General features: G+C 41.0%; 1 protein-coding gene across 1 annotated transcript; it reads left to right on the forward strand.

Moving 5' to 3' along the window:
• Nucleotides 1-23985: 23985 nt before the first annotated feature.
• TECRL (trans-2,3-enoyl-CoA reductase like) lies at nt 23986-88044 on the forward strand (the record flags this gene model as incomplete). Its single annotated transcript, XM_084262980.1, has 12 exons — nt 23986-24219; nt 39623-39674; nt 61013-61057; nt 61764-61867; nt 73876-73991; nt 76653-76758; nt 78527-78599; nt 80607-80650; nt 84403-84464; nt 85782-85863; nt 86295-86340; nt 87894-88044. 12 exons carry the CDS (start codon nt 23986-23988, stop codon nt 88019-88021), a joined length of 1092 nt encoding a protein of 363 aa, XP_084119106.1. The 3' UTR covers nt 88022-88044.
• Nucleotides 88045-144179: the final 56135 nt, after the last annotated feature.

Genomic DNA, 144179 nt, shown 5'->3' on the forward strand with positions numbered 1-144179 from the left:
GGATAAAGCAAGTCACAGAGCAAGTTCAGAAATCTTGAAGGCAAGTCAGGCTCAGCAGAGAACAGAGAACAAAGACAAACACAAACCATTTCTACAACACAGTACCCAGGAAGGTAAGAATGGTCAGACCTGAGCTTATATAGAGCTCCTGGGCTATGGCTAGAGGCATGGGAAGAGGTGAATGAGGGTAATTAGAGTCTATTAGCACTCTCATACCCTGCCAGATGGCTTTCATTCTTAAATTAGTTTGAGTCAAGGATTTTACCACTGGTCCATGAAACACAGTAGACACTTTGATTTCTGAAATTTGGACTGCATTTCCTCTGTTAAAATAGTTTTACGTGTTATAAATGTTTTAAGCAGACTCCTGCACTCATCCCTCATCGAAGCCAAGGTTTGTAATGGTTGAACTAAATTGGCTCTTGCACTTGGGTTTGTGCCTCTGAGCCCAAGAGAAGGGTAATTTCTGAGACCATTGTGAGGTCTGTTTTCCAATTTGCCGTGGAATGCTATGCTTTTCCCTCATACACCTTTCTAGCTCCATAAGCACTATCCTTGAAGAACAAAGCCAGGTCTGTGAATTTCACAGGTGTTCAGAACAGGCATGGTCCTGCTGTGCCCATAACCCAACCTGAACAGCCCAAGGTCACGCAGGTATAGTATGGAATGGAGCACAGATTTCATCCCTCATATGATTAATGTCATGTTCTCTAGACTACAATAAGCACTTTTATAAAGCCATGCTCACTGAAGGGGGCTTCACAGCATACTGTAGCTATCCAGAACTTTCTTGGCAACTATTGGTTAGAGAGAGGATGGTTGCTTTAGCAGAGCTATGCGCTCCTTTAAGTGCAAAGTCGTGATGTGATAGAATGAAAGATGGAAATCTGCATGGCTGTGCAACGTGCAGTGATAAAGATGATTATAACCTCCACTTCTCTTTAAACTTACCAAGGGCAATGGGGTGAGTGCTTAGTTAATCAATCCTGAGGAATCCTCTCCTGCTATCTTTTCCATCAGCTAAAGAATGAAAGCACAAATGATGAAGATGATTCATACCCACCAAACAAAGGCATAAGAAGCTCAAAGTGCAGTTGGCTCAACACAGCTTAATTAAAATGGGCATTGCAGGAGACTGTTGATAATGCCCTCTCAAAGCTCTTCTTTTTGAATTGGCTGCATCCCAATTAAATAAGAGAGGGTTTTGAGGTATAACTGCTCTAAAATGGAAGGCAAAGAGCGTGCCACTATTTGCCCTACCCTAACACTTCAATATGTTGGGGATGAAGGCAACACTAGGGTATGTATGTCAAAAGTTGTGTTGGGATGACAGTGGTTTTGCCATGCATGTAACTGTTTCAGACTTTCAGAGGGATTACCTCAGTGAGAAGCTGGTTATTGGCAAAAGCTGAGGCACAGTATAGAAAACACAGTCCTGCCCTCGTAAGCTTGCAATTCAGAGTTTCATTATTGACTTTTGGATTAGTTATAGGATTGTAGAGGTAAAGATGTTGAGAAAGGAGTGTATGCATGTGTATATGTGTGGTCTGATTGTAGAAGGAAAGAGAGAAGCATAAAAACATCAAAATACAGACTGGCAGGGAAAACAAGTTGGGATGAGGCCAAGACTGCAGCACATTTGACTGCTAGTCATGGCAAGAATTCTGGGCGTCCATGTAAGTCCTTGTCTTCATATTCCCATTGGAGATGACCATAACATGGAAAATTAAGACACTTTCTAGAATCAAGGCTCCAGTCATTCTCTGCTAAGACAGACGCTGCCCTACCAACGTGGACATTAAAAACGTCATGGATGGGGCATTAAAGATGAGAATCTCGACTTTTTATTAATGAAAGCTGATACTGTAGCATAACCACCAAGAGATAGTTTTTTCAAGGAAACCTCAAAGACCTCAAAACTCGCAAGGTTCATGCTTGCAATGTCTGCAGATCTGATTTACAGCACAGGATGATTTTGGAAAAAAAAAAATCAATTCCGTAGCCATAATGGTGCTTATTTTTTTGTGGTCAGCAATATTATAACAGGTTAAATTATGGAAAACAAAGGGAAGATCCCACTTAAAAGGAAGACTTCTCTAACAGAAAATATACATTTTCTATATGCTACATACATCCTCCTTGATGCTGCTCAAAGGGCCTTGATTAAAATCACAACTTCCATGTGAATTATCCTTGGATGATAAAGACATCTGCAGGTCTTGAACATTTCTCAGCTAGAGCAAAAATGAGGTTCATGTGGGCACAAGAAGTGTTCATGTCAAAAGTTAATAGCAGCATGAATTTCTGGATCACTGTGGCTGTATCCATATTTTGTGTAGATCAGGGTCAACCGTGTAGTTGCTGAGAGCAGAGTTGACCTTTGGAATCACTGACAGGACAAATATTAGCACCCACTGTAATATTGCTGGCATCTAATAATGATGCAGAAAAAACATGCAGCCCATGTGGAAGGAAGGTACATACCATATGTGACTGGGGCCTGCTAGTTTTCCTCATTGGTACCACCTATTTTAAGATCCCGTATGTATAGTGTAGCTTAAAGCAACCCCAGGGCACCTTAAAACGATAACATCGCCAGTTCTGGTCTTGAGAATCATTGTGTTGGAAACAGATTTCTCATAGTCTGCAGTTTCTAATGTGCTCATCAGTCTGCCTCATGGAGCTGACAGTTTTCAATCTGCTGTACACGAAGGTAGATAACAGGATTTTCTAAAGCAGTCGTAGTACATTTTGGTTATTTAATAAGATGTAACAAGGAATTTTGCTAATTAGCAAATATAATCTTGTCAGACTTCTCCAATGCTGGACATCTTATGCCCTGCCTAGTCTTTGGTGAGCATGAAGGACTGTTTATTAGCAGTGCCATTTCCACTGTATCCGAGAACAGAGTTTTTATTTCGTTAACCTGCACATAGGTGTTTCTCAGATAGCTATCTTGTTCCTCTGTGGAATAGATGTACACACCTTATGGGATGCAATTTTAGTGTGGAAGGGTGAGAAGCAAACTACAGTCATCCTTCTAGAAACTGGCAGTCACGCCACTGTCCCTTATGTTGCTGTTCTGAGAGAATGGGTAGGATGTAATTTCCTTCATCTCACACAGAAACTACTTGGCCATGTTGACATTTGCAGCCCTCTGGGATAGCCCCAGCTACTGACCTGTTTGCTAAACACTAGTTCAGCCGTGTCAGTTCTGTCGAAAACTATTTCTTGGCATTTGTGTTCAGCGCACACTATGTTGCAGTACTCCAGCCATGATTGTTTCCTTTCTTGAGGAAAATAACCTCTCTACTTAGGCCATGGAAAACCTGGGTGTTAAATGCCTTTCACGTCTTTTATCAGCGCTGTGTGCCACCTCCTCTGCTGTGAGAAATCATTGCTGTTCATAGCATGTCCATTTGTCAGGCTTCACCTCTGCTGACTGTTAGTGGGGTTGTTTCTGAGAAGCTGCATGGCACAAAATGACCTCTGAACACTCGGGACCCTGCAATGGCATATATACTTGGAAGCAAAACTCAGAAGCACTGCGCCTTGCACAGCAGAAACAGCAACATCTGCCTTGGGCAGGGAGGGAAGGTGAGTCCTCAGAGGCACGAAAGCCTGAAGCCATTTCCTCCTGTCAGTTGTTCAGTTGAAGTCATCAGGAAATCACTGAGGGCAGTACATCTAATTAGAGAGGTCAGTTCTGCACATCATGACAGCCCTGTGCAGTACGCATAGTTCCTTCAGTAGCAAGCAATAAAAGTTACTCACAGGCACGCCTGCAATTCTTTGAAGGCGCTCACCTGCAAGCAGCAGAGGCAAGGCCCAGTATTCTATTTGTGTAGCAGCTCTAGCGCTGCTAGGGGATAATTCAGATTGGAGGACAAGGCTTCCTTCCTCCAGTTCTGTACTGCAGATGTCTGTAAGCCCCACAGATGTTCCCCACGTATCTCCTAGTGAGCAGGTTTGAATAGGTATTGTGCTGTTGCATTTCAGAAGTGGTTAAACCCGTTTGCTGAACTGGCACACACTCCAACGAGATTCGTTTGGGGCTTATGTTTTACTCAATGAGATAAACAGATCTGAGAGCCTGTCATTCAATAAGAGAGACAAATGCACCAGAGCAGGGAAAAGCTACAAAACTATACCTGGAAAGGCATTAAGTTTTACTGTACTGTTTTCCAGTGATTTTACTTAAAACATCCACCTGTAAGAAGAAAATATTGGAGGAGACAGAGCCCACTATTCTGATAGTATACCAGAATTAGACATCGGTTTGCAACCCATTTAGAGAGAGCCACCTGGGCTGCCTTTACAGAAGCACCCTGGTGCACTCATTTTTTGAATGTTGTGCTGAGTCTGGAGATTGTGTTACCAGTGGGGAGAGGTCAGAGCTGAAAGAGGAAAAAAGTAGATGAGTAGATCGTTGACTTGGAATGAACGACTTGTACAGCATGAGAAAGATTAGAAGTACGAAAGTGATTTATGCCAGCTGAGGGTCTGAGCTGGCTAGTTTCGTTTTGGCCACTAGCCAACCTAAAGGGTGAGAATGGAGCTCAGCAGTCTGCAAATAACTGACGGGTGTTAAATACCGAGGAGGAAATGAAATGATTTAATGAAGCACACAAAGGTGTAACTAGAAGTAGTTGGACTTAATTAAGGAAGGGAAAATTGTAAATGAGTATCCAGAAAGCTTCTTGCTAATGAAATATAATAGTCTACAAAATCACCTTCGCCTGGGACTTTTATAACTGGGTGTGACAGAATACAAATGTCTTGCAGGTCAAGAAATATTCTGTGTTTATAGCATATGAATTTACAGCTACCTTGAGGTAACCTAGCTGACGATTTGCAGTCTTGGGCTTATCATATTTAATGTTTCCCAACAGATACACCAAATAATATGTGCATATTACCTGTTGCACACACCATCATGCATGTTTGAAAGTCATGAGTCCATAACCACTATATTTTTTTTGCTCCCTTTAATTTATATCTGCTTCTCTGAAAAAAACCAAAATCCAACAAACACAAACAAACAAAAAAAAACCCCTTAACTGGTATGGCATAGCTTAGTAGAGAACTGGTTATATGGTTAAATGGAGAAAAGTGATGAAAGCTATGTGGAAGGGTAGCTAGAATAGCCATTGGCAAAGTTCTCAGATCAGATGTTTCCTGACCCGTCTAAAAGTTCTGGGAAAATGTCCACCCTGCACTGAAGGCACTGCAAAGGGGCTGCCTGCACAGTCCTGGGCAGGAGAGAAACTAGAGCTTGGCTGAAGCGTTTGCGTACCTCTACAATGCAAAGAAAAGAAAATCGTTACTGCTACCTTGACATTAAAACCAGTAGCAACAGACTGGGGGAGTGACATTTCCATTTGTGAACAAACTGTGAATCATTATCTCAGATATTTGAGAGATGGAGGTTATTCTGAATTTGCTAAAATGGCCACATCTGAATTTATTTCACAGCTCATTAGGGAGCTGTGTATAATAAATTACCCAGCATGTTAGTTCAGCTAACCTGCCAGCTCCCTGGTTTGTTTTATGCTCTGGATTGCTGAATTTGAATAAGCGAATAGAGCCTGTCCGACCATTGTTACACAGTGCAAACAACAGAGACAGTGACTTGACAGAGCTTGCTTGCTTGCTTTCTCTCTTTCTATCAAACCTAAAAGTGGTTTCTCCCAAACCTAGAGGTGATTTCCTGCCTTCTACATCCATGAGGGCTGTTTCCAGTTGATAAGAAAGAACACATTAACAGAAGGACAGAGCTACCTAAGGGCGGGAAGGTCTATTTTCCTTTCCTAATTGGTCCCCATAGGGATGATTCCTCTCTGCCCAGTAATTTCCACTGCCCAGTGGGCAGGATTACCAGACAGGCTTGAGATGCCTTCTAGACCTCAAGGATGTGCTGGATGCAGCTCAGCCTCGTGGTTTTGTTATTCACTTTGGGCTGTGGTTTCATTTGGCTGATGCACAGCAGTGGGCATAGGGAGAAGATGTCACTTCAGTTTTTATCTGCAATAGCTGTGTGGGGGTTTGAGTTCTGGGGTTTTTTGACTTGACTATGCAGTCCCAGGTTGCACTGTGGTCCCACCCTGCCATCTTGAGACTTGTGAGAAAGCGCAGTTGCTGATGTGGGGAAGAGTGGCAAAGCAGGAAAAATTCCCATGTATATTATTTTTTGAACAATTCACATTTTCAAAGAAGAGGGCTTTTATTTTTTTCTTCTTTTTAATTTTTTTTTCTTGAACCCTCTTGGCAAGATTTCCTTATTTTTACTTAATCTTTTTTCCTTTTCTGTTTTACAGTTGTTACCTAAAACAGGGCTCTACAAACTGAGAAAATGTTTTGTTAATGTTTTTGGTGGTTCCTAGGAAAAAATAATTAATCACCAGAACTAGTTAAAAAATTAATTATATATATATATGTATTTATGTATAATAGTATTTATGCTTTCTCACAGCAAAAGCTCTTGATGATGAAAGGAGGACTTCTGTGAGATGCTTCACTGCAGAGTGTTCCCATTTTCTGTCAGCTCTGTTCATTGATGGGACTCATTTTTTTCACAGGCTGGCTGTTGCAGGCCACAATGCTAACTGTATGAGACTATGTGGGCACAATTCCTGTTTCCTGTCCTGTTTTTAAATGTTTGCATTAAATTTGGTCTGAGCACAAAAACTATACTGACTGTCTATGCAGATTTCCCAGTTGATTTCATTGAATCAGCAACACGCATGACCTAGGTATTTATTTTAGATCTGAGAGTGGTCTATTCAGTGCTCCCTGAGTTGTTAAAAGGAAAAGAAACCCAGATGAGTATCAGATACTCTTATCTCACGTAAGGAGTGCCCTGTGAAAGAAGTGAGTCTTTACCAAATCAGATTTCAAACAGATATAGGAAGATTGGTGCTCAGATGGACTGAGATTCTTCCACAAAGTAAGCCCCAATGTAGACTTTAATTTACAGGCTGGTGTTAAGGGATCAGTAGCATTCACAGGTACAGGAGAGCAATACAAAGGTGTTAAGGCACCTGAAACCAGTGGCTACACTTTTAAAACCAGCCACTTCCATCTGCTGGGCTAAGGCAGAGAAATGTCCTGTCTTTATTCTCCTGTGCAACTGGCAACAGTACTGAACAACTACCCCCTTCACACATGCACGTGCCCAAACAGCTCTGAAAACTTCTGATGTTTTTTGACACTGACCTAAATAGGGGATGGAAACAGCCTGCGTGGTGCGACAGAATAGAGGGATTTCCATTTTCTCCAAATCACACAGTCTACCTTAATTGCTTTCCTATAATAACGTAGTGATACTGTGTTGACTTTGTATGAATAATTCAGGGCAGTAAAATGATGAAGTTATCAACAAAAGATGGCTTATAGTGATTATTTAATGCATTTCTTAGATATTTCAAAGACAAAAAGATATATCTGCTGCTGGAATGTGAAATACTGCATTGAGAACGCATACAAATGTATTAACTCCATTACTGGGATAGAGGAAAAATAAAAGTCAGCTAAGATAGTGAATAAAACATTTTTATATTGCCTGAATGTATGCTATCTTCTTCCATTAAATAATGAACAAAAGATCTTTGCAAAATTCAGATAATCTCTTGTGCAATAGGTACACTTTATTTTATGAAAAGCAACGGGAAGGCTTGAAGAAGATTCAGGACTCTCTTCTAGTGGTCTGGTTAATAAATGTAGTAGCATTTAAGCAGCAGCAATCGATAAGGGCGCAGATTTTACGTGTGGGATATACGAATCTCAGGGTGTTAAAGCCTCACATTTGAAAACATGCCCTGCATGCAAACGCTCTCCTTTCCTTGCCCCCTGGCTCCCGCAGCCTCCACACCTTGCATGATGTGGGAGTGCTGTCCAAAGCAGCAATTGAAGACAGGTGAAAAATGTGAAATGTTGCAGCTCCGAGCTTTCAGGCTTCTGCAGTGTTTTGTGCTGCCTCTCTGCCCCAGGCTAGTGCTGGAACCAAAGGAACTGAGGGAAACGGCTTTTCAGAGCAAAACTCAGCAGCTGCTGAAACCTCTCAATGGCTTCATCTGTGCTAGCAAGATGTGAGTGTTGGGGTGAAGAGCAGCCCGGGCTCCACAGGTCCCCACTTCCCAGCGTGGAGATGGCCCGTGAATTTGCTCCCTGCTTGAGTTACAGCAAAACCAAATGCCGCATGCGATTTAAGCTAAGGCTATCATTGCTGAAGATGGCCATCGTGTAGCCCTACCCCTGTGCTGGGTAATGCTTAGCTAAACAGCATATGTGATTGTTAGAGAGGTAGAAGCGTAACTGACATATTAGTCTGACCAACAAACCTTGAAGAGACGCTGAAGACTGCCGAAGACAAAGGAAATGGGGAAAGCTTATTGCAACAAGGTGACATCATGACTGACCCATGGACCACCCACCCTAATTACACCACTGACCCAAAAGAAAAAACGAATAGGCATGCCCACTAATTTACATAGGAGATGAAGGTTTTTTAACTCATCATATAATGATAAATAATACATATGCAATAGAAACCTGAATATGTAGATATTAAGTGCATAAATAACCACTGTTTTGGAGCTTTGTTTTGCTTTGACAGGCACCCATAGCTGTGCAAATACACAGTAAAATACCTCTGCTCTGTGTGTATTGGCATACTGCACTCTGAGTGAAGGAACCCCCAGATTTGGGATAATACCTGAGAAGGTGAGGAGCCTCCCTATAATGTAAAGCAGGACAGCCATCTCCTGTGCTGCTCTTGTGAGCCAGCCACTGGCAAAACAGACAAACCAAGCTGTTTTATCCAGGAATCATCCTTCATGCTGAATCCTCACTTCTGCTGCAGCTCCACTTCAAAGAAAGACATTTTCCTTTCCGGTGTCCTGAGATAAGCACTGGAAGAGGCAAGCATAGAATGCATGGTTATGCATCTGGAGAACTGCCTGAGCATCTTGACAGTTTGCATGTTCAACATCTGCTGCAAAGACACAAAGGCCGGCTGTCTATCTGTCACTGCTCCCTACAGATGCCCAGGAGTGGTGTGGGCACAGCCAGCCCGCTCAGGAAAGCTGCAGACTTCTCAGCCTACACTTTGAGCTCTACAAGGCCAAAGGCCACGACTTACCAGCTGTTGTGGAGTGCAGAGGATATAAAGATGGAGGTTTTGAATTTTTAGGGACAAGTATCAAGTCAATTTAAAGTTTGGACCACAGTTTGCTTTATGAAAATCATATGTAAATCCACCAGTAAAGTTCTTGTGTCTACTTACCCTTGAGAAATGCAAGCACCATATGCTGGTTTTGGCTGGGTTAATTTTCTTCATAGTAGCTAGTACAGGGCTGTGTTTTGGATTTGTGCTGGAAATAGCATTGATGATACAGTGGTGTTTTAATTACTGATGAGCCATGCCTTACACAGAGCTAAAGCCTTTTCTACCAGTGGGATGGGTGTGGGTGCACAAGAAAGTAGGAGGAGACACAGCTGGGATGGCTTATCCCAACTGACCAAAGGGATATTCCACACCATATGGCATCATGCTCAGCATATAAACTAGAAGAAAAGCTGGCCAGGGGGGCACTGTTTGGGGATAGGGTGAACATTGGTTCATTGGTGGTGATAGCGGTTTTTCATTCACATCATTCACCTTTCTTGGGTTTTATTCCTCTCTCCTTTTGCTATTTTCCTTTTCATTACAATTGTTTGAGGGTTTTTCCCCCCATTATTAAACTGTTCTTATCTCAACCCGCAAGTTTTCTCACTTTTACTGTTCCAGTTCCCTCCCACCACCCCACCAAGGCAGGGTAGTGAGTAAATGGCTGCATGGTTCTTAGTTGCTGGCTGGAGTAAAGCTTGAGTATTTTTCTTGTATTAAGTAAATAGCCTTGTAAATACATCTCCCTTGTGGTTTGGTTTTTTTTTTTTTCATTCCTCCCCGTTTGAAGCAAGGGAAAGAGGAATCTTCACTCTTTAGTGTCAGAGAGAAAGAAAAAAAAGTCTTTACTTAATGATCTTGTTTCTTTTTGCTCCCCATTCTATTGCACTTTATACTATTCATTTACCTGTTCACTACTAAAATAACTATCTGATGGTGGCATTACTTGGTGAAGTGATACAGATATGCTAAGTGGAGTGTGACAGATGTATTCCGTAATTCGAAAAACTGGTAGCTATAAGGTAGGAAGCACTGCCTTTTTCTGTCTTTATTGGCTATTAAAGCTTCATTTCCCAGTGCATATTGTTCCAGTGACAGTGTTTTCCATGCAAAAAGTCTTTGTTATTATTCTGAAACTAGAAGTCTTCCCTTCTGAGTTTGGGTGGGCTGTGTAATATTGGGGTCATTTATTCCGTCCAGAGAAAATACTTTGTTTTGTTAGTAAAATGGCTTTTCATTAGCTTCCTAGAGTATAATTGTTTTTAATAGGTAAATTAAAACCTTGCTTATTAATTGGAGTGCATGCAAGTTCCATTGGCATTTTTTCAGTGTACCTATGCCAAAGCTGTTCCTGGCCAGGCTGTGACAAGGCAAAGGGAGAGATCTGAGGCTGTATGAATCCATCTGGTCTGAGTGATCCTGATGGGAGATCTGACCACAAATCCCGCTTAATTCCTTTCTGTGATTGCTTTCTGCTCTAATTGCTTTGCGAAAAGACAGAATGATTGTCTTTTCGATAAGCTGACATACTTTTTAGATTGAAACTGTAAAGTGTTTTCCTTTGGTGGAGGCTTCCACTTTAATGGGCTAGGAGTGCTTACAAACTCAGTTAGCTTATCTCATTTTGGCTCAGTTCAGTGCAGCAACAAACAGCTGAGGAGTAACTTCATTAAACAAGTGCTGTGTGGCAGGGGAACATTGCTTTGCCAAAATCTATACTTATTGTGGAGTATGTTATTTTAAAGAGGGAAAGCTAGGATTTTATTATACATTTATTCCCATAGTAAAGATAATTGCATTTGTCTCTCATACAGCAACTTTCATGGACTTTAATAAACATGAATTAAACCTAAGCTAACCATTTGCTCTGCAAACAAAATTATAAATATTCATCTTTAAAAAACAGCTCTTAAAATAGGCTTCTATTTTATGTATGTATCAGTTGTTAATTGGAGTGTGTCCTGAAAATGAAAGGCCAGGTCTTGATCTTGTTTATCCACTAGGGAATGACAGTAAATGTGCTGGGACTGATGGATTTATGCAGATGTTTTCATAATAAAAAGCTCCTCTATAAGTGTTAATGTTGGGATGGTGTCCTTGTCCTTCACATTTTGATGGCAGATGTGCACGTGCATGGAGCAGTAACTTGGCTTAAATCTTGTGGGAATCATGAGCTGAAGGAAGGCTCTTGAGAACTGAAATCGAACATGCGTGTTCTGATTACCTACAGCCTGACTGAATCGCTGCCTAACTTTCCTGAGAGGTCTGCTAATCCCAAATCATAGGCCACGTAGTAACTAAAGTGGATCAGAAAGCAGAGCTTTAATTCCTAGTGAGTTTCTGATGGTCAACATCTAGAAGGATACTCAGAGAGCCCAACTTCATGCAACTCCTTGGAAAAGGGAGCAGTTTTTTCCCAGGACCAATTTAAGTGCCTTGATTTACCTTCTGTCCACTGACTATGTAGGTAGGAAAGGTTCAAGAAGTGGTTTCCTGGGATGGATGGTGTGAAAGGCCATGTTTTATTAATTTCTAGGTTAATATCATCTGAACAAGACGACTAACCTGAAATATCTCTAAACCTTTTATCCCATAAAATGTTACTATCTTTCTTAGGCTTCAAAATATTTCATTAAGTGCTTCATTCAGATACTTTTAATCACGGACACAAATATGCTGTAGTTATTCAACCAAAACCAAGTTTCTTCTAGCTGCTGCAGAGAGTTTCATTTTGGTTTGTGTTGTCTCTGAGCTGAGCCTCCAGGTCACTGTCCGCTGAGCCCCCTGGGGCCTTCAGTCTTGGGTAAGCTCCCTCTGGCCAAATGCCCAGTCCACGCTAATGCACTTGCTGGGATTTTCAAAGTTCTGCCCAGATGGTCTTTTCCTCTGGAATAATTTGCCATGCTCAGTCTCCCATTTTCCTCAGGGGAGAAATATATAATTTAATTTGTGGGCTTTGGTAGTCTTACTAATGACTTTCTGCTTGTTCTGTTGTTTTTAAGTAGTTACAGATGTTCCACTGACACTTTTATATTGTCCTGTATTGTGTTCATCGGTTGTTGGAGCGATGTGAACTGTACTTCAGCTTCTTTGAGACAAAGCTGACAGAGCTATTGAAAATGAGGCACATGCTGCTGCAGAAGATTTTGCCTTTTTGGGTTGCATTTTGCAAGAGAGAGCTGGAGAAGGGTATCTGTGTGAGAAACTGCTGATAATGAAATGCTGGCCTCTCTAAAGAGCAGCAGGTAGGAAACCATTAACTTTTGGTCAGAACTTGCCCTTTAGCAACATACAAAACACTTTTAAAACAACCTTTCAGGATTTTGCAGGTGAAGATGTCTGACTGCTGCGTTATCAGCAACTCAGCAGGGCCTGAAGAGCTCAGGCTTGGCTCCTGATCCGACAGGTTCACAGGTCTGCATCCTGCGCCCCTGGCAATGGGTCCAGCCTCTGCATCAGCTGCAAGAGCGGACCTGCTGGGCTGGGTGTGCAGCAATGCTGGGGCCTCTCCTGCGCTTAAAAGAACTTCTCACTTTTGGCTTTTGAGTCTTTTAAGAAGGTGTGCTGCAGTAGTTAGCATTAATAATAAAAATTATGAAGGAAGAACAAGCAGAAATTATTTCATCCATACCTTCTGGTAAGCCATACAAAAGTAAAATAGAAGTTTGCTGCTATGTTCTTGCTCTACCAGATTATTTTTAACCCTTGAGTGCTACAGATAGCTGAAACTAGAAATATTTTCTGAGAGAAACTTCAAGAGAAACTTCTTTTTTTGGACCAATTCATTAAAGCTGTAATTTTATGTTGGCTGAAGAACCAAGTATTTAGGTTTAAATGGGTGTTAGTCTGCTAAGGGAGTGCTCTGAAATAAATATTTCTAGGTGGTTTCTAATTCCCTATATGTAGGTAGTCTGGTGCTTGGCTTGCAACAGACTGACACCAGTGTTCAGTCTGCTTTGCTCTAAATGCCATGAATTTGGAGAAAAGCTGTGAATTCAGAAGTTCCTTAGAAACCTGAAGCTTTGCAATACGTCAGTTTTGTTATTACCAGAAGTGCAGGCATCAACAGTTTGCGTTGCAGCTGGGTGCTGTAATAGCTAAACCTACAGGGAAAAGCTGCCACAGAGATCAAGTCTCTCTAATAATTATTTTCCTGTGTCTATTCTTGGCTGTTGTTTCTTTGCATTCAAAGCCAGTTCTTTGGAGACCAGAACAAAACTCCCAATTCCTTTGTATTTACGACACCAACAGCAAAGCAGGTCCTTTATCTGTAAAGAAACTTCCAGGGACAGCCAGTTCCCCTTGGGGCTGATGTAACTCCAGGAGCGTAACACTGAGCACGAAGACAGCTCAGCGGGATGGACTCAGATGAGGCACCTGTGGTGCTTGTCCATGGCTTACTCTCAATGGAAAGTTGCAGCAGGAAGCAGGTTGGAGCAGGTTCTTTTGTATGGCAGTGATGGCCAGGCTTGCCTGCAGCTCTGGGAAGAGACAGAAACAAGAAACGGACACTGTGAAGGTACCGTGTGGCTGTCACACAAGCACAGTGAGTAACTCGGGCCAACTCACACCTCCCAGTCAGCACGATGGAGCAGTACACAAGGATTACATCTAAGCACAACTGCAGCAGTACATGGTTTGCCAAATGTCTGACAGCTTGAAGTGCTGGGCACATGGAAAAATAGCTGATGGTCAGGAAAGAACAAGCTATACCTCACTGCTTTTCAGACAGGATGAAGGACTGATTATTTACTAAGGCTGTATAGGATGGCTAGCAACCTGGCTAATGGGGATGGGCCCTTTCAAATGCAGACATACTCAAATCTCCTGCTGTAAGACAGCACAACAGGTAACCCAGGGTTCTTGGAGAGTTTCCCTATTTGTAAAATAAATAAATAAATAATTTTAAAAAAATGTACCTCATCAGCTTGTGGAACTACCAATAACTTCATCAAATCCCACTAATGACTGTGGGTTTTTCCTTTCCACTGGTAAATTTTTATACCTGGAAGGCTCCAGATGTGATGCTGAATCATCCTGCATTTTACCCTTATAAATGAGTGGCACCTTCAGCTTCCTACAGTTGGGTAGAGAGGGATGACACTGTTTCTACTCAGGGGCTTTATTTTACAGCATTTTGAAGCTGCCTCTGCATCTGAGTTGCTTTCTGCAACAGAAGTTCTGGTGAAGCATGCTGATATCTTACCTGTAATCCTCCAGTGTTGCTTCCCAGGCTGTTAAATGTCAGATCTCTCCTTGTCATGTCTATCTGTATGACCTTGCCCCCAGGATGGCAATGGAATTTGCAGGAATGTTTTACAGAGACAGTTGTCAGCATATGAACAGCATCAGCTTCTTCTTCTTTTTCTTTTTTAAAGCAAAGATAATTCTGACAGCTGCATGTAACCTCACGGTGGTTGTCCGGACGTTGTTTGCAAGCTGGTCACAGCCATTCCTGACTAGGAGCTGTTAAACTGGAACTCAGACTCCAGAGGTGTTGAGTGACATGCTGTGGTCCTAATGTGTCAAGCAACAAGTGCTGTCTTTTGGCAGCTTGAGCTTACATATCAGCTCCTGTCAAGGTTTTAGAGTCTACTATGGCAACCGTCTGCTTGGGCTTTGCTTGTCCTCAGAGCCAAACTACTTACTGCTGAGTTGTCACATGCTAACTAATAGAAGCAGCAAGCCTCTCGCCTTTCTGATCTGCTGCAGGACGAGGGAAGTCTGTGCATTGCAAACTTCACACAAATTAGTGCACTCTTCCCTGCCAGCTGTGCTGTACAGAAGCAATTTTTTTAACTGTAAAATGCTTCTGTGCTGATGCTAATGTGATAATACAAAGCATGAGTGAATTGGGATGTGCCAGCAGCAGAGAGCCAGGTGGAAAATGCTTTCTTTGCTAGGAATAGTAGTGTTTCTCAAGAAACCACAGGAACATTTCTGAAGCTAACGGTACTGGTTTTCCTTGGAGCTCAAGTTCTGGAGCCCTGTTCTTCTCAACTTGTTCCAGGTTGCTGTGTGGTATAACAACATTCCATAGATGAAACGCACGCTTGTGTCTGCACTTCTTTCTGCTGAAAAAGTGCAATGGGGGATGGAGCTCACATAGTCTCCGTCCTCCTGTGTGTGACAGGATGCCCTGCTGCAGCTCACTTTCCCTATGTGCCAGCTCTACTTTCTTCTTCAGAGTACAAATTTGCGGCACGGAACTTGAGAGCACAGGATACATCAACTTGTCCTTTGAACAGGGATTTAAGAGCCTGATCTGCTGGGTGTTCTCCAAGAAAAGAGGTAGTCAGGAGTCAGGTCTTTCTATTCCTGTTTTCTGGACCCTCATCACATTTAGCTATGAGCAAAATGGCCAGTTTGCAAGAAGGCCAGCTGTCATGATCTAGCATGGCAGATGTCAACATGCCACCAGGCTCCCCATGGAGGTACTACTTAGCATCACCCTATCAGTATCATCTAATCTGGCTGGATTTCCTGATGGTTATGTTGTGGATCCAGGTGCTGTGAGGATAGCAGGTTTGATAAGATGGTGATATAGAGGGCTGGATCCTATTAATGCCAGTGAGATCTTCACCTGATCCTGCTGCACGTAGAGCTGTCTGGCTGAGCACTGCTTCCTATGCTGGACCAGGGCCCAGCCCTAGCACAAAAATTAACATCTCAGGTGAAACTTCTTCTTCTAAAGAGTGGGTTTCTTGTAGTACTTTAAATATGAGAGATTTCCTGTACTGTTTCAAACAATGCTAGTGAGGAGACCCTGGTCTCTCATGCAGCCTCATGGTCAAAACATGGAACAGAGGGCGCTAGGTAGGATCACTTCTCCATTGGAATCATTACTGAGAGTGGTAGTGGTCTGGGGGCAGGTGATTTAGCAGCATAGGCAGAATGGTCTAAACTGGAGAAAGAATTAGGGAAAAAAAGAAAAAGATTTCAATCTGATGAGTCTGTGCGCCTTTGTTTTTTAGCTTTGCTTCGTGGAAACGGTTTTCCAAACATTTCAAGCTTGAAAGAGCCTGGCACTGAACAACAGGTCTAACGAAATGAACAAAAGAGGATTTTATTTACTTGTCTAATTCCAAGTTTTCCGGAATTCTGATGTTTCTCAGAATCATTCTGCTTTGAGAGAAAAATGCCACAAGAATATTTTTTAGTCACAAAATGAATGAAAAAAAAAAAAAGACTGATCATTTTTCTTTTAAGAAGTTCAAGAATAATTTTTGGGCTGAGCCTGAATGTTAAAAACGTCACACTAAATGGCAACTTTTCTGAAACTTGAAAGTTTGTGAAAGAAGGAGGTTATGCTGACAGATGTTTCAGAAACCTAATTAATGAAGCCCTGAAATCAAAAAGACTGAGAACAATTTGGCTTCTGGTATGAGAAGAAATAACGCATAACACTTCAAAAGTAATAAAGGACCAATCACCTTGAGAACTTCAAACAAAAAAGGATTGTAAAACAGGAGCTAGGTTTCTTTTTGTCACTGTAAACTTTTTAAACATATCTCTGGATAAAACTGTCTGAAAGACCAGGATTATATTTTGTGACAATTACTGGGGTTTCAGGTTTTTTATACATTCTACATCAGCAAACAATACCTTATGAATATTTTTTTATGTTGAAATAGCTCCTTTAGGAATCTGTAGGTGTGCTACTCAAGGTTGTTCTTCCCTCCTACTCATCAGAAATTATTAGGGGGGGCAGACTGTTCTGAACCTCAAAATCTTTTCATCTGAACGAGTAAATCTATTTAAGTGCTTCAGTGTCAATGAAAATTGCATGTTTTAACAACATTTTGCTTTCCTGAAACTATTCCAAGCGACTCCAACTTCATCTGGCCCATAATAGTTTTGCACAAAAGAAAGATGCATTTAATTTCAGCTGCAAACGTGTAGATTTGCCAGTTCTGTACTGCTGCTGTTTGTGAAAAATGGCTCTGCCTTACTGTATTTCTTTTCATCATCCTTATTTAATGGCTGATCAGCTTCCGATAATGTGGTTACTTGATCTTACGCTGTGAAATTACAATTCATTATCTTGTCAGGATATGTTCTTGGAGGGGGATTAAAAAAATGCTGTCAGTAATACAGTCAGTTGAAATTAAGTGAGGACACGAAGTAAGCTTACACTGCTGCAAAGTACAGAGTATCAGCACCTGTCCTTCATTAATCCGCTCAGTCCTCTCTCTTTACACAGGAGTAGCATGATAACATAAAGCCACAGTGAAATACATGGAGACTTTCTGTCTGTCGGTGCTTTGAGGACTCTAATCCACCTGGATGCTGCCTTGTTGCTGGCTTTGCGCCTGTGCATGAGTGCGGGTGCCGAGATTGCGGGAAGCTCATCACAGCGACTTTCCTCAAGTGAGCGATGGCACATGAGAGTGCACAAAGCCTGTTGTGAAGAAGCCAGGCATTTGGAAGCAACTTTCTAACCTTTTTAATTGAGGTGACATTTTATTAGGTAGAATTGATGATGCAGTAAGGGGACATCACACTTTATTAAGGCTAATGTATGAAAATGCCAGTTGCCCTTGAAAACCAAAGACTGCTTAAGGAGATGCTAAAGGGTGAGTGTAGTGCTGTAGGGAAGATTCTTCAGGTAAAGGTCAGTGGAATCTTCCTTAGAAGTAGTTCCTGGACAAGTTTGGGTGACATTTCTTTGTCTGCTCTCTAATACTGGTTTATAATCTTGGCCTCAAATAAACAATGGGGTACAAAGCATATTTTCCGTGTAACAGCCTTAACTCAGACACTATTGATCTCCCTGACTGTCTGCAAAATACCAAGACTGGCCTAAAAATCATAATTTTATTTTGAAAAAAAGCAAAAAAAAACAACAAAAAAAACAACCCAACAAAAAAACCAACTTTGCTTCTAGGCCTTTTGAGGTCAAGTTTTCAGGTACCCTGTATGTCTCTAAGGGTTACACATTTACCTAACTGAAAAAGAATAACAAAGTATATAAGCTAAAAACAACAAAAAAAAGACATTTTACATAGTCATGTACTTCCAAATGCCATGTATGTAGGGGAAAAGAGCATCACGTGCCTCAAATAATGAGAGCTAATACCATCAGGAACAGCACAATTAGCACTGATTTAAACAAGGACTGAAAATGTTCAGCCACACACCTGAAAATATGCTATTTATTGCCAATAGCATGAAAAGATTCATCTAGCAGGTCACCTACAAAGATTCCATTGGGCCTCTTCGTCACCAGAAGCATCTCCTCAGGCTTTTTCTATGCTGCAGTCCAACAGCTGTCTTTTACAATACAGCCTTACTGTCATCAGATTTGAGCTATGTGTCATTCTGTATTTATTTTGGTAGAGAAGTAGGTCTGTGTTTGTGTGGGATGGGCTGGGGGTGGATGTTTCACTTTATACCTCTTACAGATAGAACTGCTGCGCTTGTGTGTTGGCTTTGCTTATGTCTCTTGTGGATATCTGTGGGGGACAAAATAAGCACAGGCTTTGGATTAGATTTGCACCGTGAACTTGCTTCTAATTGACACCACCCACACTAAAATTTAAAGTCAACATTTTCAGTTTTCAAAGCCAGAAGGATAAAGCCAGGCTACTAGAGTGAGATTTTAAACAGTGGGCAGAACTCCATTGCTGTGATGGACGGTGGTAAAAACTTCCCCTGGAAGTGGACAAGGTGGATAGAAGAGCTCCCTGGGACCTGCTTGCAACCTGTTCTCTGGACTCTCCCTTCTCAGAGGCTCTGAAGGATGTGTCCTGAGGCTTGTGGCTTTTGGCCATGTTATGTTTCCATTGCACAGCTCATGGGGTCAGAATGGCTGTCATCCTTTGCTGAGGACCCTTGCCAGTATAGCTAAAGGAGGGGGAGTGGAACGTGGTGTATACCACTTTTGCACTGTCCCTTAGCACCGATGAGGTCTACTTTTTACTTCACCGCTATTTAAAATAGCTTTAGGACTGTTTTGTGTTACAGAATCAATGCGTTCTCCTTCTGTGCCTTTCTGTCCTGTCCTTTACATATTTATTAAGAGATTTAGAGAAAATTAAAGCATCCAAGTTGTTTTAGTAGTAGCACTGTGAGTTTCCTCCAGGTGGCTTTTTGTATGTAAGCACCTGTAGACTCAACACTTTATGTTGATTTTGAGGCTGCTGAGGTAGGCATCTGGAGGCGAGAAAACTCCAAATGCTTGTGGAGTGTCTTTTTTTTGGTCCATTCCCCCATCCTGTAGCTTTATAAACAGTATTTGGGAATAACAGTATCAAATGTCACATACTATACACTGCAATCTTAGATCTACGTTCTTCATTTCTATCAGCAGACTTCACACACTTAGATTTTCACTATACTTCAGAAGTACATTCTAGTTGTTCCTAATATGATATGGTAACACAATCAAATCAAGTATTTAAAAGCATTAAATCCCAAATAATCTGGTAAACCTACTCCTAAACTGTTAGGCTATGCACCTGCTGAGCAGGGGTGGTGGGGCCATGGGGCATGATATGCACCACCTGAACATGCTGGTTCAGACTTCCTTTAGCTGGGGCATCTCACTACTTGTTTGCAGTTGAGCACTCGGTCCCAGCACCTTCTTCCCCAGCAAAATGAATGGCACAATCTCAAAAAATGTGACACTGAAGAGAGTTTGCGTGGCCTTGGGAATCTGCTCTGTTTTAGGTTGCATGACCTGGAGTATCGAACCCCACATACTTTGGGCTCTTACGTCTTTGAGGGCATTGTTCAGTTCTTTGGCATCACAAAGCCAGTGGGAAAGAAATGAGACTGCTCCCACCAAGCATTCAGAGTGTGGGGGATCAAAAAGCATAGTGTGAGGGGCTGCTGAAAAACGTCTGGACAGAAAGAGATGACCTCCTGTTGCTGACTTAACAGTTGACATTCAGCAGGCTGAAAGGAGATGACAAGTTCTCTGGGGAAGGAGGAGTGCAAAACATGACCAAAGATGAAGAGGAACTTCAAAAGCACCTTAAGACCCCAGCTGGGATCATGTGAAAATCCTTTGTGCCATGCTGTCTGCAAGATACACAATGAAAGAGAGCCTTGCCCAGAGAAAGCCTGTGGAATGGGAAGGGGAAAGCAGGGAAAACAGCAGTTCCCCAACACCTCGCAGGAAATAACTGCCATGAGCAGAAACCGAGTGCAAAGTCTTAGTCCCTGTCCAGTGTTTTGCTAGCTGTTTTGTCACAACTTGCACCGATTAATGCTTGTTTCAAGATATTTTATTGGAAGGGTGCAAAATATTGTTGTGAGAACATTATCGGCTCGGTTAACTAGAAATGATGGCCTTGCTGCGTGCTTTGGGGGCAGACACTGCCTCCCTCCTGGAAAAAGTGCCTCTCAGAAGGATGCCTTAACAAAATGCCTGCCCGTCTGCAAAATGGCTCATGTCAGCCAAGTGCTAAGTGAGGAGAGGAGGTAGAGCCACAGTTCAAGAACAGTTATGCCCATCCTTGTGGCCCCTCAAAAATATCAGCCCCTTATATGGCAGGAAATTTAGCGCAAGTCAAAGCTGTCAGAGATGATCTAATTCTTTCTGAGTGCTCTTTGACTCCTCTCAGAGTCCCAGAATGAAGCTGAGGTCAGGGACTCGGTGACTGCTGGCTAGTAGCCCATGCCATAGCTCTGGGAACAGCAGCATGTGCCCACGCAGTACGGATCAGTAAATCACCGTAAGACTGATCACTTGCCCCCATGTGCTCAGACTCCCCCTCTCCAGTGTGGAGGACTGAGATGGGGTACGTATCACTGCACTGAAAGGGAAGATGTGCCTTTTGTCCAGTAATTAATGTTTCTCTTCTATATACAACAGGCCAAATTACTTCACATCGAGCCAGAACGTTCAAGCCCATTAATGACATTTCAAGCAAACACAACACTTGTCACATTAATGGCAAAATCTCCACTGCTTTTATGCATCTCCCTTTTAGAGCTTAGGTGGCAACTCTATCCCTGATTATTTTTGGTAGAGTGGTTCTTATCCACCTTATATGCAAATAATGTATTTTGCTGTAGACATGGTGCTGCAGTCTAATCCAAACCCCGTATTTTAATGCAGCGAGAAAAGGGCCGGTCACCTTCAGGGAAGCCCTAGTACTTTATGTCAGCAAACTATTTGGCTCTGTAGAGATTATTGCTTATCAAAACACTGAAATTGCATATGATTAGCTTAGATTGAAAAAATAAAAATACATTTTCCTAAGCACTTTCCTGGAATTGTTTCGGATATTCAAGTGTTTGTTGGTCAGTAATAAAATTCTGCCCATTGAAATGTCTGCAGTAAATCAAAAGCTTTTTTTTTTTTGCACAAGCAGCTCAGATGTTATAATTTTAAATGTTATAAATATATCCACAGTAATGACTGCAGCACTAGTTCCTTATATACACAGAAATAAGCCATGATGATCAATATTATTCTTTATTGCTTTTGAATTGAAATAAATTTAGAAAGTTATTAATATATGCTATTGCAACTCACTGATTCACAGATTTTATGGCTAAAATGTTTCATTACCAGCTTGTCTCATCTCTTGTACAGCAGTTTGCAGTGTTTCCTTATAGCATTCTGTTCAATTAAGTGTACCTCACACTTGGAATTTGGGACCTGTGTGTTCTGTATTTTCCACCTGACTGTTTTTAGCAAGCCCCATACAGTTAGCCAACCATTTGTCAGTCTCCAAGTTTAGCTTACACCAAAATTTCTGCTTGCTGTATTGACTCCACCAAGGTGGTGGTTCCTTGCACATCTTTCATCTAAACTCAGAGACAGGTGCGCTTCTTTAGCCAAGGTATAATCTTGTTCAAGTCTAACATTGTGTTGCATCAATTGCAAGACACTAGCTGATTTCAGTGTAGCCAAAATTCAATCCTTATTCTGTATTAGGTGTAGATATTGTTATACACCTGCATGTCCAGAGTCAGGGCTTTCCATGAGCAAAGCCAGGGAAGGCATTCAAAGGCTGCATGACGGCATCAACAGGTAACAGGGACTTTTGTACCTTAGTTGCACACAGGTCTGTGGTGTCATATCTACATAGAGCATCTTTCCTGTGTGAGTTAGTCTAGGTGATCCTGCTCTGGCAGGGGGGTTGGACGAGATGATTTTTTGAGGTCCCTTCCAACTCCTAACGTTCTGTGATTCTGTGATCTTAGGAGATGGATTATTAGCCTTTTTAATCAAAACAACTTGCTAATGAATAATAAAAAAATAGACTAGCTCTTGGCATTGCAAGTATTTCGTTGTCTCAAATGCTCTATCCTGTTACCACTGAGCTCAGCCCCACTCAGCCTCTGCTAATTCTTGGCTTCCTTCTCCTATGTGTCTTCCATGTCTATAAGCAGAACACATTTCATTTATGTAGGCTTGATTCTCCAGAATTTAAGCACAGCTACAACTTGATGTAGCATGGATTATTCTATGTATAACAACTATATAACTATGACATGTGAAAATGAGTGTATCTCGGAATATTGTCAGGAGAGGAGCTTTAGTTTGGAAGTCGCCTTCCTCTGGGGGTCCCCCTCACTCTCATTTTTAATGCTTGCACCAACCTGTCAGTTAGTTTCTCTTTTATTTCACAGAGCTTCTCGTCATGTGTTGCTAGACAAGATGTGGTGACCACTGAATTTTCTGCAAGTTATAGCAGAATCAAAGAAAAGAGACCTGCTCTGTTCCTACCCTGCATTCCAGAGGGGGTATTAGCTGTGTAGGTTTTTTTCTCTCATGGAAGGTTTTTTTCACTTAATTAAATTTCCTCAGTTGTAATAACCCTATATGATTTTGGTAATGGTGATCAGAGTTTCTCTGGGGTTTTTACCATGTACAAATATATTCAGAATTCCCTCTGCTGGAAAGAGCTGTCTGCAGAAGTCTGTGGTGTCCTTCTAAGACTGTAATTCCAAGTAGCCCAGGGAAATTTAGGGGGAATCTCAGGATCCAAAAGTGCTACTAGTTCTATTATATCCTAGGAAAAAGTCATACAGGGAAAAATGAAGTTTAAACAAGGCTTGGGAAAGCCCTTTTTTGACAAAATTTGTTGTTTTAAGTAATGGTAATTTTTACCATTAAGGCTGCTTTTCTCTTGCTGCAGGCAAGAATAAGAAAGAATAAGAAAACAGTAAAATTATCCAAGCCCAGAATTAGTGCCTTTATGTTTATGACTTGCTTTACTTCAGTTGAGTTTACCTGGATGAACTGCAAGGAAAGCTCTACCCTACTATAGCGCAGGTACAAGACCCTCTTTATATTTATAAGCAACTCTTAAATTTTGAAGATGAATTCCTGGCATTTTGTTAGTAAATATTTGTAGAGTAGATGACATCTGATGTAGTTTTGTAGGTACATACTAAGGGTGCATACGTACACACACATAGGTGCGTATATAAAGCATGTATACACACATATATATCTGTGGATGCATGTATGTGTGGACACTTTGAAACATCTACTTCAGCAGATAGCAGTGGAATTTGCTGCAATCATTCTTTATGCCTTTGGGGCTCTGGAATTCCAGGATCTGACGACTTCTAATCAGGAATTGCGAGATATGTTTTGAATGACGTTTTGAATAAAAAGGAAAAAGGAAAAGCAGCAGCAACACAGCACATCACAATAGCAGGTTAAATATAGACATGGATTACAGAGCCATTGTTTTCACTCCTGCTAAATAAGACAGTACTCTTAAAATGGAACACCACTTGACCTTTCGAGTCTCATCAGTCTGTGACTGTATCTAACTGATGTGGGGAGGAAACATTTTCCCCCCGGAACTCTGATGTTGACATGATGATCACTACTGCTGGGTCACACCATGCACAGGAGGCAGAAACCCAGCGCTCCAGAACACAAGAGCGATCTTGCAGCTCATGGAGGAGCTCTGTCCATGTCCCGCAATGACACCCGCTCTTTCTTCAACTTGTCTCAGCTTGTCCTCTCTGCTGGCCATCTCAAGTCACCACCAGTGCTCAAACATTCAAAAGTCACTTACTTTGAAGTGGAAATTCTTGACATGCAAAGCAAGAAGCAGATCTGCATTGTGGACAAGGTGAGTGTGTTATTCCAGCATGTTGGGGACGTGCCTGGTTCTCATGGTGCCAGTGCAGGCACTCTCTTTTCACTCTGGTGTGGTCTTACTCTGTATTAGAAATACTTTCTTTTCTCTGGGAGAGGCTTGGAACTTCTAATTAGTCGCAATCCTGGGCTGTTTTTCTCCATTATTTTGAGAAACAATCCAACATTGGTTTCTTTTAGACCTGCTCTGTGGACTCAGTGTGTGTCCTTAGACACTTAAGATTACAGTGTTAATTTCAGAGAATGATACTTAAACATCTCCTTCAAAACAGATATTCAGTTTTAACACACCTGTAAAGCTTAGCATCTCTGCAATGCTGTGGGTTCTTGTTGGCATCAGAATATATTCAGCTGAACCCTATTTATCTGATAGAGCAGGAACCTGGAGATATTTATTGAGTTTTTAAAAATATATTTAAACAAAGTGTCTTGGTTTAAAGAGACTTTTTTTCAAAAAAATACTGTGAAACAAAAAAATGAACTGCAGTGAAATTGTGTAAGTAGGATGAGAAGACTGGGTGGGAAGGAAGTTTACAACACAGTAAACAACAGATGAAATAATGCTTCATAAATACTTTTATCATAGTTTTTGTGATTCTTTGTCCCTTGGCAAAAAAGTGAGCCTTTTGTGTGCCATGAAATGGGAATCCTAATCTATTTAGACTATAGGATATTTCAGTAACATAGTAGAGTTTTGAGACTTACTGTTTTCCTAGAAGAAAAAAATAAAACTGAAAAAATTCCCCTATCCTCATTGGCAACAGCTGGAAACAGTGGATAATTTTGCTTGAAATGTTTAATTTAATGCCTTTGAAATATGCAGGGTGCAATGCTACCAGGTTTCCAGTGTTCTTGATCATTTAAAGTGTGTTCTTGCAGTATGTATGGCTAGTTAAAGGTTAATATCTCATTTTTCACTCTTAGTGGTGTGAAACATTTATTGATTTCTTTTTTTTTTAATCTGGTCAAAGGGAAAACATGTACAAAGTGGTCAAAAAATATGGTCCCTATTCGTACCAATTCTAATGATAGATTTTGTATTATTTAATTTAATGAGTGACATTGATACAGTTATTAGAGAGGGTTTTCAAAATAGTACACTGAATAAGGTTTCAATCAAAAAAAAAGACTGAGTCTGTTTCTTACCTTAAGCTTTCCTCTAGTGTCATTAAGAGACATATATTCACAGAATTACGTGAAGAGCTGCATTTTGGAGATGCTTCCATGATGCATGGATGAACTGTAGTCTGCTGGGACAATAGCAGAGCTGCGTTTTAATCTTTATTCTGAATTTTGATGAGGTTGAACATTTTCTACATCTTCTTCAGATGATGGACTCTGCCCCTGTAGCAGTGGAAAAAGAGTTATGAGTGGTGATTGCAAATTACTCTCCATATAGAGGTAAAATACACACAGAGGACCAATATCAGCTGTAGACTGAAAGCATCTGCTCAGGAATCTATGTTCCACTTACATGGCCATGGCTAGCAGCATGAACCTTTTTCTTCCCTTTTCTTTTTTGGCACAGTACCAAGGGATTGATGCAAGCATAGTAGTGCAAGGCTGAGATTTCCAAGACTGTCTGAAGAATTTGGGTTTTGAATGCACATTCACCTAGATAAATCCCTGAATTTGCTGTGATAATCTTTTCCTAAGGCAACCCTGAAAAAAGCACAGAAGTTGAGTTGTTTACTTTTGTGAACACTTGTTAGCATCGCTGAACTCCATTTCAGTTGGTTATGAGAGCAAAATGAGACCATTTTACTGGAGTATGTATAATCTTTTGTTTAATTAAATATAACATTGATACAGACCCGACATGACACTCCTAATGCCTGTTTTCTGTTTGTAGGAGAATTATGATTATCTTAATTTCTTGGGGTTGCATGTAATTACTACTTGTCAGGATTTATAACAGGAGAGTATAGGAACCATAGATTTTAAAATGTATGTATTTACAATCTTACTGAATATTTTTAGTAGTTCGGACTATGATGATTTAGCAAATTTGTTTGTAATATTCTTAAATTAATAAATCTAAAGGGGCAAACTATATTATAATGGCAGAGAGAAGATCCCTTTCTTTCTCTACCTAGTAGACAAAGGCAGTGTGATTAGATGATTAATGCTTTGTGGTTAAATACCAGTCACTGCTTCCAGAGGGTTAGTTTCTATGAGACTCTTGCATATGCATAGCTTATGAATCCTATTCAGATTAGTGGGAACACTGTAAAGTCTGCTGATACATCTAACTAATTTTGGTATTTAGAAAGAAAATATGTCTTGTGCTCAGCACAGTGTTGGGGATTTAGAAGAGGTGTGTTTGGCTATGTGATCTTGAGCAATCGGTTGACATCAATAGGCTTTGGATCCAGCATAAGTAACTGTGAATTTTTTCTCCATCTGTAAAATGAAAATAACATTATTTTCTTTGGCTTCCTTATCCATCTTACACTTTGGCGAAGGATCAGTCACTTTTATTAAGTGAACTGGGTGGTTAGTATAAGGTCTTGATTGTCTTTAAGTTTGGCTTAAGGGAACAGAATAAACACACATTTGCCTGGTTTTTAAGATAAATACACATCGTACTGCAGGCTTTTCCACAGTCAAGAAAGGCCAAGAAAAATTATATATATATTGAAAGAAAGCAGTAGAAGAGGAAAACCCCAAACATTTTGTCCCATACTCATTCCCTCCAGAAGCTGGGTCTTGAAGAAAAATACCTAATCCTGCAATATGAAGTAAATTCACAAGAGTCAGCAGCACTGGCAGTTCATTTTGCACATGTGTACTTTGAGCATAGCATTCTTTATAGGATTATAATTTCTTTTATTTAATAATGTCAACCTGCTCTGGGGACTTTCTCTGCTATGGATATAAAATTATGCGGTAGTTTGGTGTACACGAGCCTTTCCAGAGAGGTACTTAAAAAATTTAAAAGAGCAATAGCAGTGTGAGGCCTTTTCCCCCAGCCTTGCTTTTGGTATAGAAATTAATTCTGAGGTGAGATGTCATGGAAAAGAGACTTCAGGTTTTGGGGGTGGGGAGAGATGGGAGGAAACACAAACCTGTCTCAATTCCCACATCCAGCACCCCCTCATGCTCCCCCCCAAGTTATTCTACAGAATGCCCCCAAACTATTTCTGGAAGGACAGTAGGCACCGGTGGCTTCTAGACAAAAGCAGGGCTACCTTTAACAGTTAGAAAAAGGCTTCAAAAAGGAACTAATAAAGCTAGTTGAAACCTAGACTCCATCTCTGTTCTGTCCTAAAAAGCAGTATATAAATGCTCAGAGGAGGTACCCTTTGACTATACCTGTGTGACCAAAGGTATTGGTGCTCTGATGCAATGGCAGCGGGGGGACAAAAGGCGCTGAAGTGACGAGGATACGTCCAAACAGTGTCCTGCTCTTGTCCTCAAGAGGGCAAGAGTCTAGATTGACTGATGGATTCCCGGGTGGATTTCATCCCTTCCAGGGGAGGATATCTGAGAACAGAACGGTGTTTACCCAAGCAGGCAAGGGCCTTACAATAGCTGGTGGCTGAAAGCCACTATTAGGCAAAGTGAGACAAGAAAATTGCCCTGTATTTTGACAGTCAATCAAGGGGTGATAAGTAACAGTTGGGCATCTTGTGGGTGACTTTTCAGTCTCTTCAACATACAAGTCAATGCTGCTTTATTTTAGGATGTTCTCAAGTTGAAACATGAGTTGTGCAGGTTTTTTGCTCAAGGAGTGAAAGAAGCATTCAGCAGGTGATAAATCCCTTCTTTGGCCAGAGTAAAACAGCAGGTGAACCTATATGAACACAAGTCCTTTTTTTTCCTTGCTATTTTTTAATTTCTATGGAAGGATCTCCTGTATGTCTGTAAAGAAGGGAGGACATGTCATTAGTGATTTCTTCTTAGAAATATTTTCAATGAAAGAGTCTCCTAAAACATCTGAGCATTTTGGCTACCAGATTACTTCCAAAAAGCTGCAGAAAACTATAGAGCATGCAACATTCATCAAGTCTTAAAAATGAAAGGAAATAATTCCTTTTTGTGTTTTTAAACAAATAATCCGCATTTTTCATTGTCAGCCACAACTTATGAAAAAAACATAGCTGCTCAAAACCTGCTTTACTTGTACATTATTCCAAAAGCCTGATGTAGGTTAGTTTTAAAGTTATCGATGTGCAGTGATATGATTTATAAATGCTGTTAAGGTAACTCATAACTGTTTCTGTTACAGCATTCATTGTATAATATTTTGTTCTTCAAATTAACTTGTAGTAAAATGCATTTTCCCACAAACATAGTGCAATGTAATTAATTTTGCATGAGTAGCTTTTAAAGCAGAAAGTGTTGCACAATATAGTTTTTACAGAATAAATCACCTTTGGGTAAAACAGCAAAGAAAGCTTTTTCCTATTGAAAGCCTCAGAGCTCAGTAGTTTTGTGCTATGCAATTTTGCAAGTTAAGCTGTAAACAGAGGTGCAAACTCAGGTTTTGGCTGCTACATAGTGGCCCTTCTTTCCAGAAAACTTCTTGGGGCCTTCAGAGCAAAGCTGGCTTCCCTAGGCGTGCTGGACAGAGCCTTTTTTCTGTGTGTGCTGCAAAGACAATGGATGATGCACTCAGTCACATGCTCTAACTTGGCTGGCCCTGTGTGGAGCCAGGACTTGGACTTGATGAACCTTATGGGTCCCTTCCAACTCAGGAGATTCTATGACACTATGACTTGGGACTTTTTAGCCTAGAAATGACTGAGGGGGGATCTTATCAATGCTTATAAACACTTGAGGGGTGGTTGTTAGAAGGATGGGGTCAGTCTTTTTTCAGTGGTGCCCAGGGACAGAACAAGAGGTAATGGGTATAAACTTGAATATAGAAAGTTCCACTTAAACATAAGGAGGAACTTCTTTACTGTGAGGGTGGCAGAGCACTAAGACAGGCTGCCCTGAGAGGCTGTGGAGTCTTCCATCTATGGAGACATTGTAAACCTCCATGCATGCTGTCCTGTGCAGCCCACTCAAGGTGATCCTGCTCTGGCAGGGGGGGTTGGACTGATGATCTCCAGAAGTCCCTTCTAACCCCGATCATCTTGTGATTCTGTGACGCTACTTCCCCACTGTTCCTTAAACCAGGTCTCCATGTACCCACTGCCCTCTCACACTGAAATCTCTTTGGAAAACCCGGTTGCTGATAGTTAAATGCTTGTGGTTAACGATTTATTCTGTAGGGACATTTAGCTGTATGCTTGTGGGTGTACACATGCTGTAGAATGCCTGCAGCGAAAGTCGCGTGAACATCGTTATTTTCTTAAATTAAAGGACCCCCACACAGGGCCTGTCCTTTTGTTGCTTATTTTGCAGCTCCCTGTGTAACATGGATCTTTGCATTGATCCTGTCAATTGCAATGTACAACTCTTCCTGCTGTTAAATATGTGTATTTCTGCATCTTTTGCCAAACATGAATTAGGGCATATTCTGATTACTCTGAAAGGCTTGTCTGTCTCTGAAGGGGTTCCCGAGCATTTTTATTTGTAAAGCACCAAAAATAATACTGTCCTGGCACCTGCAAATTATAGTTTGGCAATACAATGGATTTAGGCTGGCGTGACAACAAAGTCAGATACATGCAGAAAAGGGATCTCCGGTATTAGAAATCCATTACTCCCGCCTGTGAGCTGCAGCTCCGTCACAGGAAGTGAGCAGCCAAGAACAGTCGTTGCCAGCTTCTTTTGTGTAGTCATCTCCAGCAAATAAAAATAACTTCTCATACTGTGACTTGGAGGTGAGAGATACCACATTCATTTTAGGTGAGCTAATACAATCATTAAAGTAGGCAGTGAAAGTCTGGAGAGGAGCTCTTTGCAGTACCAGCACATTGCCTTTTACATCAGACTCTCCTAACTTGCTTCATTCTAGGGACATATGGCAAAGTAGTCCTCTCTCCTAGGAAAGAGATTAATATTTTCATTGCTTTGTATAATCTTCCCCCACCCCCGCTGCCCCCCAGGTCGTGGAATTTTAATATTTAATTTCAGAGGACTCTGTATTTGTCCTTGTGGGGGGAATGAATCTGTGCACTTCCACAGTGGCCTCATTTCATGTGTAGGGTTTTTAAGATTATAATCTTTCTCATTCTAGCAATCTACACTTAGACATGTCCTGCCTCTGATGTCAAAGATGTGCAGAAGGATTGACCAGACAGCTATGTCAAAGGAAGTGGGTTTCAGGGGAAGACCATGCATTTGTGCAGTCCTGCAAACTAGGGATACTAGGCAGTACGGGTGAAGGAACACAGACACAAAACTAGATGAACCTAGGCTTATCGCTGGAGAAGTCCTTTCTTATTTTTGTGTCCATTTGGAAGGAGGATTTCATAGTGCCTTGTCTCTTTCAATGTTTTCACAGCATACAGCACAACAGGGAACTGGTTCCTGCTGAGAAGCACTGCAAGAAAATACATTACATTTACAAACACGTTATAAAGTCTACGCTGCTTTTTTTGCCCATAAGAACTGAATCTTACACCTACCCCCCAGTGCTGGGTGTGATGACAGTAGTGTTTTCTTCCTCAGCTATTAGTTACACTTGGTAATATAGGCAAAAATATTCAAATTCTGTTGAAGCAATTCATTAAACTAATTTCTTCCTGCTCTACTAGAAGTTCACATCATTTAATGTCAGTATAGCTACAGATAATTTCAGATTAAAAAAGGTAGCAAGACAATAATTTCTGCTTGCTCTTTGCAGTCACTGTTCTTGTTACAACAGTTTTTGAAATGGAATACCTGGAGAAATGGCTTTGGATTTATCAAGGCGAGACTGGGGAGGGGAAAAGCTGGTAACTAGTGCATTAACATCTTTAAAGGGATAATTTAAAGAATTCTAGAAGCCACTACTCAAGACTAATGCCTAAATGGAAAACTAATGCTTCAGCTGATACTAATTTTCGATGCTTATAAGTGCCTTTAAATGACAGGTATTATACATCTCTTATTTTGTACAGAAAAGTCTAAGCCTGGGGGGCGGAGAAAGGGAGAGATAAAAATAATAAATGATACAAAAAATTTAGGCTTGATTCAAAGTTCAGTGAAAACAAGAGAATGAATTCTTGAGACATGAGTGGTTCTCTGGTTCTTCGTGAACATGATCCATTCCAGCCAGCAGTAAAAGCCAGGTATGCTACCAGAGCAGTGGATATTGCCAAAAGTGTATCATTTGCCTTATTGCATCAAAGATAATTCACAGATTATTGCACATTATGCATGTACTGGAGTACTATAAGACCACAGGGAGCTGTAGGTAGTTTATTAGTCTAATAGCTAACCAGCACAACTCATGATGGAAATTCAGGTCCATAATGGCATCTCATATAGGCATTATTGGTGCATTAAAATAGACCTGCCCATGATTTATTGGTCCATCAGAACATGCTTCAGGTTCTTTCTGAAATCAGACCTGTGATTCTTCACAAAATACCTGAGCCATGTAGTACTGGATCTAGAAATATCTAGCAGTACATATTAATGCTATTATTATAATATATCTGCCTACACTTTGGATTTTAACAAGTCCATAAAATGCAAGCTTTCCTTTTTAAATATATACAGCTTGTAGTACAAAAGAACAAACCGTGGCAGTCAGAGAATCTGTATGAGGAGTGCAGCAAGCATCTCTTCATTGCACTTGGCGTGGTGAAAAGTACTTAGATTTCTAACTGATCTGATGATATCTAGTTGTTCTCAACTATCACCCTCGTTTCCCCTTCCTTTCTGCTTCTCATCTATGCACTTTCCCTCATGGACTGCAATGGGCTGTCTGTCTCTCTATCTTTCCCTGACTGCTCTCCCCAACATAACTTTGGACCTACTGTCTGAATCTAAATACCTCTGAAAGGTTCAAAAGATTACTTAGCTCCTGCTTGTCTAATGGGAGCTGGGAGCTGGGTAGCAGTGTTTCAGAGCAGGGAGCACAGGCAGAGTGCAGTCTTCGTTGCTAATGGTGGCCAGCTGTCAGCTAGCATACGTTCTGACTGGACAAACATCAAGTGCACAGGAGAAAAATAGATCCAGTTTCTTGCCCGGTGGAAAAAAAAAGAGAGGGGAGGGATGTGGGGCAGTTAGAAAAAGCTTTGGGGTCCTTTGCTAGTTGAAAATAAGGTTTTACTAGCCCTGACACCCATAGAACCACTTGGTTTGCCAATATATGTTCTCCTGTGAATTTTCTTTTGAGTTAGTTGATTTCACTCTTGCTTTTTCGCTTTCACAGACACCCCCCCCCCCTCCGCCCCCAAAATAGTTTCTGATGTTGTTGTGCTAAGTATTGGTTGAGTTTCTGGGGTGAACTCCTTGTTTTTAAATGTTAGCAGTTTGCAAAGGTATAAAAAAAGCAAGCAGAAGTCTCTACATTTATGTGATGGGAAAAGGAAGAAAAAAATCAGTGAGATTTCACAGTTAAACTATATGCTAGTGCTAAGACTGGCAGTCAAAATCCAAACAAAACTCTAAGCTCCAACTTCCTCCTGAGAAGAACTGGTCAAAATTAAAGTTGGGTTTTTTTTATTGTTGCTGTTGCTGCTGCTTTTGTTGTTTGTTTGGGTTTGGTTTTCGTATTTTCAAGTGCATATCCCAAATGTTGTTTTCTTTGCAAATTACAGTAAAAACAAATGAGTCTTGAATTTTTATGAGGTAGAATTTGGGAAAGATGGTATTAAAATTAATTTTGGAATATTCCAATCTGTTATGACACAATAAATATTTCATTTTGAGTGCAATTTATTTTACAATTTAATAGTATGTTTATTTGAATATTATTTCCTACTTGGTTTCCTATTTTCCATGGCACGAGAGCCATGTGTTATATTATTTTACACTATCATGATTGATGTGTCATAAAATAATGCAAAAGTAATGAAAGTTTCATACCTATGAGAAATAAAAGATATGAAAATAGCACAATGACTTGAATTTTCAGCATGTTCCTGAAGCAGGATTTTAAAAAAAGATACAAAAAAGCTCCCCAAAACCCAACCCCGAACCATTTCCTATTTTCATGTTTAAAATCTGAAGTCAATGCGAATTTACACATCCAGAGTTTTGCCAGAACAATTCCATTTTCCTGGTAGAAAAGTGCTGTGACAGAAGCTTCCTGAGTGGCTCTGCTGTTCAACTCTCAAGGTGAATGCACCAACCTTACCCAGTTCCCTTCAACAAAAGGTCAGGAGGCAGGGAGGCATACCAATTCTAGTCATATTTGCTCAGAAATGGGTGAACACGGTGGATTCTGTAAATTGAGGGAATGGCCTGCACACCTTCTGTCTGCTAATGGATTACATGCTCTTTACTTCCACTTCCATCTTTAGCAGAGGGAAAAAAAGCTCCTTCTGGTGTTTGGCACTTTTTTCAGAAATTTTCTTGCAAAGGGAGAGGATTTTTTTATATACAAATACTCAGCTTTCGGTACAGAAAAAATATAACATCTTTATGCACAAACTTGGCTGGTGTAAATTGACATGACCCTACCCAGTAAGCATGTGATTATGTGTATTCTTAGACGTTTTGACCCAGAGTCAGTGGGGATATTAGTCAGTTGGATTATCTCATATGCCAAAATCCATGTGACCAGGCAGTTATCTAGGAGATTACTAAGCGATACGGCCACCTACTCACGTATACTGGAACCAACTCAAGCTAAACCCATAGTTTTGAATACCTCCAGCTTCTGGAAAGAATGACTCGAGATTGGAGCTAGCTCTTTAGTAGGCAGCTCATGGCAGTCTACCGAGTGAAGTATTAAATTAAATATAAACCCTTTGTGTAGCTGCTGACAACTATATGTCCTTACTTCTATGTCATTCCCTCAGTGGGCTCATCTATTTATACCTCTTTGGACATGACCAGAACACTGGTCCTACATGGCTAACAAGAGGTCAGTATGGGACACACTGAGGGCGGTTACAGTAAAACAGTACCTAATTTTCAATAACTATAAGAAAAAGTAATCTGATTTATAAATCATAGAGATCAATTAGAACAAGTGTTTTCCTGACTAACTTTCTGTGAAATGTTGCTGATTTCTGACAATGCAGCATGGTCCCAGAGCAAGGACAGGGTGCAAAAGCAGGAATAATGAAGTAGCTGTTGAGTGCTGGATTTGGAAATTAGCTGGCTTTTCTGCTAGCTGGTTATCTGTTGTGGGGTCAGAAACTCAGCTGCAATAAGCTGATGTCACCTTTTTAAGACCAGATTTACCCTGTCTGAAGAAGGGGCCATGTGTGGTTAACACATGAGCAGCATCTGGAGCGGCAGGATTTCCAAATTTCTGCAATTGTGGAAAATGCCTGTTGGAAAGTGGGCGACTCAGCAGCACAGGGGTACTGACATGTCACAAGGAGAAAAAAACATTCCAAGGGAAGCGTTGAATGAAAGTTCACTTACTTGTCAAAATTCTATTATTCATAGTCTTACCGATATTCTGCTAACCTCTAACCCCAATATAGTTCTTTAGTGCGAGAAATGGGTGATACAATTACATACAGATCACCAGATTTGTTATAATTCCTTGACTTATAAATGTAAAAGAGGTAGGAAAGTGGGTAACTACCTGATTAGCTTGTACTCACAAAAGACAGTATTAAGTTCCCATAATATCTTCCACTTACTGCTCTTCCTTGAGTCACAGCCTAAGTTACTAATACAGTATTTTAAATTTTAAAAAGAAATGTGGTGCTTCGTGCATTGCTGCATAAAGAAAGGGTAGAACTGGAATGGATGACCCCAGAACGTCCTTTCAGTCTTGAATTCCTAAAGAAATAAGAAGTTCCCTCAAATGGAAAAGTAGAAGTATTTTTGCTTTGAAGGTACAGGAAAGCAGGATTTGATGTTCTCAAATCAGCCTTTTCTGAATGAAAAGTGTAATGAATGCAACCCCCACCTGTAAAATCTTTCCTTCATGACATTTTTTGTGAAGAAAAAGTAGTCTTGAAGCTTACAAGATAGCAACTTTCTAGAAAGTATATTTAAAATCTGGTGTTAGACTGCAAGTTAAGAATTTGGAGGGGAAACTGGCTTGACCATGAGACGTATGTGCCAAGTAAGATGTGTTTTTACAATGAAATTGGAAAATATCCTTTTAGATAAACCAAGGGTGGTCTTTCACTCTGTTTTCCCTTTTCATATTTGAAAAGTGCTGAAATAGAGGAAAAGGAAAGTTATAACATTTTCAGAAATAATTTAAAAGAATAAAAGGAGAGCAAGATTAATAATTACAGTGAAATGTTCCAGGGTGTTTTATTCAGTTAGCACAAAGGGTAATAAGAGCAGATGCTGTTCCAGTTCTTACAATTCTTTAGCTTGTATTGATGTACAATGAAAAGAACAAAAGATAATTAATGGTCTACGAAGAGGACACTCTTAGGTGTAAGCTGGTGTCTCGGCATCCATCTTCACGTTGATCGATATTAGAATCTATAACTTCACCGGTTGTTTTATGAGGTCTTTAAAAAAAGGGACACAGAATTATCAAGATCATAAAAAAATGTATTTCATTCTTTTGTGGCTATAGCCTCATTATTCTGCCCAGGAAAGGACACTGTGATTCCTCTATGTCATAGCCCATTCTGAAGAGGAAGGTAGTTGTGTTATTTTTCAACTTACGATCTGTGTAGTTTGTCTCAAGTGGAAAGGTCCTTCTCCAAGCCAGCTGGCCCATAAAACAAACCTCTTCCCACCCTCCTGGCTGATGCACGGCCCAGGCTTTCCCCGGGCACAGGCAGCCCGCACAGTGTGGTGCCACGCAGCGCTGCCAGGCTGCCACTAACCACCAGAGTGCCTGGGCCTGAGCTGGCAGGATTCAAACCAGCCTAAAGCAGCTTGGATGTGCTCAGGCACAGCAGTGCTCTTGCTAATGAGCTCTGCCTCTCTCATAGGTGTCATACAGAGCACAGTTGTGTGTCATTTCCCCTCCCCCCCCTCCCCGCTCCCTGCCCCTGCCAGCTGCAGCTATGTGGTTTAAGTACCAGCTCTGCTTGCTGGAGAGGGGGTGTAGGATGGCTCGCATCCCCCCACATGGGCACACTCACTGGCTCCTCTGCTGCAGCAGGACATTGTAAGCCCAACCCTGGCAGGCACTCAGTAATTTTTAAACTACAGCATGTGAATGGTCTTACAGGTTGACCCGATCCACAAGCTGATTTTTTTAGTAGCTAAAGTCAGGTGATTTGAATCCCCTGGCTGACACAGCAGGATTTGGAGAGGAGAAAGCACTGAAAGCCTCAGGCTGAAAAATGGGGGAGGGAGATAAAGGTGGAGCTGCTGAGAAGGGCTGGACTAGAAATGTGATGGAAAGCAGCGCTACCCTGAAGTCAACACAGACTCAGGAGGGCAGGAGACAGAGACCCTGGGCTCTTGCTGTTTTGAGCTAGTGCTGCTCTATGAGCACACTCTGCTTAACAGTCTTTCAGCTTCCCTTGACTTAATCAGATGATCAGCCCTCCAGAGCATGGGTTGTCCCTGGCTACTTTTTGCTGGAACCTGGCATGGTGAGATGTTGATCTGTAGAGAGGCAGACCCTGCAGTATACCTAGTTTATGCCCTATCTAGAAAGCCAGATGATCCTCCATCACATCAGAAAAGACCATCCCCGTCCTTGAGCTGACAATGGCACACCTGCCCTGTGCTAGGACACATGACAGATTTTGGTCTGCAGCCTTGTGTGCTGGATGGTGTTTGTCAGCTAACATCACTTCCACACCTGACAGATTCTGGGCTCCAGACCTCACAGGTGTGAGATTAGAAGGTGTGAGAAAGCAATTTCAGATATTTTTAGAGGTTTCGAAAGCACCCACACCAACGCCTCCCCCCATCTCCTGTATACAAGTCCACAGTGGTTGCACAGATTGTAAGGAAAGACACATGTAGACTATGGGAGATGTGCTATTCTAGTGGATGTTGCATGGAATGGTTTAAGTGTTGTGAGTACAGATAAAACATTTTTCTTTCCTCTTTGAATTGGGAAAGATGAGATGGCTTCTTCTATTGTTCCCTGTAGCCGGAAAGAAAAGGGACCCAGCTGGCTTCAGGAACTCCAAGGGCAATGTCCCTCTCCGGGGCCAGTACTGTTCAACGTGTTTTGGGTGCAACACAGATCTTAGTGATGTCAGGGAGGGGTCAAGGGTATGTCCTTGGTTTCAAGGAGTCCAGCCCCTGATTTGGGTAGAGTTGGCATCACTTAGTAGGTGCATCAGAGAGACAACTCAGGGTTCAAGCAGAGGTTCACTTGGAGCAGCATCTGCAAATACAGACTTTTCCAGTGCCCAGTAAACCCCTCTGTAACTGTGGGAAAGAACACACTATCATTGAAACACCAAGAAAAAAACTAGGGAAAAATCTGAACTTTACATACTATTTAGTGCAGGTATTGTTAAGCTTTAGATCATTGAAATCTGTATTGAGCTTGCTGCCTGTTCATATTACTCCTGGGAACAAGTCAGCTTACTCCTAAGCATTACTGGCATGTATGTAGTATATTTGTGTGGAGTGTCAAATTATATAAGAGCAAACCTTTTCTGTCTGTACTGATTTGTTGCTTTTGAGTCTTACATGAGTATTTCTCCAGACTCAATCTTCTCAGCAAAACAACTGATGTTAAAGTGCTGAGTGATCCCTCCTAGCAGGATTTCTTACTTTTCTATTTTTCATGTGCGATAATTTTCAGAATTCACTAATATCACTAATAAGTGATAATATTTAGAGAAAAGAAGACTAAGGGTGGACCTTATTAATATTTATAAATATCTCATGCATGGGATGCAGGGGGAAATGGCTGTCTCCTTTTCAGTGGTCTGTGGAGACAGGACAAGGGGCAATGGCTGCAACTTGGAGCACAGGAAGTTCCGCACCAACATGCGGAAGAACTTTTTCACAGTGAGGGTGACAGAGCCCTGGGACAGGCTACCCAGGGAGGTGGTGGAGTCTCCATCTCTGGAGATATTAAAAACCAATCTGGATGCCTATCTGTGCAATATAAGCTAGGGAGCTGCTTTGGCAGGGGGGTTGGACCCAATGATGTCTCGAGGTCCCTTCCAACCCCCATGGTTCTATGATTCTATATTGATAATATAGATTAATATCACTAATCACATTTGGAAGAAGTGGGGCTACAGGTTAAAGATGGTACCAAGGTCCAAACAAAGCTCAGTAAGTCAATTAATGTTTAAGTGTATGAGTTCTAACTAATGCAACAAAAGAGGAAATTGGATTGCCCAGCAAACCCCACAGAAACCTTTAGGTGGGAAGAGACAGACAAGCTTCTGCAGAGCAGAACTGTTGGGTTCCTGTGTAACTGCCAAGGATGCTACATCAGGAAACCACTGTGTTCTGGTTAGACTGAGTGAAGCTGGAGTGCACCGGGTGATGAGTGCCCAACCAGCAAAAATGGTGTCATGGCAGTCTCTCTACCTCAGTGCAAAGAAATTCTGCTGCTCCTTGAGGTTTTGCTACATCTCACCACCACCTCTTACTGGCATTAGCCTATACTCTTCAGGTGGTGCTGAAAGTCTCCAGAAAGGGTGGTTTTCTGTATTCTGCCAACTGCAGTAATGAGGTCTCTCACTAGACCCAAGGCAGAACCCTATGGTTAAGACATAGTTCAGTTCACTTTTCAGTTCCTGTGCTTAAATGAATAATATAAAATATTAAATCACTGTCAACTGCAATGGGGTGGTCTTGTTAAGAGCAGACCTGGTTTTGCCACCTTGATATCAAGCTCAACATATTACTTCCTGAAGTGTTCCATTGCCTTTCCTTGTAAATGCAAAGTATTCTTATTCTTTCACTCAAGTAAATTCTGTATTTCTCAGACACTTTCTACGAAGTTAAAAATTAAAAAATCAATATGGATAATAAAATAGAGCCCCAAACCCCTCCAGACAGCTATTTAACACTGTGACATCTGAATTGCTTCAGTATGCATGAACAACAGCACATGGAAAGGACAGAACCTCCCACCTTTGCTACTGGCCCACCAGGAAAACCATTTCATGTCCCTAAGAGCCAGGCTCCAGCTTGCCTATACCTAACTTTAAACCTAACCCTTCAAATTGTCCCACAGGAACAGTTGTTGCCCCAAGCAAGACCAGCAGCTTTCTCTCTTGACACTTGGGATTTTAAACTTCCGTTGGCTAATCACAGGTGGGTCAGGGTAATGTGTGAATGGAGTGTGGACAATCCTTTATAACATCAACATGTGAAAGCATATTTGCTGCTTTGCTTCATTATTGTCTAATGATCTTGCAGACAAATTGAATCATCTCCTTATTAAGGAGGGAGAGGGGATCTCAGAGTGAAGAAGAAAGGTTAATCTGTATGCATTTTGGTTTCTTTTGCAGGTACCTCCATCATCTACCCTTCTTGATGTGAAGCACAAGTTTCACAAAGCATGTAAGTACTATGGCTTGCAGGCTGGAGGCATGGTTACAGGCCTTTCAGCTTGGAGAAACTGTCAGATTTATTTTTTATGAAATCTTGCATGAAAGTTGAGACTGGCTTGACAGCCCCAGTGCTAAGTAACAGCAGTGTTTGAACTAAGGTTCTACTGATGCTATTGCAGATGTGAGAGGCTGGAAGGAGATGACTGCATAATTTATCACTGGCAGCCCATGAGGGGCGATTCTTTTCTGTCCTCTTTTTAACATTACACTCTGTCAGTTCAAGACCAGAGCTGCATTTGCCCTCACAGTGTAATATTAGATAAGCTTCAGTAGCATTAGAGTGCTTCAAGCTGGCCATGAACAGACCATATAGACCAAATAACTACTGTGTTGGGGAACTTGAGTGCAGAGCGATGGAATGACTTACCTGGGATTGTGCAGGCAGTCTGACTTTAAACTGACTCAGCCTTCCTTAAAAGTCAGGGGCAACCTCCCTCTCTTCTAGTACTGTTTTTTTTTGTTTTTCATGTCCATGAGGAGGGGAGAAAATAGTGGGGAAGAGGGTAATTTTTGCACATACAGACTGTAGATCCAAACCCTGTACATGGGAAGAGATGAGAGAAATCATACTTGAAAATCCCCCTTTTTTTTTTTTTGTTTTTTCCTGAAGTTTTGCTGGTTTCTTCCTTTCTTCCTCCTCTTAAGCACGTGCTTCCAGCCCTTATCATTGGGCTGGAAAGGTGGGAAAAGAGCAACAAAAGTACCCAAGTGCCAATGTTTGATGGCATCTACCCTTATCCACTGAATTGCTGGTTAGGATTTTAGGGATTGGGGCCAAATGTACATGAAACCTACAGGATGTGTATGTGTGTATAGTGTGCCTTGAGTTCTGAAATGCTAAAATACTGCTGTATTTGTGTTTGTAGAGGCCCTAATTGTGCCTCCCTTGCTCCTAGACTGAGAAATGTTTCTTTCCTTATTTTCTTGCCTGTGTGAAGTAAAGTGCTACTTGTGGTGAGGACTGGTAACCTTGAGTGTCACCCACATTTGAGATGTTCAGGTCTATCTGAGGCCTATTAACTTGAACTGGACTTCCTACAACCTCAAAGGTATTTAGTTGAGTAGAAAAAGGTGCAACGAGAATTGAGGGTTGGAAGTGAAGACCAGAGAAACTTAAGAAATGAGGTATTTGGTTCCAAGAGGCAGGATGGTTTACTGTTGGAGTAAGCATCTTAGATGATGGTTTTCATTATTTTAAATAAAACAAAAGGGTTTATTCAGCTAAAGGCTAGACACATTTTGGAAAAAAAAAAAAGCTTTAGTCAGACAGTAATAACAGAGTTTGGAGTAAGTAGAAGAAATATTATGTTTTCCTTCTGTTCTTAGAATCTTACAAAATGCTACAGCTGAAAGCTTCTGTGCTTGCACAAATGTTCAATTGATGAAACAAAGGGCTGTTGACCTGACTGGTCTAAAACACCCTGTAAGGGCTTGTAAAAATGTAAAGTGGGTAAAACCCCTCAGTGGAATATGAAAAGACGAAGTGCGTATGTTTTAGTATTTCAATGAGAGTATGTCCTCCCATCATTTTGTGATGTGCAGTGCATTTTTGCCCAGACTCTCTTAATCAATGGAAACTGGATTTATATTGATGCAGCTTAAAAAAGTTGAAGATCACCGGCACAGAGGTTTATGCCAATTTAACTGTAATGAGGTTTTGAATGGATTTGGGCTAAAATAGTATAAGTTTGTGTATAAGCTGTTTTAATGGTACCTGTTTTCTTATTTAGCGGTACCTTACCCCTCAAACACTCTCAGTGATTGTAAGTATAGCTGAGAGTAAAGGAAGACAGTAAACAATACAACAAAGTGTGTTACAGATCTTGAAACAAAACCCTGGCAGTACAGTGTTTTACAGCACACAGAAGGGCTGGCATGTGCCTTCGATGCTTTTTCTGTTTTCAGCTTTTTAGTTCAATTCTCACCATTCCCGGGAGTACACTGTGTCCATGTCCTGTATCCTTTCTTCCTATTCCAGCTCATTGCTTTGATCTCTTTTTCCAGTTCAGCCTAGATGTTGTTGCCTCATGAGGTTCCTCTCCCCTCCCCCTCTCCCACTTGCAAAGAACAAACCTTCTCTTTTTTCTCTTCATATAGTTTGGAGGATGACAGCTTACAGAATAGTTTTTTTAGGTGAGAGCTGAGAAGGGGATGCCTTTGGTTAGCGTGCTATTTTGTACTAGCTCATGCATTCATTTCTGTCATTTCATGTGTGCCAGACTCACGTGTTCCTCTACAATCTCTTGCTAAAACACACTCCTACGCGCACCCCCTTACAGTCTCCCTGTCTTCATATATTCTTTGATCACCCATGCAATTAAGCTTTCTCCTCAGCTGGTATCTTGTAAGCCCTTCAGTGAGAGGAACCCCTGTGCAGGAATTTCACAAGCATCATCTCTGCCGCCGATAAGTTTTTTGCTGCCCAATTCAAGAAGGGAGGAAATAGACTGAGGTATGAATTGCAGCACAGGAGGCTGTTACTCTTTAAAATAAAAGAAACGGGATGTGAGTGATACATAATATGTTACTACTCAGTAGGTTCCAAGTCAGTCAAACAGTGATTTGGATCTGTTTTTATGCAAAAAGAAGAATATGGACCTAGAAGTTCAGGGACAAATACAGAAATATTCCTCAGTTCCCACTTCAGCAAAACCGCCTCTATGGAAACAACCCCTGCAAAGCTGAACCCCGTGCTTTCGGTCTCACTGAGTTCAGGGGGGCAATCCCAGTTTTATCAGTGGAGACTCTGGGATCTGTGAGCATTCAGTGGAGAATAACCACTTAAGACAAAGCACCATCTCCGTGGGAATTCAAAGGCTTTCTCCAGACTGAAGACAACTGTTTTGAATCTTCCCCTGTTCCCCACAGCCACCGGCCCTGGCAGGGACTGGCAGCATCAACCAGGGTCAGCACAGAGCAGCAGTTTCCCTGTTGCAGCCTTCCAGCCATCGGCTCTACGGGGGCTTTCTGTAACAGATGTTAGATCCAGGCTGTCACGCTTAATAGCAAATATCACACCTGCCCACCATGAATCTGTCTAATCCTTTTTAAACCTACTTACACTTTTGACCTCAGCAAAATCCTCTGGGAAGGAGTTCCACAATACAAGTGTGTTGCCAACAAAAACACATCTTCTGTAGTGGCATCATACAAATGTCTGCGTTTCTATGGCTTGATGTTTTCTGCCTGAAATGGAGTGGCAACTGAATGCCAGGGTGTTACAGGTGATCACACTGTACTAGCTAGGGTATGGTCGAAGAAGCCTCGATCAAATTGGTCCTAGGCACTAGGTGACTTGACTACTATTTTTCCTCTTTCCTTTAGCTAGCTGGCAGAGGTGAAAACAAGACTGTGTGTATAAGGAAGTGTATAAGGAAGCCTCTTGTCCCATTTTCTCAGTTGCTTATATGGTATCTGGCATTTTCTTTATCTGTAAAGATTATGTTTTCAGTGGAGAAAAATACTTCGTAGGCTAAACTTCACAAGTTCTTGTCCTTGGCAATAACTCTTCACCTTTAATTTATTTTTATCTTTGCAAAATGTATTGGACTGGTGGGGGAGGAAATCTTGCAGATAGAAAATGAAAAACTGTAATAATAATGCTAATTCAAGTATCACATAACTAAAATAAAATACCTCTAGAACAGGTAATATAGTGGAGTTGGTGATCATTAAATATTTTCAAGGTTACTGCACAGAAGTTGCTGAAAAAGCTCTTGAAAGAATAGGAAGAACAGAGAGGAGAGGGGGAAATAAGACCTCAGCAATAGTGTAACAAACTGATAGCTGCAACCCCCAGTACAAAGATATAGCACAACTAGAGCCATGCTTAAAAGTCAGAAGGGCAAGATTAGAAAGCCAGAAATTGCCTTCACGGTGGAAGGAGCAGGAAGGGAATGAAGGTTAGCTGAGAGGAAGTCTGGTAATGGGTGGCAGGAAAAAGGGAAGTTGAACAGAGAACTGAAAATATCATGTACAGAGTATCCCAGTCTGCAGAGGGGAATGTGGTGCTCAAGGAATAAGGAACATTACAAGCTGCCAACTATCCCAGTAAAATACTAACTACTAGTCCATCAGCTTCAAGCTTTCAGGTCCCTCCATCTAAGCTGACAGATGTTACGTGGGGCATTTAAAATAAGCAATGTCAGTGAAAGTAAATCATTAAGAAAGAAATTGTCAGTAGATGGCACTCAAGAATAAACAGCATAATTTCTGGTCACTACGAATCTTTAGAAGTCTGTTATTGCAGGCATTTCGACAGTGATGAAGAAGAACTGTCGCTGCATGGAAAACCACTGAGACAGTGCAATTCCTTCTTCACAGTGGGGACCAACCTCTCTTTTAGCATCCTCCGTACAGGCTGTAGGTCAGTGTGTTAGGGGGCATTCACCTGCCAGTTTTTACTTACTGCATGTTCCCCAGAAGCCAGAGGAGAACAGCCAGCCACCCTCTAGACCAGCTGGTCAGATTCACTGGTCTGACTCCCTGCCCAAAAGCGAGGTCAGAGGGGTGCCAGCCTTTCCAACACACCATTCCACCGAGTCTGTCAAACTCACTGATTTCCATGTGCCTTGATTAAGATCTTTATCACCTAATGCAAGGAGATAACTTACCATCTCAGAGGACAAACATCAGCAAAAGTGCCATATCACACAATTCTTTCCCAGCTGCATATTCTCCCTCCTTTCCCTTCTCAAAAAGACCATTACTGTCTCCAACTCACTTCTCCCCCTTGTTGCCTGTCAGCAGTGCTCAGCTCAGCCAGTGCTGAGCAGCTGGAAGGAGAACAGCATTTTAAAACCAATGGGTTTGCCCAAAACCCTGAAGCAGATTGGCACAACACAGAACAGCGGAAGCCAAGCTGGCCTGCTGAGGAGCCAGAAGAATCTCTCGTTGCTTAAAAATCATGAGCAAGCCTTGTGAGCAGAGTTTAAGGCATATGAGGTATGAAAGCTAATCCTTTAGCGGAGGAGGTTGTCTTTCTTTTCTCCTTTCCAAAAAGTCTGCTAAGGGTATTCACGCTCTGAATCCTCAACTTTCCTGTTTTCAATGACATCTGAGACCTAGTAGCATGATTCCAAGAGCTAGGGCTTAAGCAGTAACTCCATATTTTTCCAGGCCTGTGCAAAAACACAAGAGCTGGATGCAGAGCTGTTGCTGGAAAGGATGACTGTTCATACATGTAATTCCCTTCTAGAGGCTGGCTGTGCTGTTAAACTGCAAGGCTCGGAGAGGTGAGAAAGGATGCTGTGGAGATTAGTCATAAAGAGTGGTACCAGGGAGAACGGTGACTGCTAAGCCAGCGCCTTGCCTACCATCTCTGCGTAATCAGGACTGTCTGGTAACGGTCGTGCTGAGAACCCGCAGCTCCTCTGATTTCTCCACACTGTCTATTACAGCTGGATTCTCAGGTTGAAGAAAGTTAATGAAATCTGTCAATGTTGATGCCTGGAGAGACTCATGTGCCCGATGAACACACCTGCAGGGGACTCGGAGAAGCTGAATTATGCTATTTATGGCTCTCCCAAGCCGACTTCACAGTCTTGGCCTGTCAATCAAGCAGGAGCCCTTCATGTGTCTCACAAACTGAAGAGACCCAAATAAGCTATATCTAGGGCAAAGAACCTTCCAGAGGGATCTTTCTTGTGCCCTGTATTAGGAGATCAGGCTTTGAAAAAGCCGAAATTCTGGAAAGAGGACCATAGTCTGATCCTGCCATTAGTCACCTTGGGCTGGATGTACTCCCCAGACAGAAAAGCATCTACAAAGTCTATGGCTTTTAATAAACCTCAAACTCCTTTCTCCCCTTTTTTTCCTAAGCAGTTCATGCTAGCCCAGAGTAACAGCTCAATTGCATATGTGAATGAGATTTCAAAGGGACAGGCAGTATCCTGATGTGCAGGCTGTCTGATTCCAGAGCTCGTAGGCCCAGCATTACGTCTCCAGTGCAGATTTGCAGAGTGCATCGGTCTGCCAGTTGCATCCAACTATTGTTTTCAATAAATTCTCCCCACTCTCCATTTATAACAGCTCAATCAGAAACTAACACTGAAGGCGAATCACTGGGGATGGGCAGTTATTGCAAATGGGCACTAAGAAGTACCATGATTTCATTTGGGTAAATTGCCCATTCATCTGTGCTGACTTTGTAAATTACTAGATTAGGAGGAAACATGATATTTATTTCATCTTATATTTAGAATTTATTTTTCTTTTGTCTTAGTCACACAGCAGATAGATAGCAATAGAAGACTAGCTTATGGTGAAATTCAGCATCCCTCAAATGACACAATCCTGAACTCTTTTTACTGTTCTAAACTCAGTTTACTAGAAACTTCTTCAATTTCTTGTTACTGCCACAGCAAGGCTTGTACATACCTAAACACTTTGTTTTGCAAGGCTAAGCACAAAATGAAAAACAACTCCTGCCACAAAACTCAAACCAGTCACTACCATCTTCTTCCTCAGCTCATGATCAGAGATCTAATCGGCACGTAAAATGCTTCCTGCCTCTGCAGTGTGTGCATGTCAGAACAGAGACCAAAATCCTCACCTCCGCATGCTGCTTCAGCCACAAGGACAGCCTGTCCAGTCAGCTTCATTTCTGATCTGCGCAGGAAGAAGGATCAGGGGGATGACCTCCTCCCAACTTATTTGTGACACATCTGTCCAAATCTCTCCATACAAAATGCAGGAGCCTGTCTGCCTTTGCAGATTTGTGTAACTTTGAATTTATGGCTTAGCTGTCAAAATAATTGAAGGACACCTGGGAAAGCTGGAAATACATTCACTTCTTTTGTAATAGCCGGCCAGGAAATGAGAATGGCATCATTGACCTATGCAGTTAAAAGAAAGAAGACAAAACTGAGTTAGCCACATGATTTTCATCTTTGAAGTGATTAAAAATTTACCTTATACTGCAACCCCAAAAATCCCTTTTTTCTCCCCACATTCTTTATTGGAATGGCAGAAAACCAATTCTGGCTGATTTTCAAAGGGGACAGACAAGGCACGGAGTGCTCCAGCTGCAATCACAGCGGTGTAGCCATCAGGTAACCCTCCAGAAGGTGCCATGCACTTCACAGGCACTGTATTGCTGTGCTCACAATGCGCTCACTCAAGCGCTGACTCCTGTGTCTCTTGCTGACACTGATAGAGCACAGAACTTGCATTGGAACATCTCTACCTGGGGTGCTGCTGTCTGACTTCTTACTCCCAACTACTGGGCTTAATAATGAGTGCAAGCACCAGTCTGGGCACCTGTAGTTCACTTTTTCTGAGCATTTGAGTATTATTATAAGTTGTTCAGAAAGAAATATTAAAACAGCCTGAAAGGCATCTAATCAGACATGCCAGGAGTTTTGCTTTCTGAAACGCATGTGTGGTTACAAAGAATATTTTCATGATGTACTGAATCAGGAAACTATGGTTGAGGTATGGCTCACCCAGCCAGTTAGAAGATGTGCACATATTAACACAGGACCTTAAGCAAAAGGACCCTTTTTGGGTCAGACTTTTAGAGCATTTTGGTCTTTGACAGATAGCAATAAAAGCCAGGGGGCCAGCTGGGATTTCTGCAGTCCCCGTACACACTGAAATGAATGTGATGTTTAAGACTTAAGACTTTAAGACTTAATTCAAAACCAATGGGAGTCATACTATTGACTGGGGCGAGTTGTGTGTTAGATACTTTCTCCCATTCAAATTTCATTTTGTCATCTATAAAATAAGAATAATTAACTTGCCTTTCACCCACCTTGGGCTCTTTTGTCTGCTTTGGCTGTGATCCCATAAGAAGCATCTGGGACAAAGAGTGGCTTAAATATATGTGTAATGACCTATTGAACCAGAGGAAGGTGTCTAAAACACAAAAGCCAGGCTATCCATTAAACACTCATAGAAATGAGATGACCTTCAGGGAAAAATCAGCAATATTTAAAGCAGCAATAGAAAAAGTTAAGATCAACTCAAAATTTTTAATGGAAATTCACATTATATCTCCTTTTTTTTTTTTTTCTGGCAGCTGCTGCATCTGATGTTATTGCATTTCATTAGTAGGATTACAGATATCATTTCAGATGAGTAACACAATAAAAGAAAAGGCAGCAAATCTATTGAAATGTAGCTTGAAGCAGAACTGGCCCTCTCTACTCTCTGGGATATTGTTCCCAGCTGAGATTTACAGGCCTCTAACAATGCATCACAAATGACATCCTATGTAAACAATCAAAGAACAAATGTGAGATGCTATTTAAATGCCTCATTATTAAAATGAAATTTCATAGCTAGATTCTTTGCTGTTCTTGCCGTTGCAGTAGATTTAATTGACAGATCTAGATGAGAAACAACAATATTTGGTTATAAGAATTGCCTATTATTAATTGCAATGTGTCTTGTATTAGTGCCAGTGGCTCAACTGAGAAAAGGACAGTGAAAGGTCCTACAGAAAGAATCCAAGTCCTAGAGAATATGCAGTCTCAGGTAAAGTGAAGAATGAAAGTCTGCTGAAGGGTTAATAGAAGACACCAAAGTAGTTTTGGTTTTTAAACGGCTTCTACAAAAATTTAAACTTGGGTATCACATTTTTGTGTGAAGAACAGATAGACTTCCAGCATTAACTTGATGTTCACCACCAGATTCATATGGGCTGAATGTTTGTTTAAGGAATTTAGGATGCTAAAAGTCACAGTGGGTCTTCGTGATTGTGAAAAGAATCAATGTCCTTAATAAGACATTGTCCCCTGCTGATTATGGCAGGGTCAAGATCACTTCAGGCCTTTAAATGTGCTCTGCATCTCCATCAGGTTTTCCATAGTGCTTTTGGACACCAGAGCTAGGTAGATGGCTTTACAGAAACATCCAACAGTTTTTCTTAGAAAGAGCTGCGTGGAATGGGTCTTCATGAAATGTCCCAGGGACTTCTCATAAAATAGAGCCAACAGGCAACGGATAATATATAAGGAAGTGAATCTCCCATGCCTGAATGGGAGGAACCTACCTACATCTTGGAAAATGCTAGGAGTACATGAGAAAAAAAAATAATAAAAGGCCCACAGTGTCATCTCTACTAGACAAGTTAGAGAAGATGCAGCAGATTCACCTCATAAATTCAGACTTTCCCCCCAGGTCTTCTCTGCCTCATGGCTTCCTTGACTGTGGTTCTGCATCACCCAGAGGTCCAAGAGGAGGTGTGATGTAAGAAGTAGCTGTAATCCTGGGAGTAGGGTCAGGCGAGCAGAGAAAGAGCAAAGGAAGCTGTTCAGACCCAAATGTGAAGGATGTCACCCTGGTATGGTGACTTGTTTTGCATTTGTTTATGAGCTCTCCCTGTTATTTATTTTCCTGTTCGGGCATGGGCGGAAAGAAACACTAAGAACAATCAAAATAGGAAATCTTTCAAACAAAACTTGATGTTTGCCACTCTTTCAAGTTAATGAAAGCAATACATCAAAGACAAGAAGCTGAACAAATGATTCACAACAAAAATAACATAGTAGAGGGGAGCTCTGCCTCTTTCTAAATTGTCCCCAAATTGCAGTGATATAGAGTGTATATGCTGTTGGAAATGATCCCCCCTCCCCGAAATAACCAACGTGCAAGTTGTTTCACTGGATCTGCAGCTCCTGCACAAGCTGCTCTGATGTAAAATGTAGGCTGCCCTTGCCCACTGTCTGACTCTTATTGCTGCTACTGGATGGTAAGTGCCTTTGTGCATCCACCTCGGTGGTCCATTGTTGCCTTTAGTTATTTCCAGTTCCTCAACCATACTCTACCAACTGACATAAGATTGAAACTAACTCTGATCCCCACCAATTAATTGCAATTTTTTTAATTAAGGACCCAAACACCTCATCTCATATCAGGGGAATCAGAGGCACAGGCACCTCTGGATCCCTCAAAAAGGCTCTAGAAAGAGAAGCCAGTCTTTGAGACTATGTGGTGTTTTAGCTACGACCTTCCCTTTTAAATTATTTTCATCTCTTTTTTGAATGTTTGAAAACAAAAAACCACATAGACAAATAGATTGGGTCTCTGAAAGTGTGGTAGGCTTAACATGCTATCTAAGAGAAGAGGAGGACTTCTCTGGAATATGCTCATCTTTAAGGAAAGCAACCCATTTTTTCCCAGAGATCACCCTGGTATCCATTAGGTAAGACTGGTGGCTGCTGTACTCCCACATAGAAAGCTGACAACACTCTTTAGTTTGACCATCACCAAGGACTGTCTTATTTTACACTGAGATAACAGCATGGCAGCACATGTGTTGAAGGAACGTTTCTGATCCCTAAATAAATGATGCTGTTCTTGAGGTTTTGAAGACTTGGCATAAACTTTCCACATTGAACAGAGTAGCTGTGTGAGTCCAAACACACTGGACTCAGTGCTGTTGAGATGCCTTGATATGTCGGGAGCTTTGAGCATGGCAAAGTAAAGCCACATTTCCTGCATGATCAGAACAAGATTTACCACATAAAGACACAGGCATTTGAGCCTAGTGGAAAGGTGTTTTTTTCTGTGTATATTTTGCTTCATTTTATTTTTAGAAAAAACTTTTAATTATTTAGCATACACCTTGGAAAGTCTTAATATTTCCTCCACCTCTTCTGTTGTTGCTGCTATGATGACATATGTAGGATGTGAGTTTATGGCTGCAATCTAGACACTAGTCTGTTTTCAATGCACACTTACATTTTTACTTGTTTTGGGGGTTAATATAGCTCATGCTTTTGATTTCCCATCAAAGCGAAGAGGAGGCACAATGTTTTCCAATCAAGATTTCCAGCTTAGAAAGCTAAGTCATGTCTAGCATCAGTTAACAAGACTACATTTTTTCCTTAAGGCAGGCAAATTTAACTTCTTAGCCTGCCATCCAGAAGTTACCAACACTTCAAAGAAAATCAAGTTTATAGTCTCAATTATTCCATAAATGTGGTGAGAGAGGAAATCTGGAGGCAGGAAAAAAAGAGAATTGTGCATGGAAAATCAAGCTGAAAAAGAAGCAAGATAGTTTTTTTTCTGGGTTTGAAATATACAACCTCACTTTTTCCATAAACATCTTTGAGTTCCGAAACCAAAGTTGTGTTTCTCCAGCATTAAAGATACTTTTGAAAACTTTCGTATCTGCAGGCAGGATTAGTGGCAGGCCAGCTCAAAAAATTGTTACCAAGTGACACAGAAATAGAATGAACAGAAGGTTAAGCCAGTGATTTATTTGCTTTGAATAACATATGCTGCTCTGGTTTGAATACATAGTAATGGGAATGCATTTTTTTTTTTAACCTGTTCTGCCATTAGAGCACAAGTTCAGAGCTCACAAACAGCCTCGATGAGTTGTGGCTATAACGTTTACAAAGAAAAATCAGTAGAGGTGTTCAAAGGCCATTAAGTGTTTACTGTATAGGTTGGGATGAGACGTCGTCCCTTAAGTATGAAGATGAACATACCAAGCAGTATCACCATAATCAAGCCCCCCGTGGGCTGTGTCTGTGTAACTATGGAAATGCAGTTCGCTGACCAGTTTTAGGCATGGTACACTTCTTTCTACATGACTGCCTCCTAGTTAATGTGCGGGCAGCCTGCCTGGGCTCCTTTCCTGCTGTGAGAGAGAGCTCAGGATGATGGGTCCTATGCTTTCCATGTGGGCTAGGGCATCCTTCACAGCATGCACAGGAGGTGGCCTGGAGTCAACCATGTTTGCTGTTTATCCTCACAACATCTCTATTTGCTGGAAAGGTACTACAGCCTCATTCCGCAGCAGGGGATCTGCAGTGTGGAGGGGGAAAATTACTTGTCCTCTGTCATAGAGCTGAGATAGGAAGAGCAACTTCCCTCGCCTCGTGGCAGTGCTTCAGAGGCACTGAAGCCTCTGCTCAACCTAATTAAAGCGGTGGGACAGGGGAATTAAACCAGCCCAAACAAACTTCTCCCAGGAAGGACGTGGGAACGTGACTGAGTCTCAGGCTTGCATGCTAGTGTGTGATCTGCTGCCAAAGCTGGGCAGGTCTGTGCTGCTTATTCCTCGTCCATGGACAAACTACAATTTAGCCCTCTTGTAAACGGGGATTAATTTTCAGTGTGGTGAATTTACCAGTGAATTTATGATAAGTTAATTTGCAATAAGGAAGAAATCATTTCAGTTCAGATGTGTTCAGTTAATTGTTGATGGCATTGGTGTGGCTATTAGATACAAAAAAAGCTTTGCTCTTAGGGGTTAGCACGGGAATGCATCCTGATCTGATTAGAGGCTGGAGAGAGGTCTATCCCTGGACAGTCAAATATTGAAAGAAAATTATACTTCATTAGCACATTTTATTAGCTAATTGACTAAGGAATGCTTTTAAAGAAACATAGCTGGAACCTGGTTTAGGACCCTCCTCTGACCAGTACATGTGAGGTGGAGGCACAAATGAGCTTTGGAGCCATCTTTGCTCTATCAGCTGTGATTATTTGACCACTGGGTACTTTCTGATGCTCTAAATGTAAGTCAGCAGGGCCCCAAGCCTGCTGTAACGTGCACTAGCACTGTCCCGCATTCAGAGGGTATGCAAGCAGCACAGGGTGAAACAGCAACCTGGCAGTTCTCTGCCCCTCATGCAGACCTGTGGAGAGCTGCTACCTAAATGGGCTTAGCAGTTGTGCTGATTGCAGCAGTGTCCAAACTGGAGCTTTCTGAAGTGAGGACGCGATGACCTTTGGTATCAGTGCTCTGAAACACAGCGTATCATATACCATCTTCCCGGCAAAGCACAGTGCTCCCTGTTCTCTCAGAACCTGGCACAGGCTGAACATGAACAAAGAAGAGAAGCAACATTTTAAAACAGGCCTTTATGTCTTACTCCTTGGGTCTTCTGATACCGCAAGGATGGTCAGGTACCTGTGTTTAAGTGCTGTGCCTTGCTGCCTGTGAAACCCTGGGCTGGGTTGACTACTGTCACACCAGTAAAGGTATTTGGGCAGCTAAGGATTCAGATAGACAGCAACTGATTTCATACCCTACCAAATGTTAAGCTGCATTTTAAAAATCCCATGTTCGATTTCAGACAGCAAGATAGAGAAGAAAGGATATTTTTAGTCCCTGATATACATACTTAGTTTGTCAAATGTATGTTAACATGCAGTTTCTCATGTTTGGGTCTGTGAAGGTTTCTGTGAAGGTTTCACTGATAGAGTTTATATTTAGGAATAGAATCCTGCTTGAGTTCTCACATCCCCCTGACACCTCAGTAATTATCTTTGTTACCCTTTCCAAACTTGTAGAGATGGAAGAACCAAAGACAGATAACTGCCAGAACACAGATCCACAATTGGCATAAAGTATTCATCTGCCTTTTAATTGGGTTGGCACTTCACAGTCAGAACACAACTGCCTGCACATACGAAGTGAACTCAGTGTTGTTTTAGTGTGCGAGTCACATGACAGAGTCCTCCTTGGGTCAAAAGACTCCCCAAACCCATTATGCAGAGTCCAGCTTCACTGACCCACCTACACACCACGACTTCACAGGACGGGGCAGCGCAGTGACTGTGTGTCACGGAGGCAGCAGGGCAGCAGGAAGGCCATGTGCAGGGAGCCAGCCTGTCATGCATGCTGCTCTGGGCCATGCAGAGCCTGTGTCCCACTGCTGCAGCTGGGCACTTGCACTGGACTGCTGCACCCTTCTCAGCACCTCCTCACCTCCTAGCTCTGATTAAGGGCAGGCCCTTATGGGAACGTTGCTTCAAGCTCCAGGCTTGTCTGAATTTCTGTTTTCTTGTTTCTCTGTATTCTGCTCCATGGTTGTTATTAATGAAATAAAAGGTGAGCCTCATTCCCTTTCCCTTCCCTTGCCCACGCACATTAATTTAAATGCTAATCCACACAGAAAGATCAAAATTAATTATACTTTCTGCAGCAGGCTACATGGAAAATTGAATTGCACAGGGCTGGCTTTTCTTTTTTTCTTTATTTTTGGTAGGGGGGGAGTGGAAAGGAGAAATAATATAGCAAAAATATTAAAATAGGCATCTAAATGTTGCATGCTTGCTTGCTTTTAATTTCTGATGCTTTTCCCTTGTCTGAATTTCCACAGTTGCTTTCAGCGTCAAGCTGTTTCAGATGGAGAATTGAAAGCTTAATCTGGTAGTGACATAAATTGACCTCAAAATGACAAATAATATTCTGTTTACCACTAATAACAATTGATCTTTGCTAAGGAAAAATATGCTGACTCTTAAGAAATTTGTCCATTATTGCCCGATCAGAATATAGCTAAAGTATGAGGTTTGGTTTTTTATTTCAGGGAAAAAGAGGGGCCGGTGGGGAAGGAGTGATCTGTTCATCATCGAGTCCAGGCATTTATGTATGTTTTTTCAATGAAAATGAAATCAGGTGAATTTGTGACCCAAGGTGCAGTGCAGAGAGTCCTATGGGCTGAAATTCAATGTACTGACAGGGCTATCCTTTTTACCGGATCCTAGACAAGAAAAGCAAGTTTCTAACCCTTTTTAAGGGGAATGGTTGCAGGAAATGTATGCAATATAATGGTATAGCAACACATGTATACTCTGAAAATCCTTCTGGATCAGTTTCTGTGGCGCTTTGGTGGAGATGCTCAGGGTGACATCAACATGACTTTACGTAGGAAAAATGGATGCTCGCAAATGTTAAGGCCAACGGGAACAATCAAATGGACAGCTAACAAGGAAACATGTATCTGGACAGTTCGCCAGGTGGGGACTTACTTGCTTACTAGTCTGTGGGAAGTGCTTATTTTTGTGCCCCTTAGCACTGTTGGTCTCAGCAAAAGTTTGGAGATGGGGATTCAGCCCAGCCAACTGCTTCCTCTTCCTGTGCAAGCAATACGGTTGTACTTAGATGAATTCATGGCTGACAAAAAACCAGAAGAAATGGATGCTTACCATCAAATAGGTCCTTTTTCGAATTCCATGACACTGAGAAAGTCATTATTTGTGTCCCCAGAGCAACTAGAGGTCAAGGTGCCTTTGTAAAACACATGGCCAAAGATCCTCCCTGGAAAGCTTTCAAATCAAACTAATCAGAAGAAATACTCAAAGAAAAAAGCTGACAGAGGGATTTGTCCCAGGGTATGGAGCCATTGAAAACATCATCTATATTTCAGTACCCTGCTGAGATTTTACAGACCAGGACACGCTGGATAGCTCTTTCCATTGACTTCCCATAAAAAAACATGGCTCGAGTTCAAGACTTGCTCCCGCTTTTTATTCTGATACACCATATCAAAGCTCCTGCTACAAGAAAAACCTGGCCTAGCTGAAAGATTCCAGATCCAGCTAGTGCCTTCCAAGCCCAGCACTGTGCCCTAAAGATTTAGGGAGTGGTGGCATCACTGTACAGTGGGTAGCCTGGCCCTGTGAGCCCAGAACTGTGCCAAGCCAGTACAGCTTGGCCGGTACCTGGATGACACCTGGCTAGAGCTGGTCTCAGCACTAGTCCTGAAAAAAAACTAAAAGAAAGACCCAAATGTTTGGGCTGATATTTACTGGGCCAAAGCAGTAAAACCATCCTTTGGTCTGCAAACAAAACAGGCCTTTTGAGTGGGGCCACTTGAGGAAATGCGGGTGCCTTGCTTGCCCCAGGCTTGCTGCTGAGAGCTGCAACACCCAAAGTGGGCTGGCTGTCCAGATTGCAGTGCTCAGTTGCTGTCGTTTTTTACAGTGAAGGCAAGCACAATAAGTAATAGCTTCAGGTACGTTCTCTCTTGGTCTTGTGGCCTGGCTTAGTTTTATTGTGGTTTACTAGGTGTGCTTTGCATACTGCAATCATGCTCAGGAATCACTCGAGTGCAATGTTCTCATTATAAATCCCACAGCCTTTTCTTCCAAGTAACAGCAGAAAGCAGCCTCAAGCCATCTCAGCATCCTGTTTTCCTGCTATGAGCTCAGTGAAGCAAGGGTATGCAAACTTTGGCCCAGAAAAGGCTGTAACTGTCAGCGCGGTGATATCTCTATCTGTCCTTGTGTTCTCAGAAGTGTTCCTGAGAACACTCAAACATGCCTGCTGCAACCAAGAGGAACAACACTCATGACCATTGCTCTTTAAAAGTCACGTACACGGAACAACTGTATTTATTCAGCATTTAATAGTCAAGGAAAGACCTCAGCAAATTTTCAAATTGTGTGTCAGTGTGTCTGTCTGTCTTGATATATTAACCAAAAAACTACCATCCCCACACATACTAAGAGGTGAATCTTCCCTAGCAACCTCTTCTTCTTGCTCCATAGACATGAAAACTGCCGTCTGGTTAAGGTGATGGAATGCATTTCATCTGTGCTCAGTTCACATGAGCGAGTGCTCTTACGTTTCTCCACTAATGTGTAATGTTTTCTGATCATATGTGACTGGTACGCAGTGCTCCCCAGAATTTCCTGTATTCCTGCAAATTTAAAGGCCATGCTGCTGCTGATTGATTATAGTAATTTTGTTGTTCATATCGCCGTATTCGTACCATAGAAGATATTGCTTGTAATTATTAAGGCTATTAGAGATGCATGGGTGGTGAAATACAATGAGAAGCAAACAATTTAACTGATAATAAAATTAGCTGTTCATGGAAAGTCAATCTGCTAATTATCTCCAAACTGCGTCCGTCAGCTCTGCTTTGCATTTCTTAGGCTCCTCACTCCCCAGCAGAATTACTTTTGCAGGGCCATATTCTGATGAACACACTGAATTTCTCAGCAAGATAAGTCTTCGTTGTGTTACTCGTTTGCTCTCATGCAGTTTCATGTAACTTCATAAGCACTTCACGACAAACAGGCGTTTGATTGTGTAATCTACCACAGAACAGCCAGATCAGTAAAGAATTTTTATGGAAGGTTCTTTATGGCACTTAATGAAAATTAGACTGACCCCTTCAATTTCATACCCATTGGATAGTACCTAGTACTTAGATTTCTTAGTTGTTAAATTTTAAAAATATCTTGTGATATTTAAGTGGTGGAGCATACATTAAGGTCAATTTGAATCATGTGGATGGAGAGTACATTTGGATGCTTTTAAAAATGCATACAGGCTTTTAAAACTGTCCTCAGTTCCTGTGATTTTCAGCTGGTTTATTTAGTGAAATTCCAGTATAAATGCAGTGAAAAACTGTGTGAGCAGTGGGACCAGTAGAACCTGGTTTTCTGTGCATCTTTACACAGTAGTATTGGAAGCTGGGCATGGAACTGAAGCTGTCATTTTAGCAAGAGTTTGGGTGGTTGTTTAATAGCACCACACCTCCTTTTATATCCAGTATTAATAGGTGTTTTCATCGTTGGGTATGGTCAAGTTAAAGGTGGATGTCAGGATGTATATCACAGAATCATTAGGTTTGGAAGGGACCTCTAGAGATCATCTAGTCCATATTCTGTCAGTTTGCTTATGCTTTAATTTCTGTTCTATATACTGGCAGGTACAACACATAACGCATCCAAAATTAAATATTTTTCCTAGAAATATCATCCTGTACTGAAAAATTATGATGATTTAAAGGTAATGGCATTAAAAATATTTAACTGGTTTTAACAAAACCATGGATTTTTTTCCACAAAGTTGGAACTGATTTCTGGTAGACAAGATGGTATGAGGTAACAAATGCTTAAGACTCATCACAAATTGTTTACACTTCCAGTCTCAAGGAAGCCTCTATACATAGAAGGAGCATTGTCTGAATTATAATAGAATGAATCATAGAACAGTTTGGGCAGGAAAGGACATTCAGTTGGGGAGTGTCCATACAATCACAGAATTGGAAAATCACAGAATGGTAAGGGTTGGAAGGGACCTCTGGAGATCATCCAGTCCACGCCCCCCTGCTAAAGCAGGATCATCTGGTTGTTGCTGGTTGCACAGCATCATGTCCAGGTAGGTTTTGAATGTCTCCAGAGATGGAGACCAGGGCCTCTCTGAGTTCACTATGAGTGAAGTTTTTCCTCATATGCAGGTAGAACTTTCCGTGTTCCAGTTTCTGCCTGTTGTCCCTTGTCCTGTCACTAGGCACCACTGGGAAGGGTCTAGGTCCATCCTCGTGACATCCCCCCTTTAGATATTTATAAGTATTGATCAGATAGCCCTTCAGTCTTCCCTTCTCCAGGCTAAACAGACCCAGCTCTCTCAGCCTTTCCTCATGTGAGAGATGTGCCAGTCCCCTCATCGTCTTTGTAGCCCTCTGCTGGATTGTCCTCAGTAGCTCCTTCTCTTTCTTTAACTGGGGAGCCCAGAACTGGACACAGCACTTCAGATGTAGCCTCATCAGGGCAGAGTTGAGGGGGGAGGATAACTTCGCTTGATCTGCTGGCCATGGTCTTCTTAACACACCCAAGGACACCATTGGCCTTCGTGGCCACAAGTTCACACTGCTGGCTCATGGAGAGCTTGTTGTCCACCAGGACTCCCTGGACCTTCCTGCAGTGCTGCTTCACAGCAGGTCAACTCCAAAGCTGTACTGGTGCCTGGCGTTACTCTTCTCTAGGTGCAGGACTCTACACTTGCCCTTGTTGAATTTCATTAGGTTCCTCTCAGCCCAATTCTCTGCCTGTCCAGTCAAACATCCCTCAAGAAAAGGGTAAGTCAGGAGGGCAGAAATAATCAAATAGATGGAAAAACAGGAAGATATTTCAATATCTCTTCAAACACTCTGCAAAGAAAGGAGCCAAACCAGTTCTACACAAATGTCAAAACCCCAAGAAATGTCATGGAGGAACTACAATAGCAGCTAAATATTAGAGGATATAATATTGGCTAAATAGATCTGTTGGTTTCAACTGTGATTCCCATTCTTATTTTCTGGTCAGCTTTTTCAAGTCAGAACCAGTCTGGGATGTAAGTGGGCTGAAATGTTATTTTTACAACTTTGTTCCAAGCGTGAAATGCATAGCCAAACCCATAATCCTCATAAGGGAGCTGAACAGCTCTGCTGAGCACAAAGAATACACAGAGACTGTGACCTCCTGAGTACCATGTGGCTGAGCTCTGACGCACCATCCCAGTGTCAGAAAGTGAAAAATAACACATCTGATTTTAGACGCAACAGGAGTTACAAGTTAAACTTCAGTCACACAAGCTCTTGCACTGCCATTAATCTCTGCAGGAGGCACAGATGGAAATCATTAATAAGAATAAACTGGGAAGTAAACCCTACTGAAAAATAAAAAAAAAAAAACCCAACCCAAAACCACCCTGACACAACCCTGGAAAAGAGAAACCATCCAGCTTTAGACGGGAGGCAAGGGAGCTTTGCCAGGTGTGGGAGCATGGAGCGGCCTTTGAGTGTCGCTCGGAGCTGCGGCTGTGCTTTTAGTGAGTGCTTGTTTGCTCTGTCTGGGAGCAGGCACTCTCCACATGCACTTCTGAGCTCCTGCTGATGGCAGCGGGGCTAATCTGCCAGACAGAACTGGCTCCAGGTATCCAAGAGGGCCACCAGCTCTGTATTCTCACAGGCAGTAGCAAGAATTAATATGGGTGATAATTATTCACCGCACTTGGCTTCTTTTCACTGTTTAAAGAAAGGAGAGCTCTTTTGTAGGAATGACACGAATGTGTGCTTGTCAGAGTCAAGTTGGATTGGAATGGCTTCCTGCACTGCCAAATAGAAATCCAGAGCTGTTTTAGTGAGAGCTCTGAAGGGTCCTTGCAGAAAACAGTCACAAGAGGAAGGCAGGTAAATGATGACAAGTGTAGCCCTTGGCTGATTGCTACCAGGTGGTAACCAGGCAAATCTCTGATGCCTAGGAATGTGTGGAGTTTCCTCTCTCTGAAATAAGTCTTATCAGGCTGGGAAAGCAGACCAGCCAGACCTCTGAGACCTCCTGAGGAATAAGGTGGCATCATAAAGCAATGAGGATTTTTGCAGCACCCCGAGCAGCTAAGACTAGAGAACAGCCTTGCTAAAGTCTGCTTCCAATAAAGACTGAAGGTGGGAAACTTTCATGTTTAGACTAAAACCTACTTGCTTACAAATACAGAAGTGTTTGGAATTTGTCCCCCACTCCATTTCCATAACATTTCCACTTGACAGTTGTTAGTGGCCTCCCACCAACAGCAAGAGCTGAGAAGAAACATCCAAACAGCTAATTCCAGGTCCTTCCAGCAAAATACAGCACCCCAAGGATGATCTCTAAACCAGAGAGACACAGTAGTGTTATAACAAGGTCACTGCAGACAAGCAGCAGCAAAGGCCCCCTTCCATCTGTCTAAATCCTTGAGTACGTTTGAACATAATGGTGTACTGAGGCTAAAGGGCTGGAAATGTGGGATGATGTGCTTAAACGCACAACCTCTGTTTGCCCTTGTGAAGATTATGAGCCATATCTAAAAGTGCATTGCCACAGGATCAGGTAAATTGGCTTTTATTGAAACATACTGTAATATGGGGGGGGGGGGGGGGGGGCGGGTGCTGAAGGAAAGATTCCAATTTAACACAAGTACATTGCATTTCAGGCTCCCAAATAACTATTGATATCTGCTGTCCTGGAGCAAATCATATCTTCCTTGACAAGTCAGACAGCTGCTCTTTCTCTATCTTCCTTTTGTTATCTTTAATACCCATGGATTGTTGTGGTACCTTGAAAAAAAATGTCTGCAACTTACTTGATGGATGTCTCACCTCCTGCTATTAACCCTGGTTCATGGGTTCATCTAATACCTCTTCTTGCTTACAAAACTCAGACCAAGTGTTTTGGAAATAAGAGTGTTCTGGGTGCCACTGCACAGTGGGTGCAGCACACGCTATGTACAGCTTTCCTTCACCTCCAGCTGGTAGCTGGTGGGGTGGACAGGCTCTTCTGATCATCCTAAAATATCTTTAAGGTCAAAGCAACCTCTAGATCTCATCTGATCCAGGATCCTGCCAAGAGCAGGGCCAGCATTCAAGTCCTGCAAGACATCTCAGGGTCTACCCAGGTGCATCTCAACTTTTTGTGTCTCTACTTGCTTGATTAATCTGTGATTAAGAACTAATGCTAGCTGCACGTCCCTAGCCAGGTTTTATATTCCTAAATGGGGAAAAAACAACCCTTTTGGATGAGACTGTGGAACAAGCAGAATTTTGGAGAGGGGAAAGACTGGCACGTTTCATAGAGTTCTGGCAAACATAGTAAAAAGGTGTCTTCTCTGTGCTTCCCACTGTGTGGTCCTCCTAGCCCTCTTGTATTGTCCTGAAATTATATAGCTGAGACTGAAAGAGAAGATAGTTTTTTAATCTAACCTTTGTAGCTATCAGCTAAAAAGAGAGAGAAATTTAGATCCTTCACCATGAAATCAGCAGCCCTGCTTTGTGATTTGAACAGGTCCCCAGTGGTACCCTTCCCGTGTTGGCCTGCAGCTGGAGCGCGGTAAGTATTCGTATGATTGAATACAGCCAACTAACGTATTACTAATCGTCTAGTGGTGGCTGTTGGGGTTTTCTAATATCCAGCTCACTGCTTCTATTTAAAAAAATTAAAAGATAACCAGGTATTGACATTTTATATCTCTGCCTGTACACTGTATGTCCATCACAACAGGAATTGGATGCCTCAGAGTACTGTGAAAAGGGCTGTAATGCTCAGAAACCCAGGTCTGCCTAGGTCAGACAGACGTTGCCCAAGAAATTGCGTTCATTATGATGGTGCCACCTATTGTAAAATAGCCTGAGATTTCAAATGCTTCAGCAAAAGATATCTGTGAGGGAGACAGAGCATAACATTGGCTTTCCCATTAGTCTTGCAAGACAGAATAAAAAGTGCTCTATGAAATTGTCTGTGCGATTGCATGGTGTGTCTCTAATGGTCTAGATTAACAGAGATAGCATTGTGACAATTGCTATGCATTGCCATCCAGTGTCACGTCAGCCTAATACTTATTTTAACAAAAGAGGAGAATAGCTCTCATAGAAATGCTCTGAGTTACTAACCTGGAGAATAAGTTCTGAATCACCAAACTAAATCAGAATCCAAGCTGGGCTTACACCTTGACCATTAGCAGGGCAACCTACGTGTTATGATGAGCTTCTGAGAAGGTGCCTGTTTTACATCTCCTCTTCCCTTTTTGTCATTGCAGATGGACCCTATTTGAAGGATTCCATTAACATTCAAAGCCTTGCTGTTTCTTCCATCATTACACTGTATTTTACAGACCTGGGTCAGCAGGTCAGTTGGACCACAGTAAGTATGTCCTTGTAATGATCAACATGGTACATCTTAATGTACAATGTGTTTTAGCATCAAATTACTCCAACTTCCTCAGCCTGTCCTTCCCTAAGTCAAATGGTGTAATTACTTTATCAGCAGTCAAAACAGAATTAAATGGCTATGAGCCAAGTTATCAATGATCTAACTCTCACATCCAATTAGAAATTAGAAGGTGGACACAAAAATATTGCCTGAGTAAAAACAAAATATCAATTTTTACCAAAATTTTAACTTATCCAAGGTTTATATATGCCTGTGCAGGACCCATAGCCAAATAGATTCATTTGCAGCAAGGCTCCCCAGCTTTGAAAGAGGAAGGGTAGTAAAAAGTAAAAAATGAAATTCTGGTGATCCTGTTACTGAAGCAGGGAAATTATTGGATGGGAATGTCCTACTCTGTTCACAGGAGGAGCTGTACTGAGAGTAGCGAGGCCAAGGTTTCCAAGCAGGAGATGCCCAACAAAACTTTTGAATGTCTTTGTAAAACAAAACCATTCATAATGAGCAACAACACCTGTATTATGCTATAGGTAGAACCATAGTCTGTTTTTACTTCTGGTCTCTGTTTGACTTCAGTTGTTTTCCTGTAAGCAGCTGTGGGAAGGTCAGAATGGTGGGAGAGAGGCAAGGTGTTCCACCTGAGTGGGTTTCTGGGGAACTCTAACCTTACAGGCTCATCTAAGCAAAGAAGTGAAAGATTCAATTCTTTCACAGTCCAAAGACTTCCGGGGTTTAAAGGATGGTGAAGCAATGGGGGGCGAAGAGACCTTTCCAATGTCCCACTGCAGGCATAGGTGGTGGAGCTGAGAGTGGTTTCACTCCTAGACTGATCTAGCTTTTGCTGTAGTTTGCATGCATTGTATTACTTGGAGTAACACACAGCCCACATCTGCATATTAGGTAACAAGATTCATGATTTCTGCAGTGAGAAACATGAATTACAGTTTCTGAAAGCCATAAAAGCCTTGCTAAAACTATTCACAGCAATGAAAAAAATCCCCACCAATTGCTTTCAGTTCCTTTAATGAAGCAAATTAGTTTTTCCTATCTGGCATCATGGCTGTAGGCTAGACTATTAGATTCTTACCTCAGGCAGCCCATAGATCTCACCCTGATCACATGGGATCACCATAAGGACCACTGTCCTTCCTTGGCTGTGCCTGTATGGATGGCACTCTCATATGGAGTGTCAGGTCTTTAAACAGCTTGCAGATCATGGTATTGACTCCTGTCTCAAGGGCTGTGGGCTAGGAAGAATTGCTACAAGATGCTTAGAATGGACATGCTGTTTTACAGCCCCTTATCCGTGAAACAGTACACTCAAGCTGGTTGTTACTGCCAGAACTGCGCTTGATTTTTGGAAGAGTCAGCTTCTGGATCAGCACCCTAAGGTCACGTACCCATCTCACCTGCTCAAGCTCACATGCATTTCTCTCTCCAGGCGAGCAGCTATCCCCAGGCGGTGCAAACTCTGGGATGTTTTAGCCCCTGTGAACAAGAACATGATATATATTTTTCCTTCTCACTTCTAACAACAGGACCCAAGTACCCAGGTGGTGGCAAGCAGTTTACATCAGTGGAGTTAGAGCAGTTCACACTGTGTGACCTACCCATTTCAGTAAAGATCTGCGAGTTTACCAGGGCTGAGGCTTTACCCCACTGTTCCCATACTGATTAATGACCTGCTGAGGCCATAGTGGTTAATGCTGGCTGGCTTGCTCTTTCCATTTCCAACCCACCCGGCCACCTCTCAACCACGGCATTTCCTTGCAAAGCACAATTGTGAGTAGTGCAGCCTCCTGTTCTGTACAAGTAAGTAATCTGCAAGAACCTTATTTATTCTCTCCTTTCCTGGTGGTTTATGTAGCCTAAGACAGTAACATAACTAAAGCTTAATATCCCATTATAAATAGTGCAGTTATGACTAGGCATTGATACTGCAGGCAGTGGCATTTTTTTTATGATTTAATCTGTGTGTGCAGAAAGTGGACTCCAGGAGTTTCTGAATATTCATGTTATCTCATTCTGTTCCGTATTCTAAATTGTCTCCGTTCTCAGCGGGAGAAATCTTCTTCCTAGCCACATCATTTACACAGTCAAGAGATTTTTATGTTATAGCTAGTCCATAGCAATAGAGAAAAAGTTCCTAGAAGATTGTATTCTAACAATAGCAATTAAGGATGTATTTGTACATAGGATATATATAGTTTTACTGCCATTTTTATTGCGCTTAGAGTTCCCATTCTCCCATCCCCCTTGATGCTCTATTAGATTTATGCACACAGTGAGAAATGCTTCTGATTTAAAGGGTTGACATTTAAATACACAAGGAACAGAACAAAAATATTCTTATCTTGTCAGCAAAATGATAGCTGAGGTACAAAGGGCCACAATCAGGTCTGTACTCCAAAAATAGACACAGAAGCACATGGAGATATGTTGGTGTTCCAGAGGTCAATGCATTGGACATGGATCTGTCCAGGGAAAAAACTAAAGTGAGTCCTCCAGGGCTTTGTCACCTCATTGGAGGTCACACCTGATATGCCCACTTGAGGATAAAGAATACTAAGACCTCCAGTGCTGGGGATCTACACCAAGACAATGGACCTGTGTTTTGTAAAAGGGGCGTGTAGTACCCACCTCCACCTCCTGGGAGCAGTACCCTCTTCAGACATGTTGTAAAATAAAAGATTGCAGAGTTTGGTCACCTATTGTCTACTTAGTCCCTCTGTAAGAGGCTAATGCTTTGTAGGAAGGATGTTTCCTTCTCATCTTCACTCTTCTTGAAGCATAGTTGCACAGTGACCGAAATATTTTTTGTGTTTTCTATACTGAAAGCCAGACTTCCCCTGGGCTCAGGTTACACTACAGTTCTGATACTGGTTGACCAGATTTCAGCAAGTTCTAGAGGCTGGGTTGCACTGAAAGAGGAGAGAAGACAAACTGGGTTGAGGGATTTGCAGTTCTCCTTCACTGGAACAATTACTTGTCAGTTGTTTTTGAGAATGAGGGCCTTTCCTGGGTTAATGTGGGTAGAAATCCAACCTCAGATGTCTCTTTTAGATAAATGGAGGCCCTCAAGGCTCATCTCCAGAAAGCAATTCAGGGAGAAAACAAAACCTCTTTCTTAGTAGAATGGATTTTGTTAGAACTCTCCCTCTCCACTCTGCCTTCTTTTTTGTAAAACAAATATTATCTGAAACACATAATTTACTTCTGCACAAGATTTACCAATTCCTTTACCCTACACCTGGAAGGGATAGTTGAGGTTTGGTGACTGATGCTGCAGAGATACTAATGGGAGCAGAGTTTACAGATCTTTTCTATATACCTCCTGCAAAGATTGTGCCCCCAGGGGTGTTTGAAATTCCCACCACTGGAGTGATAGGTTTTATTTTTAATCTGTCCAATTTTGGGTCTAAGCATATTTGACAGAGACATCTTTTTATATATTGCAATGCAGTGCAAGGCTGAGAGTGCTGGGCCTGTTTAGCTTGGGGAAGAGAAGACTGGGAAGGGATCTGATCAGTGCGTATAAATATCTAAAGGGTAGATGTCAAGAGGATGGACCCAGACTCTTTTAAGTGATGCTCAGCAACAGGACAAGGGGCAATGGGCACCAACTGGAACACTGGAAGTCCCATCTCAACATGAGGATAAACTTGAGCACTGGGACAGGCTGCCCAGAGAGGCTGGGGAGTCTCCTTCTCTGAAAATACTCAAAACCTGTGATTCTGTACAGCCGGCTCTAGGTGATCCTGCTTTAGCAGGGGGACTGGACTAGATGATCTCCAGAGGTCTCTTCCAACCCCTACTGCTCTGTGATTCTGTGATGTGACTTTTTGAAGCATGGCTGATTTACTGCTAAGAATGCATACTGCTGCCATAGTGAAAAGGAAAAAGAAAGCCATTCTTATTGCTGAAATTCAGACATCTGTGAAAGCTTTCCTCATTTGAGCAGTGATGGCAATTTCTTATTTATCAGCTTCTGTTGTCTAGTTGCAACCCAGGCAGGCTACCAGAAGGATCAAAACAGAACTGAGAAAACAGCATAGAACTGTGAAAAATATATTTTACCTCCAAGTCTGTGAATTTTGTAAGATTCACGCTAAAACGCAGCACTTCAGTAAATATTTTTTAACTGTGATTTAAAATTAGGGATTGCTTAAATACTTTGACTCCTGAGAGGCTTAAAATACTGAGGCTGGCAGCAGAACTGTTCCATTTGCTTAGGTTATAGTTCTTTAGGTTGTGCATTTTTTTGCTTTGTGTTTTTATAGCTCCCCCCATGACTTTGATTCCACACAGGTCTGTGATACAATCACAGATAAAAATGGGGAGAAGTTATAGCAGCCTTCCAGTACCTGAAAAGGACCTATGAGAAAGACATAGAGGGAATGTTTACAAGGGCATGGAGTGACAGGAAAAGGGATAATGGCCTTAAACTGAAGGACAGTAGATTTAGATTAGATTCAAGGAAGGCACTTTTTACAGTCAGGGTGGTGAGGTCCTGGAACAGGTTGCCAAGAGAGGTGGTAGATGCTCCCTCCCAGGCAGTGTTCAAGGCCAGGTTGGATGGGGCTTTAGGCAATCTGGTGTAGTTGAGGCTGTCCCTGCCCATGGCAGGGGCATTGGAACTTGATGATTTTTAAGGTCCCTTCCAACCCAAACCATTCTGATTCTATAGTGCTCTCTGATCTGAATTACCAGTTCAATAGACTTCTGCTGATATAAACCAGAGCTAACTGAAAAATAGAAATGTATTTAATAGGTTTAAGTTTACATTATACATGTTTTTTCTGGAACAATTTCAAATTTTCCAATTAAATAGGATTCTGCTCAATTTAGAAATGTATAGATTAATACTTATTTAAATTCAAGAATATTTTTGAAATCTGAAAATCCACACGTTCACTGAGTGATTGGACTGTTCCCTTCTGTCTGGCAAACAAAATAATCACTAAGTTAGACATTGTGGACAATGAACAAGAAGCCAAGAAATCCAAGTTTGAAGCTTTCTGGTTATGTATGTATGGCATGTGTACATAGTGCAGGCTGCACTGAATAACGAGGTGTGCCTGTTCTGTCAGAGGGAAGGCAGCATTTTGGTCAGTGTGGTCGGCTCTTACTCTCACAGTGCCTGTATACTGAAGTTTTTCTGCTCTGTGGGTGAGTGGTGAATAGGGGAGGATCAGTTTGCTCTGACAGTGACTGGCAGAGTTCATTCAGTTGGTTCTGTAAATGTGGAAAAATCCCATGAAGTCTGTGGGATGAGTGTGATATGAAACATTTTATGAATATTGATGGGTTTGCATCCAAACTGCTGAAGACTCATTTTCTATACCTTCCTTATACCAAGGTCAGCTTTGGGTTTGCCATGGGGAAAAACTTAAGATATTTTCCCTACTTTGGGAATAGGAAGAAGAGACTTCAATAAAGGCTTATAACTTCTCAATAGGATATAGAAGTGCAGTCAATTAGAATAGAATGGGAAGTCTGTGAGTCCCAGCAAACTAGCAGGCCAGTGTGAAGATGGTAAAAAGCTCATATGATCATTGCTTAGAAAGGAATTTGAGACCAAGATAAGAGAGAGAGATGAGGATCCGTGAGACTTATCAGTGGATAATGTCACTGAACACAGAGCTTGCATATTTTGTAACCAATTCAAATAGAGTTAGTTGTGGGACTGGACCCTACAAATTGAGTAAGATTTTTCATGGAACTGTGGCTATCTGGAAAATTTAGCAGCAGTGCCAAATAAGCAAAACATGTGACTCTCTAAATCTGTGAGTGGCTTGAGAATAACAACAAAGTGCCAAAGAGGGAGAAATCCCCAAATAGATTTTAAAATATTTTTTCATTGCTAAAACTCTTGGATCAATAGATAATTTAATCACAGAAGATGATCTTCAAGAAAAAAAAGTAGTCACTATTTCCTATTCGGCCTGTTTCCCAGATAGAATTATGTGTAATACAAAGCATCTCTGTTTTACAGCTAGCAGTTTGTTCTTGGCAGACGTTTCTGCTTGAACACGTAATATTACACACAGTTAAGTGTTGCTCTACCTTGGTAGAGCTGGCCAAGCCTTGAGCTGATCCCAGTCAAATGCCATGAACTTTCAGAATGTTCTAACCTTTCACAAAGGCGAACTACACACACAAGATTGGTCTTATTCTTCATTTAATTACGTCTAATAGTTTTCAACCTCCAGGGTTATCAGGAGGGAACAGCTTGCATTTGCCTGATTTCTTGCCATGGTTTTATATTGTTTGTGCCTCTCCTTGGGCCACATGCACTTTTGGCTCTTTGTTACTGCCCAGTGGCAGTGTGAAGTCGACTGATAAGGGAAGAGGAGACCTCTGAAACTGCCCAACTGGCTGATTGGGATTCCTCAGACACTGCTTCTAATAAGGCAAACAGTGTTGCAATAATTTCTCTTGGTCTCAGCAACAAATGTCACAAGCTGACGATGAACCATGCCAGCATGTCAATTTTTCAGGTGTCAAGGGGAGTTAGGGAGCTACTAGGAAAATTAATTGTGAGGGGTGAACGTTTTAGTTGCTGTTGAGCACAGTGCAGGCTGCAGGATCTATGCATAAGTGTTTGTAATAATATCCTCGAGTTTTTACTGTTGCAAACACAAAAAAAGGTAAAGGGAATTCAGTAAGCATGAACAGAATGAGTTGCTTCTTTCAGTTATATACAACTTTATGCTTAAACCTTTCTTGCTACTTAAAGGAAGAAAGAGCTGTATGGTGCTGATTAAGTGTAGACTCTTTCGTATTTGTATTCAGAGTAACTAGGAAGGTTGTCAGTTTGTCAATCTAGGCAAATTTGAGAAGTTTTAGTCACTCTAGAACGTGTAAGCCTGACAAAATTATATTGCATGGGGAACTTTTGCTCAACCCCACACCAGGGATAAGAGCACAGAGGAGAGTGAAACAGAAGGTGAACCAGTATTTTGGAGGACCAAGTGCCCTTCTGTCAGACTTTGCCTGACTTGCTGACTTGTCTGGTGACCTTGACAAGTCACTGAATTTTCTCTGTATCTCAGTTTCCAGTTCTGTAGCAAACCCCCCCACCCCCACCCAATATTTTCGTCTTTGCAAAGTGTCTTCAGGCTTCTAGACCAAAACCACTGTGGAAGAGCTAGTTGAGGTTACTGCTAATGCCCAAGTCTTTAAAAGTACCATTTCATTTATCTAGCTACATAGCAGAAAATATGTGTAAATTTTAAAATGAAATTTGATTTTAAAAATTTTAAAATGACACATTATTGGCCAGATTTCAAAATGCTGTCAAAGCCCCATAAAGATCTGGCACCAAATCTGAACTCACATTGTGTTTGATTACAAACAGAACTTGAGTGCTTTGCTGAACATGTACAGGTACAGACATATATAACATGCAGATACGCATGTGCGTAAGAAGAGCATTTGTTAATTTGCAGTAATTTTCCATTTTGGGAAAGAAACATGCAAAGGCTTGTGTTTTAAGGGGAGTATAAAGTGGTCTGATGGCAAACAAGAGGTTTCAGACTGCTCAGTCTTAGGAAAGAGTGGAGGAAGCTGGGATTTTACCTCTCTTTTCCCACGAAGGGAGCACAGGTTTGGCTCAGGGAGAAAAAGCATCTATCACTGTTCAGTCCCCAGCTCTGGAAGTTGTCCTGAGTCAGCTGCAATTTGCCTATAAAATCCTACAGAAAATCCATCTCTATCTCTGGTATTTGCAGTAAATATTGAGCTGCAGCATGAAATACACCTGGATGCCGAGTTACTGCAAAATCTGCCCAGATAAGGGAAGTTTCAGGTGCAAATGCTATCGGAGTTTTGTAGAATGAATGAGCCAGTTCCATGAGAACTGGAACAAAAATAATTGAATACTCAAGCACCCCTTAAGAACTGTGCTACTTGATGCAAAGCTGCTGTTCCTGAGGATTTTTGCAAACATGAAGATACAAAAATTTTTAAAAAGTGAAGATTTAGAGATGCTAAAACTATGCCATTATCATCCCCAGGTTACTAAATGGACTTTAATGAGGAAGCAAAGCATATGAAGTGGAAATTAGTCCAGAAATTAATAATGACTCTTAATGATCATTAGCTCAAGAGCACTTAGGTTTGGGATTGCAAAAAAGAGTCTAAGGTAGTTAGATGCTAAATTTTATGTGATCTGTGGACTTGGGATGGTTTGACTGCCTGTTTCTCTTGGGTTTCTCAGAAATCCTGGCTGCTCTCTATATACTCACACAGTGTAATAGTTGGTCTGTCTAAGTTCAGTAGATCCTCCTCTTATTGTGGTACATTCTGTCTCAGTCTGACCCTGGCTCAGACTGGCAACTAGTCCCTTTGTCTCACATTTATCAGAGAAAGCAAGCTCGGCCCACTAGGTAATTTATACACTGCAGCTGCTTGTCCAAAGTTCCTCGGGACACACTTGAGCTATTTTGTATCTCTTGCTGTGCCCAGAGCTTCAGGCAATGACCCAAAATCATTGTCCCAGCTGCAGGTATTATCCTCACGCTACTCCCTCTGCTTCCCCTACTTGAACCTAGGCGTCCCATTGGCAATGGAAGAGAAGACACTGTGATCAGCACCAATGAACTGGGAAACTTCCCCTACATGGCATGGAAAGAACTGTGGGAAGGGATCAGTACGGAAAAGGCTGTATGGCCTTTCCTCAGCTCTGCTCTGCAGTTTGTCATAAATGAGATAATGTGAGGCAGTGCCAGAAGGCAACATGATACAAGATAGTGTGTGTGTTGTGTGGTATTACAGAAAGGGCATGTCATAAACACGGATTGCTAATCCGTGGGCTGTTCATCTATAAAGGTTCTGTTGGGCTTTTTTTCAGACTCCCTCCACTCCACCCTTTCTGTTTATAGCTTCCTGTTGTTCTTGTCTGCCTTTTCCCAACCAGTATACATGGTACAATTCACTCACATAAAAAAAAAAAAAAAAAAAAATCTTTCCATTCCCTGTAGTAATCCTGTTTGGATGGTTTCAAGCTCTAAGCCTGCTGCCCCTACCTGCCAGAAAATTCACCTCACATTCCCTGGAATAACTTTAAAGAGCACCTTTCACCTCTGCTGTATTCATATCTCCCTAAATATACTCTCTGCCTCATGAAGTCTGGGATTACTATTCCTGACCTGGTTATTAACTCAGTTCAGTAAGGTCTTACCGGTGTGATCTTCTGAACAGGGATAAAAGAAGCAGGTATAATGTGATTCATGTCAGATGAGTTGTCTTGCTGCTTTGTGTATTAGATATCCTGTACTGTTTTTCCATTTGTCTCATCATCTCTTGAATGATGGAGATGCCTACATGAGCTTTCTTTTGACATATTTCAGATCTCCATTTTGTTGTTTATGTAGTGGATGTTTCCAGTTTAAGTATTACTGAGTCAGGTTTCCAAGGACCTGATAATTAAGACAGCTAAAGAAGCTTGAGTTTAGCACCCTGTATGGAGCTCATGCCTGGGAGAGGTTGGATTCAAGAACAGCATTTTCGCTATGCCACTGAGAATCAGAGATATATAGAGTGTATAGTACCAGACACTGGAGAGAAGGAATTTAAGAGAACCGATCACTGTGCAAGGTATAAAATACAGTGTACAGATATGGAATAAAAGGGCCAATCTCCTGTTTTCTTTCTTCAGGGAGTTAATGATGAACTCCAATGTTAAATTCTGTTGAGCTATATATACTGTAATAGAGATATAATGTTCCTCCAGGAAAAGATATTTGTGTTTACCTTGGACCACCATATTTGACTGCACCAAATACACACACACACACACAAAAAACCAAACCCAAACCCCCAAACTAGGCAGGGACACAAGATGGAAAAGACAAAGTAATTTTGTTCTGAATATTGGATGGTTTCTACATTTTCACAGAAGAAAAATGCTCTGTTTTTTAAATGGTCACCTTTTTGGTTTTTACAAAACCATATTTCTTTTGTCCAAAAAGCACAAGATACAAAGTTATTAAAGGATTCTGTTTAAAAGTTGATTATTATTTTTCCAGGATATTTCACCAGGAACTGTTATCTTAGTAATTTCCTAGTTTTTTTGATCATCTGTAAAAATGATGGGTTGAACTGACAACTAACTCCCCAAGCCCAGCAGTTAGTCAGCTATAGGATGAGTCTGAAGCTATACTTAGGTATGCTTAATTGCATATATTAATTGGTAATCAATAGTAAAATAACGACACTTGCCTTTGATTGCCAATGGCTAAAGCCGATCGTAATCTGCCAAGCAGATGACAAAAGCTGGCAGTTACGGGTCTATTTTATGGTGCACCTCAACTTACAGTGGCCTGCCCAGACCATATTGTCTGCACCTCCATCTCCTATACCACTGTCTGTGTTTAGTGTATTAGGTTTTAATAGTGGAGGCTGTGTCCAACAGTGTTTACAGAGTGCCTAACGCAGTGGGCTCACAGATAGGAATAAACCCATACCACTTGCAATTCAAACCTCTAAGAAGCCCTTGGCTGTGGTGTGTTCCACAACAATGTGGGCTTACAGACACTCTTTGATTAGATGTTTTCATATATTTATACACAACCTCCCTTGGGATCACGCAGAGTCTATATGGAGCACAGAAATCATGGTGTCACATGGAAAAAAAGAGAATTTGATGTTTCCCGGGTAAAGTACGCTTACATCTGTTACTTTTGGAAACAGTTCTGCTATGAAAAGCTGAAATTCCAAAGTTTCCCCCTTGTAACAGAGCAGAAGAAATGGTACTGGAAGTCCCAAATGAAGGAAACCTAGCTGCAGAGTATTTCTGCAGGATAACCTTTCCATTTCAAAGCTCTTCTGAAGAGCAATTAGAGGAACAACACACTGGGGGTTGTACTGCCTGCCAAATACTATTTTTAAGAAAGGCAGTCTAAATTCAATGTTGCTTCCTTAAAGTACAGGTATTTATCCATTACCATCCTATAGCAGTGCAAACAGACACAGTAAGGCCAGATGGCCTGTTAGCTATGAACTTTTACCCCTTAAGCAACTTGTTATGATTTGCCAGTAGCTGGTTCTTGTAAACTCGTAGTACTACACCATTTCCAGTTTATTCTGAGATTCATTCCAGTGGGGACAGATGATCAAATCCAAACCTCACATCACTCTAACCAGTTTTTACTTCCTCCAGCTGTTTGTGGCTTAAGAGTGTGCTCTAACAAAAAGCAATACAGGTGGTACTAAACCAGAGCCAGAAGGTAAAACCAAGGGTGGTTCATGGCGTCAGGATAACTCCCCCTTCTCTCTGCACCCCCATATCTCCTCTCAGCTCTCTGTGGCTAACAGGAGTGACAGTGGGGAGATAAAATTATTTGGTTTTGGTTTAGAGGGTAACTTATTTGTCCAGTTGGCCCACTGCAGGCTAGTTCTGCTGATACCTGCACAGGGAGAAGTCCCACTTGGCCACTGAACAAGAGCTCAAAGTGCCATATGTCAGGCAGGCAGGGGCCTGCTGTTCCACTCACCACCATATTTCAAGGAAAGATCCCTCCCTTCCAAATGTCTCTGCTAGCAACCAGGATTCAAAGCTGTGTTTGTTTCTGTCATGCTTGGTTGGTTTTTAACTGGTGTATCACTTAATTGCAAAAAGCACTGGCAGAAACCAAGCTGCCTTCAGCTTTTGGGCCTAGATTTTCTGTTATTTAGATTCCAAATAGGCACATCTGATGGCACAGCCGAAAGTATAAAGAGGAGATGGCTGTGATTTCGACTGCTTTCCACGAGGCCTTCCTGACTGGGTTAACACAGAAACCACTCTCTGGTTTCCTAGAGGAAATTGCTCCTTTGCTGAACAGACAGCAGAAAAAAATCTATGAGTCATTTATGTCCTCAGAATGAAACCAAAATGACATTGGAAGGACGCATTGTGGATAGGGGTATGCTTTTTCTCATGCCTTTACTAGTACAATTTCCCACTCTGATACAGCTATTTTCTTCTTAATTTCTAGTTTTTTCTAACAGAATACACCGGGCCTCTCCTAATATACCTGCTCTTTTACATTCGTCTCTCGACCATCTATGACCAAGTGGAAAGTACGAGGAACTTCCGCCACCCAGTGGTTCAGTAAGTGACACTTCGGTGACAGGTATTTCCCAGAGGACAAGGAGCCAGAGGGATGGAGGCTGCCTTTCCAGGGCTGCGGAGGTGGCAGGGTGTGAGGAGACAGCAGGCCTGGCTTCAGACTCAGTGGAAGTTTCAGACTGTTCTCACCAATAGTGGTTTGGCATTTTTAGCAGCCTGGGCAAAAATGGGATCCCAGCCATAGTGGTCACTGCACCTGGTTGCAGTGTGGGAGATGTAGTACTTTCCCCAAGTGGTTTGCACTCTGGACACACAGCCTGAAGGTAAAGTAATAAACACAGCAGGTAGTAACGCAAAGTCATGGTTGACAAAGAAAAGAGGACAGGACTTCAGGTATCCCACTCCCAGTCTTTTTACATCTCATAAAGTGAGTTGCATCAGCATCCAGCACTGAAGACAACTACGGCCCCCCCCACCCCCACCCCCCCACCCCGCCAGCTTGCACCTGGGCACAGCAAGGAGGAATTTCAAGAGGTCTGCTGGTCATGAGTCAGGACAAGAAACTCAAAAGAGGCACTGCAGGAATTCAGAACTGGCAATCTGATTTTTGAAACTCAGCTCTTCAAACTACAGTTGTTTCCCAGGGCTGTGCACAGCACATTTGAGTGACTGAAGTGACAAAGCAAAGTTATGAACAAATAAACAAATAACATAAAAAGTATGAAACTGTTACAGAACAGTGAAGAGTTCAGGTTATATCTAGCTGTAACAGAAACAAGTTAGAGGGGCCCACAGATAAGTGTAAACCAGACAGCTTTGCTCCTCTCCATCACCAGAACAGTAGTGCTAACAAGGAAACTTGGCGTTCCCCAATATAGCACAGTAGGAGCTGACCACAAGGAAAGGCATCAGGCTAATCTGCTACAACTCCAGACTGTGCCAAGAAGCAAGGAAGAAAGGACAGCCAGCCAAGATAGCTTTTTATGACCTCTGACAGCCCCTGCCATTCCCAAGCTTTTTGAATGGCTCTGGAAGAAACAAAGCAGGCATGATCAATGGGAGGGATTAAGAGCTGTTACAGACAAAAAAGTGGCAAGCAGCTATACAAAATAACTGCCAGGAAGGTTCAAGGTGCTGCCACCACCAACTGTACCCAGCCACAGGGTGGTGGTTAGTGCATCAGGCTGGCTGGGAAATCTCAGTCTTAAGGAACTTATTTTATATCAGTATGATTGTCCCCATTCTGGGGGATTGGTGCCTGGCAGAGGTGTTGAACATGATAAGGGAAAGCCTGTTGGCTGCATAAATTGAAGCACTGGAAGTGGGAGGGCACACAGGGACTTAGGACCCTTGAGTAACTATACAGCTTTCCCACAGTAATTTTTCCACACTATGACTGCAGAATCAAGGGAGGTGGTATACAACAGGGAAACAGAGTGAGTAATAAAACCATTTACAGATGGAGAAACAGAGACTTGGGAAACATTAAGGGAGTTAGTGGAGCTGGGAATGAGAACACAGAATAGTTGAATTCAAATCCAGAGCTACAAGAAGCTTGCCTTCTTTCTCTTGCTCATATACTTAGAGGGACAGTTTCTGGTAGCACAGAAGAGGCAGCAACACCTTTACCTTTTTTAAGTGGGCATGGGGTGTGCAGAATCCTTCCACTGACCACTCCTTAAGGGGTTCATCTGAGGTCCTCATCCTGAGACAAATTAATTTTCAAATTCCCAGCAAAGCTGGAAGTTTGCTCCAGACTTTGGATAACTCATTAATTGTTTGAAATTTTCTTAGCTCAACTCTCTCTGGTTTAATTACTTTGAAATTGTTTAATCTTTGACTCTGGCTACCATACAAGATGCATAATAAAAATATTTGAGATTTCACATGCTGAAAACCACTTTTCATTTGTGTCTTATAATTGGTTTGCAGGGAGACAAGCTCGGGTAGTATGCTAAATGTAACCAAGATAAAATGCCACCAGGAATCACTCTTGACATTTGTTTCTGAAACTCAATCTCTATGAGCTGCAACTCATTCTTGGAAGCAAATCAGCAACGCCTGTTATTGTTTCATAATCTTCCTCAAAAGAGAATCAGTATAATAATTTCTACAACAATTACATCATTTCTTTGTAACAGGCAACAAAAAAGCCATCAGAATGGATTAACTTTGCAACAAAATCTCATTTTGGGACCTCAAGGAAATGAAATACAAACTACCTCCATGTAGCTACTTGGGTTGGCAAAGGACAAGGAAACCATTCAGAAGATATTCAGAATGTTGTTAAATGTCAGGCACATGCTACAGGAGCATTAAGGTGGCCTTAAATGTGGGAGATGTCTCTTGGAAAAGCACAGCAGACGCCTGCTTGTATACACAGCTGTCCTGTTTTAATGCCTTGTCAGGGCTATGTATCACATTCTATGCTTGAGGAGCTCTTTTTAATTCAAGGTTAGTAAAAATAAGATGCTTCCCTGCAAAATGAAAGCAACTTTGTATAACACTGAAAATGATTCCATTAATCTTTGGATCCAGATGCTCCAATTAAGACAATATCTTAAATCCCACAAGTTCACTATGACTCTGCAGTTTTGGAATATTAGTCCTTATTCCTTTTGTGACATTAAACTGTGAAGTAATAAAAAGCAAATTTTCACTTACCTAAACTTCCTTTTTTCCCCCCCTCTCCTCTCCTTACAGCTTGGCCTGCTTCTGTCACTGTTTACACTACATCAGACATCTTCTGGAGACGTTATTTGTTCACAAGTTTTCGGGCGGGCACACTCCTCTGAAAAATATGATAAAGGTGACAATATGTTTATCATTTTGTGTAAGAAAAAATATCCTCATATCAAAGCAGCCCTTGAAAGAAGACAGGAAAATAAAAAATAATTTATTTTCTAGCTCCAGAAATTATGATCAGTCAAAATAAAAATACAGGAAGAATTTCAGGGTCATGCCTATGATTCTATGAAATCAATGTCCATGTTAGCTCCTGCATGGCAATGTCCACTTTGACTCATCCACCCAAGGGGCTGATTGTCATGTCCAGGATATTTTTTAGACCAAATGGTATTTTATTATGAGATAGCTGCTGACAGAAATCACACTCCACTTCCTCAGAGCAATATAAATATAGAGCAAGAGACAGGCCTTGCATCAGGAAGCTAAAATCAAAGTACAAGTAGAATAAAGTATATTCTCCTTCTGTGGGTGGAGGCCTTGGGAAGGAAGATACTGAGCTGCTCTAAACTTCTGTCTCCCAAAGCCTCCTGAATTTCAAGTGTGTGTCATTACTCACAGCATCTCCTTTCTTTTATTTCACATACTCATTCTCAGGAATTATCAGTATCACCCCACTCCTCATCCCATTCAGTGTGCTGTAAAGACCCTCTCTTTTTAAATTTTACCAGACACTTAAGATTTTAGCGAAGGAGATAAGCATATGGCCATGACAAAGGGCAAGACTCAGTTCCAGTCATAAAGGAGACACATACTTAGAAATGTCTTACAGTACACAATGTTAAAAAAAAGAAAAAAAAAAGAAAAAAAGAAAAAAAGTAAAAAAGGAAAAAAAAATGAAAAAGGAAGAGGAACATAACCTAAATGGCTTTACAACCACAGGGGCATTTCCAAAATGATTAATGCATTCAACAGTTACAATTGTCTCCTTGTGTCTGTGGTACATGTACCACAGTGGCATTGCTTAAAAAGATTAATATGAGAAAGCCTTACTTGCAGCCCTACTTATCCAATGGAGCTGTAGCCACTCCCAGCACTCTGCTCTTCTTGAAAAGGTACTGAGCATGGGACCCTTGGACACATAGAAAGGCTTTATCTGCTCCCCAGGGTGGTTTCGGTTGTTTGGCTGGTGAGTTTTGTATTTCCCGTGTGCAAAGGATGGGACCAGTGACCCCTACATGGCAACAACGTGATCACATTATCTCTGCTTGGGCTTTCCCAGGCTCTCTGGTTTAGTCACTAAGCAAAGGCAGCTGGGGTGCTGCTTTTTAACCAGAGGATGATGTGGGTCTGGATGTGTGGGAGTAGATGCAGTGGATGGGCTCAAATATCTCTATAAAAACTGTGTATTTTTTTTTTTTTCTTTCCAGGGTAAACCCAGGCTTATTCAGTTTTACTCTATTTTGTTGACTACTTTAGTATTGTTTGGCTTGATCTATCTTGCTTGGAAATGTTGAGTTTAAGGTATAGAAACAGCTCAGCTGTTTGAACCAGCCTACAGTTAATAGTACAACTCCGAGAAAGGTACCCTTCACAGTAGAATCAAAGAAGGAGAAAACAAATATCAATTCCTACAACAGGCACAAAACACTTTCAACACAAGACAAAAGATCTGCACTCTACGTTCTTTTATTATTTTCTTTTTAGTAGCTTCATAACAACTTAAAAAGATCTATATTCTGTGACTCTAGAAGTCACTGCAAAGTCTTTCAACGGTCATCTAGGTTTTGGATTTACCAGAATTTGTATTTATAAAATTATAGTTTGTACTTGCTTATTGCCTTTTCTTAAAAATGAAACCAAACCAAGCAATTATCTTTTGTCTATTCCAGGGTTGTGCCTTCTACTGGGGATTCACTTCCTGGATTGCATACTACATCAACCACCCCCGATACACGCCACCATGTATGTATAAATAGAATGCAAAACTGGGCTTGATTTTAAAAAGTTTTTGGTATGCAACCTTAAGTCCTCCAAAATCAATAGGTGGCCCCTACATGAGATAATATGACTAATCTAGCCAGAGATCAGCCTTTACTCCCTCTCAGAAGGAAGACTGTTGTGCAGGAGGCACTGCTGCTGTGCTACTGACTGTATGTTCCTGTTCAGCAATGGTCAAGTGCTGTCCAGTTTAATGAATTGGAAATATTGGTCAAGTGGAGAAAACACAAAGATTGAGATATTTTGCTCGTCTTCACAATATTTGTATTAAGAATGCAGGGCAGAACTAGATCAGATGGCATTTTCTTGCAGGAGATATTTATTTGCTAAAAATACATCCTTTTTATGAAAATTAAGATTTTTTCTTTAAAATGGCAAACCAGTGAAAGTCAATCAGAACTGTTGATATTAATGAAAGAAAAAAGCCTATGTTTTTTGCCTCCAGATTTCATTAATCATTTTGTTTTCTCTTGTATTTTATTGCACTGTTGTTTCTTCATTTTTTTTAATTTCGTTTACTCTGAACATTTTGATCTTTCAAGCATAATTATCATGTTTTGTTTCCTGCTACTTTACTTTCCTTACTATACCTTGGTCTTTCTTTTCCTGTGCATCGTATACTTATCTTTGAGATTTTGGAAGAAAGGGTTTGCTTTGCCATCTTGATTTATGCTCAGGTAAATTACTAATTTATTTCAAGCACAAATTCTCCTACATGACACTTTATTTTCTTTCAAAATAACACAAAAGTTATCTTTCAAAATCATGTAATTCATTGAAAGACAGTTGAATTTGGTGTGTCTTCAATAGTAATGCTGCAAACAATGATGAAGCCACCCTGGACAAAGTCTTTAGCCATCAAGTCAGTAGATACAGCTTCTTTGTAGATGAGGTCATTTGTTCAAGACACATCTTTCCTACAAAGCATTCAGAAGAAGCATTTCTAACTCCTTGCCACTGCATTATAATGACAACTATAGGCATGTGGATCTAATGCTGCAGATCACTGGCCATCTGGCAGAGTTAGCTGTATCAGTAAAACATCAATGGCTTACTTTGGATGCAGGAGCAGGTGACGTCCACAGCCATATCCAGAAATGGCTGGTCTGGGGACAGGTAAGGAAAGGCAAGCCAAGCAGGTAGTTGCAGAATGCTATGTAGAAGCAGTAAATTAAACCAAAGGGCCCATGAAGAACATCTGCTTAGCAGGTATATACTCACATGTTGACATGTGCTAGCTGTTCTGAGGAGGAGTTTTTAGTGCATGCCCTTGGCAATGCAGAGGAGTCGTGTGCCAAACAGAGAAAAAAGGTTCTCAAAAGTAAAGGCTTGATGAGACTTGGTCAGGGAAGTAAGGTACTTGCACATGGTTTATGTCCCTCAGCAGTCTCCTAGGTTTACTTGACAACTATAAACCTTTGGAGATGAACAAGTACAGCTTTACTGTGGTCTGTACCACTGCAAATATATACTTAAATATACTTCTTGTATGGTCAGACTGTGAAGCAGATAGCAGTTATGCAGTAAAGCCTCACTACAACAACAACAACAAAACGAATAATGGATAAGTTATGTCCTGGGCTCTCTGCTCATGGAGATAGAAAGGCTTATGGATAAGGCTGTGATTCCTGGCCTGGTTCTGCCACTGACCTTCACTTCTTCCCTCTCCTTGTTTTTCTGAGGAATTTAACACCACCAGCAGCTTTATTAAAGCATCTGGATATATAAAGCTGACAAATACTAGAAAAAGTTAAGTGAAAACTGCTTTGAGATCAGTGGTGAAGAGGCTGGCATTTCTAGAGTGCTGTTACTATTTGCATTGCCTTCATATTACGTGTGATAGTACCCATTCTCTCTGCAGAGCCTGTCAGGAAAGAAGTATTTCTGCTCCTCAGCACTAGATTAATTTCACCCATAGCAAACCATGTGCATACCGTAAAATGCAATTTATAATTTCATTCTGTTTTCTAGCATTTGGCCACAGACAAGTTTCTCTTGCTGCCCTTGCTTTTCTGGTATGTAAAAAACTCAGTTTTATTGATGACTGTGGAATAGGCATAACTGACATTTTAGCTAAGTGCAGTAATGATGCTATGCATTAGTATATATGTATATACACACACACTCTTACATAGATATATACACATCCACGGGCACTGCCCTGTGTCCTTTGGCTGGATTTAGCGATAATCTGTTAAGGCCAGGAATACTAATACTATTTACCTATACAAAGTACAATATGAAGTGCTGTACCTGAAAGTCATAAGGACATCATCAACATTATTATTACTCATAATTGTGTAAAAACAGTAATATTTACATAGATTGGAACTTGACATTTTTAAACCAGTGAAGAGTTACATCTTAAGCAGACTTTGCAATAGTACTGGGTACCCTGAGTGACTTAACCTCAACAGCCATTAAAAATAATAAAAACAATACCTGCCAAAATGGGTTAAACCAAGGGAAAGTGCAGGTGACCAAGTATGGCTGAGATTACTGACACTGATGTTTGAATGAACGTAACCATATAGAGATACAGGGGCTCAGGAAGGAATTGTTACACAGAAGTATATATTCTCTTCTGTCCTTGGTGGGAATTGCATTTGGAAATGCTGAGTGTCGACTTACCCAAGAAAGCATGGGTCAGTAGCCAAAACAGTCAGCCTCTTTGAAAGTCAGGTACAGATCAGTTTCCAGAAATATAACAAGCAATAACATGCCTAAGCTCAGGCAAACATTGTTCAGAAAAGCCTTCAAAAAAAAAAAAAAAAAAAAAAAAGCCAAAAAAAAAAGCCCTGAGCAATATTTAAATGCTTTTCAAAATTGGGACCCTTAAAGATCAGTTTTGGCAGTGTTTCTCTCTAGGGCTTGGCCAAGCAGTTCTCAGCTTTTCCTGGTCTAATAAGGTATAGCAAAGACAAGCAAAGTACTCAGAAGTAGCTCATGCACTCAGTGAGGCTGTACAGCCAAAAGTGATAATCCTGTACTGTGGAGACAGGAGGCTGTGGCAGTGGTGGGCAGTGGTGTGCCCAGACCTTACTGTCTGCGCCCTTCCCAAGATCTGGGGTTACTTGAAACTGAATAAACTGCTTGCCCGAATCAGTATGCTATCAGTAAAAGTAGTCCTTATCAAAATCTCTGCACAGAAGTCATTATCTTTTCTAATGAAACTTCCTTCCTCTCTTCTATGTAACATGACCTGCTGTAGCTTTTTATGGAAAATGCTGCCATCACACAGAGAAGAGTCCTGTTGGGGGCACTGGTCATAAAATATGTCCGTTCCCTTCAGATCTGCATCAGCACCCGGCTTGTGGTCTACATTCTTCCAGCCCTTTTGAGAACTTCCAACCCATGGAAGCTCAAAACCTTTCCCTTTCAGATCTTGTTCTGGCAGGTTCCCAGACAATGAATTTAAAGCAGCAACATACAAAATAAGATAATTTGAAGCTGTTTTCATGGGTTTCTAAAACAAATGCACAAAATATTTGGAAGATTTCTTTCCCCCCACCACACGCCCACCTCTTATAACTCTTGTCTTCATTACATGTCCTGATGCAAATGTATACATATGCAGTTGCTGTAAACAGCAGTGCTGAGCAACTTGCAGAGTGTCAGCCGGTCCTTCTGAGAGATCCTCATGTTTGGAGAAATTAATTTTTGCAGGGATGTTTTTCTCATAGGGTACACACAGAATATAAGGAGTGGGGAATGATATCCAGACTTCAATATTTTATCATCATAAATACTCTAATATTTTTTTCTGCTATTCCCCACTGCCCCATATTTTATATCTGAGACACTAAGGACTAGCTTACATTTAACAGTACTTCTTGATATAGAGCATTGGCAGCCACATTTCTAAAGAGGGACATAAGAGCTAATTACAGCAGAATGCAGCTGCAGAGTCAAAGGTAAGCCAATAAAAATCCCTGCAGAAATGCCCTATGCTTGTTTTATTTAGAATTGATTATAGAATTAGTAGGTGTTAACTATAGTGTGTGAATCTCTCTTGCTCCACAATAGTATGGGCATTGCACATTTCAGTATATATAGTGTTTCACAAAAGCACTTTTAACTTTGAATTTTTTTTCTTTAAAATAATAGTAATCAGGAAAAATCATGTTCCTAGCTCATAATTGGAAGTACGTAAATTAGAATTACTTCTATTGCTATGTCTAGAATTATAGCTTCTGATATGGTATTTTATAATAGAATTTCCTTTTCTGGCTATTTAATGTTTTACATCTGGTGTTTATGATAGATGACAGCCAGTTAGTTGTAATTAAAAAACATAAAAGGACTGAAGGATTTGACCCATGACTACTTATCCATGCAGAATAATAGCTTTGCTAATAGAACTGATTTAAACTTTCCTAACAAAACCCACAGAAATCTCTCTGTAGAAAAGGGGAAAATTCTTCAGCAAAGCTGTCTACAATGTTATTTCAGATAATGGCACATTTCAATATAAAATGATGTTACATGTTCTTTTCAATTATTTTTAATTGAAGTTTGTTATGGATGACTTTCAAAATTAGCCTAAAAAATACAATCTTTTTTTTCTGTATTAATTTTGTGAGTTCACACTTTTAACATCTTTAGATTTTAGCACTTTTCCTTTTATTTTAATTTCTTAATTTTTCCAGCCTTGCAAAATTTAGAATGACAGATGATATGAGAAAACACAACTTTTTAACACTGAATTTTTTCAATTTGAGAGTAGAAATGAGTCTTCAAAACCAGAAATTAATAGAAAAGTTCAATTCAGTCCAAGACTGAAATCTGTACAGCATTTTTGGTTTTCTTCATAAAGCAGAGGGAAAGATGAAAACTGTAAAACTAGATAGATGCACTGATAGGCTTTCTTTTTCAGGAGCTGAAACCAGTGTTCCCAGCAGTTCCCACTTCAAGTATGGACAATAATTGGTTTTGATTTTACAGTAGTTTTAATTGCTGAAGTGCTGAAAGCCACAAGCAAATCTGAAATCACCTTCTGTATAACCAAATCGACAGACACGGTACTTCTTCCAAACATTTAAACCCTTCAAAGATTACAGATCATGTTTGAGAGTTTGGCTTGGGCTGGAGATGGCATAACCAGAGCAGCAGAGCCAGGAATAATGGTGCCTCCCTTAATTTATCGATTTCTGACCACTATCCATTCGACCAGTCTGCCCTTCAGAGAAGCACTGCCTTTTGTGTTGGCCTTATTTCCCTTTCCTCCATGACTTACCTAGAGACCTAGTTACTGTGCTCTGGAACAAAGGTGTTAGGCCTGACACCTTTGAAGGTGTGTGTCAGAAGAGGGCAGGGACACTGATTCATGACAACTTTACCAAACCAGTGGTCAACTTTTCACCTGCTTAGCTCCAGGCTGGATTATATCCAAATCCTGACAACGATTTTCAGTTTAGACAAGTATCTTGCTAAATTTCTTAAACCTCAGGGAGCCTCTCTGATCTCCACAGACCAAAACACGTTGCACATGCTGGGCACGGGAACCACGCTGAAGTCCTGCCTGCACTGAGCTCTGCGGAGCTGAAGCATGGGCTTCACCCCAGGCTGTGTTCATGGTGCTCACTAGACACTTGTGCATGTGAGAAAGCTCACAGAATGTATTTCCCATGGGACAGTCATTTCAGAGTGCCGACTTTTTTGGATACTGAGGCTAAGCTGTAACTGGGGGATGCTGGTTACTCACTGCAACACAGTTACTGCAGCATTTTAGGCATACAATTGAAAACATGTTTTTAATGTCTTGCAGATGTGTGAAGCTGGAAATCACTTTATCAACGTAGCTTTAGCTCACCAAAATCATTCAGGTCTGTCTTTGTTTCCTGTTTGTCTGTTTAAGACTGAAGTGTGCTTAACCTATCCATCTTCTGCAGGTACACAGTAATTTATGTATCTGCATCCTCAGAATAAAGAAAGATGAAGTAGGTACCGTGCCATTGTTATAACATCTTCAAAATAAATGTGGTGACAAGGAAACGTTAGCAAGACTGTTGTTCCAAAATTTATAGCGAATTTATCTTAATTATACACAACTGCAATTTAAATACAGATTTAAGCATGGAAGTTCCCTAAAACATTCTGTTGACTGGCAACAGAGTATTTAATTTTAAATAGGTTTAAAAAACTTTTAAACTAGATTGCAGAGGTTTTTTAGGTACGTGCATCTCATGCAAACACACACACACACACACACACATATATATACAAACACACAAGGACAGACTCATGAATACCTACGCAGGCATCAAAGTGTATGTATGCTCTTAAAAGGATGCTCCAAGCATGGGTTTTCAGGGTCTTTTGTATCATGAGAATAAAAGTTATCCTATATATAGTCAAAAGGAAAATATATTTTCAAGCAATAATGGTATAATTTCTCACTCTGACAAGAAAACGCTTCACCACAGTATGGCCAGGTTCACACACTGAAGTCAGCTTCTATTCCAGAAAGCTTTCAATGTGCTATGGTTAAAGCAGGTGCTTACATTGTTTGTTGCAAGGAGCCTAATTCCGTTGAAAAGCAGCAAGAGCCAAATAATTCATCAGCATTATCAGTGCCTGCAAGTATGAAAGATGCACCATTGTTGCTGGAACTTTAAAATAAAAAGCGTTGCATAGGTGGTATTTTGTGGGAGCATTATCAGCTGCTGCAGGGAGTCATGCTGTTAGCTCTGGAGCTGTTTTCCTGTCCTACCCTAGAATGAAGGCTGAGGATGCAAGAAGGGACAGGTTCACATTCCTGAGTCAGGCTAAGATACAACTGCATCCATTATATCACAGAAGAGTGCCCTTAGCCCTCGCCTGCCAGCTAGTGCACATTAAACCACGTTTCTCTCTTTCTCTGAACAAAGGTTGCATCCTTTGGAACTGCCAGACCTTTCCTGTAAAAAGTGATACGTGGCTCACTAAGCAGCATTCTCACTAAGATAAATACATCTTTTGCTGTCTCAAAAGATTTTACTGAAACTTTTTTAGCAAGTTTTACTCTGGGAGCATTGGCCAAGGGGATGGCTGTTACACAGGCAAGTTGTGATAAGGCTCCATTCCCTTCCCTCTACTGAAACTGGTTTTGTACATTTGGGTTTTTGTTGTTTTTTGTTTTTCTCCTGTTTACTTTCATAAAGGGAGTAAAGCCTGTTTTCCAAGTCCAACCTACAACCCCTTCACGTGGCTCTTCTTGCTGGTATCCTGTCCCAACTACACATATGAGGTACATGACTTTCTTCTGCTTATATGCAAAGGGTAGGTAGTTACTGTGTTTCAGCCTTTGCCTGCAGAAAATCTGCAGTGCCTCCATGCAGTTCCCTCTGCACACCAATCATCATGTTCTGTATGTCAGACTCCTCCCACAAATGTTTCTTCACCAGACCCTTCTCTTCCCTCACACCAATTTCATGACTTTTTTGGATATTCCCCCTGCTACGGAGTCTCCAGTGACCCACAGATTTACCATCCATCCCTTCACCCCCATCCAGCGCACTTGGGGACGGGTCCCTTTCTAGCTATTTTTCCTCTCATTTCCATGAGGAGTATTGTGCTCTTCTTCCAGGGGGAGCTTTTGGGGAAGCACTCACTTTTGAAAAATTGCCCTTTTGCTTTACATAGAGTATACAATTAACATTGCCTTTTCCATTGCAACAGATTGGGTCTTGGATTAGTTTCACAGTGATGACACAAACCCTGCCAGGTAAGTTTGAAACAGAATAAAAATAGCCTCCAGATTTTTGTTTGCTGAAGAGAATTCTGGAAAACTAAAATTTGACAAAAAATTATGGCAGATGAAATATTGCCATCAAATCTCCCCTGTGATGTGACTGTATAAGCCTTTAAATAAACCTTTAAAGTGTTATGCAGAAACCTGTGGAGAAAAATTATTGCAACACCTTGTTTTGCTCAAAATCCACTCTGCTTTTTGTGAAATATTGTTGTTGTTTCCATCATGAAAAACAGACTTTGAAATTTAGGGGAAAAAAAAGTCAGTATTCTTCATTTACAGTCAATCCTTTGACTGTAAATGAAGAAAAGTTTCTTTGCATTGTAAATCTAGAATAACACTTCTGAGAGGGAGGGGAAAATGGATGTACTTGGTATTTTAAAATAGGAAAGGCACACACCTTCCAGGTAGCATCTCCCTGTTTGCTTATATCAGGATTCCAGCTCGTAACTGCAGCCTGCTTAGTAGCATTTCCAACTCTTGCTCAGTACTTTCCTGCATCCTTAGAGACCTACAAACCCATAAAACATGGTCCCTGGGACTGAACTCTCCAAAACATACACTTTTTAATTATTTTTTCATTCCAAAATAGAAACCTATAAAAGTTACTTGCAAAAAGTAGCCCCACATGATTTACAAATGAAAAGAATTTCTAAAGGGGATTAAACTGCATCATGGAAAAATTAAACTTTTAATTTTGTTTGAAAAGATACAACATTCTTGTGCTATAGGCCCTGGGGTGGAAATCACCTGAAAGTCGGGGGCATTGTAGGGCTGTGTTTACGAGGGCAGGGAGCAACACACACATCCTTGCAGTAATTGTCCCAAACATAACTTGACCAGATGCCAAATGAATGTTTCTGCTCCACTAGCTTATTTTAAAGAAGAAAGGATAATGAATTTGCAAAAAAAGGCCCTATAAAAACATTCCTCATTTGGTGTTATTAAGCCCTAATGGGGAGATAGCTGAGTTACCACTTACTGGCTCCTGACAACCAGAGCCAAGCCCTGGGCATCTATAGGTTGTTAGACATTGTGAGACCGCAGGGCCAGGCAGCTAAACCTGTCCGTATCCCTACTGCCCACTTCCTCCAGGGCTGAGCTCTCCTTCCATACAACAGGAAGCTACAGCCCAGCTCCCTGTTATGGGCGGGAGCCAGAGGTAAAAACAAAGAAGTGTTATAGGCAAAAGGAAACCAGAAAAATTGTTGAGAGGGGCCATGGGTAATTCTGTGTGGAGATGGCACCATGCCCAAGGAGGTCTTGTGATTTATGGTGAAATCATAGGTGATACAGGCTGTGTATAATAGATATGAACATCATCTGTGTGAATTCTGATGTGGAAGCTGAGCCTCAGGCTATGGGATATCAGCAACTGCAAGGCTGAGAGCAGGGGCAGACTTAACGTCTCTGCTCACAGAAGAGAATGCAGACTTTTCCATAAACCCTCTTTTATTCATAGAAACAGATATTGAAACAAGACATATGATTCTTTTTTCTTTTTTTGTCCTCTTTTTCCTTGGTAGTTGGCATTTTTGCTTTCCTGATGGTAATACAGATGTCTCTCTGGGCCCAAAAGAAACACAAGATCTACCTGAAGAGATTTTATCCAGAGGTGCGGAGAAAAGCAGCTATGATTCCTATCATCTTCTAAGCTCCTCACCGGCGTTGGAGCCTAAGTGTACAGTTCAAAAGCTAACACAGAGTAAATGAGCCATTTTATTCAGTAACGAAAGTGGATCAGAGGAAGAACTACTGCATATCTTTTTCAGAAAATTAACAGTTCAAGACGAAGAGCTTTTAATTAAGTGAAAAAAATTGTAGCTCTTGAATTCTTGGTTCCTGCTAAAAGATATGATTTAATTAGATTTTCTGTAATGGAGCTAATTGGGAAGGGACAAGAAAATTGCTTATATTGAATGTTAGACTAGATATTTTGCTGGTGTAAATAGGCACAGATGCCTGTTAGTATTAACGAATACAGCTCATATGCATGCATTCAAGCCTGGTAATTTTAATGTTCAGTGTTAGATGTTGACACGAGTCTTGGATTTTTGCATCAGAAGATATTTCACAGCCTTATTTTTATTAAACTGCACAGAAACAGCGTGTTCTGCCTCAGCTCCTCTAAAGCATCACATCAAAGAACAACCGCTAAGCTGTTTAACACAGTTTACTCGAGCTTTACAAGGTTTTTCTTTCTTTCCATTTTTTTTTTTAATTGAATCTCAGAGAAAATTGTTCAATACAAATTGGTTTGAATTGATCACGGCATAGAGGTCTAGCTTTCTTTTATTTTCAGGTAGACAGATCAGCCTCATGATCCCAGGAGGGATCAAGCAGTTTGTCAGGTGCTTCCCATCTTGCTACTTATATGCAGCATGACCTTGGGTACATCATTGAAGTCCATCACTCTTTTTCACATTAAACAGTTCTGGAAATAGCAGACGACTTTCTGGACTAACAAGTGTGTTAAGATCCCCTTTTCTGTTTGTAGTCAAGTGGTGAACACCATTTGACTTATTTTGTATCAAGCACTGTGAAATCCATGGGCATAAGGTGAACCAGAGTACAGCCTGTTATCGAAACAGAAAGGGATCCTGCCAAATGCATTTCAGTCCATATCTGAACTGCCTCAGATGGACACTGGCTGAAAGGCTTCAGGTCCCCTTCAATTAGGTCAGCCTCTATCTTCTACCTTGCTTTCCAGGATATTATTTTGTAAGGAATTCTCAGGGCTTGTTATTCAAGTCCTGGAAACTCTATTTAGCTCCAGCTGCAAATCAGTGGCACCCATGTCATACAGAAGCGCAATTTCTAGCAATTCTAGTTACAGAGAGCAAAAGAACTAGAACTGCTTCAGCAGGTATTAAGATATAGAGAATTAGGGCACTAAGCCCAGTTTTCATTCTATTTCTGTTGCACATTTATCAGTGTCTTTTGACTCCCTTAGGCTGGTGAAAAAGCTTGCCTAAAGAACTTTAATCATTAGAGAAACACCAGCGTACACAAGCAAGGCAGGCAGTTTGTCTCCAAAAGGCTCTGTTATCTTTGCGCCAGCTCAAGTGTTCTAACAAAGTTAATTTGCCCAGTAAATTGGGTTCATATCCCTCTTCTAAAGTCTAACTTGCAACACTTATCCTATTAGCCACTGTAACTCAATTTCATCTTGCTAATGTAAATAAATCGCTTTCCATATTTTTTAACTTGTAACCTGTGAACACCTCAAATTTTTTATTCTTTTCAGTGGAAAACCCAAGACACAGTGAACATCCAGTTCTCTAACCCAGACTGCTAATAAAGACCTATTTTTGAAAAATTATTTTCTCTACTCTTTAGTCACTTATACCTAACAACAATATTTCTGAAACCCTTTTTTTTTTTCCAGCCAGTGTTAGATGCATGACTCAAGACGGTTGTCTATTTTTTCGAATCCAGTCTCTGGGATTGTTTTCATTTCATGTTTATTAAATTTCTGATTTTAACAATCTTCAGATTTAAAATAGTATGCGTGGGAGGGTTACTTGCCAAAATTACTTACTTATCTGTTGGTCTCTCGATTAAAATGGCTGCAGCTTTCTTTAAGTTTATTCAAGGCATGTTTCTGAAGTTATTCCAATCGCTAGGAGTGGGGTTCCTATTCCACAGTGAGCTTAGGCAAAAGAAGTACTTCAGAAATTATTTACCTCCCTGCTTATTAGTTGGTCATTCGGTACATGGAGTGGGTGTGAGAAGGGTTTTGGCTCCTGTAGTAAATCACTAGAGTTCCAAAACAGGGGTAAGAGCAAACGCAAGGTAGGAGCAAATGAAGCTTCATTACAGAAGGCTGTCTCAGATAAACATGGCAGATATTTTGAGATTCATCAGCAGGGTGTTGACCAGGTAAAATTGCTCTGAACAGTGTTACACAAAGAGCTATAAAACCAAGTTAGAAGAGGTAAGTTAACTTCCTGGCACGTTTTGCTTCAAAGTGAAAAAATATATAAAAATGGTCAGTCTTTGGTTTTGATAAGCATTTAAGGGGCCTTGCTTTTGAAAAAAAAAAAAAAAGCCTGAAGCCCAGAAAACTGCAAAAAATCCAAGCAAATAAATTAAAAAACCAAGCCAGGCAATAAGGTAAGTATTATCATATAAAGTATTTGACAGTGATTTTAACCACAAGTGCCATGCAGCTTTTGAACCAAAACAATTGTGTCCACACAAATCTTTTCATGGCAATATTTTCATGACTTTAGTGATTACCTGGGGAAAAAAAAAATAAAAAGCCTTACTGAGCTCGGAATATACTAGTATTCCTTGTATTAGCAGCTGATAAGGGATGAAATGGTTAACTGCAAATTACTTTGGCAATATTTTCTCTTAAGCCAAGATCTACTTCAGAGACATTGGTAGAAGGAAGGCAAAGCACTACTAGCAAATCACTGATTCCTTTCCTTTGACCCTGAAATACGTCATCATCCAACATGAGATATCAAATGCAGCTAGGGTAGTTGCTCCTCACTTTGCCCACATTTAATATGGAGTCACCATCCAAGTGCATTGAATGTACTGGAGTCCATGGAAAAGGAAAAGTAATCAGGACAATGTGAATTACATTTTGCAATCCTGCTTCTCCATTACTTGCAACAAACCCCAATATTTCCCTTTGAGCTAAATCTCTTTCTGATGCTGTTTTCCTCAGATTTTACCTCTGGAAAGGTGACAAGACAGTGAATCCACTGCCCATGGTGCCCTGCCCTGATCTGTGCTCCAGAACTGGCCTGAGCTTCCCTGTGGCTTCCGTCAGCCCCATGGCTTCCCTAACAGCTTTTAGAGGCAAATTATGCTATTTGTCACAAGGAGCAGGAGGCAGAAGTACCATACAGCAAAAAAATTGAGTGGTTGACATTGGAGACACATTCTCATTAGATACAAGGAGTTGGTGCAATCACTGGCACAGTTAGGCTCCCATGTGCAGGGACAATTCCTGCTCAATGCTTCTCAGAAGCAAAGTCATCCATGCTAAGGATGACAAAAATAAGGCAAGATTTTTTCATAAAACAGAATGATTTTATATTATAGAATCATTAAGTTTCAAAAAGACCTCCAAGATCATCTAGTCCAACCATTCCCTTTCCACCTATATTACTTACTAAACCATGTACCTCATCCAACCTTTCCTTACACTTCCTGGAGGACAGTGACTCCACCAGTCGCTGGGCAACCCGTTCCAATGTCTAACCACCCTTTCTGAGAAGAGATTTCTCCTCATTTCTAACCTGAACCTCCCCTGGCACAGCTTGCAGCCATTATCTCTTTTTCTGTCACTAGTTACCTGTGATAAGATCCTGACCCCCAACTCACAGCTTCCATCAGGTAGGTAGATAGAGAGACTTTGGGCCTACTAAACAAGAGTTTTGGCAGGGACTATATAAAACAAATCAAATTAAGTCCTAATGAGTCCTTCCTGACCTGGCCAACAAGGACTGTGCAAGCAATGTTGCCTGGCCTGCCTGTGGGCTCAAAGCATATCAGAAAACAATCACTGCCTGGTCCACACAGAGAGACTGCTCAACACCCAGGTCCCTCCATGTTGTCCCTGCAGGCGGGTGAAATGGAACCAGAAACAGGGATTCTGCTGTGATCCTCCAGATGGGCAAGTCTCATCTCTCCCAAAGTATTCTCGACACACTAAAATTCAGGAGCCTAAAGTTAAGCTTTAAGGTACACAGCTCAGTGTTTATGTGGCCTGCTTTTGCCATGAAATGGCAACCTGGAAATGAACAGGCACCAGCTTAGGCTTCCTGGTGGTGCAAGGAGGTGTTGTGATAGGGAACTGAAGTGGCAGATGCTCCTGTACACAACTTAGCAGTCTATATTTGGATCCCCTGTTTGAAAAAGCCCTTAAGACCCAGCCATATGCTTATCTTATAAGATGGTTACCACATCTTCTCAGCTGATAGAACTGAAAATGATCTCAGTGATTTCATCTTTCCATAGGGAAAGTAGAGCTTGAAAGGACACAGAAAGCAGGAGAAGTGAATAAAGGCAAATGGTCATCCTTTTGTAAAGATGCTATTATCATCAAAATATCTTGTACTTTCCATTGTTTTGTATAAAGAAAGTGACTCTAAACTGGCTTTTATCACACTAGGAACCAAGATAAAGCAGCCTGATATCAACGTAGTTCTCTGAAAGAGAGCCTGCAGTGATAGCTAAAATATAATAAAATAAAAATCACTGAATGTGAAGACTTCTAAAGCACACTGTAAGAGGAAAAAAGCTATAGGAAAGCAAGCGACTATTTATCTATTTATAGTTTTAACAAGTGCTGCTGAGCTAAAAATTAATTCAAATCATAAAGAGTTTTCCAGCAAGGTAATATTTTCCACATGATGCTTTATTGGCTTCCCTTTTCTGTATTTTCCTAGGCAGAAGTTTTGTCTCCAAGCAATATTCCCTGCCATTAACATTCATGAAAGCTCTTAGAGGAATGTACTGTATGCCTGTTCCAGTGTTCCACAGATAAATATAAATGAAATGTTGTGCTGTCATTGCACACAGATTAGTATCTAAATGAATAACATTTTATTATGAAAAGCCTGGCTTATCATAGGTGAGTGTCTAAAGGCTGTTGCATAGCTCCAATTAAAGGCAATTTTCACATCACACATGTTTAGCATCACAGAAGAATGTTTATTTTAGTGGTCTCTGCACATCTTCAGCCATATGTGACTCAAACATGCAGCTCTTTCTGCAGGTGTCAGACCCAAGAGCCAAGCTATCCTGGCCCTTTATCATGTTCTTGCTGCTTGGTTATGTGTTTGTCTAGCACACCAGAAACTTGCTCTCAGTCAGCTCTGCCCCATCAGGGCACCTGAGAAAACATTTCCTTGTCCATTTTGTCAGACTGGACAAGCAGTTGTCCAGGTGAGGAGCATCAGTCACTGCATGATTGAAGTAATCCACGCTGAATTTCTTTGCAATGTAATGGTCAATCTAAAACCTCTTTATGAAAGGAAAATACAAGTTGTGGTTCCTAAAGTACATGTGCTTAGATTAAAAAAATCTACCACATGTGAATACCTCCACAACACCCAAGCTTCTAATGTATACCTGCTTTTATCTAACTTCTGAAGTCTGAAAACTGAGTAACCAAGTAAGAGGAAGTAATTTATAGATAAGAGAAATACAGTAAGAGTACTCAATAATACTAATGAATCCCTCATTAGCAAAGGTAAACTTTACATCTTTTGTCAAAAAAATCTGATTGTTAGACAGCTTTCTCCTAAAACTCAGCTTTATTCCTGTGAAAACCTAATATAGCTGTAGCAGTGATGCCTTTTTATAGTTCTGAGGATCTGGCCATACTCACTAAGGAAGGCTTTTGCTTTAAAATTACAGGTTTCACTATTTGGGGGCTCTTCTAAAGCACTACAGGACAAGCTTCAAAGAAAGCAGACCACATCAAACATTCTTTTCCTCTTATTCATACTGACAAGTTGATGAGTTTTCAGTTGACTGGTGAATGAAACACTGAGACACCAAGTTACAAAACAAACAAATATTTTAAAAAGTGTCCTTTTTCTCAAGACAAGAATAGGATAAAAAGGTACTTTTTGTATTTTCTACTAATAATATGAAGCCATTTCCCAGGTTCAAGGGCATCCTTGCAGAAGGAAACATTGATTAGGGAGATGGAAGGACCAGAATGTGGTCACAGTGTGCTTTTAGGGATTAGCAGCTATGACTTTTTGGAAAGAAATTTCACTCTTTCTGACAACTGAGCTTGACAGAAATGGATTAAAGATGACACATCTCCAATATTGTATCTAATGAAAAACAAAGTACCTATTCTTAAAGCAACAGGGAGTATTTGTCACATATACAAACACTCTGTTCCACCCTCCGGTTTACATCATCTCTTTGCAGAAGGTGCTTTGCATTTGCACCTGTATGCCTTTCATTCTAACTCTTAATTATTTACCTATTATAGCTTTGATATACGCAGTGATGTCATAAAAAAAACAGCTGTTGATTTCAAAACTCTGAGGGTGGAGAATCTATTTGTACACTGTTAACTGATTTCAGACTTGTTGCCCCACACATAAAATCATAGAATAGTAGAATCATAGACAATTTGGGAAAAGACTTCCGAGATTATCTAGACCAACTTTCCCCCTACCACCTGTATTACTTACTAAGCCATGTCCCTAACTACCTCATACATCATCGTTTTGCTGCCACGTTTAGATATCTTTCCAATAGCTATGTGAGATATAGATTCAGAGACTTGCCAAACATCCCACTGTAACCCAGTGGCAGACCACAGAGCTAAATCTCAAAGCAGTGAAGTGCAATCCTCTACACTGCCCCAGCCCTCACTCCTCACTTCCTTTGCGCCCAACCTCTGCAGAGTTGAAGCTATTCAGGGATTGTCTCTGCAAAAGTACAGATGTAGTTCTTCCAGTTTTTCAGCAGTATCTGACTAGTAAACCATAAACCTGCAACAACAGAAGTTGCAGCACTCTTGTGTACGTTTGACGTGTTTTCTTATTGAGAGGGCCCTAGCAGATAAGAGGAAGATGCATATCGTACTTATATGGATACAAAGAGAACAGGGCTGTAGTAATCTGAGAGCTGGCAGCTGCTCAGAGGGGCTCAGTGCCTTGGGCGCCTACCCAGGAGTGGGCAATGCAATAAAGATTTACTGCAATCTAATAAAGGCAATGCTGATCTTGATTGTGGGTCTGAAATTAAATAAACAGGCAATCTAACCTGATCACATGCAAATATTTGCTGGAAGCTATACCTCAAATGTTTTTGCATTTGTTTTAGCAATACCAGTTTTAGAACAATTCTCACAGGCACTGTAAGCATAAGTTGGACTTCCACAAAGTAATGGAAGTTATACAGGGAATTACTGAATCATAAATCACAGACTGGTTTGGTTTGGAAGGGAACTCAAAGAGCATCCAGTTCCAATGCCCTTGCCATGGTCAGGGACACCATCACTAGATCAGGTTGCCCAAAGCCCCATCTAACTTGGCGTTAAACACTTCCAGGGACCGGGTTTCCACAACCTCTCTGGGCAACCTGTGCCAGTGCCTCACCATCCTCATAGTAAAGATCCAACTTGATCTCCTACAGTGGGCAGTTCCTCATATTCCCAGTCCCTGCCTTTGCCCTCTGGGACTTGAGTGGGGTGGCTAGAGCTCTTGCTAGTGAAGACTGAGGCAAAAAAGTCATTAAGTACTTCAGCCTTCTCCATATCCTGGATGCATGGCCTGTTATTTTCTATGATTACTTCATTATGTTTTCAGGGAAAATAAGTGCTTTTCTTCCCAGAGAAGGGGTGGCAAATTTTTCTGTCCTTACAAACTGCAATACCAAATCCTTAGGGCCGACACAAGGCTTTCAAAATGTATGAGGGAGTTCAGGAGTCATTCACAGTTTGAAGAGTTCTCCATGGGATGCTCTGCTCCAGTGCAGATAGTCCTGAGCCCAGAATGGACCAAAGACTACATCAGCCACTGCTTCTCCCTCTCAGAGACTCTTTGCCCACAGACCACGGCCCCTGTCAGCAGTTTCAGCGCACAAGTCCTCTTTGACCTGTTCAAAGAGTTGAGGTGTCACAAGCTGGCCACATCTGTACTAGAAGACGTGCTGCAGGTGCGAGGTCAGGATTCTGAAACCAGATGCACAATGGGTTTAACCATCAAAATAAGCAGCCCACCAAACAGGTTTTTGCCCTTGAGCAAGTCATGAATGTTTGCTTTTCACCACATAAGCAACTCTTACAGTCCTTCCCAGACTGTGCTTTGTTCAGGCTCATACCCTACTCACTCTTAGTGGCTGCCCAGACCAACAGAATTGAGCACAGCAGCCATTGCAATCAAACACTTAGAAAAATGATTAATTTATTTACTGGAAAACAGTTTATATTAGAGCACTAAATCTGAGCACGCACAACAGGCAATATGAGGCAGTCTTGCCTACTGCAGTTCTGGGACCTTGAGATTTCAGTGGCATCCATCATCCAAAAGGAATAACTAAGCAAGCAAAGGGAAATACCTCTTGTAATCACATTGTCCTGTGGCAATTATATGTGAATAACGTGTTATAAAGCATGTTGACAAGATCCCCACTTTTCAGCATCCCCTTTGAGCAGTCATTTTTCAGATATCATTGAGCAAACAGGAATAAAATCAAATCCTTCAACACCCACAAATGCATGGTTGACATACACAATCAATAGGCAGTTACAGAGAGAGAAAAACTGCTGGAGTTTTCTTATTAGAGATAAGGAGTGAGGGGAGAAACAAAGTTTCCTTTGTACACCTTCAGCAGAGAAAATAACATTGATTCATCGGTTACAGTGCAAGGAGATGAGCGTCTTCAGCAGAAATTAAGGACACAAACAAGGTCACGATACATAAAAATTTCAAGCAGCAGCAGCAGACAGGGCTGGCTAAACTGACTGGCATTTTAACTGTTGATAAAATGGTCACATGAAGAGGCAGGCTGAAGGATGGTCAAAAGGTTAAGCCAGGCAGGCTGGTACAGAAAGCATAAAAAACGTCCTCTGCCACGACAAATGTCTGCAGACAGAGCTTCTCTTGCTGCCGGCCTGATGGGGAGAAGGATGGAAAACTCAGGGCAAGTAAGGGACCCACTGCCTTGATCTGAAGCACTGTAGGGCTTGGTAGTTGAACCCAGTGAAGACAAGTGGCACCAAAAATCGTGCCTGGTATTTCTATTTACTTCTAGAGCTTCCAATGAATTTCCCTGCAACGTTTTCTTTCCATCTCAATTTCCTTCATCCCCAGAGGATATACTATATGCCTTTATATTGCAGCAAAATATTCTACAATCACAAGAACTGAAAGCCATCTGTTCTCTGAAACTGAAGTGTCTCAGCTAGGATATTTTTTGTTTAGTTTGTTTTTTCTTTTTTTTTTTTTCCTAATTAATGCAACTAATCTATCAGCTTGCTTGAATTTCACACACAGCTGAAACACTACACATTTCAGCACAAGCTGGAAAAGGTTTTTTTCTTTCCAATTTTTGATTTACAGAAAGTCTTGAATATTTATATTAAAGTCAAAATGAATCAGAATCAAAATGTACTATTTCCCACTGGGGACCCCCCTCTCCAAATCTCTTTTTTAGTAATGAATTGTTCACAGTGCTTCTTTCCCTCAAACCAAGCATTACTTCAATGTTAATTACTGTAAATTACAAGTGCAATGGACAGCATTCCTTAGCTTTCAGAGAAAAAAAAACATCTGGGTTGAATGCTGCAAACTGGAAAATGGAGTGTTTGATTTCCCCAGCAGAAACATCTTCTAACCACTCTGTGCATGGGAGTCTGACATAGGTTGAACTGCAACTGAACCAAACCTTATCCTTCAGACAACTAAAAGTCAAAAAAGCAGCAGGAAGATTCAGCGTTCTGCCAAGGGGGAAACAATTGTAGCTGGAAAGCCCTGACCTTTTCTGTAACAAATGGATAAGAGCATGAGGGTATAAGCAATGTCCTATACCTGAGACTCAGTGTACACTCACATTTTTTTTCTGAAAATGTGCTACTGTGCTTAAAATGGGAGTGTAGACACAGGGCCAGAGTCCAGGTTGTTCATGTTGGACATGGGAGAGAAACAGGTGACAAACAGGTTGCTTCTCTGCTTCCCCAGCTGATGTGATGGAGTTTGCAACTTCCTCACTGTCCAGAGACTGAGAGGAAGCAGAAGGTCTGACAGGGTAGGTGCTGCCTCCCAGTGATAACGTGCAATGAGTCACTCATTTTTCCACACCTTGCTTGAGTCTCCAAGTCCCCAGAGGCTTCCCAGAGACCCACTGGTCTGCATGACTCCAAAGCAGCCTCAGGGCAGGAAGGGCCAAAGACCCCAGGGACACCAAAATGTCCCTTCACCAGGCTCTTAGCAAGCCTTATTGCTCCAAGGGAGCTAATTTCGTTGAAGCTCTGCCCTGTCCCTCATGTCCCCCTGCCCTTGCTGGTGTCACAGTGCATTTCTCCAAAACAAAAACTGCCCACAGTTGCAGATGGCCACTGTAATCTCTGTGAGTGACATAAATAAAATACATGGCTGCAAGCAGACTAATGATCTACTCTAGGACGCTTGGTTATGATGCATTGAAAAGAACAGCTGGTTGTCAGCAACATATTTACCAGGAATTTAAAAGACAACAACAGCCATATAATCCAGAGGATTTAATGACAGAGTTGAATGAATGCTGAATAAATGCTCCTTTTGATAAACTCACAAACATTTGGGGGATGCAACAGTGATTTATATTGTTCCGGGAGAAATAAACAAATTAAGGTTTTCATGGCATTGTGGAGACCAGATTTTGCAAATGTGAATTTCTGTACATTTTCAGATTAACCTTTTCTGTCTTGGTATTAGAAAGAAACGAAACATGGCTTTTTTCAATTTGCAAGAAGCTCCTGAATTTTGCTATGCAGTTCACTTGTTATTCTGCCCTCCCTAAATCAAAAAATGTGTTGCACACTCGCAATGTGTTGTGGAACAGAACTTCAAACCCTGTACGTAGTGAAGCCATGAAGTGCCCAAACCAAAATTTTACCTTTGTGAATGTCAAGAACATTTGAGCAAAATGTTTAGTTTTCATGGTGTTGAAATGTTTCCTTGCAACATGGCAGAACCACTACAATTCACAGCGCAGAGTACGACAGTTGCATTTAAAAATGCCTCATAATCCAAAGTAATACAAATAGGCAGCATTACTGATGGGCAAAATGAAACTACTGAAGTGCTGTCTGAAATCAGTTGTTGGTTATCTTCCTGCAGAATTTTCAAGATGTCAACAAAATAACATTTTCCAACAAAAATCATTCCAGAAAATGGCTTTGGCCAGCTCCAGGGTCGTGCCAGTAACTAAAGGTACAAAACGCATGAGTCTCTGACCCCACCTGCTCTTGAGCACTGGCCCTCTTGCATCTTGTCTCCTCAGCCCTCATATTCCTATACTCTCCAGTGACAGGCAGCATGACCCAGCCTCCCCTAGCTGCAGCAGCAGCAAGAGCAATGCAGAGAGCATTGTTTAACCCAGCTCATTAAACCCAATCACGCAGAAGCTGCTCCCTCCACACTACCCTCCAGTAATGCAAACAATGAAATTTGAGGCTGGAAAGAAGCACTTTGGTAAATCAGGAGTTTAGGGAGAGGGTGATGCATGGTGAATCACGGTCATCATGTTCAGCCTATCAGATGGCTCCAACCCAGAAGTAAGAAATCTCTCTCCTGTCCCACCTTGTGAGGGCTTGCAGGATTTAAAGCATATTCCATGTCCTCTGATGAGGCTCTGGGGAGAATTTTCACTTCTGCATGTGTAACTTGGTGTGTGGGATGGCACTGGCCAGACACCTCTTGGGAGCCTATTATGGTGCAGGAAGCCCTAGATACATTACACCACAAATCAGATATTGCCAAAATGCTGGCAGAACTCCGAGGCACGATCAATAGGTATAGAATCCTGCTATTTACTTGACAAAATCTTTTTCTACTTAACACAAGAAGATGCTGCTGTGTTTTGCTGAAGTCTCTCCTGAAATGCAACTTCCTTCATCCTGCCTGTGCTGGTTTTGTCTGGGATAAAGTTGATTTTCTTCATAGTTGTTGGTGCGGGGCGGTGTTTTTGATTTGTGCTGCCAACACTGTTGAAAACATAGAGATATATTTGTTACATGGAGATGTTTTCATTACTGCTGAGCAGCAAACACACAGAGTCAAGACCTTCTCTGCTTCTCACACCACCCCACCAGCAGGATGGCTGGCGGTGCACAAGAAGTCAGGAGGAACCACAGCTGGGAGAGGTGACCCCAACTGACCAAAGGGATATTCCATACCATATAATGTCATGCTCAGCATATAGAGTTAGAGGAAGAGGAGGAAAGGGATGGGAGGATGTTCAGAGTGATGATGGCTATCGTCTTCCTAAGTAACTGTTACATGTCATAGAGCCCTGCTTTCCTGGGGATGGCTGATGGAAGTAGTGAACAAATTCCTTGTTTTGCTTTGCTTGCACACATGGCTTTTGCTTTACCTATTAAACTGTCTTTGTCTCAACAGATGAGTTTTCTCACTTTCACTCTTCCGATTCTCTCCCCATCCCACCGAAGAAGGAAGTGACAGATCAGCTGTGTGGTGCTTAGCTGCTGGCTGGGGCAAAACCACAACACTGCCTCATCATCAGACACAAACCTTCATTTGTAAACATGTAACGTTTTTACTGTGCTGTCATTGCCACCAGTGTGTTGATGGTAGTTATTCCGAACCCTGACTGACAGCCACCAGCACCAATATTGTTCTGCATTACATTAGCATTCAGAGATCTCTGCTCGCTACCCTGAGCCAAGACACTGGCACATCCTTAACCCCAAGTAGACTGCAAGCACCACAGAAATCAATGGACCAAGACTTCTGCAGCCCTCAGTAGCTGACATTTAACACTGGAAGCAGCATCAAAACTTCCCCTGCCCACAGCATTCAGCTATGTGAAAAGGGCATTCTTTTAGCATTGGCAAAAGTTCATGAACTCAGCAGGGGAATAGTGCTGCGAGTTCATCAGGGTGCCTGCTTGGCACTGATGGAAGCTGGCTACTAAAGGAAGAAACGACCTGCATTTCCTACCATGTGCTCCACTCCCCTGGACAGCTCACAGACTCCTCCTGTTTCCCATACTTGGGCCTGTTGTAGCTTATTAGTTGCTCATTAGCACCTGAAGTAAAGATCCAGATGTGTTAGGTGCTGTAAGCAAAAAGGAAAGCAATCCCTACTCCCATTGTAAGAGGAGGCAACAAATACAATGAGATATGAAGGCGATAAATCTTGAGTTATGGAGGATGATGTGGAAAGGAAAAATTCTCCTAGATTTTCATTATCAAACTCATTTCAGATAAACTGAAAGAACTATAATGTCTTGGAGGGGAAATGAACATACAGTTAAGTCTGTGCTGCCAAAAGGAGAAGATAAGAATGACCTTTGCTTTTAATGTATTTGTCTTTCCATATCCATCCATAGACGGTGAACCCAGCCTATTAGCACCACTGGTCTAACACTAAAAGTCAATTTGATTTAACCATACTTGCTGGCACTGCAAACTGCCTGACTATCACTCAATTAGAAAAGAGACATTAACTCAGGTGTTGCCTAGAATCTAGCTGCTCACTCACCTTTGTAATGTACCTGCAATTCTGCTTTAAATCAGTGTTCTGCAATCACTTGGGTTAAATCAATACGGGGTTGTCAAAAGCATATGGGATCAAGTGAAGATGCAAAATTTAAAATAAAAATAACCATTGAAGGTATATTTTAACTGCTAATGCTCTATCATTACAGTGAAGTTCATGCCATTTACAGCAACATTAAAGCAAGTGTTATTAAGAGAAAATGAGGAATTTGTCAATGAGTGTTTTTAGCATCACTGAAGGTCTCAGAATTAACACGCTTGCAATATTTTGACTAAAACAAACTCATTCAAAGGCTCTTTCTAGCACATTAGCATCTCGTTAGACTTTGAAGATGTTTCAGATCTTCCTTCCTTAACTAGTAAAGGACGAAATCAAATTCTAGTAAGAGTGTTATGAAACTGTGGAAGTGTATTATTTGCTGCTGCATGTACACTTCGAGATAAAAGCACTTGGAATAGAAAGATCAGCCTTTTTGCCAGAAAGTATAAAAATTAATTTCCATGGTCCCAAAAGGAAATATGAGCCAAATTCTGATATCCCCAGCCATTACTGAAGAATTTTTGATTATATTAATTACCCATTACCTTTTATAGGGCTATTTTTTCGGTGAGAACGCACCCACTGAGATTAGAGGTCTGTCTCCAGCATCATAAAGTTAAAACAAGCTGCTAGTGAATATCACAGATGGGTATATGTTTATTGCAAGAGCATTTTTTGAATATTCAATTGCAGGAGGAAACTTCTGAAACCAATCATCTGAGTTGTTTGCAGAGCCCTTAAAAATGTATCCCTCTGCCTCTTCTCCTCCAGATAGGTACAGCATCTTGTACACACAGATATCCTGGTACAGAAACACAGATGGGAAAGCCCACCTACTACACTCTGTGTCACAAAGGACAGGCAAATTTCCCCCTCCATGAAAAGACATCTCAATTTTGCTCTCAGATACTGGTGCATCACAAGCATCTTTCCTGGAACTGCCTGTTTTCCTCTCTAGTGCCTCCCCTTTGCCTCCCAGCCCAAACCCTTTAATACAGAGAGCTGCTTTTGAAAAAAGGCATTTCTGCAGTACACTGTGAGGGAATTTCCTTACTGCAGAAAACCTAGTTTAAAAATAGTCTAATTCTGACCTCTGAACTTTTGGTGTTTCTAAAAAAATATTCCCATATTATACCCAGACTAACTGCTTGATAAACCTCATAAATACAAATGTGGTGATGTCAGGGAAAGACTGAAGAGCACATTAAAGATTTAGGGCACAGTTGTGAGCAGCCTGGTCCAGGACAGAGCCTAACCTTATAGCTCCACTGCATCACATGAAAGGCCCATCTGACTCGACACCTTGTCTTCAAAAGCATCCAGAAGAGATGACAAAGGAGGAACACAATGACAAAGTGGTTGCACATGCCTCAGGACTGTGACTCAGCAGGTGTATCTATGTGGGCAGAATCAGACAGGCTCAAGCATACAATCCGAATGGACAAAGCCAAAATATTTCTGGGGCAGAAAACATCTAAAAGCAATACCACATATGCCCAGAAAATACACCCTGATTAAAAGATCTGCACCTTGCAGTATGGTGTACATCTGTCCAATTCAGAGCACAGCAAGAGAAACAAAATTGTCTTATTTGGGGTCTTACACATATCTACCTGCCTGGTGTTAACTAAGATGTACACCCCTAATCATTGTATGCATTAATTAGAATACAAAGGCCTCCATCTACTATGCTGAAAGGCATGAAAAGGAACTACAGGTTTCTTTCCCAAATGCTCTGCACTCATGCTAAGTTGTATTCACAGGTCCTAAGTGACTATGCCAAGTAGACATGGCTGGCATTCTGATTTACTGAAGTCCACATGTGGTGAGATCCAGAGAGTCTATGAGACTGCCCTTCCAGTTGGCTTACAGACCGAGCGGGATAAAAGGCTCAGGTAATAAGAAGAAATACTTTAAGTTACAAAAGATTGTGATATAAATACAACTGTGCTGAAATGCACATTGAACAGGCTCTAGCCTGCCACTGAAAGTGCCATCCTGTTTTGTCTGAGGAAGGTCTGGCTCCGTGGCTTATTGCTCAATTATAAAGTTAATCAAAGAAGTAATTGAGCTTGGTCAGCTTGGTCTTTTGAACCTTTTCTTATGGATTAACTTTTATTAGAGCTAACAGAGGACATGAAGAAGGCTATAAAAGGCAAGGAGACAATAAACTTAGTATGTGAGAGGAAAGACAGTTCTGTGGCATATTTGTGAAGACATAATTGAATCCTAGGAAGGAATATGACCGAGGCATGTACCTTTTAAAGCCCTATAACCTATATGGCATTAGAAACCTTTCTTGTGGTGTTTTGCAATCTCTACTGCTCATTTCTCTAACTGTGCTTCTGGATTTTCTAGTCTGTTTGCAGCAAACCAGTGCCCCATGGGCATGAGACATTGTGTCTGTAACTAAAACTAAAGACTATACCTCTTAGAACAAAATGGTCTCAAGGAGAAAATGTAGGTATCTGGGTGACATTAAGAATCTGCGTATATAATAGCATTTACATGAAGAAAAAATATGACAGAAAATGCTCAGCAATAACAAAGACTGTGCAGACGAAGGATGATTTATTAAAGATGCTGTTAAAAGTGAACGTGCATTACTGGATGTGGGCTTTGAAATTAAGGCACATAACTAAGTTATGTGGAAAACAGCAGTGAGTTACAATTCCCAATGCTTTTCACTATTTGTTCTCTGAGACCTAATATGGAGAATAAAAATTGTTCTATACTTCAGAGCAATTAGAATATTTTATATTTTAAAATTGTTTTGGAGAGCACATATTCTGCAAATGTCTTAGTTTATACTGGATAATGATGAGCAAGCTAAACGGAATTTCATGCTTTCTAAAATGTAAATATAAGGAGGTGTACTTTTTCCAATGATCATCCTATGCTACAATTGCCTTCTTTTTGGCTGTCTAAATAATACTCACTTGGTGAAAACAAAAGGGCTCATGGGAACTCCCATCACATAGTTACAGAGGAAGAAGCTCTCTTAATTACTGCACAGCAGCCAGGATTCAAAGGGAAATATCAGAAATTAAGGTGCTCCCTGTCTGTAGGACTATTGCTGATCTCTGGTATGAGATAAGGGCTACTGACTGGGAAATACTTGGCTAGTGTAAAGTTCAGAGTCAGGTGGTTGCGTACACACATGAATTTCTGAAGTCTGATGCAAAACATGCCAACTTGATGACCCCAATTCTATCCTCCCAGGAGAGAAGAGTATTATTTCCCACATAAGACAACTTGTTGAGACCTTGACTAAAGTTCAGGGACAGTTCTTGCCAGCTCTGTGCAAAAATATAACACCATATATTTGGGGCATAGGTGCAGGATGCTCCAAGAAACAATGAGTTTGTCTCTTGATGGTGAACTAAGAATACTAGTCTTAGCTAAGTGCGGGCTGAGAGAGATCTGTTTGGGCTCTGTAAATACGTCGGGGTAAGCATCAGGGATCCAGAAGAGCAATTTAAGCTAAAGAACAATGTTGGCATGAGAACAAATGAGCATTAATTGGCATGAATAAATTTTGTCCGGAAAGCTGAGAGTGATTTCCTGGAACAGCCTTCCAATGGGGGGAGAAAAAGCAAAAATAAACAGAAAACCCCCAACAAACAGCAAACATCAAGTAGATTTAAGGTAGAGACTGATGCAGGCCTGACTGGAATGAGACAGCACGGCCATCTGTGATAGCAGCAGATAGAATCTAAGTGATCCTTTCCTGCCCTATTTTCCATGTTAATTTTCTTGGTGGGATTATCATTTACAGAAACTACCCCACTTTGCATTCTGGGATGTTACTGACATTTTCAAAGAACTGTAAAGATATTCTGTGAGTGTAGATGCTCACTTGGTGATACAAAGCCTCTGGAATTTGGGCCAAATCACATGCCCCTCCACTGTATGTTAGTATGCCTACCACAACCTACATGATTCACTTAAAACTCTTCATGGTACAAATTAGTGGTCCTAAGATGTTAATGTCATCAACTGAAAGACACAGCAAAGACAGCCCTTCATTCTTTAATTAACTCATACAATTTTTCAGCCATATCGTACATCAAGCCTGGCCATAAAAATGGCAATTTAATAGTGTGTAAAAAAGGATAAACTGATTCACAGGCATCGAAGATCCATTTACAGCAAATGTATATGCCTTTCTGAGTACAACAGATTCAAACAGATAAGTTACTGTGACCCATAAAACTACTTTGATAACTTATTTACTGTAACTTTGGGTGTCATTGTCACAGACTAGTGGCTTTGTAAAATGCACAAGTGCATCAGGACATCATATTATTTTTGAAGGGATTTTTGGTCAGATGTGGGACATTGGTGTGTAGTGAATGGCCATTGCAATGGCTTGATATCCGTTATTTTGTCTACATATTTTTAGGATATAAAATGAGTGGATGAACACCAGAATAACCTCAGCAATTTATGGCAAGCCTTGTTAGACTATTTCTTGCTTAAAATTTTTACCCTGAAAACCTGAAAGACAAAATTTAAATGTAATGTAAGTGTGTCCACTTTAAAAGTTATTAAAAAAAATAATAAAAAAGTTTAAAATTAAGATGGGAATAAGAACTTAAATGCTGTAATCTCTGAAGAGAACCAGCAATCAAAGTCTAATATCCTCATATTGTGCCAGATAATGAAACATTAAGCTGGAGATAATAAGATTTCTTTCCACTGGATAGTCTTCAGCATAGTTAAACCTCTGAATGAACAGCTGAAGTGTTTTATATAAGCAAAAGGTTATACGTCAAGGATTCTGAGGGGTGAAAAAGAAAACCCAGTCCATTTACTACAAACTAGATAGAACTCACATCACTCATTCTCTTTTAAAATTGTACCACAATTAAATGCCTTTTTCAGACAGACATCTTCATCATTGTGCACTGATGGGGACTGGGGATGCAGTGGACACTCGTTACTTAGCTTTCCTAAAGAAACAAAGGCTTGGTAATCATGTTACCTATATGTATACTTCAATGCCTTCATCCTCTCCAGTAACTGCAAAGTTTTCCGTAAAATCTGACAAAAAGGCAGAACTCTTAAAGACAATGAATTTCTAAAAGTTTTCGCAGAATGGAGAAAGCTAATAGAGAGAGATATATTCCCTGCCCATGGCAGGGGGGTTGGAAATAGGTTATCTTTGAGGTCCCTTCCAACCTATAAACATTCTGTGGTTCCATGATATCAGCAGCCTCCCACTGAAGGAACAGATGGGGATGAGTCACCTGCACCAGCCTCTGAGAAGACAACACTGGCACAAAAGTAACAGGAAACAAAGCTAAATTCATCCCACCAGCGATGGAGCTGCCAGCTCTTTAACATGCCAGTGAGGTGCAATAACACTAGTAAAATAATTAATTCCCTGACTGTCTATGGTACTGGATTTCTGTGGTTGTTCACCTTAGGAGTTCTATATTTAGTGCTGCAGGGATCGGATGAGTCTGCTGTGCCTGCTACAGAGCAAAAGTTAAAAATCAAGCTTTGCACGGTAAAGGGCATTGCAAAGGAGAAATATTTCAGCTGGGATCCTACAAAACCCTGTGGGACCGAGACAAGCACCATTCAGTGAAATGCAGCCCCCTGCCTCCTTGAACTTTGCATGGAAATGCAAGACATCTCAGCAAGAGCCATAAAATGCAACACAGGAGTTACATACACAGTCCTTGTGGATCAATTCAGATGTCTGTGGAGCGAGTCTCTATCTCTGATCTTGACAGGAGAAGCTTGCAGAAGAACATAGAGGAGGGCATGGGCAGAGAACCCATTCCTCTGGGACAGCCTCCCACCCAACAGGTTATAGGTGGGCCACTGCAGGTAACAGCTACCAGCAGGCCTCGCTCCTCTCAATGTCTTCAACCTCTTTTTCCCCCCGATCCTTCTTTTTTACAGATGTTTGCTCACTTTTACAAAGCTGGAATAGATGTTTTGCGAATTTTAAAAAATGCCTCTGACACCACTAATCATCAATGTGTAACACCATGCTCTACCACAGCAACCTGCTATACAATACATGAAAAAACAACTATTTTCCACACTATTTTTCAAAGCACATTAAATTGCTAATGTGGCAAGATGAGCAGTGTTTTCTCACAGAACAGTTTTTGAAGGGACGTTCTCATTTACAGAACTGTGAATGCCCAAGCTCCCTTTGACCATTACAAATAATCACAACACTGCCTGCTTCACCCTTAATTACAAAACCCCATCAATTAATCTCCTTCCTTCACCTGCATTTTTGCACAATCCCTTTTGTGGGCAAATTCTGGAGAGGCAGCCTTGGTCATACAGCCAACTTCAAAGTGAGGGACGGTAGGAACCAGGTGGATTTTTATTTTCTGAAAAAAGCTGAGTATGGGTTGACATCACTGAAGTGCAGTTTGGGGGTTAACTCAGCGAACCGCTGCAGCCTGCGGACACAGAGCGCGGCACAGTTGAATGCAAGGCTGCGATCAGAGGGTGGGATACCAACGTAAGTAACATTGTATCCCAGACAAATAACACACAGTTCATGGACTGCCATGGCAATTAACATAAAAGACAGATTATTTTTCTTTTTCTTTTTACTTCTGCTAAACTTTTTGTTAGGCAGACCCTCACAGAAGTACTGTGCCTTAACACATAAGCCAAATTGCTGTAGAAAATGTGCACGGAGAATGTGAATTTACACTTGTAGCTGAATTACCTTTCCAGCAAAGGCAAAGCCAGGTTCTCTGGGGAGCCTGTGTGGTCTCTGCAAAACAGTGAATATGTTAGGGTTTTTCTTCGCTTTCTAAAATAAACCACAGTAATGCACAAAGAAGGTGGCAGATGGTTGCTTCCTAATCTGCACATGAAATATCTTCCAATTACAGAATTTGTTGCTTAATGTCTCAAAGTCCATATTAATTATACACACTAACAGAGGGGCAGTACAGAAAATGACTGGATCTGGTTGTGAGGCTGAACAGTCTTCAGCGTGGAGTTTAATTGTTGTTCCTCATAAAGCAGGTGAAAAGCTCAGACAAAGAAATTTTGCCAGATGGCAGCTGATAACACAACATGTTGTGCTGCTCTTTCTGCTGCAAACTGCTAGGGGAAAGGCAGTCCACAAAACATCCCGCGGGTTTGAGGATTTAGGATATTTTTTTTTTTAAGCATGGGATAGAATTCTTGCTTGCTTTTGAGGTGACAATAAGGTCTGCTAAGTACCTTGTGAGATTTCAAAATAAGCTATGGGCAGTATTTGAGAAATGTACAGGTCCTGTCCTGATCTTCTGCCAGGGTTAAATACCCAATAGCTTACTACCAGTCACTGAACTGCAAGAAAATATATTTCAATACACACATTAAGGAATCAGATTAATTACACACCCACACCCTTGTGAAGCTGCAAACCTGCAACAGAGAATCCAGCTATTTTATGATGCTGAAAGGAAGAAAAATACCATGGCAACTTTTCTGTGCTATTTAATCACATTTACTCAAATTTTATTAGGTGCTTTTGAAGTAAAATGGCAGGAAATAATCTATAAAAAATAATGTGCTTTTAAATACAAAGACCTTGAATTTGAGTCTAAAAAGAAAACTAAGTCTCTAATTTAGTGGAACCAGTATGATTAAAAATAATTACATTTGTAAAGTGAAGATTTGGAGAAAAAAAAATGATTAATGTGCTTAGTAATAACATCCATCTAATTTGTATAATGAGCATTTTCATTTAAAGCCATGTTTCCATTCAAAATATGAGGAGATTAAAAAGAAATAACTCAGAGTCGTTAGCATCATCTACCCATATTTACATCAGCATCCTGACTCTGAGCATGACATGGTTTTATGGCTCTGTTTGCCATTCAGTCTTTACAAAAAAACAAGAACGACAACTTCTAATTAATTTTTTTTTTAATTTATAAACTCACATACATGCCATGAAACATTAATTGTGGCAAATCAAAAGAAATACTAGACATTTAAATACTGATTGCTCGCCATGTCAGCAAAAGCACAGAAGTTAGCAATCTATATGGATATAAATTAATATTCATTAGAGCTCTATTAACTCTCCCTGATAACAACCTTGGAAAATATTATTTTGCCTTTCTGTGTGTCATTATAACTTCAGATTGTCAGTTTATTTTTCACCCCTCTCCAGACTGCCCCTTCTCATTTTCTACAAAGGGCTTGGAATTACTTTCATTCCAAGTAGTGAACTGTACTAGATCATGAACCAAACACTACAAACTCTCTGAGTTAGCCTTCTAACAGATTTCAAAATGAGAATTCATTTAATCTAAAGAAACAGTGAAGTTGCTTAGAACATTCCTTAAAAACCTGCATCACATGAGTCTTTCTGCCGCAGAGCTCACCCTGTTCTTGGAGCACAGCAGGAGCATCTGTCCCTCTCCAGGACTCTTGGTGTGCCCTGGCCAGTGTCTGGGCTCACAAACCAAGCCATCCTGCAGGAGAGAAGACACTGTCCAGTACCACCCCAGAAAACCTGTTCCTACAATCTGGGGAATGCCCGTGTGGTCCTGACGGGTGACTGATGCCGATGCCATCTCCATCTCATGTGCCATAATCTCAGTGCTCTGTGTGTCACACCAAAGACAAGCCCTGACTCTGCCTCTAACAAACCTACTCCTTTGGTCCTCTTTCAAATTAGCAGGTTTTCACCAAGTTTGTAAGAGACCCAAAAACACTGTGCAGTGCCAAGACAGCTGCACTGAGATGGCATTTGAAGATTCACAGTGCCTAGAAAGCCTTATGAGCTTACTCCTACTTTACAGCCACCCTGCACTCTGTATCTCACCCTCCTTCCTGCTGCAAACACAGTAAGTGCAAGTGGCGTCTGAAGGAGTTTTCCAATAAAGCAGCCAATTAACTCACTGAAGTTTGCTCTCATGAGCTCTTGTGCTTTATTAGTCCCCACGAACTGCTTAAGTCAATAGCCAAGTCCACTACAAGCTCCAAATTTATTCAAGTCTGGTGGGTAGGGAGGGAGAATGACCCAGAGAACAGGCACAGGTCAGCTCTAGTTCTAACTTTCACATTCCTTCCTGTTCCCTATAATTTAACTATTCCTGTAAGTATGTGTCTCTGATGTAGTTCATTGCATTTCAGGTCAAATTCAGGAGAAGCTCCACAGAAAAACTAAACCTTATTTATATTACTTCTCTAATGCAATGGTTAGTTAGAATAACTTTGTTCTCATGCAGTCCCTAAAGGTTTTTCAAGCAATGTATATTTTATATTTGCTGGCTAAATGAATGGAGAGGAAAAGAAACCAGTTCACCTTCAACCCAAATTACTGTAAGGCACCAAAAATGAGAATTCTGTTCTCAGTTCTCATTTTTCAAGGAGACTTCAACAGGAATTTTTAAAAAAAGAAAAGCTAATTCCCACAAACTTTCTCTAAGAGCGTCACGTTCTGTTTTCTGAATGTTTAATAACACTTTCAAGCTTGCAGACTTATTAAACAAGACAAGGACATTGAATTTCTCCTGCGTCTCTAACCTTGTCTATGCCAGAAAAGTTTAAGTGGTTTTTATGTTGGCTGACTGAGCTGGTTATAACTGTCTGTGCTCCCAGCACTGAAAGACTGAATGTGTACAAGAGAGTTGCGAAAACATAATCTGATAGTTTATGTGTTAGATGCCCAAGGTCAAGGGTGCAGATCCCTTAGTCTGAGTGGTGCATCAATGGAAAATTAATGGGGCTGTTAAATGTTAAGAGGAGCTTTAGTCATGTTATTGTGCTCGCTACCGGGGCACAGGGCTGAGATGCTATGGAGGGCAAAGCTGATGATCTAAAGTGTCCTCCTGGCCTTAAAATTTATGAAAATGAATAAAGCCTGAACTTAAACTCTCATTTTTGTATAAAATTGCTTTTTCTGGCTTGAACTGAGTTGTGTGGAAATATTGCTAAACTTACCTGAGATAAGAAGGCCCCAATTTCAGCTCTGCAATGTTTTAACTATATCTTACAGAGACAACCCAAGAAATTTCTCAAACAGGCAAACCAGTTCAATCTTGCCTTTGCTAGCACTTTGCTGCTCACGGTGTCTTCAGCAGGGATCTGCCCCAGCTGTATGAGACCCAGTTTAACCAGCTGAGCATTTTAGGAGATGAACTTGGGTACCCCTCACCAGAGTCCTGAGAGATGTCACATCCTGCTGTTTCCTTCAGGGTTGTGCTACCACCCTCCCACTTCCTATGGGATAATGACAAGTGGCAATCCTTGCCAAGTGGATGTTATTGCTGGCAGAGGTGGCAGAGCAGCATCTCCAGCTGATCCATTTCACATGGCAGACCCGATGGTTCAAGTGCCACCCCCTTTACTCCATCCAGAAGGCACTGATCTTAACTCAGATTATTTTTGTGACTGTCATTATTCTATAACCCTGCAAGGAGCTCTCCTGCCTCATTTGAGGAGCAACAATCTGCCACGGCCGAGGTGGAGAAATCTCTTCCACCAGCTCTGCTGCTGCAGAGACCATATCCTTCATGTGCACAGCAAGATAAACAGGGTGCTTCTTGCTGCAGTACCCACTAAAATTTCTTCTCCGTTTCTTCTCATTATTGTTTCACAAGGAGACAGAAAAAACTCCAACCCCCACAGACCATAGCTTTTGCTGCTGTTTTACAAGTATAGCTCCCTTTAAGGAAAAAAAGGTCACCCAGGATAGGAAACTAGACTGGCATTTCTAAGGTAAGGCAAGGAAGAATCTGTCATGGCCATTATTCAACTAATCAGGGATAACATCAACGACCTCATTCTGTCAGAAAATATGTACAACAATGACCTCTTCCTTTATCAGGAGCTATGGGATACGACAGCACAGTCATTATTTCTGTGTAGATAAGAAAGCATCCCCCCACCACTCCCCTGAACAGCGATGCGTGCCCGTAGCTTTTTCTAATGTTTCCCATTTCTCATGTCTAGCATATTTTGAGTCTGATATTAATATTTTATTTGAATATCGTTGTAATAAATTACAGACATACCTCACTAATGAGAATTAATTGTTGATGGTGGGACATAGTGTCAATTTGGGGAGTGCTGGCAGCCCCATTTCCTTAGGAAAGGACAGATGGTGAGTGTGGCCTCGCTGCAGTTTGGCTGGGAAACCTGCGCACAGGGTAATTGTATCGCCCTGTTGTACAAACTCCTCAGATAATTGGTAGTGGCTTAGAGTTTTATTATTCTAGTTCAGAGTCCGTGACCTGCATTTCCAAAATGATTAATAAATTTTAAGCCATTTTAATAAATTTGCAAGGACCACTGTAATTTTACGGACTCACACGCTGCATAAAGCCAGGATGAAGATCAATACCAAATAATCTCTGCATCGACCCTGTAATTCCTGACTGAGCACTCGCAGTTGCTTTAGAGAGATGTCACAGGAAGAGATAGATTGTTCACCTCAACTTGAGGTTAGTTATTCCTTCCCTGTTAAACATTTCCACTTTATTTATAGACTCATTTTGGCCAGCTTCATTTTCCAGCCAATTATTTTCATGATGCCCTTTTTCTAGAGATTTCTAGTATCAAAAACCCCTGCTGCACTTCCTTGTCTTTTTTGTGGTTCCTGTTTGTGAGAAGTGGAGTGGCAAAGATGTCATGTGAAAGCAATGAAGACCAGAATTCTGGAAAATGAACTCCAGATTGCTTTTTTCTTCTTCTTCTTTTTTTTTTTTTTTTTTTAAATCTTTACTGGACGGGAAAAAAACTGGAAAGCTGAGAAGCCAGAGGCATATGCAAAGAATCCTTACACAGTTTTTGAATTGAATTCCTTAATGCCATTCTCATTAAAAAGTTTTTCCTGCCAAATGCTGTTTGCTTATGCCTTCAAACTGTCTGCATTAATGACGAGTAACTCTTCTGCAAGGTATTTACATGTTGCCTTGTCACTGCCACAGACAGGAATTTTATAAAGTGTAAGAGAAAGAAAGAGGGAAAGCTTGGGGAGTGAATTCACAAATTGGGTCTCTGTACTCACTGCAAATGACCATGTGATGTCACAGGACAAATGCACATGGATCAGTAAAACATCCCTGTGGGTCTATTATAATGATTTGGCACAGGTAGGTTTTATGCAAAGTCGTCAGCTCACATTAAGTTGTCAACTCACATTCTATTGACTAGTTCTCTTGTGATGCTCAGCTCCTTTCCTGAGGCACCATTTTCCGAAATACTCAATGCCATCTAGTCAGCAGGAGCTATGGTGTGCATTCCTGGGTGCGTAATCTTGGGTTGCATGTGCTAGAGAGGTAGTTCAAATCAAGAATCAATAGTACCAAACAATCTCACTTGCCCCACTCACATGCCCCACACAACTTGATTGTCCCCATTCTATTTTTCACTTTACCAATTCTATCATTTTCAATTCAGCCCCCCCCCCCCCAGCAAAGACAGGACAGTTTCTTCCTGACCACAGGAACAGATATGAATGAGGTGAATGTCAGCATTTTACAGAAATCTACAGCCATGCTGACATTAGGTATAACCCTGTTTGAGCTTGCTGTCAAGGACAGACTTACACTTCTTCCCAATGCTAACAGTTGATTTCAGCCCCAGATCCAAAGCTTTCTGAAGTGGGAGAGCCAAGGTCACATGGAGCTGGATATGACCAAGCAAGAAACAGCTCACTGTGCTTTGAACTACAACCCTGTTCAAAACACCAATGTGAACAGCAGCGTGGACCATAGGGCTTTAGGTGCTTATGTCCTCTTTCACACCTGTGACTCCCTGGCACCCAGAAATGCACCTCCCAGATGAGCTTCTGCCTTCCCCTAGCTCCATCCATTGCCATCCATCCCAATTCCCAACATCTCAGCGAAGGCAACATGCAGGCATTTCCTTTTGTTTCTATTTATAAGAGACCTTATAGGACCACAAACGCTCACAAAGCATATCTACTGATCAGTTCAAGCCTTGACTGTCCCAAAAAATCCCACCTAGAGAGGATAAACTGTTGTCACTTGTGAAATGAAAGATGCAGATTCAATCTTACCTGCTTGCACTCCAGCTGTACTTTATATTAAATGGATAAGCCACACAAAATTAAGTACTGCTTGGAAAAGCAGATACAAACCGGAAAAAACAAAGTCAATACAGATAGCAAAATCAGTTTCTTTCACACAAATGTGCAGTAACAACAGGTTACCAATTACTCACAATTAAACACTGAGCAGCAACTAAGCAAATATATTTCACAAGGCCAGAGTAAAAAAGAAAACAAAAAAAACCCCACAGGCTGTGTGTGTTGCTGGCACAATTTGCTTTGAGTAGTACATTAGTCAGGTAATAGCTGTATTTGTGCCAGTCACAGTGGTCTCTGCTGATCAGAAAATCCGTGGGTCCTTCAAACTGGACTGCACTCCACTGTTTGTTGCACCATGGGTGCAACTTCAGTGTAGTTTCTTGGAATTTGGATTGACTGAGCAGAGACAGGAATCACCAGGCTTGGAGAGATGCACATGCTGACCCTCCAGCCTGCGCACGTACTGACCCCGCGCAATGCAGATTCATCAGCGTGGGCAAAACAAGACTGATTAGGGACCAGCAGAGCATAGACAGATTTCCAAACGTAAGGGCTGTACTACGGTGGCTGAATGACACACTTTCAGAGATGGAATGGACTATCCCTGTGGGGTGCTGCATGCTAATATAAGCGTACTCAGAGTTCCATCAGGCCTTGCAATACGCTCTGTTGAGTGTGCACGTACTTGGAGCAGACACAGCCCCTCTCTATGGAAAATCAAGGAGTAGATGGAGAACTGGGTGTGCACACAGAAAACAAGCTGGAGGGTGAGTGTGCATTTGTACATGTTATTAATTTTACCACTACCCTTCAAAACTGAGTACATTTGGAATACCAGCTATGTACTGCCACAAGCCATGTGGAGTAAATTTTGAAGAAATGAATTAAAAATGCAGTTAATTTTACCGCGGGTTAGAGCTAGATTTTACTTGCTATACAGATTCCCAAGGAGACTCATTTGAGGGAACTAATGAAACATTAATGCCTGCAAAAGATTTTTAAGAGTGGTACTTTAGGAACTATTTGGCTTTGATGAAAGGTTTGACTGCCTGATAACCCCAGAGCCTGCAGTTATAGTACAATATTTATAAATGGTAGAGACATTTACAGCCTCATAAAAGCTTCTGTTTATTGTTATCAAATTGCAGTGTTGCACTGAAACATTAATATGTAGCTTAACCTGTTTCTTGTTGTTTTGTTATGTGAACAGATTAAGCAGCTGAGCAGGCATAATGGGCAGAAAACTAGCAAATGCCAAGTGACAGGAAGACAGTCCAAAGACTGCTACCAAACCCGCCTTCGGCTCTTGAGATATCCAGCTCAAAAGCAGAGACAGGCTGTAGCTCCAGTGCAGCGTTACCTGTGAATGAGATACTGCTTTACATCGACTGAATTGTCTGAGGCTCTAGGACGCAGCACGATCATAATTCTCACTGAAGCAGCTCTGAGCAGAGTATTGGGGAGTAACTGGGCCAATAAATTCTCCTGGGCATCTTGTGGCTTCACAGATGTCCATCCACTTCTCCCTTGGTCCCAGCACTGGCTTGTTCTGGCAGCCTGCTCTGGTTCTGCTCCACCTTCCAGTGGGTACAACTACAGGGACTGAATAAACCTGCAAAAAACAATGTCTGATCTGTCTGGATCTCAGACTAACTGCTGGATCCTGAAATGGGCAGGGTTTTGGAGCAGTGTGATGAGCTGTCCTGGACATCTTTGAAAGTTTCCAGTGCTCAGAGAAATTTTGTCTAGAAACCCAGTGCCTTGGAAATGCAGCAACCAACACAGCAGGACAATGGAAGGAGGCTGTGGCTGCAAAAATTTATGTTTCCCTTCTTCCACCTGATTACGTAGCATATTTGACACAGAACAGGAACTTTTGGTGCTCTGTATGGCTGCTGGTGAATCAGGAATAGCACGATACTTTATTTTCCTCTCTGATGATTGTATACCTATGTCAGTCTCTGAACAAATGTATTTCAATTTAAAATATTCTGAGTTCAGAAAGGAATGCCGAACTGACATTGATGCTTTTACTGTCAAATTAGCTCTGCATTTACCCTGTCTCCTTTAAGGAAAATAGACCTTGCAATGTGATGTGAAGGTTAATGAGCATAGTCCTTGTCTGGCTAAATTTGGCAGAAAAATACTACAGTCACTGCCTCTTCCTTTGAGATCCCTAAGGTGGCTCATGGAAGTTGTAGTTCTTTGCTGCGCCCATGGCCCATGGACCTACTATGAAATACATCTTCCTTAATTCACTATGGCTATGTTGACAGCAGGCTGTGCTGTACAGTTTAATTAAGTGTATTTTAGCATAGTGTCTCTTTGGAAATAACAGTAGTTCAGGAAACCCCATCCAGATGAGATGGAAAGGGCTGGAAATGCAGGTTACTAGAAGAATGCATGCTTTTACCTCTTATTGAATTAGCTTGGAATGAAACTCTATAGATCCCTACAATTTCAAATATCTAAAGTGACCTGAAATGGACATTTCATCTTTTTACACTGCAAATAAAATGTCTTTAACAATCTAGCAGGAAACATTTTCTACTGAAATACCTTTTGGATATCAATTTCCTGGCCAGCTCTATGATAAGAAAGCAGTCTTCCTAAATCCCATAACTATTTTGGAAAGCTTCATTTTGTTGTGTTTTGGGTTTTTTTTCTACCAACTGAGAATGAAAATCTGGTGTTCCATAGGTCAATCACCTTTTTGCTACAGCCTGTTAGGCAAAACATCAGTGAGACTATATAAAGGTCCTCAAAGTCTTTTTGGCTTACACATCTCAGGGCACTTAATATAGCTACTGCATATGCTGTGGGAAGGCTTTATGTTCCATGTTCAGCACTCTAGATTACAAGAAGCAGTGAGTCCTGCAGACCAGAGGTTCAGCACAATACAGAAATGCTCCTCTTGGATGTGTATGTGAAGAGCTGAGCAAGGTAATCATTGAAAATTTTATGCCTCAGACTCTTCCACAGGCTTATGTCAAGAAAATAGTGAACTGGGGAAGTCATTAAAAAGATATGAACTCAGCTGAAATATTCACTTTTCTTTATGGAAGGACAGAGGTTCTAGGAACACTATGGATACATACGAATATATAAAGTTAACTGCTCAGCTGCCGTTTCCAGTGTGGGTTAACCCTAGGTGAAACAGAAGGGCTTAGCCTCTGGTCTTAATTTACAGTAGAGAAGACAGCAACCCTCGAGTCATATTCATTCACAATTACAACTAGTCCCAGTCAGGAATCTAAAGGAGCCTCTCTACTGTTGCACAGCACTGGGACCCACCATGGAGTGGTGATGATCAGGAGTTCTCAGATGTGTAGGTCAACAGGAAGTAAGGCCAGAGCAGTTCCCAGTAATTGTCCTACATCCCATTGATCTTACAATTGTCTTTAACTATGAAATGTTTATGTTTCATCCATGTCTTTGTATTTAAGATTTAGTATCTCTTCCCTTCTTTACAAATGTATGGGCTTAATATGAGCATAAAAAAGAGGAAAAAAAAAAAGGAAAAGATTCTTTCAGTAGTAGTAATGCAGACACATAAATCTTGACTGCTTTTTCAATTCACGTACTGCATCTTTTTAGACTTGCTCCCTGCTGAAACCAGCATGATAGCTGCAAATTTAAAATTGGTTCTTAATTTGAAGACCTTTGAGTTTTGATACTCTAGATTTGCATTTTCAAACTTTGTGACATTTATACCGAAGCACCAGAGTTATTTGAATTTATTTTTCATTATCAGTAAAAGAGCCTTCAATATATTATGTCATGATTAATTTGAACACAAAAGGAAAGCAAGGAGAATGCCTTTAACTTGGAAGTTCAGCTTTTTGTAATGGAAACATCTTATGTTTCCTACAGCTTACTTGAGAATTTTAGGAAGATAGAGATGAAGCTCTTAATATACTTATCCATTAAAAAACTTCCCTGATCATGTCAAACCCCAGAAGGCCAGGTTCCAACTCATTTGTTTCCTAGGGGTCAAAATGTTACAAAGCAAAGGTGTAGCCAACATTACACTGTCACCCCATTTCACTGCTGAAGCCACATTTTGCTCAGAACAGTTGGCACTGAAGACCAAACACATAAAACTTCACTTCTAGCTGTAAGTACAGTTTCTACGTAGTGTAAACAATGACCTAAATGCGCACGCAGAGTGCCCAGAGATGTGGGCTTCCAATCCTGACTGTTAGTTTGATGCTAGCTTGCCTGTGTGTACCAAACTGCTGTCATGGGCATAGATACGTTTGCCAGCTGTATTGACTCTTAATTGCATTCTGTAGTTTCCCTCCCTTGGCAGATGCTTTCCCTGATGGAAAACTGCCGTCTCCCCAGCACAGATATCTTATCCTTGCAGAGCGCAGACACTGTCCCTGCTCCAGCATTCCTGGAGTGCTCTCTGTGCTTGCCTCCTGGGAATGGCCCTACTGGCAGAGGTGAGATCACTGACCGAGCCTGGGTGGCAGCAGCAGGGACACAAAGGCATCACACCTGGCAGGTAGCTCCACCACTGTGCTCATTTCAACAGCAGTTGCTACCACCAGCCTTGTGCCACTTCAGCTGGCCCCAGTGAGAAGTACATGCAGCACAGGAGAAAGCTGCGCAAGCAGCAGGTGAGCTGAGTCCATGCCTGGGCCTTGGAGACAAAGAAGAGAGATGAAAATATAATGGGACTGTAATAGGCTCCACCCCACAAATTTCTCCAGCAGAAGCTGGCAAACAATTACTGCAATTTACAGCTGCCAGCCCCAAACATAATTAATGTGCAATCACAGCCAGACGACCATCTTAAGGGAGAACGTGGTCTACTTAGCTCACTTACCCATAGTAAAAAGGACTTTGTTTTTAGGGATCACTGCTTATGGCAGACAGTTTCTTGGGGGCCATCAGGATTTAGGCAGATGTGGGAGCAGATGGCAGGACAATAATGCTTTTTTGGATGATTGACTAATACCTTTTGCAAAATGCCAGTAGTAATAAAGATATTTTGCCCATCTTAGATCAAGCGACAAGGAATTTTCATCCCAAGAGGTGTCAAGAGTTGAATTTTACTTTTCTTTGTGTGTTTGCAAGCGCCAAGAAGAACCCTGTGAACTGTATACTCCACAATGCTTTTGCCTTCTTTCCCTCCATCTAAGAAACTGTAGTTCTCTATACATTTTGTAAAGGTAATACAAATATTTAATCAGTTTTGTCATGTCTCGACTCTGTTGAAACCAGGATGACATATACCAAAGCAAAGGAGTAAAATCTGTCCAGCAGAAGGGAAAATTTATGGCTGCAATTTTGCAGAGAGGTCCCAATGATGTAGTAAACTGCAAGAATGAAGCATGAAGAGTTTATTAAAGCCATAAGAATCCTGAGATGAGATTACAGCCTTTATACTCTGCCACGCTTCAGATTTGATAACGCACATCTCCCACCCACCCCCTCCTCCTGACAACTCTCCTGGATAGGCGGAGAGAGGGAAAAATCCACAGTAGATTGATTTTGATTTCACATGTAGCATTCTCATTAATTTTCAAGGCATCAGCTCACGCAGATCAAAGTGGCAGAAGACGCTGACATCAGCTTTCATATCTGAGAGCTTATCACTCCCTGATGATAAAATTGCAGGATTATCAAGGAGTGCATCTGCAAGTCTATAGCTACTGTAAAAAGCATTGTGACATATAAATGCACAATGTGACACCATTACTGTATCATCTTTACTGGAACACTTAGCAAAACATTTTCAGTGACACCAAATGACAGTCATGCCTTTGGTTTTATTTCTCAGTTTTGTAGCCTTGGAGATTATAATTTGAGGGTAGCACATTTTTTTTTCTTTGTCTTGGCTGCCTCTAGCTCTGACATGACCATCTGCAACAGACAACGTGTCATGAAAGATACGGACCAGCTTGGTCAAGGAATCCATCACTTTTTTCGGACTTGCTGATGAAGTATCTTTGTGACAGTAAATGATCCCTTAAAACCACCATTAGAAATGCTTGTTTTATCATTCCAGGGTTGGGTTTTTTTATACTTGGATTGCTCCTACACAGACGTGGTGTTCCCTGGATTGTAGACAAATTATGCCCACTGGTTTGCTTGTTTTGCTAGCAGCAGAGCCAAGTCAAGGAATCCACTGTATCTTTCTCTTTAATGCAGACCACTGACACGATCCTAAGAGCTCTTAGTTCATTAAATAAATGGGAAAACTATTTTTCAATAACCATGGACCACAATGTCCCCGGTAGTTGGTTTTAACAGCAGAGAGAGGGCTTGTGCATTCTGTTAATATAGGGATAACAGCCACTCTCCTTCCCTTGTCTGTGTTACACCATTCATTCAACAAAGCAGGTTTAGGGATGAGTTCACAACAGAAATATAGGGAAAAGGCTATCTAAAGAAGCTAAAGGCATGGTTGGTTGTACTGCTCTGAATAAATTTTAGAGAAAACAAACCTGTAACATTTCTCCCCATTCTGGGAATCATAAAGGATGGCAGACCCAACCTTCCTTCTTAATTCTGGCATCATCAAAATGTACCTTACTCAAAGTCAAAATAGGTAAATGGATTACAAAGACTGTAAAAGTAAGGGTAGAATGGCATCCTGGGGTGTATTAGAAGGGATGTGGTTAGTAGGCTGAGACTGGTTCTCCCCTCTGCCCCCAATTATTCTCCCCTCATTAGAGCGCATCTGGAATATTGTGTCCAGTTCTGGGCCCCTCAGTTCAAGAAGAACAGGGAACTACTTGAAAGAATCCGGTGCAGGGCCACCAAGATGATTAAGGCAGTGGAACACCTTCCTTATGAGGATAGGCTGAGGGAGCTGGACTTCTTTAGCATGGAGACTGAGAGGTGACCTCATTAATGTCTATAAATATGTAAAGGGTGAGTGTCAGGAGGATGGAGCCGGGCTCTTCTCAGTGATGTCCAATGATAGGACAAGGGACAATGGGTACAAGCTGGAGCATAGGAGATTCCAGGGGAACATGAGAAAAAAATATTTTCACTGGAGGGTGACAGAACACTGGAAACAGGCTGCCCAGAGAGGTTGTGAAGTATCCTTCTCTGGAGACATCCGAAACCCACCTGGACATGTTCTTGTGTGAATTAATCTAGGTGATCCTGCTCTGGTGGGGGGGGGGGAGGGGGAGGTCGGACTAGATGGTCTTTCTAGGTCCATTCCAACCCCTGACATTCTGTGATTCTGTGAAATTATTAAGAGTCATGTCCTCTGGAACAGGGCAAACACCACCTGCAAACGAAGGCCATATGCCATTCCAAACAACAGAGGATAAATTACAGATCAGAAACAATCAAATCACAATCACATCACTGTAGTTCATCCTGATATTAAAATGACCTATTACTTGCTAGGCAAGCTCACTGTACAGAATCTACTTGTGCTGCTGGTAATAGTGCACCGGTGAAGGCTTTGAGCTGGCTGAAGGCTGCACACATCCAGGAAGTGCAGCTACCCCGATGCCTTTGATGTTACCCCAGATCAAACTATATAGCATCTGGCTACACTGCCTGACTTACCCATTCACCATACTTGCCCCAGGTATCCTAAAAAAATATTTAAATTAATTACAAAAACAACCCCTTTCAAGGAAAAGCACTAGCCTTAGCAATGAGAAAGAAACAGAAAGCCCAGCTAGCTGATTAATGGGAATAGCAGTTTGCTTTTTAATTATAAGCAAAGATATGCTACCCAGAGGGAGAATACCCACCCACCAAACAGACAACAAAAACCAAACAGCAATGAGTGTTATGCTAGGATAACCTAAATAGGAATTGCATAAAATGCCTTTTTGGAAAGTCACTGACCACCTCCTTTATATATGGTGTGAGGACACAATGACCGCGACTGTGATTTCGCTTAAATGTAAAGAAAGAGCCTGTGATACAAGACCAATATGACGACTACTTAAACACATTTTAGACAGAACTCAGACTGAAGATATAATGAAGAAATGCCACCCAGCAGAAGTAATAATACATCCTGTCAGTACTCGTGACAGTCCAAAAGCAATTTATCCACTAGAACTACGAAGAAAATACTTCTGTTCATTGGGATCTGCTGACATTTTGAAATGCATTTGTATTGTAAAACAGCACAAGAGTTGAGATTTCTTGTGAAACTTAAAAATTGGGCAATACCAAAGGGCTCTGTTTTGATAATGTTGAATCTTTTTTGTTTAAAAAGAGAAGAGGATGTTTTAGATCAACATTGAAGTGCTATAAAAGAAAATAAAGAACATTTTAACATAAGATGAATGTTATAGTACAAAATTCTCAATGGAATTTAATGGAATAGTAGGAAAAATAAGTGTTTTAACTCGATGAGACAAGAAATTCATCATTACGTAGATGACATGAACAAGCTATTTATGTCTATCCCTTCCTACTAAAAATAGCATCAAAATGTAAAGGTGTCCATGAAATTTCTGCTTTGCAGGAACTGCCCTATTCCAGTAGAAAAACCTCATTTTGACATGTTTTTCTTTACTCTTATTTATATATGTAGAAAATAGAGTCCAATGTGAAATAAGGTCTCCACTCCTTTTTTTTTTTTTTTGGAATCACAGCCAGTTTGTTTCAGTGGTTAAAATCTGGCTGTTATAGTAAAAGTCCCCTTTTATTGCAAGTCTTATCTGAGAAATGGAAGCTAGTAGATGGTGAGGTCTTTTGAAAATGGTGTCTTTGTTAACTCAGAGTATAAATATTTGCCAAAAAAGCTTCAGATCATGCTTGTGAAATTTATCTGTTTAGTTGAATTTTGAGAGTTACAGCATGTTTGATGGGACCAGATAAAACTCAGATGTGTTGACAGGGATTTAGTAGCAGCAATCCTAGCAAATATCACTAGAAGTCCTATCAGATTGTGACCTTCTCAAATTCAAAATATAACATCATTAAACACAACACAGCCTACCATAATGCTCTTTTACAGCTTTCTGCTTCCTTTTGCAACTGAGGTGAGGCTTTTTACAGCTAACCAGTGACACTCCACCAAGTATCTCACTGACGTTCCCAGTTTGCTTTTTCTTGCAGAGCTTCTGGCCACTTTGACACAGGAGGTGAGAGTGCCTTCTCATTTGGAAAATTGATTTCTTTGTTAGCTATGGCAGGTGAGAATCTGCTAAACTGAATGAAAAGCTGCTACTGAAGATACCGCTTGGAATTTTAAAACCTAGATCATCCCAAGCCTCTTGTACCCATCAAAAGGTTACAATTTAACCTGCAAAATGGTGTGTGATTAAAAGGTCAGGCTTTTGAAGGAGTGAACATTTTAATGCTATCAGTAGTGAACCTGTTGATTTCATGCCCATATTCGGTCACTGAGTCAAGTATTCTGGCCTATTAATATTTATAGCCTAGCAACAGAGTGAAGTTATTTAGGTACCTACACAGTGCACTACTTGAGTGTACACACTACACAGGAGATAGCAAATAGCATGACTTTCAGTTTACAGAAGTGAAAAAAAAAATGTTACAGAGGGCACTTGCTGCCACATGCTTACCCCAGACGGCATGATGCAGCCCTGGCCTGAATGGCAGAAAGGAGCTTCCACATCTCCAGGTATGTTTTATGAAGAAGACATAGGAGAGAGAGGATGCTACATCTCATAGCACTACTATGGACTGACTCCAGGAAATCAAAGGGCAGTCAAGACAGCAGACAATAATGATTACTGGTTTTTTAATACTGAATTTTCACTCATGAAAGCAGTGCCTTCTAAAGGTACTAATATCCAAATTTTCAGTTCTTGTAAAGAGTTCGCTGCTATGTTATGAGTAGAAAAGGTTCATTCTGACTGTTATGAAAATGACCCCAAAACCAAATTTCAAACTTAACATTGCAACTTTCATGCCTTGTGGGTAACTCATTCCTATTCTTTCTGTCATCTTCTCCTGCTGAGTTTATTTTTGTAAGAATTCTCAGATTTAAATTTAGATTAATGAATAAAGAACCTTCCTATTTTTTGCCCTGTGTGAGATTCTTTCAGTAGAAGATGTTTGGTGACCTTAATTACTCTTGACAGGATTTGTTATACATATCTGTTTAGGTAATTCAGTTGCATTGTTTTAGGTGCTCCATCTTAGTATTGCTCCTTGTAATTATTTCTGAAATCATAAATCTCTTGTAAACCTGAATTTTGTTTTCATTGTTGCTTGTTTGAAAGCCATTCACACTGAAATAGTCTCTTCAACCTTTACAAACTGAGAAAGAATACACTGTTAAATGTAAGTTTCATCCTCTTCTTGGTCTTAATCGTTCATTTCTAAAAAGGTTCCATATTTTTATCATTTTGCTTTGCAGAAGTGAGCACCTATGTTCTGGTACTATACCAAAACTGCAGCCAATTTACATGAATTTCCAAACCATGGTACTTATAATATGGGTCTAAAATATTTTCCTCAAAATCCCAGGCAAATACGTCAGTTGAACAAGATTATGTAGTGGCCTCAGAGTCACACACAAAGAATTACTCAATCCCCTCAAAAAGTGTGTGGAGGTAACGCAGTCACTCTGTCCCAGCTGATTCCTCCTCCACCCCTTCTTAATCCAGCAGCCACATGGCCCCACAGCCTTTCCCTGCAGCAGTTCCCTTCTCTCTTTGGGCTGATGCCACAGTATGGGGAAATCAAAACGACAGCTTGATTCCCATCTGCTGCAGAGATCCACCTTCCCTCCCACCCGTCATCACATCTTGTGTTGCATCCTGAGATGGTGCTCTTTGAAGGAGAGTGATATATTGCTTCTCTGACCAACCCACACATAAAATAATACAAATTATGTCACATATTCACTCTCACCAAAAAGATCAAATTCGAAATTTAAATTGTTTGAGTCCCTTGTTTTTCTTGGCCTAAAGCTGTAAATAAGCCTGTTTTGAAGATTGCTGGAAAATGAGCTGGAACCAAGCCAAGTCTACCTGTGATGCAGCTGACCCAAATCCTTAAGAGGCACATACGCGCAGACATAGAAATGAGCTTGCCTATGCTACAGACTCAGACCTAGCCAGCACAGTCTGTTCTGTATTTACACTTAAGTTTTACATTATGAAATAAAATTAAGGAAGACATTGGCTGATTTTGATAATATGGTCTTTACGTTTTCTATTTGAATGTATTCCTTTGAGACATCTGACCTCCTCACAGATCCCAGAAGATACTGCTGCAAGTGACAGCTGTAATTAGAGGGACAAGATGAAAAAAACCTCAGTCTAAAAGTTGATAGGTCAAGTGTTCCACTGGGTTGCAATGAACACAGGCTGACTCATAGCTGGAACATGGATGATGTCTCCTAGCCTGCCTGAATACCCAAATCCTGACCACAGTGCAGTAGTTCTGGAGCTCAAGGTCAGTGTATGCATGTTTACATGCAGGCAAGTACTTATTCATGCTTTCTTGTTTCTTACTTTCCATTTTTTATTCCACTGTGCAATAAATACATGCTATTCAACATGATTACATCTCCCCAGCAGGATCCTACATCATTGGTGCTATCCTCTTCATTTTGCTACAAGTAACCGCTCACATAGCTTCTCTCAGTAAAGTGATCAGATTTATTCATTAAGGCTCTAGCTTGCTTAGGAAAGTGCTTGTGTATGTATGTAAATCCACTGCTGGGATGTGGTTCAACTACAGTATGTTTATGGGATATGGTTCAACTACAGTGTGTTTATCAGTATCTGTCTTCAGGAGATGATCTTACATATTTCACCCTGGAGTGGACATGCGTAAAGCAGTAGTTTTCTGGCCAAATGGTCAACCTCTGGGGTCAGAGAAAGCTGTGCATACTAATTCTCATTACTTTAATCATGTAAATGACTGAAGTGAATTTATACTGGGGTCTTGAGACATTTGATAAGGGAGATATTTGCATAGGTATCTACACTTTTGCTAATTAAGGAGAGGAATAACAATAGGACAATGAGTTGGCCAGGCAAGACATGACAAGCATACAACATGACAAGCATACATCACTGAATCAAACAGTCATCTGTGCCCCGGCTCACACTGACCACATTCCTGCAGCAGCTACCTAGTTAGGTGCAACGGTCTAGACAAGTACTATTCAATAGTGTCTCATGGAAATTATAGCTGCTCAAAGAAAATTAATCCAAAAAGGCTTGAAAGAAATTACATTCAAGTAACTGGAAATACTAATATCTTGTTGTTCTTATTTTAATTAAAGAATTGTCATTAAACAGCAATGAAGACAGGCTACAAAGTACTATTGGGAGCTGCTTTTTGATATACTGAAGCAAAACCCTGTCTGTATACTAGTTTTGCTGCTGATCTGCCCTATAATACTAATCATAGCATCTTTATTTCATTTGTTTGATTTTCTATAGGCTTATAACCTTCAGAATGCAGCTGCTCTCGTCAGAAGTATCTGCTGCAGCACTTTGAGGAGCAGTTCTCCCAATTTTAAAGAAAAACAGAAAGGAGCAAGAGGACACTGAAGATGCAGGTAATTTATACTAAAATATGCTGCTCTTTCAAGATCTGCAAACACTTCCAACTCTTTCTTGCGGAGACTTCAATACTTATTTTTGTTTGAAAAGTGGATTTGTTACTCGGTGTCAATAAACCAATCCACCTCCCCCCCCCAACAGGAGTGAGATTGTTTTTATTCAGGCCTAGGATTCCACAAATCAAGCACGCCCAAATATGGAGCTTTTGTTATATTTATACGTAAATTTTTCAAGATAATACACTTTCAGTTACAATGACTGGCTAGTAATTTACATGTCATTATAATAATTGCTGCGTCATCTTCTTCATTCACTGTGCCTGCATGGAAGAAAGGTCTTCACCTGACCAAGGCTCTTTTTGACTTGTGGGTGTGTGTTTTAGTATTATAACGAAGAAAGTTCAGCTAGGGACCTCTGGATTTAGGTTTTCACTGCTAATCTGTTTGTGTATGGAGATATCTTGCTCAGATGGTGGCGTTCCAGGACAGTTAATTTACAGATGTTCCTTTCAACAATCCCTTTTGGTCCTTTTCTTGGCAAACACCTAGAAACTATTTACAATCATTCTACAGTCATTATGACTATTTAGGTACCTGTTCCTCTGCCAATCCAGATGTTAATTCAAAACAGTATTTCCATATCCACTTAACAGTGTTTATAAGAAGGCATCTAAGTATCCATGCTTCAAATGGTGTGGATGACCTGTCATTGCAATTCCGCCTGCTAAGTAGTCATTGACTGACCAGGTCTTTTAGTCCTCTGTGCTATCACTGGTATGTAAGCATGTGCTTTTTCAACACAAGACAGAACTGGTTGCATGAATCTGACAGCTCTTTTCATTTTCCTGCACAGGGGAATGTGACAGGTGACCCAAACTAGCCAAAGGACTATTCATTACCATTACCATGCTCAGCATAAAAACTGGCTAAGTAAAGGAGGAGTGGCACGGCCTGGGGAGATGGTCTGGCTTTGGGATGGATCTGAGCATGTGGGCTGGATTGTACAGTTGTTGGTGAGAAACTGCATTGTGTATTACCCTCTCCCTGTGCTGTCCAACTGTCCTTATCCCAGCCCATGAGGTTTGCCTTTGTCTCCCTGTTATCCTCCCCATCCCACCAGGGAAGGGATGAATGAGTATCTGTGTGGTGCTCAGCTGCCAGCTGGGGCTACCATGACAGAGAGAGAAAAGAAATAAGTTTAATGAATAAGAAACATCCTTCAGAAATAAGTTTTCTGTTCAATAACACTGTGATCTGATAATAAGGATCTGATACTGCATGAAAAAAGGTGATGCCATCTTCACTTTCATGCCAGTAGATACCAGAAGATAATCACATGTTATTTACTGAATATAGTCAAACCGACAGCTCTACTTACAGCCAAGGCTCTTCACAACTATCAGTCCTTGTGGTGGCTCCTCCTGTTTTATACCTTTTCTTTTTTCCTCTGTGAAGTTTTTCACAGAGCAATTCTCCACCTAAATGGCTAATCTAGAACCTTCAAAATCCAGTAACACTGATGCCACTAAACACCTGGAACAAACAGCATTAGACTTCTGGGCCAGCCATTCTTTCAACTCTAATTGCATCCATATGACATTTCTCTATTAAGGTCAGATTAAAAAGACTAAGAGTTATTGAAATGCTTTCCTAGGACTGAAAATCTGCTGTAGCATTACAAAGCTATTTTATCACAGGGTGCCAATGAATGATTTCCAGCCCACTGGTTGCCACTTTTACAAGTGTCTCCCCTTCTCACCACAAAGGATCTCGCATCCTTCAGTCACAGCCTAGGCTTCCTAACATTGAAGGAGTCCACCTCTGCCAAGAGTTGCTTAAGTTCCCTCCCTGAAGTGATGAAAACTAAGGGGTATGCCCACACAAAATACTGTCCCCTTGCCCCAGATCCCACACTGATATGCTGAGGCAGACAAGAACTGCTACTGAATGACGGGAACAGAAAATTGCATCTCAGGCTTGGTGAAACAAATTACCCTGCTGTCCCTAATCACACACCACTAGAAAAAAATTGCTGATTGCTGGGGTTTTCTCCATGTAGCCAGCAGCACTACTGTGGGATTACTTGGCTGAAAGGTGAGCTGAAAGCATGCTGGAGAGAAATGCATGCTATTATTTAGCAGAGAATATAATTAACAATCACGACCTAATTGAGGGATGACATGGGATTCTTTGCCATTTGAAGCATTTAAATGAGACTCCAGTCTCCTTTTAGGAGAGGCAGCAACTCTGCCAAAACTACAGGCTCCATGCTGGATTTATGAGCTCTGATCTATGAGTAACACTGAAGGTCAGAAAAGAACCATCTTATTCGGTTTAGAAATCTTGAATTTAGGGAGAAATAACCACCAACATCATTGTATACATTCTCTGTTCAATTCCATTGTTTTTCTCATACATTTTAACCCAATGAATGCTCCTCCTTCACTGGGACACTAGAAGGATCAGTGGGGGAGTCAGTGTTGCTGCTTCTGCAGTACAGAGTCAAGCCTATCAACAGTTTCTCTGTCCACTGGAAACCACTTGAAAATTCTCCAAGCACTAGCTAATATCACATCAAAAGAGGCAGAAGGGCGGTCCTAGCTATTTAAGTTTTATAGCTTGCACAGGAGTCCTTGACAGATCCAAAATCTGAACTAATGTGGTATTTTCAGGACACTGCATCTGTGTGGTTAACGAACCAGCAGCATTTTGTATCCAGGAATAAAGAGGGTCCTATATAGAAGATAAAGGTATGCCTTAGTCACTGGTGCCTCTTTCATTTATTATCAGATGAAGTTTTCACTGCAAGTGCTGAGCAGGAATGAAGAACAACATGCCTTCAAATGGTCTTTAAAAAAAATACACCCCACTTTTGCCTATTAAGACTTAGCTAAAAGTAATTTAAAAATAGATTTTATATTCGAAAAATAAAAATGAAGAAATTTATAGATATTGATTATGTGTCCTAGGCAGGAAAGGAAGGAAGGTAAAAGGAACAAAAATATGATGACTTTATTCCTGGAAGTAATGCAAATCCACTTGATACAAATCAAAAGAAAAGAACTTGACATATACTTCAAATAGTAATTGATGAACAGATTTATCTATTAATTCTATCATGCTGTTTTCTATCTTCCTCTGTTAAATTTTCTTTCTCGCTGGTTCTCATTTCCCCACATTATTTTCTACTGAGTTGAAGAATTATTTAATTGTTTAATAAGACATGAGATGCCACATGACAGACAGGCTGCAGGATACTGAAATCAGTCAGTTCTGCAGATTTCGAACAGCCAAACTCCTTGGGAGGTCAGTATGTGTGAACTCTGCAGAAACATCATATACATGACTACAGCATTTCAAATTTGCACCAGAATACCTCACTGACAACAGGCGAAGCCTGATTTGCAAAGATGCTTGGGATACATGAGTTAATCTTCATTGGGAGTCCTGGAAATCAGGGCTTTTAAGGAGGCCTGTCCTTGGGGAACAGTGCTTGACAGTAGTAATGATACTTCTGTAGTTCTGTGTCATAACTCTCCCATCTCCCTCGCTCTTGCTAAGAGATTAATACTTTCAAGAATTAAGCCACATTAATTCCTAAAGAGAGAAATTTTAAAACATTTTGTTGACACAATATGGAAGCAAAAATATAATATTTAGGGGTAGAAGCCAAAAGACATTGTGCTGTTCTAAACCATGGCATTGATTAGCCATAAATGTCACTGAAAGCAACTATCTCTGTAAAGTCTATTTCACATGTAATCAGGGATTAGAGACACCTCTCTCTCTTTCAGCTGTTGGATAGCTCTGTAGCTAACAAGAACTAGTTTAGGGTACAAAACTAGGGTTTAAATATGACATGAGATCTGACCTTCAATAGAGACATCACAGTTGTTACTTCTCTATCAGTAGCACTGCGTCTGTAAATAGAAATCCATACCATGCATCTCATTAATATCTCACTATTGACCATCTTTCCCTGCCTGTGGTAATTCATAGTATCCTCTCCATGCTTTATCATTTTGTAGGTTCATATAAGATACAAAAAATAGTGACTTGTGAATACATATTATAGTTATTATTACCCAGAATCTCTCCTGATTAGCTGACCACTGAAACAGCCACTGATCAGTTACACAGTCAAGACTGAAGCTTTTTCCTCATGAACTGGCTGGAAATTTTGCTGCTTTCAGTAGAAACTGCAGCTGGCAAGCTGAAAGCCCCACGGGATCCGAAATGGATCCTTATGTCAGTATACCCAGGCTGGTATAAAACCACATTTATACTGCTTAAATCAGTGCAAAAAACATTAAAGGACAGCCTTCAGCTTTTGTTACATGAAAGCTGTAACAAGAGCTGCTCGGGATGATACATCTTCACTCAGAAGTAACATACACAAAATCTTACACTGGAATTTGAATATCAAATATATTTGAATATCAAATCCCCTCAGCTGCTGGAGATGTGCAGGAGTAAGAATGCACATTTCAGAAAGATGCATTTTGGGTAATGCGGGTGGTGTTTGTTTCTTTCTTAAACAAACCACAAATCAGTGTTCCTGAAGTGCATTGTTATTTGGACAGACAAACACCTTAAACTAATAATTAAAAGTGGGTTTAAAATAAAGATACTTGACACACTGAGCACTTAGGAGTGGCCACATTGTCTTTGGAGGCAATCCCCTCTCCAAGGTTTATTACATTCCAAAGTAAATCAAGTTTGCTTAATCTATAGTTAGCATCTGCACTCCGTGCCTTTTTTTTTTCTCTAAACAAAGATAAAATGCCACGTACAACAAACTAATGGGTTAGAAATAGCTTTCACATTAATCACCCAAGTACCAAAATGGTGCCAATCCATTTATCCTGACTGTGATACTTTAGGAAGAATAGATAAGTGAAAAGCCACAAAATATGAAGGAGCTTAGATAGAATGAACTCCAGTGTTGGTGGAAAGGAAAATACTGAAGTGTCCATTAAACAAATGCTCACACAAATTTATTTACATTTAAAGAACAAAAGGACGATTTGCTGTAACTAAATGTAAGACAATTAAAAGTGGGAATTACCAATTAGAATCTATGTATTACCAATAAGTACTCTTAAAAATGCTGCAATGCTGAATGTGCCAGTACTATCAGTCCATTTTATTTTTCAAGCACTGCCATTTCTAAGAGCTCTACACACAATTTTTAGTATATAGCATAGGTCACTAGTTTCTTATGAGGACAAAGCAAGCTGAATTTCCCCTTGAATTGTGTCCAGTAACAAGCAGCACATACTAAGTAGCCTCCATTCCAAATGAATCTCACCCTCACCGTGTATTGAGCTGAACATGCATGCACATCAGTCCAAATTTTATGACTGTTAGCATAGGTTGAGCATAACTAGTGTCAGCAACTACAACAGCACAGCAATAACCTGTAAAGAACCTACAGCGTACCTGCAGAAGCAGCCAGGCCTGATGCTTGCAGGCTGGTGCCTCAAAATATGGGTTTCTTTCTTCTCTGCCCATATTCTCCAACAAAGTCTAACCCTTCAAGATTGTTAACCTTTTTCCCATGGCTCTCTTCAGAGTCCTTAACATGCTTCCAGTGTAAAAATTAAACTTGTTCCTTTGAAACCATAAAGATTTATTCATTTGTGCCAATCACCACACAGCTCCTGGCACAGGCAGGGTCAGCTCTGGGTTTTAGGTATTGCCACCAACAAACTAAGGAGGAAATTGGTGCCACTGTCAAAAGTAACCAAATCTGGGAAGTGTCAGAAGCAGGAGTGAGACTGGATAAATGGCACATAGCTACCTTCTTGGTTATAACTGAAAATCTGGGTTCTACAAGTGTTTCTTGGGTAGGTAGGAACCATAGTGGGCTCTGCTCAGTCTCTGCTTGGAAGGTCTGGAGAAAACAGCTTAACTTTTACACAGTTCACACCTAACTTCTCTGCTGCAAGCCTGGTGCCCTGAAAGCTGACACCTAATCAATTACTCCACGTTTTCGTACATCCTCCACCTCCTCAAAGCGTAATCAAGAGTACAAAGAATAGCAAAAGGTTCTGCCAAAGGCAAGGCTGTGGTGCAACACTGCCTATGCAGCTACCAACTGCACTGAGGCTCATGGGGCTGAGACACGACAGGGCAAGGACAAGTTGTATCCAGAGACCAGCAGCCCAGATCAGGCTTGGGATCATGCCTCCCAAGCCCTGCTCAGCAATAAACTGCAGGACTCCCTCCCCCCAGTTCATAAGCAAATGTTCTAAGTGAAGTCACCCTGTTAAATAAGTAGGGTCTCCTGTTCTTGTGGGAAGAAGGGAGATAAAAGAGCATCAGGTGCTGTCTCCTTTTTGTATGGATGAAGCCACGTGATTCTTTGATTAGCACAAAAGAACTTTACATGCATATACACACTGAGAAGATACTCTGCCCCCATAGATCTATTGAAAGGAGAACAAAAGTACTGAATGAATGGTAACCCTAAATGTGGCGGTTAATAGAGTATCACGTATAACTGACAAGAAAGATAATATGATTGCAGCCAAAGAAACACATTTTTATTGTCAGTAGGTAAAAGCAAGTGGATGTACTGTTTCTTACAAATTCCTATTTACACATTTCATAAAGCCTTGATTCCCTGTAGTCCTGCCCATGAAAGCACTTCAGATTAATTTGTCCTAGTAATCCAATTCACTGCTATTGACAGCAGCCTTTAGTCCCTTCAAAACAGACTGAGAATATTGCAGGGTTTTTCTACTGCAGACAAAGGAAATCTCATCTCTGAAGCCCTTTAGGATGCCAGTCTCCATTGTGACACAGATGCATTTGAAGATGATGATGCAGGCCAAGGAAAAACACTGCAGCAAGACTGTTAGGAACAGCAGGAAAGGTGTGAAACAGAGACAAGGTGTTTTGCCAAGAAATTAAAATTTCGCATCTTTCAGAAATATAATGCCACCATAGCAGCACCTCAAGGCCTCAACAGAGGTATGTGCTGCTGGCTCTAGGAGGTTCCTTGACCCCAAAGATCTTGTAATCTAAAGAGTCAAAATCAAACAATGCTTGGCGGGGGGTAGATAGGGAAAAGAGAAAGCCAGTTGCTTATGGTTATTTTACAGTTGAACCCAAGCTGCAAGGTGTCCTGAATGCAGGCTTAAATACTGGCATTGTCTGCTAATACTAAACACCTTCTGGTACCAAAAGACTTCTTAAGTAGTCCAGCCATGCTGCCATGGGACAGGAAGTCTTCATAAAAAATAAAACCAACTGTATTTATCTGATTTAGTACCATAAATTGCTCTCAAATCAATAGGAATAATTGTCTTGGTTTAAAACTCACCTCTTTCAGTGTCTCTGAACATCTATACACTTTTCAGTATGGGTAGGGGGACCATACTTCCTCCTATGTTAATCATTTTATAAAACTTTGTCCTGTATGCTTCTGTCAGGATAAAAAACTTCTTTAAAGTTTTCAGACATCTCCAGACCCCTTTTCTATGATCTCAGATTCCTTCTCCTTACCTCTGAACTCCATTTATTTTCTCACAAACCAACTCATGACATCATTTGTCAATGAATTTAATGCTCTAGTTAGCAAGGAAGGAGCTTGTTAGCTAACATTTATTATAAATACCCTTTGCTCAGTGGGCAATGGACTATACAGACGTTTGACTAAGAGATAAATTGCAGCAAATAATTTCAGGTATTTTTTATCCACTAGGAGTAGTCAATCTGAACTGAATGCAACAGAATGATTTTCATGGCGACAGCTGTAGCAAAAAGGCTCCTATAAAAGATATGTCTGCACATAAAAAATAGTTCATAGAAAGTGCTGCCTGTAGACAGAAGGGAATATGTAGTATTATATAAAGCTCTTGTTATGCCAGGCAAATGGCTGCTGGTCAGCAGCCGTATGAATGCAGACCTATGATCACCCGAAACATTTCAAACGGTGAAGGAAGGAAAACCAAAGTAGGCAACTTACTTGGTTATTTTGAGTCCATATGGATATTTGGCCTCAAATTCATACTGAAATCAAGATGTTAGGCTACTAAAATACTTCTGAAAATCATATTAGGTATATATCTGCTTCTCAAGGGACTCATATGGACTGTGGTGTATGGCCCTCAACAAGGTCTATAGTGTTCCTAAATCCATTAAGGACTCCTGAACATCTCAGATTCTTTCTAAATTGCCATTTTCATAACACACTTCCTAGAGGAAGCTCTGACTCAAAACAACTTCTGCTGGAAGCGCCAGAAGAAAAACATTACTATGATGCATGGAGCATTAGATGCACTGCAAAAAGAAACAAAATAATGGAATTGCACTGTAATGATTTTCAAAACTATTAACTTTGTTAATGAGTCATTAAAAATTTACTCCCTGTACTGATTCAGTGAGAGAACAGAGTCATTCATTAAAATCTCATCCAAAAGGTTTTCATCCAGCTGCCTCTTGAAATGTATGGACAATGCATATGTTTGGTTTTAAATTACAAAAGCTTGGAATGTGGACAAAAATCTTTTTGGAAGGAATAATGTAAAAGTTTCCTCAAAGTATTTACTACAGATTTATTACAGGTATATAAAAGCAGTTAAAATATAACAACAACAATGAGGTAGACTCAAGTCAATGGAACCATGATACACATTAAGTACTCAGCTATTTATCTTTATTAAACATCTCTGCTGCTAACTGCACATTTAATGCAAAATAACTAACCACTGGTCCACAGAACAGAAGGAATGTATTAAAGGATGTTATTGTTTAATATTCCAGGAACACTAGTCCAATTTTAAAAGGTTTTGTTTCTAAGGAGCAGGCAAAGGACAGCAAGTTGGCAGTCCTGCCTGCTCCTATGATTTCATTACAAATCCAGTGACATTTCATGCTCAAGTTGTGGCTTCTGAAGCCCTCTGTAACATGAAGGAAATTCTCAGCTTTTCTTTTATTCATAAGTGACTTGCCATTCAGCTGACAGAGGAAAGCTTGAAAATGTAAACCCTAAAGAAATACCCAAGAGAAATACACCCGCACACATCCTGGAGTCTCAGGATTTTAAAGGGATCTCATGATTTATGGAATCTTTGCTCACAATTTCTCTACTTTGGCAAGTAGCAAACTGTTCTGAAGTTATCTATGAACATGAATATGCAATTACAGTATCAACACCAGGCGCTATTGTATTTTAAATTAGAACATTTTCCTTTGAAATGCAGTGAACTAACACACAATGGTACTATAAGTAAAGCCGCTAAGGAATAAAAAGCAGGCACTTTTCAAGAGCAGACCAGAGGGAAGGCAGACAAGTTTCAGCCTTACTGTCCTCCATCATGCTGCCAGTTCTGTTTTGCTATGGTTTGGAATCCTAGATCAAAAGTCCTTCCCAAAGCAGAAACAGGAACATCTGCTGAAGTTGTCTAGTTAGAGAAGTCAAAAGAGATAATTTGGAAGGACAAAGAAACTGAGAAGCTTTTTGAGTAAAGAAATGGCACAGACAAAATCTGCAAGTCATACTTTCTTTGTTTTATTGTTTCAGCACATGCAGGACTGCAGGAATGCCCTTTCCAGCATCATTCTGGACTCAGGTCACAAAAAACTTACTACTACCACTCTGGTAGACTTTTAAACTGGTTCTCTCAGGATTCTCTATACACAAAAGTGTAGTTTTCATTGAAACCTCTGGGAGTATGACTGCAAAAGAAACATCTTTAATTTCTGTAAAGACAGCAAGCATGAATTACTAAGAGGCAGGACAGTTTTATATATTAGTTTCATTAAAGGGTTATAAATTTCTAAAGAAGCTGATAAACCTACAGGACATGACTACAATATTCCATGTGAATTTTCTTGTAGTCCCCAGAAATTCTTCCAACCCTAATGGGAATTGTTCTATGTATTTTCCAGTTAAAAAAAAAAAATCCTACTGCAAGAATGGAAATGTTGAGAAAAATGTAAAGTAAAATATTACATAGAAAAAGCTACACAAATCTCATGCAATGGGAGGTTGCATTAAGTGAAAGGAGCATTCTGGTTACCTGAAGGTCAAACTACACAGCTGAGCTGCTTTAATCATCCTGACAAATGGATAAACTATAATTAATTACTCATCTCATCAGCTCAGGCCAAAGATGAAGAAAATAATAAACCTTGCTGAAGACCTTACCAGTCAGATCATAGATGAGGTTGATTAAAAAAGTCCTCCCCTTGGCTGTTACTTATGAGGGCCTAAGAATATTTACAGCAGTAGGGTAAGGCATAAGCTCTCCTGCTGCCATCGGTTTTTCAGGCCAAGAAGGAGGAAGACTTCAGAATTGTTCAGGTGATCAGCCCAAGTCAGTGTGGGTTTATGAAAGGCAAGTGCTGTTCGACTAATCTGATATCCTTCTATGGCAAGACGACCTGCATAGGAGATTAGGGAAGGGCTGGACAAGCTCGAGAAATGGGCTCATATGAACCTCATGAGGTTCAACAAGGCAAAGTGCAAGGTCCTGCGTATGGGTTGGGACAGTATCAGCACAGGCTGGGAGATGAAGAGAGTGACAGAAGGTCTGAGGAGAAAGACACATGGATACTGGCGGATGAAAAGCTGGACATGAGCTGGCAGATCATGGGAGATGATTCTCTATTCCACTCCGGTAAAATCCCACCTAGAATACTGCATGTAGCTCTGGAGTCATTGGTACAAGACAGACATGGAGTTGTTGGAACACTGGAAAAAGTTGCCCAGGCAGGTGGTAGATCCCCCATCCCTGGAAATGTGCAAGGTCAGGCTGGACAGGACTCCGATCAACCTGATCTAGTTGGAGATTTCCCTGCTCACTGCAGGGGTGTTGGACTAAATGACCTTTAAAGGTCCCTTCCGACCTAAACTATTCTATAATTTTATGTTTCTATGTTGTTTACCTGGACTTTAGCGAAGCCTTTGACACCATTTCACACAGCGTTCTCCTGGAGAAACTTGATGGCCATGGATGGACAGGTGTCCACTTCACTGGTAAGAAAAATGGTTGGTTGGCCAGGCCCAAAGAGCAGCAGTGAATGGAGTTAAATCCAGTTGGTGACTGGTCACAAGCGGTGTTCCCCAGGGCTCAGTACTTGCATCAGTTCTTTTTAATATCTTTACAAGAGGAAATGGCCTCAACTTGCATCAGGGGAAGTATTAGATTTGATATAAGGAAGAATTTCTTCACTGAAAGGCTTAGAACAGGCTGTCCAGGGAAGTAGTTCCACCACTGGAGATATTTAAAAGACACATAGCTGTGGCACTTAGGGACATAGTTTAGTGGTGGATTTGGCAGTGTTAGGTTTATGGTTGGGATCAATCTCAAGGGTCTTTTCCAACCTAAATGATTCTATGATTCTATGTCACAAACCAGAGCATAATTGCTGTGGCCCTGATTTTACAAAATGCATTTATCTTTGCTAAATAGCAGCAAGAGACAAGAAAAAAACCAGCGTCATGAGTTTCACTACAGTTTTTTCTGTCATGAGAAGCAGCAGCTGTGCATGGTCCCTTTCCCAGTACTTCTGGCCTCTATCTTTGCTGCTGTAAGAGTTTGTAAACCAAGGGCCATGAAAGCAAAAGGCAACCTTTCTAAGTTGTCATCATAACTAAGTATTTGAGTATTTGTGTGGGTGTCAGAGTGTGACGCTATCAGGTATGTCCCAAAAGGGGACTGAGATGTACCTTAAACGCTAAAGTCCGCTAATTTCAGCAGGGCCCAGATGTCACCTCTAAATGCATTCTTACCTCTGACAACAGTGCTCTAGACAAGCCATTTCACTGCTCAGTTTTTGCCTTGCCTCTTTACCCATACCTACGGTGATAAAATGGGAAGGCTCCATCTCGTAACTATGCTTGCACAACAGCTGGCACAAATAACCTCTGACTTATACTCTCTTCCTATCAGCAGTGACTAAATGTATTTAGTCTCTTCGTAGGAGCCTTTGAAGACAGTCACCCTCATATTCCCATTTTATTTTCTATGCCCCTTTCTAGGAATAGTTTATTGTGATCAAGAGGATAAGGTTTCAATGGCTTTCCATGATAACTTCCCTTGACTCCTCAACAAAGTAAAAAATACTTCTCCCCAGGACATGCACACACTTTCCAGTGTACCAGCAACCTCCCAGCTGCTGAGCTGTTTTGTGGAGATCACTAATGATAACCAGACACAAATGTGTAAGCACATCCAAGATGACACTTTTCCAAAACAACAAACAATCATTGGAAATGTGGCATCAATTGTGTTAACAAATCATGATTAAATGCCATCATCCTTAGTTACTATGTTTTTCAACACATTTTATTTTCTTTTGTTGTGTTTTCAACTCCTTTGTGTTGTTCTCATTGTCAGTGCCTGAGCTGCTCTTGTCAATGATGGTTGGGCTGATCCTGGAAGATGCTCAGGGCATCCGCTGAGGTGCTGGGTGCCTCTAGTTTCTATCAACACTGCTAGGAATCTGGGAAGGCTGAGGGGGGATGTGGGATGAAACCTGAAAAGCATTTCAAAAATAGATGTTTCTCCTCTGGCATCCAGCAGGGATAACATGCTATTGGCTCACACACTGATAATTATTTTTCCATTACTCTGAGAGCAATTTCATCCTTCTTTATTTTCTTCTAATTGCCTTGACAGTATTTCCTAATCTGATCAGAGTGGAGCAGATTTTAAAAATATACATTTTCCCTTCCACACACAATGTTAATTGTTGACAAACCTTAAGCAGTTTAGCTATGCATAAATGGCTGCTTGCTCTGGACCATTTAATAATGTGAGAAACACAATGTTTCCCAATCACTGTGTTTGAAATCCTGTGCACATGAAGGACAATGACAAGATTAAAGTATCCTACTGGAAACAGAAGTACTAGTTTCTGCCTCTGGGGTGTTGCAGCTCCATGGGTAATCAGAAAGTATCTCTTAACTTCTCCCCTATCTCCATTGGTCAACCAAGAAAAAAAAAAAAATCAATTCCCTTAGTATTTTTGACTTACCTACTTATATTAGCACACCTTCTGGGATGGCAATGTCTTGCACTATGTGCACCAACAACGCAGCATCAAACAATATACAGGCTCCTAGCTTGGCTGGTAGCCTCTAGCTGCTACAGTAGTATAAAAAGTAAGAATTATTTGCCATATCTAAATGGCATGCGAAAAATGATCCTGCTGTAACTGCTGAAAACCCCTCCTGCTTCTGCATTAGGTTTAGTTAGTTCATCATCAGACATATTCCTCCTGAATTTTCATCCCAAGCTACAATACATAGCAATATCTTATTACTTTCTGCCATGATGTCCACCACATTACCCTCAGCATAAACACAACAAATGATCTTCAGCCCATGACCCGAAAAACATACTCCAGATGGACTCCTATTTTAAACATGAGGAATGGATGTCCACTGAGGTCAAAATGACAACTGCAAAGTGGAAGCAAAGGGTGCTTGCTTTGGTCTGAGCTGAGCAGCATTACATTGCCTTTTTGTGTTAAAATTCTTCCTTCCCATCCCTCCACACAACACTGCAGTTTGGTTTTAGTATAGTTTTCACCTGCAGAAATGGTACTCATTCACATTTCCATAAACGTTATTTGAAGATATGATTTCTAAACAATCAAAATATGTTCTCTTTGAGAATGCCACCTTTACTTCAGCATTTTAAGTAGAAGCAAAAGAGCAAGGCAGGAACAAATTATTTGCAGATTCACGCTGCATTCAGTGGAAAGTTACAGTTAACAAAAACCAGCATTTTTTCATCAGATAAACTATTCAACCAAAGCACTGCACACATATCTGCTGTGAACACTTTAATTTGCTGCTTCTTTATTGGGTTTTGGAAGGAGTTATTGAGTTTACTTATTGATTTTTAGTGAGTGAAACAGTAGTTTTCGTTGGGATCTTGACTGAGCTAATTGATAAGCTCTTGGTAATAAACAATAGCAGTGGCAAAAAGGTAAATGAAATACAATCAATGCAAGTCAGAGAGGAAGAACGCCTTCAGAAACTTGCAAAATAGTATCATTATAGCTATGAGCCAAGTGTTGCTGCAGAAACACTCAAGAGCTGTTGGAGTAATGAGTGTTACTGGAAATGTAATGACTGCACACTGAGTAATTAACTTGTTACACAAATTACTGATACATCTAAGGACACGTGTTTATTTTAACTTGCTGGGCAAGATCAAGTCAAATAAAGTATTCTGTAATTTACTCAGTATGGAGTTTTTATTTCCTACAGCTTGGTTATAACTTAAAATTGAAGATGCGATTGCAGACATGTACTCTGCATGCACAGTTAAATCAGTAGGGTTCAACTTAAAAACCATATTGGAGATCACAGCCTGATATCTCATTGCAAACTAATAAAAACTATTGACCCATTGTTCAAACAAGTTGTGAATGGCATAATACAGTGAGAGTCACAGAATCACAGAATCTTAGGGGTTGGAAGGGACCTCAAGAGATCATTGGGTCACTGTATTTCATTGGTCTAATGACTTCTAAGTCACGCCTGACGCAATCTCAGTCAATTTTCAGCAAGCATGAAAAAAAACCCAACCCAAAAAAGCCATGATTTAAGAGCAAAATAATCACTTTTTCTAGACAATACAGATAAAATGCAGTTGTTCAATCAAGTAAAGGAGAGTGCTTGCTTCCCTCCCTTCTAAATACACATCTACTTTTAGATACTATTAGTGGTCATTATGAAATCTGCTACAGGTGACAGTTCAAAACCTTAATCCACAAGGTCAAGGAGGAAAGGCTAATAGAGTTAGTCTGGTGCAAATCAGGCAGATAGAGAGTTCATCCTTTTCACACTATTGGATAAAAAGGTTTAATTCTGCAAAAGATGTAGGCAAGGGCTTGAAAAAAATGAGCCACTTTAGAAAAACTTTTTTCACCAAATCCAGTTTCATTTTTATGGAAATTTTAACCCCGACAACTATCAAGTGTCACTAACATTCAATTGGAAACATCACTGTGGCTTCTTACGGATATTTCTGTGCCAAAAACTCTCTCTCTCTAAGTCAGGGGCTGAGCCGCTGTGGCCTCAGAGCCTGCATGAGACATAGTCCAGATGGGAAGCTCTGCCTCTGCGAGCAAGGGACAAGCTCAACATCACCCTCCACAAGACTTACAGCAAACTGTCAGAAAACAACCCCCTTGCCCTTCCTCACAAACCTCTGTCCCCCTTTGCAACACAGCTTGTGTTGGGCCGAAACTGACTTTCCCCCATTCCAGATTTCCAGCTATGCTGCTGCTTCTGCTTTCCTGAGCTGGATTTAAAGATTAAAACAGATGCCTTTCCTGACACTTTGAACGTATTCCAGACTCCCCTTAAATGAGACTGCAAAAGAAGATGGCAGATGAACACAAAGGGAACGTGTTTGACAGAAAGAACTTTTGCCCACACCATTAATTTTACTGAGAGGGGCATTTGGAAGTGCTTCCTCTGAAGTCTGCTAGCCTACTTGTTTGTATGGAAACCACTCTTAATTTATCAAGTCAGATTACAAAATAAGAAGAAAATGCATGCAAGAATTCCCAGCAGTCTAGTTCCTAAGCACAGCACATGATATCCTCACATTTTGCACAGGGAAAAGCAGCCAATGGATTGCATAGTATGCTGAAACCACCTAAACCACCACACAAATCCTTACAGGATGGGAAATAGAGACACGGTGCTTTGGAAGGGAAAATTCTTCTTAACACCTGTCGGGCACCTGGCTAGGTCAGGCCTCCATGTTTACCACCTGAGGCACTGGAAATGGAAAAAAAAAGTAGAAAAAGAAGCTACCAATGACTGCTAACAGGAAGATGCAGAGAGAGAGAGAAAAAAAAATGATACAGAAGAGGAGGGTTGAAATAGGACTTGACGTTAAAAGTTCCATAGTGGGTTGGCAACCATAGTCCTTTGAGCCTTTTTCCTTTCATTTACAGAACAAGAGTCGAGGCTCTTCAGTCAAAAGTGATAAATGCCCTTGCTCTGGCTCTCACTTGCAGCCTGTGCTATTACACACCTGCATGCTTCAGGTAGAGCACAGCTTCCTGACAGGGAATGAAAGATGGCTCCATTTGCCTATAATTCAGAGGCAGCTGGAATCACAGCTTTCATCTCATGGAGAAAAGAGGCATTTCAGCCTTGCCAAGACAAGCCAATGGCAAGTCACCCTGATCCCAATCAGTGTCTCTGCCCAGCTCTACATATGTAATCCAGGCTCCTGATCTGAACCGACTCCCAAGCATCATACTTCTTCCCTATCCTAGGAAGGCAGGCACAGAAGAAACCGCTGCTTTACCTCATAGCCTGCTGTAGAGCTCAGCATGCCCCAAGGCCCATGGAGTATTTGCTCAAGGAGTGTCTGGGGTGGCAGTACCTGGGATTAAGGAGTGAAAGACGGTTTGTTTTTATTGACAATGAAGGCTTCGCCCACAAATGAAACAGGATTAGGCATGACTATAGGCAGAGCTGGCTTTTAAAGCAGTTGTTCAGTTACTTGTATCCTAGGTAAGACTTTCAGGTTTTTGAAAATATTCTTAATGCTATTTGTCAACCTGCAGGGAGAAGGAGAATCAGACAACTGTAACTATGGCAATAAGATCATTGCTGGTGCGGAAGATCTAGCCTTTCCTGATGCTTCAGCAGCTTTCATGCATGATGCTAATTAGACAAATTCTTTGTGATGCCTTCAGACTTCTACAGTGTTGAATGCAGAGGCTCAACCTCTAATGAACAAGATTCACTTAAAATTATGTGACATAACCATTGTAGTAAAGTATGTTAAACAAATTTGGCCATTATATTTCCCAGGCTGCATATCCTTTTCTATTTCATCATCATCTTTAAGGACTCACAGCTAGTTACTGAAGACTGAGACACATACCTATGTTGTAGTGGGTCAGAACATGCTCTGCCAGCTCACTCTGTGCATATCTCTTAATGAAAGTAAGGGAATATATAGTTCCCAAAGAGTGCCAAGCCATTCAGAAATCTGGTCTCTGAGTGCAGAGCTCTTTAAAC

The sequence above is a fragment of the Gallinula chloropus genome (genome assembly GCF_964237585.1).
Source record: "Gallinula chloropus genome assembly, chromosome: 4".
Classification (NCBI taxonomy): domain Eukaryota; kingdom Metazoa; phylum Chordata; class Aves; order Gruiformes; family Rallidae; genus Gallinula; species Gallinula chloropus.